The 131320-nt window shown below is 45.5% G+C and overlaps 3 protein-coding genes and 1 non-coding gene across 5 annotated transcripts; 2 read left to right on the top strand and 2 right to left on the bottom strand.

Annotated features, from left to right (window-relative positions):
* Window positions 1-31019: 31019 nt before the first annotated feature.
* Window positions 31020-31126, bottom strand: LOC135276123 (U6 spliceosomal RNA). Its single transcript, XR_010343689.1, has one exon. It is a non-coding gene; the product is annotated as a U6 spliceosomal RNA (small nuclear RNA).
* A 4297-nt stretch (window positions 31127-35423) lies between these two features.
* Window positions 35424-53211, top strand: TUBB6 (tubulin beta 6 class V). Its single transcript, XM_021667545.2, has 4 exons — window positions 35424-35543; window positions 35851-35959; window positions 38249-38359; window positions 51724-53211. Exons 1-4 carry the CDS (start codon window positions 35487-35489, stop codon window positions 52782-52784), a joined length of 1338 nt encoding a protein of 445 aa, XP_021523220.2. The 5' UTR covers window positions 35424-35486; the 3' UTR covers window positions 52785-53211.
* A 2960-nt stretch (window positions 53212-56171) lies between these two features.
* AFG3L2 (AFG3 like matrix AAA peptidase subunit 2) lies at window positions 56172-101760 on the bottom strand. Of its 2 annotated transcripts, XM_012470059.3 has the most exons (17): window positions 101504-101760; window positions 94942-95041; window positions 94199-94276; window positions 90222-90328; window positions 89930-90082; window positions 86298-86372; window positions 82356-82480; window positions 81440-81713; window positions 79409-79546; window positions 77946-78099; window positions 76306-76413; window positions 76086-76211; window positions 73037-73147; window positions 69218-69333; window positions 65618-65818; window positions 63463-63657; window positions 56172-57011 (listed from the first exon to the last, which is right to left on the bottom strand). In XM_012470059.3, exons 1-17 carry the CDS (start codon window positions 101615-101617, stop codon window positions 56793-56795), a joined length of 2394 nt encoding a protein of 797 aa, XP_012325482.2. In that variant the 5' UTR covers window positions 101618-101760; the 3' UTR covers window positions 56172-56792. The 2 variants fall into 2 exon arrangements, with proteins under 2 accessions (XP_012325482.2, XP_012325483.1); XM_012470060.3 differs by lacking the exons at window positions 79409-79546; window positions 101504-101760 and having other exon boundaries at window positions 94942-98922.
* On the top strand, window positions 90737-90989 carry LOC110567616 (protein CEBPZOS-like). The gene has a single exon (XM_064379433.1). It carries the CDS (start codon window positions 90737-90739, stop codon window positions 90974-90976), a length of 240 nt encoding a protein of 79 aa, XP_064235503.1. The 3' UTR covers window positions 90977-90989.
* Window positions 101761-131320: the final 29560 nt, after the last annotated feature.

Here is a 131320-nt window from a genome sequence, read left to right as displayed (position 1 = left end):
CTGAAGCAAGAGAATCACTTGAGCGAGACTCTGTCTCAAAAAAAAAAGAATCTGTCTCCCACTCCCTTGGATGTGCTTTCCTCCAGTGAGGTCCTCAGGCTCCGAAGCAGGATGCTCTGGGCTGCACCTTGTCCCCTCATCGGACGCCCTGGGTTACACCTCATGCTGCAGACACAGCAGCCAGGTGCCTCTGCCAGTCTGGGCCACACACCCAGTCCTGGAGCCACCCAAAAGGCAAATGGGTACTGTTCCTAGAATCAGGGGGAACAGATGCTAGAAGAAAAATCTTTCTTAATTAAGAAATGATGCCTTGGAGGCCTTTTCCTTCCCTAACCACACTCTGGACACAGAAAGACACCACAGGGTGCCCTGGAACCCTAGAGGAAGAAAACCTCTCCCAGCTGCTGCTCAGCCATTCTGGACCTGGTGGGTCTTCCCTTCACAGACAGTTTGCAGTCCCCTTTGGGATCCCCTGTGACGAGCATCTGCCTGAGTCCGGGGCTCTTGCTGTGTCTGAGCCACTTTTAGAGAAGCTGGGCCAGGCCCCACAGCAGGACAGAAAACCGGAAAGGAGTGGAGGTGGCTCTCCTAAAGCACGGGCTATTCATTCACACCGCAAAAAAACAGGCACTTCGGTATTACCTCTTCTTGTCTTCCAGAATGAGCTGCTGCTGCTGGTACAGCAAGGGTTACAAAGATTGTTCCCATAGGCTGTCTGCTGCTCGATTTCAAAACATTTCCTATATAAGGAGCTCCTGAGGGCCCTGCCCACCTCCGGCCAGCACAAGAGGAGGTAAGGAGGAGGGCTGCAGCCAGGCGTGTGGCCGGCCGGGCTGAGGGGCTCACTGCTGCCTCTAGCTGACTCTGGGCTTGCGTCACTTCCCAAGGATTCCACCAGCCTGGGCAGCGACTGTCTGGCTTCCAAAAAAGGAATTTTCACTCCGTTGCCTGATCCCGTTGACTCAGCCACTGCCCTCGCTCGCTGGGAGGCCCGAGGCCTGCATCCAGATGGTGGGGAACTGAGGGGCCCAACCTGTGTGAAGGAGGAACTGAGGAAGGGGCAGGCCTGGCCTTCTCCCCATTAGAAGGGGGAGGACATTCAGAAGGACCTCTTGGCATTTGGGAACTTCTGAATGAGCTGCGGCCCGCCTCCTCCCTGTCTCCTGTGCCACGATTCACGGGGTGGCCTGGGACAGAGCAGCCTCTTCGCAGAACCCCCAGGGAGGCTCTGGGCCACGGGGAGGAAGCAGCAAAGGCTGGTTTTATTGAGGCTTCAGGGGACCATCGGCCAGGAAACTGGCAGAATTGAACCCCACTGCCTTATGGAAAGAGTCCCAGCAGGCGTGGTTCTCTCTTGTCTCTGGTTCGGATTAGGCAGCAGGCACTCCAAACGTGACTCTCACTAAGATGAGAACAAGAAAGTGTTCTAAATCTGGATTTAGCCCGCTAGCTCAGACCAGGATGTGCCCCACGTGGGCAGGGGTGAGTGGGGGGAGCCACAGCGCTCCAGCGGGTTCTGGGGTCTGGAATCTGTGGGTCCGGACTCTGTGGGTCCTGGACACCACCACTACCTCACCCTTCAGCTGAATCCCCCGGGGTGTCATGTGTGTCCTGTTCAGGGGCTGAATGTTCATCTGTGTTCATCGCTGAAGAGCTTGAATTTGAAATTATTCACTTCGAGAATCACAATTCAGAAAAAAGGAAATGGTTCCCATGAGCCTAGGTTCCACACTCCTGCAGTCACTGCATGGACCTGGACGTCACTCTCCTATGTCCCCTTTTCCAGGCACACAAACACAGGTAGCTCTGCACCTGCCCTGAGCATCCCACACACACGTGTCCTGGCGCATCTCTGCCACATGATCCCTAGGCTAGATTCAAGGAGCACTGTCTGCCAGGAGCAGGGAACAGGGTGCAGGCCTGGGATGAACTGAGGACCTCAGACTGAAGTGCTCTAAGAGCCAGGACCTCATGACCAGAGACAGACTCTGGCTAAAATCACCCACAGTGACCAGACTTCTCAGTCCAAGCCGCTGTCCTCCCCCATAAAAATCACGGTCCAATCGACTTGGTCCAGGAACTCCATTCCCAGACAGATTTTCTTGGCCCGGATTTAAAAAATGTAAACACAGCCCCTCTTCTCCAGCCAGCACTTTCAGCACGTGCTCTTCTCCTGCACCCTGAGGGAGGTGTCACTGCCCTCCAGGCCATGGGCCCAGCTCAGTGCCATGGCGAAGGCCTCTTCAGGACCAGGATTCAAAAACTGGGTCCATTTCCCCAAAGGGAAGTTCTCCTTTCTCCTCAAGTGATGAAGTGGGGGCTGTTCATCAAGCCATAGGTGGTGGTTGACCTCCACCCAGGAAGGCACTGTCCCCAGGCAGAGTCTCCTGGCTCCCACTCCCTCCTGTGTTATAATTAAATTGTAGGGAAAGAAAACTGTGGGCAGTACCTTTCCCTACTGCCACCTCCATGGGGACAGCTGTTCCTTGCTACACTTACCTTTGTTTTTTCAAAGGTGGTTCTGCCTTTGGAACTGCTCTCAGTGAACGATTGCCCACATCTGGCAATCACTTCCCAGTGGGCTCTTACTTCTCTCATGCCCCCGAGGAGGCCCAGCCCAGGGATTCCTCTTTGCAGTCCCTCACGACCCAGCCAGGTGGACGCAGGCCCAGGCCCTCTCCAGCTGCTGTGGCCGTGGGGCTACATGCCTGCCCTCCAGCTCTGACGGCTAGCGCCCAAGACCCAGTGGGCTGGGAGGACAGCTCTTTCTTCCCCAAGATTTTATTGTATTGTGGCAAAATCAACATAACATTTTTTTAAATATAGCTTTCACCTCAGTCTCCCAAGTAATTGACACTACAGATACACACCACCACAGCCAGCTCATCTTTTTTTGTTTTTTAGATTTTTTTTTTTTGTAGGAATAGGGTCTTACTATGTTGCCCAGGCTGTTCTCCAACTCCTGGGCTCAAGTGATCCTCCCACCTCAGCCTCCCAAAGGACTGGGATTATGTGCATGAGCTATCACTTTTAAAATCTGATGGTCAGTGCAGAGCCTTTTACTCTGAGCCTCTTTGCCTGGTCCTGCCAGCCTGACTCCTTTTTCCTAATTAGGACTCTGCAGTGTTCATGGTTTTCTTTTTTGTTTTTTAGAAAAGAGCTAGAGTCTCACTCTCTCACAGAGGCTGGAGTACAGTGGTGCGGTCATAACTCACTCCAGCTTCAACCTCCTGGGCTCAAGTGATCCTCCTGCCTCAGCCTCCCAAAGTACTGGGATTACAGGTGTGAGTCACTGTGTCTTTGTACGTTTGAGGTCTAACCAGTGAAGCAGATGTTGGTGTATGGCTTGAAAGTGACCACTCCACTGAGTGGTCTCCCCAACTTCATGTTCCAGGGGCTCATGTGCCAAGGCACTGGGAGACATACTCTGACTACGGGGAGCTGTGTCCCATCTAGGCCCTCCTGAGATGCCCTCTGGCTATGACTGTTGGAGGCCAGTCTGTGAAGGTCACCACAGCGACTCCCCCAGCCCACCTGCAAGATGTCTTCAGGCCACCACTGCTGGGAGCCAGGTCCTCCTGGCCACTCCAAGGCCAGGCCAGGGCACCAGGACTTTTGTGATATTGTGATATAATAAAAATATATATATTTGGCCTCTGCCCCTGTTTCTAACATAGATCTCCTAAAATCTTTGTAATCTCCTGAGTGATAGGAATGGCTGACACACAGCTCCTAAATCTTTTGGAATTTCCTGGGTTATAGGAGCATTTTTTTTAAGACAGCATCTCGCTCTGTCACCCAGGCTGGAATGCAGTGGTGTGATTATAGCTCACACTGCAGGTTCATGGGCTCGAGTGATCCTCCCACCTCAGCCTCCTGAGTAGCTAGGACTGCAGGTGCACATCACCATGCCCAGCTAATCGTTATTATTTTTTTGTAGAGATGAGGTCTCCTTATGCTGTCCAGGCTGATCTCAAATTCCTGGGCTCAAGCGATCCTCCTGTCCTCCCAGAGAACTGGGATGACAGGCATGAGCCGCCACACCTGGCTAGGAGCATCTTTTGAGGAGACTCTTGGTGGGCTCCTGCATGGCCTCAGGATGGTTCCCCTGACAACCAGCCCTGTGATTAGAGGGTCAGGACTTTCAGCTGTGTCCTCCAACATCTGGGGAGAGGAGAGGGGCTGAAGGTTGAGTCACCGGTGGCCAGTGAGGTAATCAATTGTGCCTACGTAATGAAGCCTCAAGAAAAATCCCCAAGCTACAGGGCTCATGGAGTTTCCAGAGAGTGAACACATGGAGGCTCCGAGATCATGGTGCCCAGGGAGGCCATGGAAGCTCCACGCCCGGCCCCACATGCCTTCCCCATGAGTATCTTCATCTGTATCCATAATAAAAAGGTAAATATACATAAAGTGTTTCCCTGAGTTCTGTGAGTTACCCTAGCAAATTTGTCACACCCAAGCTGGGGGTCATGGGAACTGAGATTTGTCACAACTTAGGGCTTGCAATGGGCATGAAAAGTGAGGGCAGCCTTGAGGACTGAGCCCCTCAGCCCATGGCGTTCAATGCTATCTCCAAGTGGACAGAGTCAGAGTTGAATTGAATGAGAGGACACCCAGCTGGTGTCTGCTAGAGAACAGCTTGTCTGTGGAGAGAAATCTCCACACAGTTCGGTGACTGGAGTGAAGTATTCTGTATTGAGAGTGAGAGTAGAGAGAAAAAGCAGTGTTTTGTCCACCCCCACCCCCACCCAGCCATTGTGATGTTACTGCTCATGATGGTTAACTTTGTGTGTCCACTTGGCCAGGCCGTGGTACCCAGTTTCTGGTGAAACACTGATCCTAATATTGCTGCGAAAGGTATTTGTTAGGATGAGACTAACATTTAAATCCATGGACTTTAAGTAAAGCACACTCCCTCCAGTTTGCTCATTTGGGAGTGGCCGCATCCAGTCGATCGGAGGCCTTAAGAGAAGACTGACATCCCCCTAGAGAAATAATTCTGCCAGCACATGGCCTTGCAGGTGGCGCTGCGACATCAGCTCTTCCGGGGCTCCAGCCTGCTGGCCGCCCTGCAGATTTCAGACCTCTCAGCCCCCACAGTTGTACATCTGTAGACACAGCTCATGGGAATGAGATGTGGGAAGCCAACCAAGGCAGGATCACTTTCAAGCCACACACCAACATTTGCTTCACTGATATGTGGTTAGACCTCAAACGTACAAAGGCACAGTGACTCACACCTGTAATCCCAGTACTTTGGGAGGCTGAGGCAGGAGGATCACTTGAGCCCAGGAGGTTGAAGCTGCAGTGAGTTATGACCGCACCACTGTACTCCAGCCTGTGTGAGAGAGGGAGACTCTAGCTCTTTTTTAAAAAACAAAAAAGAAAACCATGAACACTGCAGAGTCCTAATTAGGAAAAAGGAGTCAGGCTGGCAGGACCAGGCAAAATTAAAGAGATAAAGCAGATAAGCTATGGGTCTGCTTTCCTCCATGGTCCAGGACAGATAAACAGAGAGAGGAAGCAGGCACGCTGTGGGTCTGTTCTTCAAAATGGCCCAGGACTTGTGGCCCGCCTGAACAGATAATGTACAGAACTCACAAACTTCCTGCTTATCAACAAACACCTCAATTTATCAAACACCTAGGCTGATAGGAAAATGGAAGTTAGTTATCAACCAGCCCAAGTTCCATTCTACAAACTCCCCAGCCAGCCTTGGTCTCCGGCAGGCAGCTACTCTTCTGCTGATTCTGCCCTCTGCAACCTTGCAATGCATTTTCCTACTTTCTCTAATACATCTGCCTTTCTTTACCTACAACTGTCTTGGTAAATTCTTTTACCCCCTCACTGTCAGCCCAGTGAGTCACCACTCACCCACCACACAAACAAAATAAAAACCTAAAAAGTTCAACTTACTCTTTTACTTAACAGAAGAATTAGAAATAATGCTTTCACTTATTCCTTTACATAAATCATCAAGACTTACTCCAAATGGTATTTTACTTTAGAAAAAAATAATCTCTCTCCTCAAAGGATAAAATGTGCCATGATTGGGAGCTGAGTCTCAGCTGTTATGAATGTGCATAGAAACCCTCCTCCCCAAGCCGCGCCCCCCCACCCCATGCTGTTCACTGTCCTTGGCTTGAACACTTAGACATGGAAGTCCCTGCAACAGGAGTTCATTCAACTTGTGCAGTTTTGTTTGTCTTAGGGTGTATTTTATTTTTTTAAGGGCAAAGTCTTGCTTTGTTGCCCAGGTTGGAGTGCAGTCACATGATCACAGCTCACTGCAGTCTTGACCTCTCAGGCTCAAGAGATCCTCCCACCTCAGCCTCCCAAAGAGCTGGGACTATAGGTCCACAAGGCCCAGCTAATTTGGCGGGGGAGGGAGGGGGTGTTAGCCAAATAGCTGGGTCCCTAAAACTTCTACCCATAGGTTATAGTTCTGTCTTGAATTATTTAAAAAAAAAATTCCTCGTGTCCAGCTTCCCTTCCTTTTGTGCTTGATTCAACATCTCCCTGGAAGGGCCCCACCCCATTTCCTCCACGGGTCAACAGGTAGAGGCCTCTCAAGTCCACAAACTGGGCTCTCCCATGCTCTGCCCCGAACCCACCCTAAATCTGCAGGGTATATTTCTTTCATCAGCTTCTTTTATTTCCCCACAGTCTCTGTCAGTGTGAAGCAGAAATGTTAAATAACAATACAAGCTATCGACAGGACCATGACAAAGGAAAGGAACCCCCTTCAGAGTGGCCGCTCCAGGGGGGCTCAGGGAGGCAGCCTGGGTGCAGCTGTTGAACAGGGAATGTTGGCATGGGCGCCACCTGGGGAGGCTCCCAGGGAGGCAGTGCTGCCCTTGGAGCAACCCTGATGGTCCCCTTGTGACCAGGCTTGGGATCTCTTTGAAAGCCACCTCTAAAACCCTGGGGGGCAGAGAAAAAGACAAACCCACCCAGTCATCCTCCCCCTGGGACTGGGAGAGACCATACCCCCAGGTACCTCCTCAGGCGTGCTGGGGACTTCAGCCAGGCCTCTGGAGTGCCACTATCTACTTCATCTTGTTCAATTACCAATGGAAAGCCTGAAGTCTCAGCTACTCAGGAGGCTGAGACTGGAGGATCACTTGAGGCCAGGAGTTCAAGACCAGCCTGGGCAACATAGAGACACCCTTGTCTCTAAAATAAATAAATAAAAAGTGTTGCATAATGTAACAAAATATGTAAACCTGGGATCCTGTTTAGTTCTTCGCTTCCCTGTGTTCTCTTTCTCGGAGGTCTCGGTGATTCTGCCACAGCCTCAGTTTCCATCGCTCTGTGACTTCATGGTGTTGGAAGATTCATAGACTCCAGGACATTTCTGAAGCTGAGAAATGATGAAGTCTCATCAGGCTGGAGTGCAGTGGCATGATCTCAGCTCACCGCAACCTCTGATTCCCAGGGCGTAAAAATCTCAAAAAACGAGGAAGTCAGGATTGCAGCTCCGAGAGAAGGCGCAGAGGGTGAGTGGATGCCGCATTTCCAGACGGATTTTTACTGCCCACAGACCAGGAGATTCACAGGAGGAGAAGCCCCACGGGTCGCCAGCGCCGCTGGTTTGAGCGGTGTGGCCGCTCAGCCTATGCCCTGGGGCGGGGGGCAGTGGCTTCTTATGCAAAGCGAGAGAGACAGAGTTCCCTCTGAGCCAGCAAGGGGAGCTGAAGCAGGGAGTCAAGCCAGGAGACCCCCGGGCAAGGGAGCGCCACGAATCTCAGAGCCGCTGCTTCGGCTGAAGCAGCGGCATACAGGGCAGCGGATTTTAACTGCCCACAGACCAGGAGATTCACAGGCGGAGAAGCTCCACGGGTTCCCAGCGCCGCTGGTTGGACCAGAGCAGCTGCTCGGCCCGCACTGGGGGCAGGGAGCAGTGGCTCCTTGAGCAAAGTGAACGAGACTGTGTCCCCTCTGGGCCAGCAAGGGGAGCTGAGGCAAGGAGTCAAGCCAAGAGATTCCCGGGCAAAAAGGGCACCACTGGAAACATGACTGAACTCGGGAAGGTCCAGCACTGTGGGGGAGGGGCGTCCTCCATCGGGAAACACCCTGCAGTTCCCGGGGCAATTTGCCGTAACCAAGACAACCCGCCACTACAGATACTCCGTCACTACAGGGGCGGGTCAGCATAGCAGAAGCAGTTCTAACTACACCCATATAAACAGGACTGCAGGGAAGCTCACACGGAAGCTGGGCGGAGCCCACAGCAGCTCAGCGAAGCCTCTGCAGGCTGAGTGTGACTAGACTGCCACCTTGTGGGCAGGGAAAACGGTAGCAACACAGCTGAAAAGCATAAAGCCCTAACTCCCTGGGCCAGAACACCTGGGGGGAAGAAAAGGGGGTTTATGAGTTCAGCTGCTGCAGACTTAAAATTACCAAAATCAGAAAGACAGCAACTACAAAGTCAATAGGTGGATAAATCCACAAAGATGGGAAGAAACCAGCGCAAAAAGGATGAAAACACCCAAAACCAGAACACCTCTCCTCCTACAAGGGAGCATAACTCCTCACCAGCATGGGAACAAGACTGGACAGAGAATGAGTGTGATGAAATGACAGAATCAGCTTTCAGAAAATGGATAATAAGAAACTTCCGTGAGCTAAAAGAACATGTTCTAACCCAATGCAAAGAAACTAAGAACCTTGAAAAAAGACTTGATGAAATGCTAACGAGAATGGACAACTTAGAGAGGAATATGAGTGAATTGATGGAGCTGAAAAACACAACACGAGAACTTCGCGAAGCATGCACAAGTTCCGACAGCCGAATTGACCAAGCAGAAGAAAGGATATCAGAAGTCGAAGATCAACTCAATGAAATAAAATGAGAAGGGAAGATTAGAGAAAACAAGGTAAAAAGGAATGAACAGAGTCAACAAGAAATATGGGACTACGTGAAAAGACCTAATCTACATTTGATAGGTGTACCTGAATGTGACAAAGAGAATGCATCCAAGATGGAAAATACTCTTCAGGATATTATCCAGGAAAACTTCCCCAACCTAGCAAGGCAGGCCAATATTCAAGTCCAGGAAATACAGAGAACACCACAAAGATATTCCTCTAGCCCCAAGGCACATAATCATCAGATTCAACAGGGTTGAAATGAAGGAGAAAATACTAAGGGCAGCCAGAGAGAAAGGTCGGGTTACCCACAAAGGGAAACCCATCAGACTCACAGCAGATCTCTCAGCAGAAACCCTACAGGCCAGAAGAGAGTGGGGGCCAATATTCAACATCCTTAAAGAAAAGAACTTTCAACCCAGAATTTCATATCCAGCCACACTAAGCTTCATAAGTGAAGGAAAAATAAAATCCTTTGTGAACAAGCAAGTACTCACAGATTTCATCACCACCAGACCAGCTTTACAAGAGCTCCTGAAGGACACACTATACATAGAAAAAAACAACCAGCACCAGCCACTCCAAAAATGCACGAAATGGTAAAGAGCAGCAACACAATGAAGAATCTGCATCAACCAATGGGCAAAACAGCCAGCTAGCATCAAAATGACAGGATCAAATTCACACATAACAATATTAACCCTAAATGTAAATGGACTAAATGCCCCAATCAAAAGACACAGACTGGCAAATTGGATAAAAAGCCAAAACCCATCAGTGTGCTGTATCCAGGAAACCCACCTCACATGCAAGGATACACAAAGGCTCAAAATAAAGGGATGGAGGAAGATTTATCAAGCAAATGGAGAGCAAAAAAAAGCAGGAGTTGCAATTCTCATCTCTGATAAAATAGACTTTAAAGCAAAAAAGATCAAAAGAGACAAAGAAGGACATTACATAATGGTAAAAGGATCAATGCAACAAGAAGAGCTAACGATCCTAAATATATATGCACCTAATACAGGAGCACCCAGATACATAAGGCAAGTTCTTAAAGACTTGCAAAGAGACTTAGACTTCCACACATTAATAGTGGGAGACTTCAACACACCATTGTCAATATTAGACAGATCAACGAGACAGAAAATTAACAAGGATATCCAGGACTTGAACTCGGACCTGGAACAAGCAAACCTAATAGACATTTACAGACCTCTCCAGCCCAAATCCACAGAATATACATTCTTCTCAGCACCACATCAGACCTACTCTAAAATTGACCACATAATTGGAAGTAAATCACTCCTCAGCAAATGCAAAAGAACGGAAATCATAACAAACAGTCTCTCAGACCACAGTGCAATCAAGTTAGAACTCAGAATTCAGAAGCCAACCCAGAACCGCACAGCCTCATGGAAATTGAACAACTTTCTCCTGAATGTTGACTGGATAAACACTGAAATGAAGGCAGAAATAAAGATGTTCTTCGAAACCAATGAGAACGAAGACACCACATACCAGAATCTCTGGGACACATTTAAAGCAGTCTCTAGAGAAAAATATAGAGCAATAAGTGCCCACATGAGAAGAAGGAGAGATCTAAAATTGACACCCTATCATCAAAATTGAAAGAGCTAGAGGAGCAAGATAAAAAAAACTCAAAACCTAGCAGAAAACAAGAAATAACTAAGATCAAAGCAGAATTGAAGGAGATAGAGACACGAAAAACCCTACAAAAAATCAATAAATCCAGGAGCTGGTTTTTTGAAAAGATCAACAAAATAGACAGACCACTAGCCAGACTAATAAAAAAGAAAAGAGAGAATAACCAAATAGATGCAATAAAAAATGATAAAGGGGATATCACCACAGATGCCACAGAAATTCAAACCATCATCAGAGATTATTACAAACAACTCTATGCACATAAATTAGAAAACCTGGAAGAAATGGATAAATTCCTGGAGAGTAGCCTCCTCCCATGCCTAAACCAGGAAGAAGTCGAAACCCTGAATAGACCAATAACAAGGTCTGAAGTCGAGGCAGCAATTAAGAGCCTACCACCCAAAAAAAGCCCAGGCCCAGATGGTTTCACAGCCGAATTCTACCAGACATACAAAGAGGAACTGGTACCATTCCTACTGAAACTATTCCAAATAATCCAAAAAGAGGGAATCCTTCCCAAATCATTTTATGAGACCAACATCATCCTAATACCAAAACCCGGCAGAGACTCAACAAGAAAAGAAAACTATAGGCCAATATCCATGATGAACATAGATGCAAAAATCTTCAATAAAATACTGGCAAGCCGATTACAAAAGCACATCAAAAAGCTTATCCACCATGATCAAGTAGGATTCATCCCGGGGATGCAAGGCTGGTTCAATATACGCAAGTCTATAAATGTAATTCACCACATAAACAGGACCAAAAACAAAAACCACATGATTATCTCAATTGATGCAGAGAAGGCCTTCGACAAAATTCAACAGCCCTTTATGCTAAAAACTCTCAATAAACTAGGTATCGACGGAACGTATCTCAAAATAATAAAAGCTATTTATGACAAACCCACAGCCAATATCATACTGAATGGGCAAAAACTGGAAGCATTCCCTTTGAAATCTGGCACTAGACAAGGATGCCCTCTCTGACCACTCCTATTCAATATAGTACTGGAAGTTCTAGCCAGAGCAATCAGGCAAGAAAAAGAAATAAAGGGTATTCGATTAGGAAAGGAGGAAGTCAAATTGTCTCTATTTGCAGACGACATGATTGTATATCTAGAAGACCCCATCATCTCAGCCCAAAATCTCCTTAAACTGATAAGCAACTTCAGCAAAGTCTCAGGATACAAAATCAATGTGCAAAAATCACAAGCATTCCTATACACCAATAACAGACTTAAAGAGAGCCAAATCAGGAACGAACTGCCATTCACAATTGCTACAAAGAGAATAAAATACCTAGGAATACAACTAACAAGGAATGTAAAGGACCTCTTCGAGGAGAACTACAAACCACTGCTCAACGAAATAAGAGAGGACACAAACAGATGGAGAAACATTCCATGTTCATGGTTAGAAAGAATTAATATCGTGAAAATGGCCATACTGCCCAAAGTAATTTACAGATTCAACGCTATCCCCCTCAAGCTACCAATGACCTTCCTCACAGAACTGGAAAAAACCACCTTAAACTTCATATGGAATCAAAAGAGAGCCCGCATAGCCAAGTCAATTCTAAGCAAAAAGAACAAAGCAGGAGGCATCACACTACCGGACATCAAACTCTACTACAAGGCTACAGTAATCAAAACAGCATGGTACTGGTACCAAAACAGAGATATAGACCAATGGAACAGAACAGAGGCATCGGAGGTGACACAACATATCTACAACCACCCGATCTTTGACAAACCTGAAAAAAACAAGCAATGGGGAAAGGATTCCCTGTTCAATAAGTGGTGTTGGGAAAACTGGCTAGCCATATGCAGAAAGCAGAAGCTCGACCCCTTCCTGACACCTTACACTAAAATTGACTCCAGATGGATTAAAGACTTAAACATAAGATGTAACACCATAAAAACACTAGAAGGAAACCTAGGCAAAACCATTCAGGACATAGGCGTAGGCAAGGACTTTATGACCAAAACACCAAAAGCATTGGCAACAAAAGCCAAAATAGACAAATGGGACCTAATCAAACTCCACAGCTTCTGCACGGCAAAAGAAACAGTCAATAGAGTGAATCGGCAACCAACACAATGGGAAAAAATTTTTGCAGCCTACCTGTCTGACAAAGGGCTGATATCCAGAATTTACAACGAGCTAAAAAAGATTTACAAGAAAAAAACAAACAAGCCCATTCAAAAATGGGCGAAGGATATGAACAGATACTTTACAAAAGAAGACATACATGAGGCCAACAAACATATGAAAAAATGCTCATCATCACTGGTCATTAGAGAAATGCAAATCAAAACTACATTGAGATACCATCTCACGCCAGTTAGAATGGCGATCATTAAAAAATCTGTAGAAAACAGATGCTGGAGAGGATGTGGAGAAATAGGAACACTTTTACACTGTTGGTGGGAGTGTAAATTAGTTCAACCACTGTGGAAAACAGTGTGGCGATTCCTCAAGGACCTAGAAATAGAAATTCCATTTGACCCAGCAATCCCATTACTGGGCATATATCCAAAGGATTATAAATCGTTCTACTATAAGGACACATGCACACGAATGTTCATTGCAGCACAGTTTACAATAGCAAAGACCTGGAACCAGCCCAAATGCCCATCGATGATAGACTGGACAGGAAAAATGTGGCACATATACACCATGGAATATTATGCAGCCATAAAAAACGAGGAGTTCACATACTTTGTAGGGACCTGGATGAACCTGGAAAACATCATTCTCAGCAAACTGACACAAGAACACAAAATCAAACACCACATGTTCTCACTCATAGGTGGGTGTTGAACGAGGAGAACACATGGACACAGGGAGGGGAGCACTATACACGGGGGTCTGTTAGGGGGGAGGGGGGACAGCGGGGGGATGGGGAGTTGGGGAGGGATAGCATGGGGAGAAATGCCAGATATAGGTGAAGGGGAGGGAGGCAGCAAATCATACTGCCACGTATGCACCTATGCAACAACCTTGCATATTTTTCACATGTACCCCAAAACCTAAAATGCAATAAAAGAAAAAAAAGAAAAGAAAATATCAAAAAACACTATCAGAAAAAAAAAAAAAAAAAAAATATGTAAACCTGGAATCACATTAGATTTTTTACTCTATAAACTTTTTATTTGCTCCCAGATATCTCCTAAGTGGCATGAAGAATTAACTGATGTGCTTGGCAAGCTGGGAGCTGGAGTAAGACTAGCTGGGCCTCGACGGGCAGGCTGCGGAGCCAGAGCTGAAAAGGCAAATTGGCTATTTTCTTTCTTTTCTTTTCTTTTGGAGATAGAGTCTCTGTCACCCAGGCTGGAGTGCAGTGGTGCAATCTTGACTCACTGCAACCTCCACCTCCCAGGTTCAAGTAGCTGGGACTATAGGCACGTGCCACCACACCCGATTAATTTTGTGTGTGTGTGTGTGTGTGTGTGTGTGTTTAGTAGAGACAGGGTTTCACTATGTTGGTCAGTCTGTTCTTGAACTCCTGACCTCAGGTGATCTATCCGCCTCAGCCTCCCAAAGTGCTGGGATTAAAGATGTGAGCCACCAAATTGTCTATTTTCAAGCTTTGCATATTCACTCTAATTTTTAAAAATGGACTCGGATATGGTGGCATGCACTTGTAGTCTCAGCGACTAGGGAAGCTGAAGTGGGAGGATTACTGGAGCCCAGGAGGTGGAGGCCAGCCTGGGCAACATAGCAAAAACCCCATCACTAAATAAAAATAAAAATAAAGAACTTGCAGCCTGGATGGGGCTGGGCATATATAGCAAGCAGAGATGCCTGGGAGGTATACCCTTTAATTTTTCACACTAAGGAGAAAGAAAAGGGTAAGAGTAGTTCAATATAGTATCTGCAAAAATCTGACCCATTTATTTGCACATTTCTTCCTGAAAAGGACGAATGAAAACATTTGCTATAAATCAGACACTACACACTCTTTTTTCTTTAAGAAACAGGCACAGTTATTAAGACCTGTTTCAGATGAAGTTAGGTGATGGCTACATGGGCTTTCATTATTCTAGTCTATGATTTGGGTATGTTTTTAATGTTCTGTAACGAAAAGTGTTTTTTATTTATTTATTTATTTTTGTGGCAGAGTCTCACACTATCCCCCAGGCTGGAGTGCAGTGGCATGATCTTGGCTCGCTGCAACATCCACCTCCTGGGTTCAAGCGATTCTCATTTGTCAGTTCTACCTTAGCCTTCTGAGTAGCTGGGATTACAGGTGCCTGCTTCCACACCTGGCTAATTTTTGTATTTTTAGTAGAGATGGGGTTTCACCATGATGGCAAGGCTGGTCTCAAACTTCTTATCTCAGGTGATCCGCTCACCTTGGCCTCCCAAAGTTCTGGGATTGCAGGCATTAGCCACCACACCCGGCCTATTGATTAATTTTTTAAAACGCTTCCTCCCTCCCAGGGAACTGTGAACGAAGCCCTTCTTTTTATATATATATGTATGTATTAAAAGAAGGGCTTCTAATATATATATATAATACACACACACACACACACACACACACACACACACACACATTAGGACGGGGGTCTCACTATGATGTCCAAGGCTGGTCTCAAAACTCCTGGCCTCAAACGATCCTCCTGCCTCGGCCTCCCAAAGCGCTGGATGATAGGCAAGAGCCAGGCCGAAGCCATTCCTTTAACCACAGCTCTGGAGACTGCACTGCCACTTGGGCAACCAGGGCTGCCAGGGTTTCTGGAGGGAACGGCCTTCTGACTACGCCCAGCTTCCTCAAGGTGAGCTCAAGACCCGCAGGGCTTCCCTGTTGCAAGCCATGGAGGCTCTCTTCGGATGCAGGTGGCCGCAGAGCGCTCTGGCAGAGTCGGTATTGGTAGCGAGTTGAGCTGCACCAACTCAGCCCGAAAGAGCAGCGTCGGGCCACGTACTGTGCTCCCGCCTGCCCTGCGCCCAGACCTTGGCCTGCCCTGGAGGTGGAGAGGGACGTGAGCTCCCCGCGCTGCCCCAAGCGTTGGTGCTGAGGCGTCCTCCCTCTCCGTGTCCCCACGCCGCATTCCGGCGTCCTCGGAACAGCCGGCACCGGCAGGGCGAGTGTCAGCTGTCCGGGCCGCACCCCCCGCAGGGGAATTCCTCGGCCTGCCGCTGCCTGCCAGGCTGACTCAGGCCCAGGAGCTCAGGTGAAGGCAGTGGCTAGCCAGAGTGCGCCGCCCCAGCCGCTCCTACGAGGCAGGGAGGGGGCGGAGGATGCGGGGGCGCCCGGGGAGAAATACCTCATCTGACTAGGAAAGCGTGATGACCCCCTGCCTCCCTGGGCAGAACTCGCCTCCCGGGAATGAGCATGGGACAATGTGGTTCCTCCTGTTGAATCGGGTTCTGACCGAGTCTGCTGCAGCTGCAGACCGGCGCGCCCCGCCGGGCAGATCCCCCGCGGAGCTCCGGGGCACCGTTTCTAGTGTACGCAGCTGGGGGCCAAATGTGCGGCCGGGCAGGTCTCTTGGCCTCTCCCAGACTCGGCTCCCTCATCTGTAAGAACGTAAACCATGTCCGCCCTGGACAGGACGGCGGTCGAGAGAGATGCGCGGGCCAGGCGAGGGACACAGTGCGGATCTGCTGGTTTCTCCCTTGATTCTATGCGTGGGCGTGAAGCGTATTCTTGGGAGTCAGGCACAAGTGTGACTTAGTAAGGAAGGGTGAACGCTGCTGGGATGGGTGGGGAAAAATGTTTTCTGCATCACGAGGCCAGCTGGAGCGGGAAGTGGCCGCCGTAGGATTCCTGCGCGCAGCTGAGACAGCTGGGGCGGGGCGGCTCCGCTCACACTGAGTTCAACTCTCCAAATAGCCGTCGCGCCGCTGTCCGGAACAGAGGATAAGAATTTCACGGGACTTTTGTCTGGAAGTTTGCGGTTCACAAGTCGTTTTTACCTACATGATCACAGTAGCTTTCCCAGCAAGGCTGTTAGCTAGAGAGGCTGCCCGCCCCGCCCTGGAGCCTGAGAGAGGCCAAGTTCCAAGTTTGTCCAAGGGAAAGGCCGGGCGGACCCTCCCACCCACCTCCCTGCCACCCACCACCCTTCCTTCCAAGGAGCACTTAGACCGAGCCTAGGACTTGCTACAAAGCTCAGTTCCTAACTAGACCGGCAGGGACTGACTAGGAATGGAATCCAGGCAAACACGTGGCCGATCACAATCAGGTGCCAACCATTCTGGCTCTATTTTTTAATGCAATCCTAACTTACAATATGTTAAACTCTGAGAAAGGCCTAGAGAGTGAGCCACTTTGCTAAGGTAGGCATTATTCAATTTTTCCTTATTCCTATCATATTCTGGGTCCTCCTCTCAGAAACGGGAAGTCCTGCACAGCAAGTTTCCTGCCGTCCTAGTCTCTCCATTCACAATGGTTGGCTAAGGGCATTGGCACAGGAAGTAACATGCTAAGTCTTACGCACAGCATGCAGGAAGTGTCCTCTTTAACCTTCAGGAATGTACATTCTAGTCCCAGAGGTGGGACTTTTGAATGTGGAAGTCGGGATCCTGTGCTGGGGCAGGGCTGGGTGAGTGCAGAGGCTGTGGTGGGTACAGACACGGGGAGGCCGTGGCTCAGCTCTCACAGAGCTGCGTGGTGATGTCTTACCCATTTGGAATGTGGGACCTGAAAAAGAGCACATCGACTCATCCTAGCCTGGAGGTGCCAGTGGTGCAGATTAAGTTGATTTCATCCAATCCACAGGGGTAAAAATAGGTTAAAAAAAGAATGAACATTCCATTTGTGCTTTTAACTGAGAAAGTGCAGGACATCTTTAGATATCTTTGCAGACAGCTGTTCACTATGCAACAATTCAGCTGACAGCAGGAAAGGCATGAAGAAAGATGAGCAGATCCAAAAGATCCAGAGATGGGGAAGGGGCCGGGAGGAGGGGAGGGAAGTGGGCGAGGGTCTTTTCAGAGGTGAAGGGCAGAAGTCCCAGGGGTGGATGGACACAAGAGCAGGGTCCAAGCAGAGGACAAAGGTGAAAGTCTGGGACCAAGGGTGGAGGTAGCAGCTGTGAAGAGAGCAGGAAACAAGAGGTGGGGGCTGCAGGGAGAGATTCCAGTTCCTGGGAGGGCTCGTCTTGAGAACCCAGGCAGGGTCTGAAGCCCAGGAGAACAAAGCTCTGTGACTGGAGCCAAAGGTCAAGGTTCTGGGCAGGATCCACTGCAATTATGGCTTTTCTGTGAATGCTATCACAAAGCAAAGAGGAAGATAACTAATCAACAGATGCCAAGTTCTGACTTATAAAATCTGTGTCACACAAAGTTGTATCTGGCCTTCGTGCACACATCTGCTGGACTCACAAGTATGACCCTGGAAACCACGGGCCTGCGAAGAAAGAGAAGACAGAGGTCACCAGGGTGCCCCTGGGAAATCCCGTTTTCCAGAACCTGTGCCAGTTCAGCTGTGTTGCACAAAGTCTGCCCCCTGTCCTCTGCAGGGTCGCATCAGGGCCCCTCTGCCCTGCAGACTGGAACTGTGAGGATGCCCTCACTGTTGACTGTTGAGCCTCCCAGCCTGAGGCAGAAGGCAGGCTGCCATTCCTTCTCGGGTACCTTCCGCACTCTGCCCTCTTGCACTCACCAGCCACTTCCCACGTTCATTCCCAGCACTTCCTTCCTCGATATGGACAAGAAGAAAATGTGCCAAGCCATGTAATAGTAAGAATGATGGCAGTCACTATTTGTTCCTAGAATAATTTTATAAATTATTATAATAATATTGCTGGGCACAGTGACTCCCAGCTGTAATCCCAGCAATTTGGCCAAGGTAGGAGGATCACTTGAACCCAGGAGTCTGAGACCAATCTGGGCAACAGTGAGACCCTGCCTTTTATTATATTTAAAAATCAAATACAAAAAAGAAAAACAGGCCGGGCGCTGCGCTTCACACCTGTAATCCTAGCACTTTAGGAGGCCAAGGCAGGTGGATCATCTGAAGTCAAGAATTCAAGACCAGCCTGGTCAACATGACAAAGTCTGGTCTCTACTAAAAATACAAAAATTAGCCAGGTGTGGTGCCAGTGCCTATAATCCCAGCTATTCAGGAGGCTGAGGCAACAGAATCACTTGAACCTGCGAGATGGAGGTTGCAGTGAGCCAAGATTGTGCCACTGCACTCCAGCCTGGGCAACAAAAGCGAAACTCCATCTCCAAAAAAAATTAAAATACACACATATATATTTATATTTATAAGATCACATTATAGGTTATATGTTACAATAATTATTATAATTATTTTTGTCTGTCTCAGATGTTACTAAAAATTCATAAGGACTACAATCAGCGCCTGGCACATAGCAAGTGCTCAATATTTGTGGAAGAAAAGAGTGAATAAATCAAGAAATCATTATTAAACACTTAAAATTGTGTCAAACAGAACCAAACAGTGCCATGCCCATGTGACCCTGACCCGAAGCCTCTGGCCAAGAAGGCCCTTGAACTCCCAGGCCCTCCCTGGGAGCAGGTCAGGCAGGGCAGAGGGCACAGGGTGGAGTCACAGGGAAAGATAAGCAAGGTGCTACCCACAGGAAGATGCCCACCCCATCCCCCCTTGGCTTCTGCCCCCTGTGAACACGGTGGCCTGTCTTCTCCGGGCCTCTTCCCTTTTCTCTGCCTCTGCCTTCTTTTTTCTCCTCCATAATACAGAATGGAACATTTAGTTTGTTTGTTACATAAACTTGGTAAATACTTGTTTGATTGTAAATAAACGGTGATTGAGTGTATCTTTATCACAAAAACACCCACACAAAATGACCTTCCAAATCAAATAATCACTTAGATCAATATTTTACTTAACGTGACCTTAATTTTTAATAGGCCAGTGGACAACAAAACAGTTTCAGAACTGTCCCCTACAGCTTCAGGACTATCAGTGCAGGTATGTGGTGTGCACGCTGTCAAACATGTGACATGCCTGCTGCGTGCAGGACAGCAACAGACGAGAATAACACAAAGCACGCAGCCGTCCAACAGCCCCATGCGGCTGCGGTTACATCCCCCAGGTTCCCGTGTGGCAGAGCTGAAGTTAAGCCCCAGCGCTGCAGGATGCACTCATCCAGCCACCCTCTATTAGCAGGAGTGTTCCGTGCTCTGACACCCGCAAGGGCTAGACACTACAGAGTCACAGTGAAGGGGACAGAGAACACTGCAAATGAGACTGTCAGGACAGTCCCCATAGGAAGGATGTGAGCAACACAGTCTGCAGAGCATAGAGCTGTATCTGTGTTATCTTTGGTTACTCTTCAGTGTTCTCCAATGTTTGTGAAGCTTGTCTATTACTCTCCTTCCCCCTTAAAAAAATTGTGGTTAAAAAAAAAACATAAAATTTACCATCTTAATCATTTTTACATGTACAGGTCAGTAGCATTAAGTATATTCACATTATTCACATTATTGTGCAACAGATCTCCAGAATTTTTTCATCTTACAAGACTCTATTATCATCTATTACTTTTTTTTTTTTTTTTTTTTTCTGAGATACAGTCTTGCTCTGTCGCCCAGGCTGGAGTGCAGTGGCACCATCTCGGCTCACTAAAACCTCCTCCCAGGTTCTCGTGCCTCAGCCTCCCAAGAACCTGGGATTACAGGCTCCTGCAGCCACACCTGTCTAATTTTCGTATTTTTAGAAGAGACAGGGTTTCACCATGTTGGCCAGGCTGGTCTCAAACTCCTGACCTCAAGTGATCTACCTACCTCAGCCTCCCAAAGTGCTGGGACTATAGGCATTAGCTACCTTGCCCGACTTCATCTATTACTTTATAATATAAAGGTAATAAAAGAGTATTTTCAAACATGTGAGCCCCAAAGGTAACAAAAGAGTGTTTTCAAACATGTGAGCCCAAGTAGAAGAGTTGTCCTGCTTCTGCTGCTTTCAAAATCCCAGGGTAAGAGTGCCTTTCCTTACTTCCCCTGCCCCCACTCTAAATCCCCGGTTGGGAGATTCCAGAGCTGGTTCTCACCGGGCTCCCCTTGCCCATCCTGGAGCTTCTCTCCCCTCCTCTGGCTCCTGCTTCAGCCCCCAGCCCCTGCCAGCATGTGTTCAAAGCCAGGGGCCTGTCTCGGGGAGTGGAGGTGGAAGGTCCATGAGTGTGTTGGTGTGTGTGGCAAGGGGGCTCTGGAGAAGCCCAGGGGTTTGGGCTCCTCACATGTGGTTTGATTCAACCCCCCAGTGTTGCAGAGAAAGATGATGCTCAGAGGTCACACAGTCAGTTAGGGGTTCATCAGGGACTAACCCAAGGGTTCCATCACCTCACTCAGAGCCCTTCCCACTAAAATGCACTGAAGACAGAAGGGCCACGCTCCGCAGGGAAGAGCACTCAATGACAGCTATGTGTGGGATATGCCCCCTGTATTCTGAGTTGCTGTACAACAAGACAACCATCCATCCCCGTAGCATGAGACAGCTGTCAGATCACATGTGTTACAAACTGGACTTGCTACACTCAACTCTCTATGCAAATATTTATTCTTCATCGTGTACTTCATGGATACATGCTCACTACCATCTTAGAAGAGATGAAATGGGGCTGTGAGATGTTGGTCAAAGGAGACACAATTTCAGTTATAGGAGGAACAAGGAGGAGAGACCTATTACAACATGGTGACTGTGCTTAGTAACAACGTATTGTGTTCCTGAAAACTGCTCAGAGAATAGAGTCTAAGTGTTCTCACCACAAAAAAAAAATAACTACGTGAGGTAATGCATGTGTTAACAGCTCAATGCTGCCCTTCCACAATGCATACCTCTTTCCAAACATGTACACGATAAACATACACAACTTTTGTCCATTAAAAACAAATAGGGCCGGGCGCGGTGGCTCATGCCTGTAATCCCAGCACTTTGGGAGGCCGAGACAGGTGGATCACGAGGTCAAGAGATCGAGACCATCCTGGTCAACATGGTGAAACCCCGTTTCTACTAAAAATACAAAAAATTAGCTGGGCATGGTGGCGCATGCCTGTAATCCCAGCTACTCAGGAGGCTGAGGCAGGAGAATTGCTTGAACCCAGGAGGCGGAGGTTGCAGTGAGCCGAGATCGCGCCATTGCACTCCAGCCTGGGTAACAAGAGCGAAACTCCGTCTCAAAAAAAAAAAACACAAAAGACAAATAAATGTTTTGTAAAGGAGGAAGTCAAATACATTCCTTGATATCAAGATCTTTTAAAATAGAATTAGTGAGTAAAATATAAATTAATAGAGAAGTAGATAAAACAGACAAAATGCGGCAAGCAGGCTGTAACCTTGTAGAGGGGAGTTGTATCAACTGGCTTTTTTTGTTTTTGTTTTTTTCTTTTGTTTTTTGTTTTTTTGAGACAGAGTCTAGCTCCATCACACCCAGCTAACTAGATAAATATATTTTTAGTAGAGATGAGGTTTCACCGTGTTGACCAGGCTGGTCCCAAACTCCTGCCTGGGTCTCCCTGAGTGCTGGGATTAAGGCAACTGGTTTTGTTTAAGTTAGCACGGGTATGATTAGTCACAGGATATGAGAGCTGGAGGGAATTTAAAGATCATCCGGTCTTACTCACCGGCCAGTGAGGAAACTGATTTGTCTAAACAGAGAACTTCCAGGATGCAGAGAAAGAGGCACTGTGAGCTTTACAATTCATCTTCTACGTGGAACGAAACCCTTCAAATGGGACTTCCTCTATCGCTCTAGGGATTTAGCAGTTCCATAAAAACGTACATATTTTCTAATCAGACATCCCAAACCTGTCTAGATTTGCTCTCTTGTCTAGGAAAAGTATATAAACAGGTTCTTTATCTTGTTTCCAACCCTACACAAAACCAGCCTGAGGGAGAGGTGCAGAGGAGTGCCCCATCCCCAGACCACCACTGCCATCCAAATGCACCCAAACACGGAACCCCGGGTGCATTTCAGTGCTCGTCTTCCCCAGAGACTTCCATAGACTGGTCACCCCCACAGTAGTCAGCCGTCCACTGCCTCCCTACCTAGCACAAGAGACGCTTGGTCATGCTGGTGAGGTGGAATTAGACCCGTAGGGGCTAATTGTCTGATCAGCAGACAATTATGGGGGCACCTCAGAGGCCAGAAATACAGAGATTCAGGTCTCCCCCCACTTCACATTTCGGTGGTGACAGAGCAAAGAGACTGCCGGTGATTGAAGACGCCCCACCCATGGAAGCCCTTCCCAGACACCATCCTCCCTTCCAGACACTATGTCCCTCCACTGCCTGGTACCATGTGCTTGTCTGTCCCTTCTCTGTCCACGGTGAAGGGAGAAAGCCCAGCACTGCCCTCTTGGTGGCAGCTTGTTATCTGCAGAACTTGGAGACTTGGTACCAGGATGTCTCTGTCCGCCACTGGTTGGGCTGAATCATTCACTCTTCATCCCTCTGCCTCCAATATTTTATTTTAAAAGTTCTCAAACATATAGGAAAATTGAAAAAAGAATACAATAATAAAACAAACACCTGTACCATTCTCCTGAATTCACCTATAATTAATTTTTCTCCACATGCACTTTCTCTCCGTCAGTGTGAACACATGTGCACACACACCCTGTTGTGAAGCATTTAAAAGTGAGTTGCATGATCATGGCACTTCAGTGTGGCGCTCCTACATAATCTCAATGTCATCATCACACTTAAAAAATAACAGCAAACGGCCATGCACGGTGGCTCATGCCTCTGATCCCAGCACTTTGGGAGGCCAAGGCAGGCAGAGCACCTGAGATCAGGAGTTTGAGACCAGTCTGACCAACATGGAGAAATCTCGTCTCTACTGAAAATACAAAATTAGCTGGGTGTGGTGGCACATGCCTGTGATCCCAGTTACTCAGGAGGCTGAGGCAGGAGAATTGCTTGAAACTGGGAGGCGGAGGAGGTTGCGGTGAGCCGAGATTTTGCCATTGCACTCCAGCTTGGGCAACAAGAGCGAAACTCCATCTCAAAAAAAATGTTAATAATAACATCAATTATTACTAACACAATTATTATCAATTATATTATTATGTAATTATTATATAATTATTATTACTGTTATTGCTAGTAACATCAATTATCCACAATTGTCCTCAAAATGCCTGTTTGAGATTTAGAAAAACAAAAACAACAAAAGGGATCAATCAGCATTTTCTAGCGCAAAAAGTGGCCCAGAAGCCACAATGTCCATGCTGGGGTCAGGCCGCTGACCTTGAGGGTTTGGTTGAGAGCTGCCTGTATGTGACCACTAAGGCAGGACTCATGCCCCAAACCCGTCTACAGGCCCCAACCACCTCCTACTCATCATCACAGGAAAGACGACCTTGGAGACAACTCCTCTGAAGCCATCCTGCAGTTCACCCCAGGCAGGGCCTCCCAGAGTGGCCACCTCAGGTCTTTGTGAAATTGAGCCTCCTGCTTCTTAAAGCAAAACCACAGGTGATTGCTGTCCTTTGAAATTCTGAGCCTGGAAGGACGTAACTCATTTTTAAAATAGGAATAACTGAAAATCGAATGAGCCTGCAGGCCTATAAGGACATGGTCCTGGGTGGTCCCTGCCATACGAGGCACTGTTGCCCCAGACAATACCGCAGAAGGCAGTGGCCAAGCTTCCCAGACAGATGCTTCCTGCCCTGGCTGGGAGTGCCCAGGGCAGCTGGGAGGGAGTGGTTCCTGGGGACCTGGAAGGGAGGGAAGTGACCAGGGCTAGCACAGGCGAGGCCCTCCAGCTGAAACATACCTTCCTTTCCTCTCTCTCAAAATCCACACTTATTGACCAATCACGCTTTTCTGAATTCTTCAAACTGTCGGTCACCTGTCAGTTGGTCTTAAATCAATGTAAGAGGCAAACTGTCTTCAAAAAGTTCATGGAAAATGTGTATTATGAAAAAACCATGCATGAATTTCAAAATGTTTTTGCACCAAAATAAACTCACATGAACTTGTTATAACATGTCTGAATAAGATTGAGTCTGAGGCACTAAAAAAGATAAGACATCAGTTTGACAGGCATTTCTATCAGAGCAACATGAATTTTGCTAAAATTGAAACAAGAACAAATACCAAATTTACAGCGAAGCTTGAGTGGAAGAATGGTGAAATCACTGATGCATTATGAAAAGTTTATAGGGACCGGGTGCAGTGGTTATGCCTGTAATCCCAGCACTTTGGGAGGCCGAAGTGAGCAGATCACTTGAGGCCAGGAGTTCGAGATCAGCCTGGCCAACATGGTGAAACCCCATCTCTACTAAAAATACAAAAAATAGCTGGATCTGGTGGCACAAACCTGTAATACAGCTGTAATCAAAGCTACTTGGGAGGCTGAGGCATGAGAATCACTTATTTGAATCCAGGAGGCAGAGGTTGGAGTGAGCCGAGATTGCACCATTGCACTGCAGCCTGGGTGAGAGAGCAGGTCTCTGCAAAAAAAAAAAAAAAAAAGTTATGGGGACAATGCCCCAAAGAAATCAGCAGTTTATAAATGGATAACTTAGCTGGGTGCAGTGGCTTACACCTGTAATCCCAGCATTTTGGGAGGCCAAGGTGGGAGGGTCACTTGAGGACAGGAGTTTGAGACAAGCCTGGACAACATAGTGAGATCCTATCTCTACCAAAAAATTAACAATAAAAAAATTATCCAGGCTTGGTGGTGTGCATCTATAGTCTCAGTTGCTCAGAAGATGACAGGAAAATCTCTGAGTCCAGGAGTTTGAGGTTGAAGTGAGCTGTGATCACACCACTGTATTCCAGCCTGAGTGACAGAGCAAGACCCTATCTGAAAAAAAGAACAAGAAAAAACAGAAAACCAAATAAATAATTTGTTTTAAGAATGAACAAGATGATGCTGAAAATGAAGCTTTCAGTGGCAGATCACCCACATCCTTTTTTTTTTTTTTTTTTTTGAGACAGCATCTTGCTCTATTATCCAGGCTGGAGTGGAGTGGCATGATCTCAGCTCACTGCAATCTCTGCCTCCCAGGTTCAAGCAATTCTCCTGTCTCAGCCTCCTGAGTAGCTGGGATTACATGTGCATACCACCATGCCTGGCTAATTTTTGTATTTTTAGTAGAGACGAGGTTTCACCACGTTGGCCAAGCTGGTCTCAAACTCCTGACCTCGTGATTTGCCTGCCTCAGCCTCCCAAAATGCTGGGACTACAGGCATGAGCCACTGCATCCAGCCATCCACATCCATTTTTGAGGAAAAAAATTCATCCCAGCATGTTGGGAGGCCGAAGCAGGGGATCACCTGAGGTCAGGAGCTGAGACCGGCCTGGCCAACATGGTGAAACCCCATCTCTACTAAATATAGAAAAATTAGCCAGGTGTGGTGATGCATGCCTGTAGTTCCAGCTACTTGGGAAGCTGAGGCAGAAGAACCACTTTAACCCAGGAGCTGGAGGTTGCCATGAGCCGAGATTACACCATTGTACTCCAGCCTGGGCAACAAAAGCAAAATTCCATCTCAAAAAAAAAAAAAGAAGAAAGAAAGAAAGAAAGAAAAGTTAGCCAAACTGTTAGCAGAAAAATGCCCCTGAAGCTTCACTAGAGAGTCCTGCATTACTACAATATCCCTGCTCATTCTTCTCATCAAAGAAGGGCAATTTTGTGAGGGTTTCAATGCAAAATCATGAGGCATCCACATATCAGTTCTGGTTGGGTTCCTTCTAACTCCTTTCTGTTTCCTAATCTTAGAAAAAATCTGCAAAGGGCACCCATTTTTTTTAGTTAATAATGTAAAAAATACTGCATTGGCATGGTTACATTCTCAGGATCCTGAGCGCTTTCCAGATGGACTACATGGCATATCATCACTGACAAAAATGTCTTGAACTTGATGTCATTTATATTGAGAAATAAAGCTTATATTTTCTTTTTACCTTTTAATTCCATTTTTCCATGAACTTTTAAAATACTAGAAATGGACAAGGTTTTTGGTATGTAGACGATCCTTGAGTAAAGCTGTGGGAAGTCAGTTTGGGAAATCCTAACAGCATTTAAAAACTGGAAAAGGCTAGAAAAGAAACTATCAGAGTACATAGCACATACTAACAGTAAATTTATTTTGTGAGGCTTGTATTCCAGTGTGTGTGATGTGTACATGTGTACGGAATCACAAATATATTTGAAATTACAGGTCAAGTAAAAAAAAAGTAAAAGGCACTAATTTAGGCTGGTTTTCTTAGTAGAGACTATCTTTTGCTTTAGATTCTGTTCTCCTCTTTTCCCCAAATCTTCCAAGTCCTCCCATACAGGCCAGCTTTCCTTTGAGAAAAAGGAAATCTTCCAAGTCCTCCCATACAGGCCAGCCCCATTGAGTTGGAGAAATCTTTTACCTCATTGTCAGAGCAAGCTGAGCATAAATATGTTATCAGAGAAAAGGATACCCTCCTCCAACAGTGCCCTTAGCCCAGAGAAATCTGTCAGCAATGACAGAGGTTAACATGCCATGTTTCTCAGGGACAGGAAGATCATTTAGAGCCAGGAACTCATCCAGCGGTGTCCAAGGGCTAGCAAGCATCCCTGTGCCCACAGGTGAGGCTGGCCCTGCCCAGAGCCCCATGCTCAGCCCTATGTTGGAAGGTTCTGTGTGCCTTAGGTATGTCCCATCCAGACAGACTGGAGAGATGCTAGACTGGGGGAGCTCACTGGAGGTTTTTAATAGATGTTAAAATATATTTCTGTCACTCGTGCCTCACTTCTCAACTTCTCCTCTACTAACAGTCATAATCACTATGACTGCAACTCAGAGTCGTTACCCCGACCCTCCCCAAATGAGAAAGCTCTGTCACGGCCTTTCCTGTCATTCCCCACTCTTGCAGCACAGCTGGCCCTCTGTACCTGTGGGTTCCACATCTGTGGATTCAACTGACCATGGATTAGAAATACCCAGAAAAAAAATTACATCACTACTGAACACAAATGGACTTCTTTTCTTGTCATTATTCCCTGAACAATACAGCACAACTATTTACATAGGATTTACATTGTGTTATGTATCATAAATAATCTGGAGATGATTTAATGTATACAGCAGGTTATAAGCAAATGCTAAGCTCTTTTATATAAGGGACTTGACCATTCTTGGATTTTGGCGTCCAAAGAAGATCCTGGAACCAATCCCCCAAAGATACTGAGGGCCAACTGTATTGTCCTAACACCTCTGTGTTCTCCATCTTCCACATGGTGCCATCATCCTCTTCCTAAAATCTCTTCCATGCATTTTATAGTTTCTATCTTGGCTGCAATTCCCCATCTGTTCACATATGGTGTCCATCTTTTCCAGTAGATCTCAACTTGTTTGTCATAGTTGTTTAAAGTTCTATTGGATACTTCCAACATCTGGGCCATGCCTGGGGTTGGTTCTGCTGATTGCTCTGTCTCCTAAGAATACGTTGGGTTTTCTCTCGCCTTTTCCTATAACTTTTGTAGAGAAAAACAGAAGAGATTGGGATGAATGATATTGATGCCTGGAAATGGCATGCCTCTTGTCTTGTACAGACATCACATCAGTGTGAGAGTTGGAGTTCATCTGGCTAGTGGTGAGCTGGGCTTGGGTTTTACGGTGGTGGTTGTTACCCTCAGGGACAAAAACCCCTCCAGCAGTGACCACTGTGACCCTGTGTTTTATTTATGTTGATCTGGGCAGTTGGATTGTTGCTTTTCTTTAAAAGTTTTATTGAGCTCACCTACCATACAACTGACCCATTTAAAGCAGGCAATGATTTTTTTTTTTGAGTCAGAGTCTTGTTCTGTCGCCAGCTGGAATGCAGTGGCACCATCTCAGCTCACTGCAATCTCCGCCTCCTGGGTTCAAGCGATTCCCCTGCCTCAGCCTCCCAAGTAGCTGGGACTACAGGTGCACTCCACCACGTCCAGCTAATTTTTTCTATTTTAGTAGAGACGGGTTTCACTATGTTGGCCAGGATGGTCTTGATCTCCTGACCTTGTGATCCACCTGCCTCGGCCTCCCAAAATGCTGGGATTACAGGCATGAGCCACCGCGTCCAGCTGCATTCAGTGGTTTTTAATATAGTCATAGATTTGTACATCCATCACCAAAATCAATTTTAAAATATTTTCATCACCAAGAAACCTCAGCTGTCACCTGCCACTCTCCCGACCCTACCTAGGCTCTGACAGCCCCTCCTCTACTTTCTCTTTGCTTTCTGTCCTCCTCCTTCGTAGAAATGGACTCATTCACACAGCATGCAGCCCCCTGCGCCTGGCATCCTTCACTCAGCACTCTGCTGCCCAGCCTCATCCTGTCTAGCACTTGTCAGTGCTTCGTTCCTCCTTATCGCAGCACAGCACTGGGTGTCTGTGGGGTGGGGGGTTCTCCCTGCTCCTGCTCCATCCTCAGCTCTCCTGTCCCTGCTTGGCTGGCTCCGGAGGAGGTCTCCCTCCAAACTCTGGCTTGGCATTTGGTGTTTACCTTCTGTTGGGGGTTGGGGAGATGCCAGATTCTCCTGGTCCAGTCCTGCTCCAGGCCAGGCCCGCTGAGCCTGGGCCTGAGGCTTTCTCAGTGCCCTGGGGGCCCTCTCCAGGTCATCACACCCCACCTAGCAGAGTGCTGGGGAAGGCAGCCTGTGGCTCCCAGTGGCAAGCCAGGCAAGCCAGGCGAGCAGGGGAATGGCCCAGCCCTGCACCACTGGGGAGCTCAGATGGAGGAGCACAGCGGCACCTGCACACCTGCACCAGGAGGGTGCGCTCTGGTTCTCACCCCACCCCAATTTCTCACCAAAGCCCAATGGAAGCCCCATGTTTCTGGGGCTTCCAGGCCCTCTGAACTGTGGGGAGAGCACACGGATGTTGCTCGTGGAGCCTGTTAACTTTTGGGCCACTATCCTTCCCACTTTAGGAGCCAGCTCGCCCCGCTGTGCTTTGCCAGAAGTGGAAGAGGTCGCATCTCCTCTCTCCTGGAAAGTCCCTGTCCCTCCTTGGAAGTTGGTTGGAACTCTGTACCCACCAGGTCTGTGCCCTCTGCTGTCACCCTATCTGTGGCACTCAGGGACAGCTATCTGGGGCAGGGTCTAGCTGTTTGTGTCCCTAGAGCCAAGAACAATGCATGGTATGCAGTTAACACTTAATATATGTGCACTGCATGAAAGAGAACTGATAAATTTGTGATTCTTAAACAGGGATGCATAGCAAGATTTCTGGGGAGTAAACCCCCAGCACATCATCTCCACCCCACCTCACTTGGAAGCACTGTCAGTCTTTGATTCAAGACAGGGGTCCCTGGGTCAGGCTCCCTCAGCACGTGTACCCCACAGAGTGAACCGCCTGCAAGGCCGAGTAGATTTCCCTCTGTGTTGTATGCTCCCTCTGGGCACCCACCCTCGAGCTCTCTGTGCCCTGGGCCTAGCCTGCACCCAGGGATGTGGGCCCCACTGGCCTCCCTGCAGCAGGCCTCACCCCCAGCATGCATGCCCCGGCAGCTCAGGGGGGGTAACCGCTTGGACGTATACAGCCAGGTATCCACTGTGTTCAAACAGGGCCCCGTGGTGCAAACGGGAGTTGCTAAAGATAGGAGGCTCAGGTTGAGGGCTCTCCAATGCGGTCCAAATCAGCAGAGAATTCTGAGTGACCCATCAGGAAGTTTTCAGTTCAAACCTGGCCTACTAGAGTGACATAAAAGTACATGTTCGTCAAAGCATGAAAATAAAACATATAGTAATATCGCATAACTTTAAATGCAGTCATGTGCCACATAGGCCCCCATCTGCACATTCGCCCTGGGACCTACAGATGTAGGGAGGGCCCGCGGTCCACAGCTGGCCTCCAATGAGGGCTGGCTTGCCTGATTCAGGCACCACCCTCAGCGTTGGGTGTTCTGAGATCCCGAGTTACAGATGAGGGTTTTGAGGTGCACCAAGTCAGTCATATGGACCACTGGCCCGTCAGTGAGCACGTGACTCTAGAGTGAGGCCCAGTCTGGCAGTCTGACCTGAGATCCTGAGAGGGCAACACCAGGGCACCCCAGGCTTCCCAGCCTCCCTGTGGCACCCTCCCACTTTGCAGCTTCCTAGAGCCCTTGTACGGTACTGGGTTGTCACTGTCCCAGGCACTCCCTGGAACTCTCTGGAACAGGTTCCTCTCATATCCATTTGGCCTATAAGCATGGTTCTCTGGCTGACCAGTTTTTTTAAATACTCTATGTGAAATATTATTTTTCCTTTTTTAAAAAAAAAATTTAGGCCAGGCACAGTGGCTCACGCCTGGAATCCCAGCACTTTGGGAGGCTGAGGCAGGCGGATAACCTAAGGTCAGGGGTTCAAGACCAGCCTGGCCAACATGGTGAAACTCTACCTCTACTAAAAATACAAAAATTAGCCAGGCATGGTGATGTACCCGCCTGTAATCCTAGCTATTCGGGAGGCTGAGGCAAGAGAATTGCTTGAACCCAGGAGGTGAAGGTTTCACTGAGCCAAGATTGCACCATTGCACTCCAGTCTGAGCAACAGAGTGAAAATGTGTCTCAAAAGAAAATCTTTTTATATGAAATCTTTCATGAATTTGCATGTCACTCTCCCCGCAGGGCCATGCTAATCTTCTCTGTATCATTCCAATTCTAGTATACGTGCTGCCAAAGCAAGCACGAAGTATTATTTTTCAAAAGAATTAAAACCCAAGAAAATACATTTAACCCGACTGTGCTAACACAGTCTGGTGTTTGGCAGGTCCCCAGGCCACCCTTTTTAAACGTTGACTCCCCCATTTGTAACCAAGACTGCTCAGACTACCATGGGTCAGGGAAGGTTACATTCATCCACCCATCTACACTTGCCCCAGTCCCCACTCGCCAGATCAAGAGGACTGTGGCTGCCCTTTCCAGGAGAACCTGCAGAGAGTAAATTGTGACAACACTTCACTGAAGGCACCAGATAGCAGGAGAGTTTAACCCCAGCCTAACTCAGAATTGACGCCTGCTCGCCTGGCTTGCCACTGAGACCCACAGGCTGCTCTCCCCAGCAAGGCAGTGGGGAGTAGCAAGTGTGTTCTAGTCCTTGAAGTTCACGTGGATCAATACCCAGGGCCCAGAGACAGGGCAACACCAGGGCACCCCAGCCTTCCCAGCCTCCCCGGCACCCTCCCACTCTCCACTTCCTGTCCCGGCCTCTGCCTCTCCCTGCACAGTTGGCAGGTGGAACATCCACTTCTTTCTGAAGAAACTCCATCCTCTATCCACCAAAAGGAACATCACATAAAAATATCAGGGTCTGATGTCATTCATTTTTCCAAATTTAGGGGTTTAGTTGAAAATAACACCACCCTACTTAAAGGCATCAGCCTAGTTCAAGGGCCCGATCGGCTCCCTGGGTCCCCTTCCCCAGGGACTTCTCAGCATTTGGAGAGGATGAGACCCTCCTGTCTTCTTCCTCGGTGCAGCCCAGAAAAGGGTGGGCGAAGAAGAAACACCCATCACCCATATCCCATGTTCCAAGTGTGTGTAAGCACCAGCACTCAAACCTGGGCAGTGAGCCTGGAATCTTCCTACACAAGCATGAAACAGAAGCAGGTGTTCTGAGAAGCAACACTGTGATCAAAGGCACAGACGAGACAGCAAGACAAAGAGGAAAGCGGGCAGACAGGAGTGCCTGGGTAACGAGGCTAGCTCAGAGCACCAAGGTCATGAACGCCGTCACTGCCTTCAACCCAGAGGAGGGGCCCTGTCCTTGGCCTACCCCCTGCCTACCCCCGTAGGGAGTACGGGGGCCACTGGCATGTGCCCACAGCTCCTAGATGGCACTCAGCCCTCAGACCCCGGGAATCCCTACCCAGACCTCCCCAAACCTCCTTCTAGGGCCCCTTCCTCCCACAGGATGGCCTGGGATGGTTGTGGGTGGGGAAGGACTGACGTGTCCACAGGCATGTACAGGAGACCGGTCCCTGTGTGGGACAGAATGGGAGGTGGGCCGAAAGGCAGCTGTTGAAAGTGAGGACTGCAGACTGAGACCAGCCCCCACTGCCATGCCCTGATGCCAATCAACGAGGAGTCCAAGAATTCTACCAATTTATTTTTCTTTTTTTTTTAAGACAGGGTCTCACTCTGTCATCCCAGCTGGAGTGCAGTGGCAACGATCATAACTCACTGCAACCTCCACCTCCCCGGATCAAGCAATCAATCCTCCCACCTCAGCCTCTGGAGTAGTTGGGATTACAGGCATGTACCGCCACGCCTGGCTAATTGTTTAAATTTTTGTAGAAACAGGGGCCTCATTATATTGCCCAGGCTGGTCTCCAAGTACTGGGCTCAAGCAATCCTCCATCAGCTTCTCAAAGTTTTGGGATTATAGACATGAACCACTGTGCCCAGCCTAGCCCGAGGATTCTAAACTGGAACTTGGCTTTCCAGATACCAAGGTGCATTTTTTAAGAGAATGTGTCCTCTACACCTTTTTAAAGTTTGGTTTGTGGCTTGTGTGCATTTGGACACACCACATCACAAACAGCCTCACCCAAGGGGAGTGAGGGCCATGGAACGGGAAGGGAGGAGGCCCAGAGCCAGGCCAGGCTGATAGGGTCAGGGCTTCACCTGCTGGCTCCCAGCAGGGGGTGACCACACACATCAGGGAAGTCAGGGCTGGGGTTCAAAGACAGGCCAAGGCTGCAGAGAGACTAGGAGTCATTTTGGGAAAGAAACGTGAAGTCAGGTTTTGCACAACAGAACTGTCCCCACCAGCCGGGGAGGCCTTGGTTCATTCTTCAGGGAATCTCTTGTGTCCTGCGGGGCCCGCCTCTGATGAGAAGGAAGGGAGACAAGCTTTGCAGGGGAAGGTTTCCTCCCAGTCTCCTCACTCCTCCAGCACAGCGTTTCTCCAGACAAAGTCCATTCCGCGGGCACCAATCCCCACAGACAGCACAAAGCAAGCAGGAGCCCAGAAATCAGCAGGTCGGATTCTCCCTTGTCAAATCCAAGTGACAACGGACTTCCTGAAGCCATGCTGACACCTGCTTTCTGGCTCAATCAGACCCTTGGACTTAAATTCCAGACCAAAGACTAGCACTGAAAGGGTGGCTATTTCAGCAAAGGACCAAAACTTCTAGACACTTTCTTTTAAACCACTTGATAGCTGCATTTCTCTTTTTTCTTTTTCTTCCCGCCACTGCCCCCCACCCCCACCCCCAGATGGAGTCTCAATGTATCACCCAGGCTGGAGTGCAGTGGCGCGATCTCGGCTCACTGCAACCTCCACCTCCCGGGTTCAAGCAATTCTCCTGCCTCAGCCTCCTGCGTAGCCGGGATTACAGGCACCAGCCACCACAACCAGCTAATTTGTGTATTTTTAGTAGAGACGGAGTTTCACCATGTTGGAAGGCTGGTCTCGAACTTCTAACCTCGTGATCCGCCTGCCTCGGCCTCCCAAAGTGCTGGGATTACAGGCGTGAGCCACAGTGTGCCGCAGATGGCTGATTTCTTAGAGAGACCAAAGCTGGAGGAAGGGCTCTTCCAGGGGTGCACATGCCCTCCGCTCTCGGGCTCCCCAAACTAGATGGGTTAAGCTAGCATTTGTTGGAGTCAGTAATTAAGTAATGGAGGCAAACAGCCTAAATAGGGGTGTTTGAGGACTCAGGAGAAGGTGGCTGGGTAATCTCAGGCTCAAAGTTTGAAAGGGGAGCTCAGGGGCTGGGCTGTGGCCTTCTCATCACAGCCACACGCCTGTGTAGAGTGTGGGGACCCACAAAGAGGCCGAGGAGCAGCACTGGGGTGAAGAGAGCAGTGGGAAGGCGGGGACCCAAGAGTTAAAAAAAAAAAAATCCTCCATTTGGAAACATTTGCAAAACTCCAGAAGAAAAACTTTTAAAAGTTCTCCACTTCCAAACACAAACATGCACACACACAATTAGGATTTTCCCAAAGTTTTCATCTATCTAAAAAGAAACTGCCAGTGCAAATTACAGAACATCGTCTCTTCCTCCCGTGGGGCGTTTCCACGGGCCTGGGAGTGGACCCAGAGGCTACCCCGGAGGTCCCAGCCTGAAGCGTTCACGCGAGGAAACTCCCGTAAAAGCCCTGATGCACGCACATTCTGACTGCATAGGCCAGAAAATCCCGCACTTTGGAGGCTGAAAGGCTCTCGGTGGTCCCCTAGGACAACTTCTTCCGTTAACAGAGGAGTCCGCTGAAGCGCAGAGCTAACAGAAAACAGCCAGAATTAAAATCCAAGTCACCCGGCCCGGCATCGGCGGTCATTCCCTTCCACCACACAAAACTGGCCAGGAAGAGGGACTCTTGCGCGCCCTCCCAGACCGAAAAGCATTTCTTGGCTAATGCGCGAGGGGGAGGCTGCGTAGACCCGGCGAAGGGGGTGTTCATTTTCGGATCCAGCCCTGTAGTCACTTCAGCTAAACCCCGTTTCAAAGAGGTGGGGGTAGTCAGAGCGGAAGGGCCCCTGTATCTCCGGAGACGGAAACAGCAGGACTGGGGGGCCCTAAGTTCGTGTGCCAGGGGTGCGGCTGGAGGGCAGAGGTCAGCGACCCCCGAAAAGCTTCACCGCCGCGCCCCACGGACGTCTCCCCGCTGGGCTGGAGTCAGCCCGGGCGGCTACAGGGCTCCCGGGAGCAGCGCCGCGACCCCGCCGGCCACGTCCGCTCCGCCGCCCCGACGCCCTGGCCCGCCTCGCGTCTCCCTCGGGCAGGGCACCGCGAGGGGCAGCAAAACGGTGGTGGGGGCAGGCGCCGGGGTCCTTCCCGTCTCCTCCCCGTCCGCCTGGAGCTCGTCCTTTTCCGCCCGGCTCCAGGCAAGGGTCCCCCGACTGGCGCGCCCGCGAGTCCTCCCTCGGCGGCTGCTGGCCGGGCAGCGGCGTCGAGCGGGGGCGGTGGGGCGGGGCTCGCGGCCATTGGCGGGCGGCGGGACGGGGGCGGGGGCGTGGAGGGTCGGTCCCGGGGCTCTGGGGGCCGGCCGCAGTCGCCGCCTTCATCCACAGAGCCAGTACCCAGTGCAGAGCCGCGCCCGCGATGAGGGAGATCGTGCACATCCAGGCGGGCCAGTGCGGAAACCAGATCGGCACCAAGGTGGGCCGGGCGCGGCGCCGGGTTTCCCCGCGGGTGGGCGGCTGGCAGGCCCTGGATCTCCTGGCGCGACCCCCGGCCGGGGCGCGCACTCGCTCCGCCGCGCGGGCCGCAGGGAGGGAGCGCCCAGGGCGTGGCCGGCCGGGGACCCTGTACCCCTCGCTCCCCACCCCCACCCCAGCTGGGAGCGGCCGCCAGCGGCTCAGGCGCGCCTGGAATTCGGCCGCCCGGGAGCCCGGGGTGGGCGCGGGTGGGGACACCCCGGGCTCCGGGTTCTGAGCGTCTGTTTCCCCGCCTTGCCCTGCCTAAGTTTTGGGAAGTGATCAGCGATGAGCATGGCATCGACCCGGCCGGAGGCTACGTGGGAGACTCGGCGCTGCAACTGGAGAGAATCAACGTCTACTACAATGAGTCATCGTGTGAGTAGCGCTGCCGCCGCACCCTGCCCGACCGGGATCCGCGTGGACGCTCGGGCGCCGCCTTTGCGGGCGGCGAGTTTGCTTCGGGAAAAGTTCTCCCAGGATGTAGCAGGATTCCTGGCTACTCCCTTCGCTCCTCCGGGGCGGGAAATCCGCTGTCAGTTTATTCAAACAGCTGGATTCGGCCTATCCCGAGGTCTGAGCGCTTGAAAGGGACCACCCGTTAGTGTTCTGAAATCAACGCAGCAGTTCCTGCCCAGCCTTCTCTCTCTAGCCCGGCGCGGTGGCTCAAGCTGTAATCCGAAAGCTTTGGAGGCTGGGACGGGAGGATAATTCGGGCTCAGGAGTTCCAGATCAGCCTGGGAAGCATAGGAGACCGCCCCCTGCCCTCGCCACCTCTACAACAATTTTTAAATTAGCTGGACGTGGTGGCGCGCACCTGTAGTCCCAGTTACTGAGAGCTTGAGCCCAGAAGGTTGAGGCTGCAGTGAGCTGTGATCGTGCCACTGCACTCCAGCCTGGGTGACAGAGCGAGACCCTGTTATAATAAATCAGAGCGTTTCTTGAGAAAAACAAAACTCCCCCCCGCCCCCAGTTTAAAATGTATTTCTTATTGGGGATTCTTGGCTAAAAATTTGAAAAACACTGTCTTAAGTGAGTTTTGTGGTCCCTTGCAGATCTCCCTGGAAGTTGAAACTGCAGGCAGTTCTGAGCACCTAGTGGAGTTTGGTAAAATTTCCAGGCTATGGTTTATCCAAATTTAGAAATAATATCATTCCTGTCCCGAATATCTACATATATATATTGGGACTACACTTATACATTAATTCAATAATTTTTATTATAAAAGCAGTGAATGTCCTACACAAAACAACAAAAAGACATAGAACACCCAGAAAGTGACAGGTGCCACCCTTGCACACACATGTGATATCTCCCGGGAGATATGCTTTTGGTTTATTGGAGTCTCCACTTTGGAGACACTTTCTGCTTGTCCACACAAGAGCTGGGAAGTGCAGTACGCGTGAATCACTGGGTTTTATTCATTTACGCAACAATGACAAAAGGCTGGGAACATCAAGTAATGGAAGATGAAATTTCTAGAGGACATTAAGGACAATTCCAGTATACACTGCACTTCTTGGTAACCCCTCGGCCCAGCTTGGATACATTCATTTTCTTTTTTTCTTTTCTTTTTTTTTTTTTTGTATTTTTAGTAGAGACAGGGTTTTGCTATGTTGGCCAGGCTGGTCTTGAACTCCTGGCCTCAGGTGATCCACCTGCCTCAGCCTCCCAAAGTGCTGGGATTACAGGCATGAGCCACTGCTCCCAGCCTGGTACATCCATTTTCGATCTGGGCGTGTGCACTGCAGGACAGGAGTTGACGAGTAGGTTCTATTTGGAGTCATATTAACCTTGTCCTCACTGGGAACAAATTCTAGCCCAATTGGCATGAAAATGACACACAAGAACATTCTGACTCAAAATGAGAATGACTCTGGGGAAACAGAGCCAGTGGAGTGCTCCCAGTAACAAGGTGCTCAGATTGCACATGGGCACAGGTATGTATATGCATGGGGGAGGTGTCACAAAGCAGAGAATTTCATCCAAACCTGGCAATTTGCTGTAATAAATAGTGTATTTCCATGGTGCTAAAATCATAAAACTTCCCAACAGGAAAAAGGTGTCAGGGTGAGCTGGAAAATACAGTACGCAGGAAGTTAGGGGACTTGATTTCTCATCTTGCCTCTTCCTGTAACTTCCTCTGCCAGATCATGCCTGGGCTGGTTCTTCATTCCAGTGTTAAGGTTCTGGGATTTTTTTTTTTTTAAGAGACAGGGTCTCACTCTGTAGCCCCAGGCTGGAGTGCAGTTGCACAGCCATGGCTCACTGCAGTCTTGACCTCCTGGGTTCAGGTGATCCTTCCACCTCAGCTTCCAGAGTAGCTGGGACTAGATGTGCACACCACCACACTTAGCTAATTTTTTTTTTTTTTTTTTTTTTTTTTTTTTTTTTTCAGAAATAGGGCTTTTCTCTGTTGCCCAGACTGATCTTCAACTCCTAGGCTCAAGCAATCTGCCCACCTCAGCTTCCCAAAATGCCGAGATTACAGGCTTGAGCCAGTGTGCCCAGCCAATTCTGTGATTCTAAGAAAGTTCCTGTACCCTCTCTGAAAAGACCCTGATTGATCCATCCCAAGCAGCTATAACTGGTGGAACTTGAAAGGGGAAAGTCCATTATTTTAGAAACCTGAAAGTAACTCTTGTGGGTGGCTCTTTTCTCCTCTAGCTCAGAAATATGTGCCCAGGGCCGCCCTGGTGGACTTAGAGCCAGGCACCATGGACAGCGTGCGCTCCGGGCCTTTCGGGCAGCTTTTCCGGCCTGACAACTTCATCTTTGGTACGTTCCATCTTTCTCACTTTCTTCTTTTTTTAAAAAAAAATTAGTTTATATGCCAGGTTTAAAGCATCACGTGTCATACAAAAACTGAGTGGAAATCAACAGTTCCCAACCCCACCCCTCCCACCCCCAGCTGGGTTCATCACAAGGAACAGTTTTTTTTAAATCTTGACTTTTTTGGTAGCAAGCGACCTCTGTATCTCTAAATGAAATTCTTCTACTGATAGTTCTTGATTAAAAAGCAAAAACCAAGAAACAGTTTTAGACATCAGTTTTTTTCTCCCCATCATTATAAAGTTATTTTACCTTTTGTTTTTGGTTCCTGTATTGGTTTTATCAGAATTAGGTAAATCCTTTTTTCCTCACTTCTTCCACCTAAAAAATGATGGTAAAACCTATCTTTCTGCAGACTTCTAAAGAAAATTACATAAAATTAAATGAGGTGGTACTATTAGTGTTATCAAGTAGAACCAACAAGATAGGTGGCAGATTTGGAAGTTTCCCACGTGACTGTTTTAATGCTGGAGACCACATATCTATTTACATTATTGCAAAAAAAAAAAAAAAAAGAATCCTCACCCAATCAAACGTATTTCCAATACCTGGGAAAGGCAGTGTTTTCCAAGAAAATGTCAGAATTTGAAGGCTGATTCTAGCTTAAAGGCACTACAATGTAGGAATCAAATACATCATGAAAAATCTACATTCCAACCCCTTTCTCAAAAGGCACCAACCAGGAAGAGATAGTTTAATTGAGGGTAACAGACTATCCCATTATCTAAACCATTCCAGAGAAAAAATGATGGGAAACTTCCAACATTTCCAGTGAGGCTAAGTAGCTTCTGCTAGAACATACAAGTGAAAGCTGTATATCAAACTCACTTAAAAATATAGATGCAAAAATCCAAAAAAAAATATTTAGAATATCAAATGCAGTTGTGTTTTTAAAAAATATTAATAGCACATTGTGAACAAGTAAGACTGAGAGGCAGATAGTGTAACGGTTAGGAGTCTGGCTGTGCTGCCATACTCCTTGGGTTTAAATCTTGGCCCTTCCACTTACTAGGTGGCCCTAGACTTACTTAACTTATTTGTGACTTAATTTCCTCATTGTGAGTGGGGCTGTCTACCTTAGTGAGATGTAAGGATTAAATAAATACTTAGAATGTCTAGTACAAAATAAGTGTTTGATAAATATTACCAACATCCCAGGAATGCAAGGATAGTTCAACATTAAGAAGCCTACTAATAGATTAAAGAAAACATTTTAATAGATGCCCCAAAAAGTTTTTTTTTTTTTTTTTAGACAGTCTTACTCTGTCATCTAGGCTGGAGTGCAGTGGCGCGATCTCGGCTCACTGCAACTTCTGCCTCCGGGGTTCAAGTGATTCTCCTGCCTCAGCCTCCCAAGTAGCTAGGTCTACAGGTGTGTGCCACTACACCTGGCTAATTTTTGAATTTTTAATAGAGATGGGGTTTCGCCATGTTGGCCAGGATGGTCTCAATCTCTTGACCTCATGATCCACCCTACTTGGCCTCCCAAAGTACTAGGATTACAGGCATGAGCCACTACGCCAGGCCAGGAAACAATTTTCTTTTAAAAAGATAAAGTTTTGGATGTGTTCCTGATTTGCAGAGGACAAAAAATTTCTTTGTAAGTTGGAAGTAGAAAGAAACTTCCTTTATTTACAGATTATCTACCAGAAACCCATGGCAACATTATACTGCCTGGTGAAACATTAGAAGTGTTCTCAGCAGAATTAGGTGTAAGAAACAAATGTCCATTTTCTCTATAATTATTCCATGTTCTGAAGGCTTTAGCCAGTGGACAAAAGCCAGAGAAAGAAAAGATGCAAATCATGTAAAGGAAAAGACAGAATTGTTATTTGTAGATGAAATTATTCTCTTAGAGTTTCCAGATGGGCTGTCAGCTGAAAAATGACTAGAACTTACAAGATTTCAGTAAGGCAGCCAGATACAAGATAAAAATATTCAGAAATTCATAGTTTTGCTATCAGGTGACCAATCCTTCTGATTAGCCTGGAACTGGGAGGAGGTGTTCCCCACGACACGAGACTTTGAGTGCTAAAACTATCAGGGTCCCAGGCAAACTGGAACAGAAGAATCACCTTAAAAGCAATAATCAGATATAAGATAACATTGGGGAACACATCCTATTCACAATTGTAATAAAAACTAGAAATACCTGGGGACAAAATTTCCTGGTGACTAGAGGTGAGAGGCAATTAAAACAAAATATTTTTTCTCCCACCAGATTTGCCAGTATTTTAGAAGCTGCTAAGAGCTAGTGTTGGTGAAAGTGTTTGGGAAAATAACAGCTGTTCAGAGAACTACTTTTAATAGATTGAGCAAATCAATAATTTCCATCCAAGAGTTCCAGTTCAAGGAATCTGTTCTGCAGAAATGCTCACACATAGAGGTTGCAGATTGGCCTCCAGAAGAGCTGAATCCATTTGCACGCCCACAATGGGTGTCTGAGAGCCCCTCTTGCCCTTACCACCACCACATGGTGTGTCATCCTTCAACTTGGAGGGACTGCTCTATGAGCACTGTAGTGGACCCGACTTGGATTACATTAATACTCGGTATTGTGAGGAAGGAAAAAGGACGACCCCATTTTATACCAATCAGCACTGAATAACTCACTTACTCAGTAGGTATAGACTCAGCAGTCACAGTTTCTTTCTGGACCACATTCCCAGGTCACAGAGTTAACATAGCCAGGAAGACAGAGCACCACACCGGGAGAGGGAAACTGAGCAGCTGACCCTAGCTCTGCCCGTTGGTGGCATCAGTTCCCTTCTCTGAGTGTCTTCACTTTACAGTCTGAAATGAAGGACCCCCAAGCATCTTGGTGTCATAGACCCACGTAAGAATCTGCAGGAAGAAATGGCCCTATCACCGCACCTCCTTGTAGAATTCTGCCCAGTCGTTTCCCCTTGAGGCTCAGTGGATTTTTGGTAAGAATCTGAGTGGACTGCTAAGATATCTTGAGTCAGAATTACAGTTGCCTGAGTCTGCCATAGTCTCAGCAAGCTTTACCAGACACAATTCATGTATTTCCAACCAATACACCTTTTAGAAATCACACCTCTTCTTAGATAGGCAATGTGTGCACATGGTGCGCAGCTGGAAAAGAGCCACACAGTGAAAGCCCGCCTCCCTCGCTGCCTGCCTCCACCTGCGGGAGTGCTTTCTGAGATATGGAAACATTTCAAGCACATCTGTGAATTTGATAGATAAAGAAGATCTTAAAGTTTTACTTAAGTAAAATATATACCTTCTTCAAAGAAGGATATGAAACAGCAGTAAAAGGCATAAATGTAGCAGTTTACAATGCAGAGTCAACTGTGAGCTCAGCTGTGGCTGAGAATTAATTTTAGCTCTGAGTTTCTGGCAACTAAATCCAAAAAAGGAAGCACAGCAGGTGACACAGCTGACATTGTCTCATAAAGGGGAATATATCCTTTTAACATACTAAAAGGGAGATCTCCCTGCCATCCTGAATGACTTGTATTTATTTATTTCTGATTTTTTTATTTTTTTTTTTGAGACGGAGTTTCGCTCTTGTTACCCAGGCTGGAGTGCAATGGCGTGATCTCGGCTCACCGCAACCTCCGCCTCCTGGGTTCAGGCAATTCTCCTGCCTCAGCCTCCTGAGTAGCTGGGATTACAGGCATGCGCCACCATGCCCAGCTAATTTTTTGTATTTTTAGTAGAGACGGGGTTTCACCATGTTGACCAGGATGGTCTCGATCTCTTGACCTCGTGATCCACCCGCCTCGTGCTGGGATTACAGGCGTGAGCCACCGCGCCCGGCCTCTATTTCTGATTTTTACTTTGTTTTGCTTTTATTTTTCAGCAAAAACTAATATAACCACATTCTTAAAAGGTTTAAAGCTAGAGTTAAAAAAAAATTCCATACGCTCTTCATGTTAGTATAATCATTGCTAGCACTGAGGTATTTTTTTCACCTTTGTTTCTTTCTATTTACTGACTTTCATTAGTTGTAATCACGGCATCATTTATATCTTTTTCCATTGAACATTATATTATAAACCATTTCATATTACTGTTTAGTTTCTAAAATACATAATTTTTAATAGCTCCATAATGTGCAATTAATTCTTTATGTAACTTTATAATGGCCAATAATCAGGAAGCTGTTTCTTTCCAACTTTTTGCTCTTTTTTTTTTTGAGACGGAGTTTTGCTCTGGCTGCCCAGGCTGGAGTGCAATGGTGCGATCTCGGCTCACTGCACCCTCCACCTCCTGGGTTCAGGCAATTCTCCTGCCTCAGCCTCCTGAGTAGCTGGGATTTCAGGAATGTGCCACCATGACTGGCTAATTTTGTATTTTTAGTAGAAACAGGGTTTCTCCATGTTGGTCAGGCTGGTCTCACACTCCCAACTTCAGGTGATCCGTGCGCCTTGGCCTCCCAAAGTGCTGGGATTACAGGCGTGAGCCACCACACCTGGCCAACTTTTGCTCATAAAAGGAATATTGAGGCCAGGTGCAGTGACTCCTGCCTGTAATCTCAGCACTTTGGGAGGACAAAGCGGGCAGATCATGAGGTCAAGAGATTGACACCATCCTGGCCAACATGGTGAAAACCCATCTCTACTAAAAATACAAAAATTAGCTGGGCATGGTGGCGCATGCCTGAAGTCCTAGCTACTTAGGACGCTGAGGCAGGAGAAGTGCTTGAACCCGGGAGGCAGAGGTTGCAGTGAGCCCAGATTGCGCCATTGCACTCCAGCCTGGCAATAGAGCGAGACTCTGTCTCAAAAACAAAAAAAAATAACAAATGAATATTGAACATCTTCTTAAATTTGTATGTTCCTGACTTTGATTTCAGAATAGATTCTCAAAAAGCAAAATTACTGGGTCAAAGAGCGAGGAGATGTAAGCCCTTTTTACACACTTCCAATTGGATTAATGCCACCAGCAGTGTCTGAGAGCACAGTTTTTGCTGCACTTTTGCCTGAAATTAAACTTTTCAAAGAAATGTAGCAACTGAATGCTTATTTTGTGAGAGACTCAGGGCTTTATAAAAAATGTAAGAACTGCTCTGAATTTGGCCTATTCTATGCTGACATAAATTGTCATTGTGAAAAAGAGAAACCTGCACACATATCACACCAGGACTCACACATAGAGGAGCCGGAAGACAGGACATTAAAATGCATCTCAGTGCATGCTGCACTGTTCCCAGGGGAAGGGTGGTTAGCTGAAACTCACACCACACCCATTACTGCTTTCTGAGAGAAAATAGGAAAAAAAAAGTATCCAATTCTACATGGTTTAGTATGTTCACACTCAGACTTGTTACACAGGGCTTCATGTACCAGTGGTCGGTTTTATTTCTTAAATGGGTGGTAGGTGTGTAGAGATTCATGATATTATTTTTCATATGCTTTTGCATGCCTTAACTCTGTCAAAAGAAAGATGTCAGTTGTCTAAAAGATGTGGTCACGGAAAAGGCAGCTTTCATGGAGAAGGTTTACAGCAGGTCATGGCTGTCTGGCCCACGCCCAATCTGCCCCTGAGGGAGCTACCCAGTCTGGATGGGCACCTTGAGGTGGCCTTACCCACCAGCTGTCAGCACAGTGCAGTCGGGACCTGGCCAGGTCTTAGAGAGAGTCAAAGCCATGAACTGACCTGTATGAAGTTAGTGCATCACAAACTATGAAGTGGTGAGAAGCTAGTTTCTCATAGCTGCCACTTCAGCAATTATGCAGGTTTTCTTTGGTTTATTTGAATCGAACATTTGGGAGAGTGTAAGTTCTGTCTAGCTGTTGATAAATGGGATCACAAAGATTAAAACAAATTATGACAGACCTATGGTGCTCATTTAGTTATCTAATTGTCCCTGTAAGTCTTCAAAAATGTTAGAAATGAACTTTGGTGCTTAAAAGCTTTCCCAAAATTGCTTCTTGTATCTTTGCTTCGTCTGACATGCAACCGTATTTTTGATTCAGAATGTTTTAAGTTTTCAACAGGTTACTCTAATATGATATGCCTTTAATTGGAATTTTAACAAGTTGACACTATTTTTAGTTAAGAATTGTGAGTTGTTTAAATGAATATGCTTGTTTTGTTAAGATAACATATTTGTTAGGCTGGGCACGGTGGCTTATGCCTGTAATCCCAGCACTTGGGGAGGCCAAGGCAGACGGATCACGAGGTCAGGAGTTCGAGACCAGCCTGACCAACATGGCAAAACCCTGTCCCTACTGAAAATACAAAAAGTTAGCTGGGCATGGTGGCATTCGCCTATAATCCCAGCTACTCAAGTGGCTGAGGCAGGAGAATGGCTTGAACCTGGGAGGTGGAGGTTGCAGTGAGCCGTGATAGTGCCACTACACTCAAGCCTGGGCGACAGTGAGACTCAGTCTCAAAAAATACGTATTATAATAATAATATATTTGTTATGGAGAACAGAGAAGTATCCAGAATGTATAAACATTCTATATTGTTTAGCTAAATAGTTTTTAAGTTGTTCTCCAGTAAAAGAGGCAGGATTGTCTGTGAATTGGAGATGATCCATCCTCACTGGCTTTATATAATACTGTTTCAGTTAGAGTTGGTAAATTACAATCAACCAATGTCATTCCATTTTCAAATAGAGTTTGAAATGATTTAGGAAACACAAACTTACATTAGTAGTGTATTCTTTTAAAAGTGAAAGTTACCTGTAATCCCAGCACTTTGGGATGCCCAGATGGGCAGATCACCTGAGATCAGGAGTTCAAGACCAGCCTGGCCAACATGGTGAAACCCTGTCTCTACTAAAAATACAAAACATAGCTGGGCATGATGGCAGGCACCTGTAATCCTCAACCTCTTGAGTAGCTGCGATTACAGGCGCATGCCACCATGGCCAACTAATTTTTGTATTTTTAGTAGAGACAGGGTTTCACCATGTTGGCCAGGCTGGTCTCGAACTCCTGAACCGGTGGATCCGCCTACCTTGGCCTCCCAAAGTGCTGGGATTACAGGCGTGAGTCACCATGCCCAGCCCAACAAATCTATTATTTTGATAAAAAAAGCATATTCATTTAAACAATTTCCAATTCTTAACTAAAAATAGTGTCAACTCATTAAAATTCCAATTAAATCCCAGCTCAAGAGGCTGAGGCAGGTGAATCGCTGGAACCTGAGAGGCGGAGTTGCAGTGAGCCAAGATTGAGCCACTGTACTCTAGCCTGGGTGACAGAGCAAGACCCTGTCAAAAAAAAAAAAAAAAGGAAGAAAAGAAAGCTTCCCAGTTGGGCACAGTGGCTCATGCCTATAATCCCAACACTTTGGGAGGCTGAGGCAAGTGGATCACTTGAGCCCAGGAGTTTGAGCCCAGCCTGGCAACATAGCGAGACCCCCTCTGTACAAAAAAAAAATTTTTAATTAGCTAGGCGTGGTGGTATGCACCTGGGGTCCCAGCTCTTCAGAAGGCTGAGGTGGGAGGATCGCTTGAGCTGGGAGGTTGAGGCTGCAGTGAGCCGTGTTTGCACCACTGCACTCCAGCCTGGGCGACAAGACCCTGTCTCAAAAAAAATAAAAACTTTTCCTTAATGAATTGCTGGTTGTATAGCAGGAGTGCCTATTCGATTGTTGGAAAGTTTTGTGGGAAAAGAATGAAGCACCAGAAAGTTAAACATTCTTCCAGTCTCTTTCTATGTTTCTTTCTTTCTTTTTTTTTTTTTTTGGGAGACAGAGTCTTGTTCTGTTGCCAGGCACCAGGCTGGAGTGCAGTGGCGCAATCTCGGCTCACTGCAATCTCCGTCTCCCGGGTTCAAGCAATTCTCCTGCCTCAGCCTCCCAGGTAGCTGGGACTACAGGTGTGCGCCACCACTCCCGGCTAATTTTTGTATTTTTTAGTAGAGATGGGGTTTCACCATGTTGGCCAGGATGGTCTCGATCTCTTAACCTTGTGATCCACCCACCTCGGCCTCCCGAAGTGCTGGGATTATAGGCATGAGCCACCGCGCCCGGCCTCTTTCTACATTTCTAATTTTTTCTTCCAGCTTCAGGGCTAGAAGAGGGGGCAGGGAATGCACAGACCCTTGACACTTACTCTGTCACCCAGTGTGAGCTCAAAACCAGAGGGGGATCTCTGAGAAAACCCTGGGGACCTATTGCAGCCCCACTGGCAAAGCTTAGAGTTGGCAGCCTCCTGCTAACTGTCTGGCGTTACTGACTAACATCACACCTTATCAGTACAGAAGACGTTCAGCTCATGACTCCCAAATATTTAACTGGAACATCTGTTGCTATGAGACAGTGGCAAAATATTTTTCACAATTCACCAGCTTCCTACTTTCTTCAAGAGCACAGAACACTTCATGGCTAATCATACTGTAAATACTGAGGAAGCTGGGTAAATGGTGTGAGCTGCAGAGGCAGTCAAGGTTAGCATCTCCATCTACTCACAGCTAGCTCAAGTCTGATTGATTGGGCTTCTATGTTTGCCAAAAACCACCGACTATTTTCAGTTGTTGGTTTCGGATATTTTAATGAATTAGGTCCTCAGCTATTTTGACAGTTGCCCTGGGTCTTTCCTTTGTAAAATGTGACAGTTCTAGCCCCGAGTGTGGACCAGCCCCTAGCCTCTTCCTCCCAATGCCTGCATTGTAGTCCTGCCAGGTGCTGCCTGTTGGGCTGGGTGGGGAGAAGTTGGTGGGGGCTTAGGAAGGACAGTGACCATTTTCTCGTCTGCTAAGAGAAGGCAGTCAGCTAGGTTTCACTGTGCAACACAGCTGGGCAGGAAGAAAGAATCCTTGTTCATAAGACCAGTCACATTCTAGATGCTGTCTAGGGCTGTGAACAACACGAGGAGACTGCCACCTGAGAGGGCTGAAGTGGCCGGGCCACGGATGTGCTGCCAGCACACAGTAGGCATCTGCCTAGCCGGCCCCTCTGCAGAGCCACAGGGCCTGTCGTGCCAGTGGCATTGGGCCTTGGACTGCCAAATGGGGCAAAGACAACAGAAGAGAAAGGCTGAGCTGACTTCTCAGTGGGGCTGAAACGGATATCTGGGGTGGCTGGTGCTGCAGACCAGTGCAAGGGCCCGCTGTAGTCAGTTTCAGCTGGCCAGTTCTGCTCGCTGGAAACTTCAGTATTTCATATTTAAATGTGTGGTTTTGTTTGTTTGTTTGAGATGGGGTCTCGCCCTGTCACCCAGGCTGGAGTGCAGTGGTATGATCATAGCTCACTGCAGCCTCAAGCTCCTGGGCTCAAGCAATCCTCCCACTTCACCCTCCTGTGCAAGGATTACAGGTGTCAGCTACTATAGCTGGCCTTAAAGAAAAAAAACAAAACAAACAAACAAAAAAGAGTGTTTAATGTTTTCATGTCAAAGTTAAAGCAAACTGCTTGTACACGCTTTTTTCAAACAGTACACATAGATTCTGTATACAGTGCAGAAAGGGAAAGCCCTCATCCCTTCTACTGGTGGCCCCTGAGGTTTTATTCCATAGGGAGATAACTGAGTTTGTAGACAGTTGGGCTGTGTCCTGCTGACTGTTTTTTTTTTTTTTTTTTTTTTTTTTGAGACAGAGTTTCGCTCTTGTTGCCCAGGCTGGAGTGCAATGGCATGATCTCGGCTCACTGCAACCTCTGCTTCCCAGGTCCAAGCAATTCTCCTGCCTCAGCCTCCCAAGTAGATGGGATTGCAGGCATCTGCCATCATGCCCACCTAATTTTTTGTATTTTTAGTAGAGACGGGGTTTCCTCATGTTGGCCAAGCTGGTCTTGAATTCCTGACCTCAAATGATCTATTCGCCTCAGCCTCCAAAAGTGCTGGGATTACAGGTGTGAGCCACCACGCCTGCCATACGGACTTTTTTCTGTGTCCACATGCACTTGGGTGAGCACACACACAGCTAATTTTGTTTGGGAAACATAGGATCCTGCCACACACACCATTTGCAGCCTTTTGAAAAGTTCATTAATATATCTCAGACATCCTCCATAACAATCACAGTGCCAATCATTGTATGTGCCACCATTTAGTAATTTTCCACCTATTGACGACATTTTAAAATTTGTCATTAAAGAAGAGCTGGGCTCAGGGGTTCACACCTGCAATCCCAGTACTTTGGGAGGCCAGGATGGGATGATCACTTGAGTTCAAAAGTTTAAGACAAGCACGGGCAACATAGGGACACCCTCTCTACACACAAAAAAATGTTTTTTTAATTGTCCCAGCTACTCAGAAGGCTGAGGCAGGAGGATCCCTTGAGCCCAGGAGTTGGGGGCTGCAGTAGCTATGATGGCACCACTGTACTCCAGCCTGGGTAACAGTGGAAGACCCCATCTCTAAAATAATGATAATAATAAATTCCTCTTTTACACTTTAATCTTCTCTTATCATAAAACACATGTTTTAGTTAAAATGTCATAAGCAATATATAAAGCTGGAACTGAACTCTCTTAACCCCATCCTAAAAGACAACCTGTGCTTTCTTAAATTGTAAATGTTTTAATAAAATAATGTTTTATCCATTTTGCTAGCTGGCTAGGGAAAATATTTCCATGCCACAGGACTTAAAAGGAACAAAAGGGTATACAGTGAAAAGTTGATCTTCCTACCCCAAACTAATGTTAAGATTCTTGTATGTCCTTTCAGATATGTTCAGGCAGACACATATATTCACACACACACAATGTAGCCAACTGTATCCACTGTTCAGTACCTTAAGTGTCTCTCCCTGGCTCCCCAGCAACATATTTTGAAAATCTTTACATTTCAAAACTATGGTCACTTCATTCTTGTTGATGGCTGATGGGATTTTGCCATGTTGCCTAGGCTTGAAAATACTTTTTGATAATAACTCACTATTTGATTTTTGGCATGTAATTCTGAAGATGATCAAAGAACTGAATGACGCTGTAGAACATAATTCATTCCCATTTACCTATATCTGTAGACAAGACTTCTCATCTACTTAAAAATTAAGAGGAATAGAATTGATGCCAAGCCTTGGCCCATTCTGGCAGTATTTAATATTCACCCTTGGATAAATGAACTAATAGGAAAATATATATATAGATAACATTAGTTAACACTTTGTAATCACAGAAAATTAAAAAGAATCAACTTCAACTGATTGGAATTTTTTTTTTTTTTTTTTTTTTTTTTTTTTTGAGACAGAGTTTCTCTTGTCCTCCAGGCTGGAGTGCAATGGCACGAACTCGGCTCACTGCAGACTCCACCTTCCGGTTTCAAGTGATTCTCCTGCCTCAGCCTCCCAGGTAGCTGGGATTATAGGCACCCACCACCACACCTGGCTCATTTTTATATTTTTAGCAGACACGGGATTTCACCATGTTGGCCAGGCTGGTCTCGAACTCCTGACCTTGTGATCTGCCCGCCTTGGCCTCCCAAAGTGCTGGGATTACAGGGGTGAGCCACCCAGCCTTCTGATTTTTAAATATATTCTATCAATACACTTAACAGAATGATATGAGTTCTTTAAGGTGATTATACTGTACTCAGAAATTAAAGTTATATTATTTGCAACTATTTGATTTATGAAAAAATAGATGTTAACTTTAAAATGAATGAGAAGTATCTAGCATCTAGTTTTTTCAGATGTTCATTAGCCAGGTGTAGTGGTACGTTCCTGTAGTCCCTGCTACTCAAGAGGCTGAAGTGGGAGAATCACTTAAGTCTAGGAGTTCAAGGCTGCAGTGAGCTAGGATGGTGACAGTGTATGCTAGCCTGGGTGACAGAGTGAGACCTTGTCTCTAAATATATAAATACAAATGTTCACAGCAGTGTGTGAAAGCCATTGCATTGTGTGAAACTTGCAGTGCCCAGAAAAGCCAGAAAAGCAAAAATGAAAATTATTTCCTCCCACTCCTCTTTAAGTGCATCTGTTCATAGGTACACACAGACCTGTATAATTTTGACAGCTGGGAAAAAATGCTTTTGCTAGTGAAATAGTCAATTTTAAAATGAGATAAAATGAAAAACAGGATTTTAAATTTAAGAGCCAATCTTTCAGATTCAAATTTTTTCTAGGTAAAGTAAAGTATACATAAGCCTGTCTGGCAAAAATGCATCATTATGCAGAAAACAGACTAGGTCTTCAAAAATGCACCATTATACAGAAAACAGACTAAGTCTTTTATTTTATTTTATTTTATTTTTTGAGACGGAGTCTCACTCTGTTGCCCAGGCTGGAGTGCAAATGGCATAATCTTGGCTCACTGCAACCTCTGCCTCCAGGGTTCAAGCGATTCTCCTGCCTCAGCCTCCCATGTAGCTGGGATTACAAGTGTGTGCCACCACACCCAGCTAATTTTTGTATTTCTAGTAGAGATGGGGTTTCACCATGTTGTTCAGGCTGGTCTCGAACTCCTGACCTTGTGATCTGCCTGCCTCAGCCTCCCAAAGTGCTGGGAATACAGGCGTGAGCCACCACGCCCAGCCACTAGGTCTCTTTTTAGTTACTTGAAATCTGGATAGAATACAGAAATCTTTCAGGCATATTAAGCTCCTTTTCTCAACTGCCTGGAAATAATTTGAGAGCAGGAATTAATTCCTGTGCTTACTATTCAATTATAGGTACAGAATAAATAGTTCTGCAAACATTTTGCAACAGCAGTTCTGGATGATGAATGAGGGGCTCTACTAACATGAAAAAAGTAAAGTGTCAGTTTTGCAAAGAAAATACTTATACGTAGTACAAAATTCAGAAAGCCCAAAGGAGAGCAGTTTGTTTTTGTTTTTGTTTTTTGAGATGGAGTCTCACTCTTGTTGCTCAGGCTGGGGTTCAATGGCGCAATCTTGGCTCACTGCAACCTCCGCCTCCCAGGTTCAAGCAATTCTCCTGCCTTAGTCTCCCAAGTAGCTGGGACTACAGGCACCTGCCACCACGCCCGGCTAATTTTTGTATTTTCAGTAGAGATGGGGTTTCCCCATGTTGCCCAGGCTGGTCTCTGACTCCCGACCTTAGGTGATCTACTGCCTCCGCCTTCCCAAGTGCTGTAATTACAGGCATGAGCCACCGTACCTGGCCCGTAAGTTTTTTAATGTATACCTTTTGTTCCCTTTGAATTCTACCATGTGCGAGAATTCCCTATTTAACGTGGAACAACCAGGCCAAAATGCATATACATCTTTAAATTGATTAGTAGCTACTTTGAGTTGCCTAAAAACATGCCAGTGCATGTGCTCAGCAGCGTTGGTGGGTGCCTGTTTCCCCGGCCCCTCCCTTTGGCTAACAGTACATCATGGAATCTTCAGACTCTCCTTGTCGGTGACCATTTAACAAGTATGGTGATGGCACAGCCCCTTCCTGTTTAAATGGCAGGGGACTCTCTTGATTCTGTTGCAGGCCAGACGGGTGCAGGGAACAACTGGGCGAAGGGGCACTACACGGAGGGCGCGGAGCTGGTGGACGCGGTGCTGGATGTGGTGCGGAAGGAGTGCGAGCACTGCGACTGCCTGCAGGGTTTCCAGCTCACGCACTCGCTGGGCGGCGGCACGGGCTCGGGCATGGGCACGCTGCTCATCAGCAAGATTCGCGAGGAGTTCCCGGACCGCATCATGAACACCTTCAGCGTCATGCCCTCGCCCAAGGTGTCGGACACGGTGGTGGAGCCCTACAATGCCACGCTGTCGGTGCATCAGCTGGTGGAGAATACCGATGAGACCTACTGCATCGACAACGAGGCGCTCTACGACATCTGCTTCCGTACCCTCAAGCTGACCACGCCCACCTACGGGGACCTCAACCACCTAGTGTCGGCCACCATGAGCGGGGTCACCACCTCGCTGCGCTTCCCGGGCCAGCTCAACGCCGACCTGCGCAAGCTGGCAGTGAACATGGTGCCCTTCCCACGCCTGCACTTCTTCATGCCTGGCTTCGCGCCGCTCACCAGCCGTGGCAGCCAGCAGTACCGGGCCCTGACCGTGCCCGAGCTCACCCAGCAGATGTTCGACGCCAGGAACATGATGGCCGCCTGCGACCCCCGCCATGGCCGCTACCTGACCGTGGCCACTGTGTTCCGCGGCCCCATGTCCATGAAGGAGGTGGACGAGCAGATGCTGGCCATCCAGAGTAAGAACAGCAGCTACTTCGTGGAGTGGATCCCCAACAACGTGAAGGTGGCCGTGTGCGACATCCCGCCTCGTGGCCTGAAGATGGCGTCAACGTTCATCGGCAACAGCACGGCCATCCAGGAGCTGTTCAAGCGCATCTCAGAGCAGTTCTCAGCCATGTTCCGGCGCAAGGCCTTCCTGCACTGGTTCACGGGCGAGGGCATGGACGAGATGGAGTTCACCGAGGCCGAGAGCAACATGAACGACCTGGTGTCCGAGTACCAGCAGTACCAGGATGCCACCATCAACGATGGGGAGGAAGCTTTTGAGGATGAAGAAGAGATGGATGGATAGGTGGAATAGAGGAGCCGCCCCAGCTCAGATCCTACAATAGGCAAGTTCTTTCTTGAACCCTGGTGCCTTCTACCCCATGGCCCTGAATGGTGCAGTAGCCTAGGTGTGTTGGTGTTGGTCCCTCACAAATGCAGCCAAGTCACGTAATCAGTCATCTGGAACAAAGACAATACTTTAAAACAGGTCAGAAGATAACACTATGGGGATTTTCTACTAGAGGACTTGAAAGAGAACTGAGGGGCCACAAAATAAACTTCACCTATCATTAAGTGTTCAAGCATGTCTGAGAATTAGCAGGGGAGTTAGAAACAGTCATTTTCATCCTTTGCGATGAAGCCTGAAGCTGTGCCGTGTTGCCTTATTTGAATATGCAGTATGGGACTTTGAAATAATTGATTCATAATAAAATACTAAATGTGTGTCTTCATCTCTCTAGCCATGTGCATACATAAGTTACTCTCTCTGATTACAATGGCTGCTCGGGTCACTGGCCTCCGTGGGGTGAACTCCTCCCCGCTCCAGTTTACTAAAACAACAGAGCAAAGAGATCTTCTTTAAATGGAGGCTTTAAGGGGGCAGCCAAAACTGTGCATAGCTGCAAAGCAATGCAGCACAAACGAAAGCCCCTCTTCCCATCCGCAGCCACCTTTTAGACTCCCATAGAATCTTGCATTTTCCCAAGTCAGGTCCTGGGCTAGGGTTCCCTAACCTAGCCAAAGGAGCCACAGGAAAGGCCTTTGGGCCTCCAGACAAAGCCAGGGGTGCTGGGCGGGAGCTGGGGCACCAGCAGCCAGCCCTGTGTAGAAGGGATGGACCCTTTTCTGCTGTGACCCATCACACTTGATGGCTTCTACCACTGGCCATGTCTTTGGAGTTTCCAAAGACAAACCACGGGGAACAGGCAGTAGCCTTGTTACTGCCTGGTACAGACCCCACTGTTCACAGCATTTCTGCTTTACTTCCCTCTTGAAGCTGTGAACATGGGACTTGCTCCAGCCACAAGAATGAGCATAGCGTGTCATCACCAGTTGGAAGCATCATGTGAGAGTCATGTGCCCTCCTGCTCTGCCTCCCATGTAGGCAGGCCCCCAATCCCTCCTATCCACCTATCTGGGTCCCTGGGTGACCATCCTGGGGAGAGCCCGCTGTGACCTGTGTTGGACAGGCAATGAGAGACAGACAAAGCTTTGTCATTTGAGGACACTGAGGGTCAGGGTTCCCCACAGCACAATCACAATGCCCTCAGTCTGTGATCCCAGGCCTTATGTTCATTAGCTGTATTTATTTTGTGTTAAGCCCCAGCCTTGGGCAGACGGAAAGTTCATCACTAAACACAGCAGCATGGCTTGAGGTGATCACAGATCTTTTTGCATAAATCTGAACTGAGACCACAGTAAAAATAAATCTTACCAGCTCACCACCCACATCTGTCCTAGAAACATGCTCCGTGTGACCGTGGAGAAGAAAAGATCTATGCGTGAGCAGGCCCCACATGGCGGTGGCACAGGTAGCCACTGTTCCTCCTAGCATGGAGGGCCACTTGCACAGGCTGAGCAGCAGCTCAGGCGGCCATCCAGAGCCTGGAGCTTAAGGTGGCTCACTTCACCAGAAACACAGGTGATGTAGGTACTGTCCAACTTCGTCATTTTTTTTTTTTTTGAGACGGAGTCTCACTGTCACCCAGGCTCACTGCAACCTCCACCTCCTGGGTTCAAGCGATTCTGCCTCAGCCTCCTGAGTAGCTGGAATTACAGGCACCCGCCACCATGCCTGGCTAATTTTTGTATTTTTAGTAAAGACAGGGTTTGTTTCACCATGTTGGCCAGGCTGGTCTTGAACTCCTGACCTCAGGTGATCCACCCACCTTGGCCTCCCAAAGTGCTGGGATTACAGGTGTGAGCCACTGCACCTGGCCTCTGTCTTTGTCACTCTTACTGTATCAAGCCTGACTCACAGTGGGCCACACTCTCATCCCCCAGGAGGCCTCACAGCCAAGGCCTGTGAGAGGGCAGCCCACGCTGGCTCCACACCTTGCAGTGATGGGGTAAGAGGTAGGAGCGTCTCCTAATCGTCTACTGCCTCTGTGGTAAAAAGCACACCCGACACCCTCATGACTGTGTGAGCTTCAGCCCGGAAACAATGCTTCACTCGGCACCTCTCGAAAATGCCCTATGAGGAGGGACGTGGTCAGTGTAACATGCCAGCAGGCCACCGAGACTGGCAGGTGCGGAGGTCAAGCTGGGGGTGGCCATTCTCCTGGCATGCTGAGCCTGTGGAGTCAACAACTGCTTCCATGTCCTGCCAGAGGATAGGTGGACACCTCAGGCTGCTGGGAAGTGGCCACAGATGGAGCATGTGTGGCCTGGGGCCATGGCAGGGATCCCACTAGATTGTGTTAATTCTAAAGTCACTGTTCCCACATCAACACCACACAAGGCAAGCTGGAGTAATGTTAAGAAACTACTAAAAGGGCCGGGCGCGGTGGCTCAAGCCTGTAATCCCAGCACTTTGGGAGGCCGAGGCGGGTGGATCACGAGGTCAAGAGATCGAGACCATCCCGGTCAACATGGTGAAACCCCGTCTCTACTTAAAAAACATACAAAAAATTAGCTGGGCATGGTGGCGCGTGCCTGTAATCCCAGCTACTCAGGAGGCTGAGGCAGGAGAATTGCCTGAACCCAGGAGGCGGAGGTTGCGGTGAGCCGAGATCACGCCATTGCACTCCAGCCTGGGTAACAAGAGCGAAACTCCGTCTCAAAAAAAAAAAGAAACTACTAAAAATGTAAATAGTTAAAAATGCCAGGGTATCCTCTATGTCCAAATAACATTTGATTGAAGACTTAGCAGATCTTCCTTATGCCGTCTTTTTCTAGGAATTTTGATACAGGTTTGCAACACTGCAGACTCACTTTTCTGGAAGAACATACACCAATACCTCCCTTCTAGTAGAGAATAGGAGCAGCTTACCATTCAGACCACTCTTGAGATGTCCCCAGAGATCCAGGGCCCAGGGGATTCCAGCTCAGTTCCACTGTCCCTTCTCTCAAATCCAGGTGACAGCTCAGGTCAGCCTGTCAGGCTACAGTTATATGTTAACTTCTAGACCCAGGAGGTGTGGTCAACATCTGGACATGACTGGCCTCTTGAGGACCTGCACTGGGGTGGTTATCATGGATTCAGGCTCAGGACTCATGTACTTTATATTCACAGCTCAGTGCATCTTTACAAGACATACAACTCTAGAAGGTTCCAATCTCCTGTGGGAGCTGATGAGAACCAGCAAGATTGAGATTTTGAAGGATTCCCCTCTAAAAAGCAAGAACATTTAATTTCTTGTCATTATGTTTTCTAAAAGTATCTAGAGCATAAATAGGGACCCACTGTGTGTTCAGGAAAAAAAGTACAGTTTTGATATTTTATTTTTGATGTAAAGAAGCCATATTTACATAATACATTCATATTTTCAAATATGTTACAGCTCTCTGTAGAAAACCATCCCATTAAGACAGCAACAAGTGATCTGGATTCAATCTTTAAAACAGTAAATCAAATTAAAATGTTCTTATCAGGACTCCAATTTAATTTCACAGCCCATGTGCACAGGGGAACTGAGGAGAAACAGGAATGAACAGTGGGCGACAAAGAGAAAGCATCCCTTCCCACACGCCAAGAGCCCAATGCAACGATCCCTGCCACAGGGTCAGCTGGCCCCACTTGGTGCCACAGGGTCCAGCCTGGCTGCTCTGGGCTTAATCTTTCCAGTCCATCTGGGAGCCCAACGAGGCTGTGGGACAGTATGCATCTCCCTCAAGGCCTCTGGAAAGTCACCTGCCACCCACTGTGACCTCTGAGGCTAAAAGGACTAAGGACTCCTCTCCCCATCATTTCAGCTGGGCCAGTGGCTGGCTAAAATCAGCGCAGTATTCCCATTCTTCTGAAAGCCAGAGCTGAAATAATGCATCAGCTGAAACCACAGTGGACAGACTGAGATGGCCTCCATCTGGGCATCTAGTTGGCAACTTTCTCACCCGGGGGCTCCTCTTTCTCCTTTTCCCGCTCCTTGTTCCAGTCCTTAAGGCCTTCTGGAAGCGAGGTGTCTTCATCCAAGCTGCCAGTGCCTTCCACAAATTCTTCATAGGTAGATTTTTCTGCAAATGGTCTGGGGCCCAAAAGTTCAACCATATCATTCTTATCTAATACTTCTTTTTCTAACAACAGAAGAGCAACCTGAAAAATGAACAATTTCCATTAAATACAGTTACTCAGCAAAATCTATTCAAAAATATTAATTTTTTATTTACAGGTGACCCCAATCCAAAAAAGGATTTAAGACCAATGAAAAAGACGTCTCATACATAAGGTTGCATAGTTTTCGAGTAAGATGTGCACAGTATCAAAGCAACCAATGTCCATCTGTAAAGGACACATTTCCATACATCTGCACAATGAATGTTGACTATCTATAAAAAAGGAGGAAGCTGTATGTTCTATATACATCTCAGAGATACACCACATCAATTAAAAAACAAGATGTTCAGTGTGCACAGCATCTTAGGTTTGCTATTCTGAGGTGGTAGGAATGTATTTTTTTATGTGTGTTAAAGCAGAATAGGCAAGAGCCATTAGCCTAGGGCTTTTTCTGCACCCAGAACCCATCCATACAAAAGGAAACTGGAGCTTAACCTACAGGCATTCCTTGTAATTTCAAATTAAGCTTCCACCAATCATAAACAGCCAACCAGCCAACTGGTGGCAGAACTTGGGACCATGCATTGGACCACACAAATAAGGCAAATGCCCAGCAGCAGCCAATCAAGCAGTCATGCACTGCCAACAACCTTTCAGTCAATGACCAGCCACATGTAGACAACGGTGGTCCCATAATAATGCCTTATTTTTACTGTACCTTTTCTATGTTTAGATACCACTGTGTTACAATGGCCTGAAGCATTAAGTAGAGTCACATGCAAGCAGGTTTGCAGCCTAGGAGCAATGGGCCATACCACACAGCCTAGGTGTGCGGCAGGTGTAGTGTACTCTGATGCCTGTATGATGACAAACTCAACCAACAGCCACCTCCTCAGACCGTATCCCAATCGTTAAGCAACAGGGGACTCCAGTTTCTTTACTTTGATTCTATGCTCAGCCTACGAAAGCTTGCTGCTCATGCTGTCGGAGCAGACCTCTGAACTTCTGATTCTGAGGGCTGACCAATTCCTAAACTGTTCTTTATGCAAATAAACTTATTTGTTAAATTTATTTTGTCTAAAGTTTCTTTTAAACAGTACATAAAAAATATCTGGCCAGGCATGGTGGCTCAAGCCTGTAATCCCAGCACTTTGGGGTGGCGGATCACCTGAGGCCAGAAGTTCAAGGCCAGCTTGGCCAACATGATGAAACCACGTCTCCACTAAAAATATAAAAATTAGCTGGACGTGGTGGCACTTGCCTGTAATCCCAGCTACTCGGGCAGCTGAGGCAGAACTGCTTGAACCCAAGGGGCGGAGGTTGCAGTGAGCCAAGATCGAGGCATTGCACTCCAGCCTGGGTGACAGAGGGAGACTCTGTCCCACACACACCCAAAAATTCACAAACACACACACACACACACAAGGGCAGAGATACACAATGAAGGCAGGAAGGCTAAAATAGTTTACTTTTAAGTTCTATTCATTTATTACGGCTGGACCATAAATTTGACACTACACGTTTTAACAAGCTACAGAAAAAGGGACCCCTGCCGGATTACACACATGGAGGTGTGATGGTATCATAAGAAGAGGGAACAGTGTTAATGTTAGATCATCTGCCTAATGTGAGGAAAATTAAGCAGTTTAAACTATAAGTTGAACTCATAAAATGGACTTATTTCTTTTTTTTTTTTGAGATGGAGTCTCGCTCTGTCGCCCAGGGTGGATGGAGTGCAGTGGTATGATCTTGGCTCACTGCAACCTCCACCTCTCGGGTTCAAGCAATTCTCCTGCCTCAGCCTTCCAAGTAGCTGAGATTACAGGTGTCCACCACCATATCTGTCTAATTCTTTGTATTTTTAGTAGAGATGGGGTTTTACCATGTTTGCCAGGCTGTTCTCAAACTCCTGACCTCAGATGATCCCCCTGCCTCAAGCCCACAAAGTGCTGGGATTACAGGTGTGAGACATGCACCTGGCCAGACATTTCTTGAGATTACTCCTTATTTGAAATTTAATCTATCTGCAGTTTGCAATAAATATTATGTTTTTAAAGATATAAAATTATGAAACAATTTTCTTGTCTTTTATATAAAATGCCTCAGATAGGTACAAAAGTGGAAAGAATGGATAATCTCTATGTAACCATTATCAACTATGATCAACTTAGAAACATTCTTGTTTCAACTCTCTAGATTATTTTAAAGAAAATACCAGACGTCTTATCATCTTATTCATATATATATTTTTTGTTTACATCTCTAAAAGATTAGGATTTTTAGAAAACCAGAATACTATAATGTTCTGATTTTTAAAATATATTGCCTGCATACATGTGAGGCAAAAGCAGCTTTAGGATTCCTTCTTAGACCATCTTTATTTCTCAATTTGTGCACGCCTGCACACACACCCACCCACCTCATAGTTGTGGGTGATCACTTAAATTTCAATAATCTATTTTATTTAATCCAATATATCAATAATCTATTTTATTTAATCCAATATATCAAAAGTGTGTATATATATATATATATTCCTGAAACAGGGTCTCACTCATCACCCAGGGTGGAATGCAGTGGTGTGATCACAGCTCACTGCAGCCTCAACTTCCGGGGCTCAGGTGACCCTCCCACATTAAGCCTCCAAGTAGCTGAGACTACAGATGCCACACCACCACACCTGGCCAATTTTTAGTATTTTAAGTAGAAATGGGGTTTCACCATGTTGCCCAGGCAAAGTCTCGAATTCCTGGGCTCAAGTGATCTGCCCACCTCAGCCTCCCGAAGTGCTGGGATTATAGACATGTGCCACAGGGCCTGGCCAAAATATTATAATTTCAACACGTGATGATGTGAAACATGATTGAGGTGTTTTACATTCTTTTCTTCACGCTGAATCTTCAGTAACCAGCATGCACTTGACATATAGCAGGTCTCGATTCACAGTGCCCACCAAGTGCTGAGCAGCTCTCTCTGCAGCTGCCTTGCAGGGCCACACAGGCTCAGGGAGAGAGGAACAGCCAGGGCTCTGCAGACAGGGCACCTGGGTCAGACCCTGGCTCTGCCACTTACCCAACTGTATGACCCTAAGCAAAGCTACCTGATCTCTCTCTGTAATAACTACTTCACCAGAAATTGATGTAAGAGGTCACTAAAGTCAGCCACCTCATGAGGTCACAGGGTTTTCAGAAAGGAAACCTTAGGCAGGCAGTGCCTGGTACACAGGTGTTGGGTGAATGCTAGCTGGTTACCCCTATTATCCTAGACACTGTGTCCAATCCTCGTTCCTCAGGTGCGCACTCCATGCCCTCACAGAGTCTGGAAGGCAGTGGTTTCAGGACCACGGACAGCCCCTCTCCTCTCTATAGCCTCCCTATCTTCTGGCTGGCTCTGCAGTATTCTGCACATGGCTCATTTTCTCTGATGGACCAGAAAGTACTTCAAAACTGTCTAGTGTTTCAAGAGCCTCACCGTGATAACCCAATTCTCCTTTCAATGCACATGCTTGGTTGTGCAGAGTGCAGACACTGGGACTATGGATGGGTGGGATAACTGGGAAGACACTCGCATCACTGCAGACCTCAGTGCCTCACAGAGGGCTCATCTGAACTGAGCTCTTCTGCCTTCCTGTCTTTCACAGCTCAACGCCCGGCTATCTGACAGCCCTGACCCCCATTCATACTCTGACTGCAAATGTGCCTTGTTCAAATCTTCTTGGGTGTTGAGACCAAACCCTTTATCACTCCCTTTCCTCCCTCTGCCCAGGGATGCCTTGGAGTCATTCTAGGACTTTCTTCTCTTTTGTTCTCTATGAAGTCATGGTTTTCCAGCTCTGCCTTTGCTTTTTTATTTCCATGGCTACCACTTCCTGTTCCAATCCAGCTAGCATGCTGCTACCACACTCTCCTGAAATTACCTTTTCATAATTTCTGCTCAAGATTCCTTAAGGACTCCTTTAAGAACTACTATAAAATAAGGAGGTTGGGTTAGACCATTTTTAAGATACTTCTACTTCCAAAGTCGTGTGCCTCAACTTTCTACCTAGCTCTGGAGGGCCTGGGGCTTGTGAAAGCAAAATAAAACTTGGGGATCCTAAAGTCATTATGCCAAGGGGAAAAGTTAAGCTTGGAAATTGAGTTGCACAAAACCCGCCTTCCTTTTGTTCCTAAAGAGGTGGTTGCAAAGACAGAAACCATTTAATTTCCCAGGTGGCCTCCCTCACTCATTGCTCACAAGGACATTCCTCGTGGGCCCTAAAACCTTAACCCTGAAACAGAGTTCTGCTGGATCTCACCCTGACAATGTGAACAGCTCATCTTACAGCAACAGACAAAGACAATGCCAGAAACCATCCCACCGCCGACCTGAGACAAATGCATATCTGACTTCTTCCTCCACTCTATGTTTACTTTATCACATGTAAAATGCAGACTTACTGAACAAGAGACACATGCATAACTGATGTCTCTCTACCCCTCCTTTCACATGTCACATATGGATTCAGTGAGTGAAAATCAAAGCCTCACAAGAATGTGACCACTCACCTCACCACCTATCCTCCCATTTTCCCTTCCTCCTTCCCTTCCAGCCACTCTTTTCCCTTTAAATATTCAAGCCCTTAAAGCTCTCTCTGGAAAAAGCAGAGGCCACAGATCCCACTGTAACTGGTGTTTCTTTTTCCCTGGGTACATCCTCAATCTTAACAAAACAAACCTCTAAGCTGACAGATCTGTCTATGCCACTCTTGGGTCTGCAGGATCCACCATCAGCAACCGCAGCAGGCTCAGGGGTGCCCCCGGCTCCATGCCACACACTCCTCCTTCCCCTTCCTTCTGTGACATGTTCATCTTTCTGGGTACCTCGGCCCTGTTTACTGCAAAGCCTTCCTGGACCACTCTGCCCATGCTGGCCTTTCCTCCCACAAAGCCCTGCTGCATGCTTTCCAGTGTTTTGGGGATGCTGGCTTGCACTCGTTTCACTGCACATTTTTGTGAACTGACGGTATGGATTCTTCTGAATCACCTAACATAGGGCATACTTACAGTTGGCTTCTTTGAAGACTTGCTGATTGAACAGCATAATCATAGTGAAACGGACTTTGCAAAATTATAACAGCAAGAGTAATTTCGCATGGCTGACTCCATCTTGCTTCTATCCTCACAAGCTATCCTCATTAGTTCCTGGGTGTGGGACAAGCTAACTTCGGGAAGAATTTACTTTATAGTTTAAATGATAACAGCACTTCCCCAAAACTAAATTGCCCCTGTAAAACTAATGAAAGGCTACCAAGTTAGGAGGATGAGAGAAGCCTGAATTCTACTAAGATGTAGGCATGGTTAAATAATTACCAGCCATCATTCTGGAGGTCAAATTTGCAACTTCCCCAATTGTTCATGCAGATAACATCTCTAACTATAGAACTTAGGTTTGGCATTTTGAGACAGCTTTTCAGCTTTTTGCATTTCTGACAACCAGTGGCTCCACCTGGACTCACCAATTGGTCCTGTGGCCTTACCCAGGAACTGACTCAGCACAGGAGGACAGCTTCCATGCCTTAGGATTTCACCTGCAACCCAACCAACCAGCATTCCCCATCCACCAAACTACCCTTGAAAAACCCTCCTCTCAGAGGAGACTGATTTGAGTAATAATAAAACTCCAGCCTGCCATTTAGCCAGCTCTGCGTGAATTAAGCTCTTTGTCTACTGCAATTCCTGTCTTAAGAAACTGGCTCTACCTGGGCAGCAGGCAAAATGAATCATTAGGCAGTTACATGAGAATATGCTTTTGTGTCAATCCCTTATAAAAGGCTTTTTCATTGTGTTTTTCTCATTATAGAATATTTATTCAAAGATTTTTTTGAAATTCTAATTTTATTCACATGGACTCTAGAAAATTAAGAGGTTACCAAATGCAAGAAATCCACTGAGTTCAGAAAGGGTCCCTTCCTTTTGTAGGTGCTATCAAATGAGGTACAACAATGACAAACCCAAAGTACGCTTTCTGGTGGAAGCTCATGAGCAAGCCACAGGTAACTTTCATGCATCAATTTCCTACTTATCAGTTTGGCTGCTTCTTTTACTTGCCCTTTCATCTTTCACTACCTATTTATTTCAGAGGTGAAAAACAATGGTAAATTCCAATCAGGCAATCATGCTTCTCATTAGCAGTACTGTGAACTATCTGGTGAGGAAGAGTCCTGATTTAATTCTTTATTTTGTAGTTGTTGACATACTTCATTAATCATTCAGTCATATTCCTAAGAGCCACAGGAGCCGGGACAGTGTCCACTTCTGCTCACCACCACATTGCAAGCCCCCGTGAAGACAGAGCAGACAATAAAACATCAGAATGAATGGACTCATGGGTGAGCCAGAGAGAGAGAATTCTGCACTCTACATACCAATCAAAACAGTCCATCTATCACTTCAATCTTTTTTTTTTTTTTTTTGCAAAACTGTAGAGAATTATTCCCACAACTGGCACCTACCTTCTCCACATCAGCTTTCTTTTCTGTGAGAAGAGCTACTGTTCTTTTGTAAGCATCATTAATAAGTATTCGTACTTCATCATCTATCAATCTTGCAGTGGCTTCACTGTAAGGTTTCTCCAATACCATGTCCCCCTGACGTGGGAGGTCAAAGGAGATTTGCCCAACCTTTTCACTCATGCCAAACTGAACAATCTGAAAAATATATATGATTAGTGGTGGTTACATATGATTGCTCTTTAACCAGACAAAACCTACATAGCAGCCTGGAGCCAGCTAAAGTGCAAAAGGGTGCTCTGTGTAACCAGCAGCAGCAGCAGCAGCAGCAGGAGCACCAGCAACACAGTGCTTTAAACTCTCAACTAGAAACACAGAGCCAGAAGCCCAGGCATAACACCTACGACAAAGTAAGGATGGAAATCCCAACAACTGTATGATATTACCATCTGGTTTCTTTCTTTTTTTTTTTTTTTAGACAGCCTTGCTCTGTCACCCAGGCTGCAGTGCAGTGGCATAATCTTGGCTCACTGCAACCTCCACGTCCTGGGTTCAAGCAATTCTCGTGTCTCAGCCTCCCAAGGAGCTGGGATTACAGGCACCCACCATCACACCTGGCTAATTTTTGTATTTTTAGTAGAGACAGGTTTTCATCATGTTGGCCAGGCTGGTCTTGAACTCCTGACCTCAGGTGATCTGCCCGCCTCAGATTCCCAAAGTGCTGGGATTACAGGTGTGACCCACTCCGCCTAGCTACAACCTGGTTTCTCTTTTAGTTTTGAGACAGGGTCTTGTTCTGTTGCTCAGGCTGGAGTGCAGTGTGTGACCATAGATCACGGAAGCATTGACCTCCTGGGCTCAAATTATCCTCCCACCTCAGCTTCCCAAAGTGCTGGCATTACAGGTGTGAGCCACCATGCCTGGCCTGATATTACTACCTGTACAAGGGCAAGTAGAGAAGAAGCAAGAAGCACCTGATAGACCTGAAGAAACAAGAACCCCCCAGCTGCCAATGGGTTCCTCCCAGAAAGAGTGGTGTGCCACTCACACTGAGGAACACATGAGACTGGAAGGGTACCTGCACTTCCCCGTTCACTGAGTCCATGGGACACACAGGACAGTCTGAAGAGGCTGATCCAGTCTGGATCCATTAGCCCCTAAACTAACCAGCACTACATAGGAGGAAGCTTCTGCAAGTAACCAAACTGACTGGAAAAAAAGAAAAGCCCTAGATATGGGTGGAGATCAAAACCAGCCAGGGTTGCTTAGAAGGTAGGAAACCACATTCTCACCACTTCATAAACACAGCCAGAAAAGCTCCTAGACCTCCTCCCACCTAAGAGAGCAGCAAAACAAATTTCATGTAAAAACAGGCAATAGAAAAATCCCTTAGAAAGTCATAAGAAAAAAATAAGCTAAATAGTATCTCCAGAGATAAGTGGGATAACAAGACGTGTCAATATTACAGAGGAAATCCATATCTTATTAAGTTCAAAACAGGCTAAAAGTAGATCTTTCATATCATATGATATATGACATGATATATGATATGATATGAAAGATCTACTTTAATCAGAACTAGAAAAGCTTCAATGAGGTGCTGGAAAAAAATACATATCAAACCCAACACACCCGGCCTGAAATAAACTTTAAATACTGTAATTTTACAAAGGTTTCTCGGCCCAGCGCACTGGCTCACGCCTGTAATCCCAGCACTTTGGGAGGTGGAGGTGGACAGATCACCTGAAGTCAGGAGTTTGAGACCAGCCTGGCCAACACAGAGAAACCTGTCTCTACTAAAAATAGAAAAAATAGCCAGGTGTCGGGTGTGGTGGCGTATGCCTGTAATCCCAGCTACTCGGGAGGGTGAGGCACAAGAATTGCTTGAATCCGGGAGGCGGAGGTTGCAGTAAGCCAAGATTGAACCACTGCACTCCAGATTGGGCAACAAAGGGAGACTGTCTCAAAAAAAAAAAAAAAAAGTTTCTCTTTGTAAGTTTTAATTGCTTTAAAATGGACTTCTTTTAAGAGATAAACCTTGCCTAAAAAGCCTAAAACAGTCAAGCAACAACAGTATTGTTTCAGAGCCATTCATGGAATGTCAATTTCTCATGCAAATATGAACAAATGAGGAGAAAATGCACTCTCATATACTCACTTGGGCATATGCACTCTGAGTTACTTTTTTCAAGTCATCTTGAGCACCAGTTGTAATTCTTCCAAAGAAGATTTCTTCTGAGACTCGACCACCTAAAGTCATACACATCCTATCCAAGAGCTGCTCTTTGGTATAGAGGTATTGTTCTTTTGGTAAATACTGAGCATAACCTAGTCCTTTTCCACGTGGGATGATGGATACCTGGTAGGTAAAAAACACAGTGTTGAAGATCCTACTACAGATGGAGACTTGATCAAAACATCTGTGTATAAACAGAAAAACTCATCGGCTAAAAATAAGCACAACAGCCACACAGTCCATCAGCCTTGGTGGGATGTGACTAATAGTAGTGACTGCTCAGGAGAAGTATTTTCTCTCAGGATAATTTCACCTTAGAGTTCTCTAAGGCATTTTTTTTTTTTTTTTTTTTTAATTTTTAGTAGAAACAGGGTCTCACTTTGCTGCCTGGGATGGTCTTAAACTCCTGGCTTCAAGCAATTCCCTCACCTTGGCCTCCCAAAGTGCTAGGATTATAGGCATGTGCCACCACGCACAGCCAATTTTTTGTTGTAAAACTCAATTGAAAGTATTCCATCTTGACATTCCGACAGCTCTGAGGCTATGCAGGATTCATTCAACTCTGCTGTCAGACATGGCCACACCCTCCTTCAGAGGAAGTAGGGGACAGCAGGCCAAGATGCTCAGCAGCCTTCGCTTTCCAGTCCTCTTTTGCAATTAAGTAAATTCCTTTGATTTTTAAAAAAATTCACTTTGAGAGATGACATATATGGTAAAATGCACCCATTTGAAGTGTAGAATTCAATGAGTTTTGACAAACATAACCTCAAGCCACAATGAAGATAAAGAATATTCTTTAGAATATTTTTTATATTGGTAGAGTCTTTCCCTCCACACCCAACCCCAGGCAACCACAGACATGCTTTCTGTCCCTACGGATTAATTTAGCTTCTAGAATTACATATAAGTGAAATTGTATGGCACATATTTCACTGTTTGGTCTCTTTCTCAGTTTTTGAGATCCATCGATACTGCTTTGTGTATTAATAGTCATTCATTTTTACTGCTGTGTGGCATTCCACTGCTACAAATATACCAAAAACCCATTTTATTCTTGATGGACATCAGGGTAATTTTCAGTTTATTGATATAAATAAAGTAGTAACAGTCTTTGCGTAGACATAGATTTTCGTTTCTCTTGGGGAAGTAAGAGTCGAATTGTTTGTCACATGGAAGTGTCTGTCTACGTTTTCAAGAAACTGCCAAACTGTTTTCCAAAACAATTATATCATTTTATATTCCTTTTTTTTTGGCAGAGTCTCATTCCGTCCCCCAGGCTGGAATGCAGTGACACGATCTCTGCTCACTACAGCCTCCGCCTCTTGGGTTCAAGTGATCCTCCCAGGTTCCAGCGATTCTCCTGCTAGGACTATAGGCATGTACCACTATGGCTGGCTAATTTTTGTATTTGTAGTAGAGACGGGTTTCACCATTTTGGCCAGGCTGGTCTCAAACTCCTGCTCTCAGGTGATCTGCCTGCCTTGGCCTCCCAGGCTGGGATTCCAGACGTAAGCCACCACACTGGCTCTATTTTACATTCCTATCAGCAAAGTGTGAGCATTTCAACTGCTCCATATCCTTATTAACAACGAAGACTGTCGCTTTTTCATTTTAAACATTCCAACAAGTATGTTCAGGTAGCTCATTATGGGTGAATCTGCATGTCTCTGATGACTAATGAATACCCTGTGTGTGCTTAATGCCCACTCATCTATCTTCTGTGAAATGCATGTTTAAATCTCTCACCCATTGTTTTACTAGGTTGCTTGTTTTCTTACTATTGACTTCTAAGAGTTCTTTATATGTTCTAGATACAAGTCCTTTGTCCTATATACGTACTGCAAGTATTTTCAGAGGGTGAAGCTTGCCTTTTCATTTTCTTAACTGTTTTTCATTCAAAGAGAGTCTTAAATGTTGATGAGATCCCATTTATCAACTTTTTCTTTTATGGTTCATGCTTTTTGTGTCCCAAGAAATTTTTGCAAACTCAAGGCCACAAAGATGTTTACCTGTGTTTCCACCTAGAAGTTTTATAGTTTTAGTTTTTATGATGTATTTCAAATTAATTTTTTGCATATGATACAAAGGTTAATGTTCACCTTTTTTTCCTGTGAATTCTCTGTTGCCAGAACCACCTGTAGACAAGGCAATTCCTCCCCCTTGAATTATCCTGGTACCTCTGTTGAAAATCAATTAACCAAAAGTGTGTGAGTCGCTTTCCAGGCTCCATTTCACCCCACTGGCCTGCGTGCCAGTCCTCTTACCAGCACCACACTCTCATCGCTGTAGCTGCACAGTTTTAACACTGGGTTGAGTGACTTCAACTGTTTTGGCTACTCTCACTCATCTGTATTTCCATATTGATTTTAGATTTGGCTTCTCAATTTCTACAAAAAAATTCTGCTATAATTACAAGAGATTGCTCTGAAATTATCAATTAGTTTGGGGGGAACTAACATAACACTCCATGAGCAAAGTCTACCTCTATTTTTATTTAGGTCTTGTTATTTAAATATGCATGTCCTATAAATATTTTCTTAAATTTATTCCTCCATATTTCAAGTTTTTAGATGCTACTGAAATTGCTAATGAAAATGAATTTTTAAAATTTCATTTTCCAATTGTTTATTGCTAATACACAGAAATACAATTGGTCTTTGTATACTGACCTTCAATTCTTCAACCTTGCTAACTTTACTTATCAGTTCTAGTGGCTTCTCTGTGGATTCCTTAGGATGTTTTATGAAGACACTCTAATGTTGTCTTCTCTATGAGGGATCCCCACACCCCTGGCCTGCCTCAATTCCCAGCAGCCCTGATACCCATCGCAAGGCAGGGAGGCAGCTGCTTTATATCATCTGTGCTGCAGCAGTTCGGGAAATGCCCAATTGAAAAGCAGAAAAATTTAAAAATCTCACTTGGTTCCCTGCTGTCTTTTGGGGTAGATTTCTCTTTGGTCTCTGCTTACTCTTTTGCTAGGCTCTCTGGGATCGCCACTGTGCATGTGTAGTTTAGTGGTCGACCTGGGATTTGGGCAGTTCCTACTTAGATTCGGGCCTCACTCCTTTGTAGTTTTCTTGCTTCTGGGAGTTTTTCCGTTAAATTTCCAGTATTCTTCAAGTCCCGGATTATCTCTTCTACTACCTCAGAATAATAAAGCCTATGTCTCACACCACTGTAGTGTGGAGATTACAGAAAATCCTTAGGCAAGAAAGCCACAAACTCCCAGTTCAAACCCACTGCAGCTTCTGCTTTATAGAAGCAAACTCTCCTCGAGCTCTGGCCTGCTTTTGCACACTTTGCGGTACCTTTAAATAATTTTCTGTCCAAATTTTATAATTTATCTATGGAAAAGTTTATGCAACAATTTCATTCAACCATGATTACCAGAAGTTTTAGCTAAAATCTTCTAAATATCTTATTTCCCTCTCCTTTGTGGGAGTGTAGCTTGCTTCTTGAGTGACTGCAGCAAGCAGCTGCTCACCCGTGCACTGGCTGCCTAGTGCAGCCACCCTGCTTCACCTTTAAAAGCGGGTCTGCATGCTCCAGATACCAGCCGGCAACCGCATGGCCTGCTTCATGGTATGCCACAGTCTTCTTCTCCTCGGGCTGCAGAACCTGTGTTTTCTTCTCTAAGCCTAACAAAATAACAACAAAAAATCCCAAGCCACTATTTTAGTGACACTGACATTAAAAGACAGTTATACAGCACTATATATCGCCTTACCTAAAATGGAGTTTGGAGACTGAGTTGCCTATTACAATCCAAAAATTCCCAATCAAGGCCAGGTACAGTGGCTCATGCCTGTAATCCCAGTACTTTGGGAGGCTGAGGTGGGTGAATCACTTGAGGTGAGGAGTTCGAGATCAGCCTGGCTAACATGGTGAAACCCCATCTCTACTAAAAATACAAAATTAGCTGGGCGTGGTGGTGCTCGCCTGTAATCCCAGCTATTTGGGAGGCTGAGGCAGGAGAATCACTTGAACCCACGAGGTGGAGGTTGCTGTGAGTTGAGATCACACCACTGTACTCCAGCCTGGGAGACAGAATGAGACTCCGTCTCAGAAAAAATAATAAAAATAAATTAAAAAAAAAATTTTAAGAAATAAAATTTCCAATCAAGGTCAGAATAAAAGCAAAAGATCAAGTTCAAAATACACACAACTACAGAAAAAAGGCACTCACTTCTCCCATCCCCAGGCCTGCTTTCACCCTATCTCTCTCTTTTAAGCCACATATCCGGTGTTTTAGGAAACAAACAGAAATGTAAAATAAAATTCAGCACTGAGGTCAATTTGAAACACGTAAAACTTACAGAACCCAAACTCTGGAAAGGTCCTCACTGCTCAGTCTAGGTATTCAGAACTGGACACATGAAGATCCCTGCCATAAGACACTACCTGTTGTCTGCTCTGCTGGAAGGCAGAGGAGAGTCTGGGAATGCAGGGAGCCAGTTCAAGATCTGGAGCTACCTACGTGGAGCCAGCCAGGCTGATGCTGCTGCACTCTCACCTAACCAGCTGGCCCTATGGCTCAGAGCGAGCCACAGAGGTGGCAGAGCAGATCCAGAGGGCAAACCCTGGAGACACAGGCCCACAAGACCCTTGCTGGAGCCCATGTACACCACAGCACGGACCAAACTCCAGTCTGAGCATGATTCTTCTCTGACCTGGATCAAGGCAGGCTCTGCCCCTCACTCCGTACACCTTTGTGCTGTAAAAATTGATGGCACTGTTTGTACTAAAACAAATCACCACACAGTGGCAAAAGTAGTTTTGCTGTGTTTATGGTAATTCACCTGAGAGAATTTCTCAGCTGACAGCGTATTAAGGAGACTGGAAGACAAAAACAAAAGCTGTGCTCCCAATGACACAAGCCAAGACAAGCATATGCCACAGGGCGGGAAGTTACAAAACAGGAGTTAAGTCTGTCTGCAGATGAGCACTTCTAACTTATCTTTCCCCACAGTTCGCCTCATTTTCTCAATGCCTATCTCACTACAAAACACTGCCAGTGGGGCCAGCTGCTGCCTCGGAGCAAAACCTATGGCTGGACAGCTGCCTAGTCGGCCCTGCCCTCTCTGATTACTTCTCTTTAACCTAAAAAAGGCACAAATACACAGTTTTCACCTGTCTCTACAGTTAATTATATTTTGCTTCATTCCATTCACAACTCTATCATCTGAGAATTTTTCTTTTCAATAACAAATTTATAGAATAAGAGGTCTAGTGACTCATTTATCCAACAATTCACTGTTTACTAAGTACCTAGCCCCGGCGAATCATATGGCTCTACCAGCTTCTATGTCTTCACTGGAAGCCCCACTCGTCTGGTTTTGTACCCTCTACTCAGCTGAACTGTCAAAAGTCACCATAACAGCCTCACTGCCAAATCCGAAGTTCCTCCACCTCCCCCACACCCCAGTGCAGCCTTGCCCTGCTGCCGGTGCCTCATCTCCTGTCCCCTCCAGGCTGTGGGCCCTGTTATTGGCACCTCTTCCTCCCTTGTCCGCTGATGCACCTTCAGTGCCTGTGGTGCACCATGAGTGATAGTGACCTTGCTGACTCACCTTTCTCTCCTTTTACCAAATGTGGGCAATGGGTAACATTTTCTCTGCAACTCCCTTTCTCCCAGGAAGGCGGCTCCAAGTGTCCCCACCCACCCTCAAGTGTCCCTACACCGCTCCAAGTGTCCTCACTCCACCTGGTACACCCTGGGACCACCACTGCCTCTTCCTGAGTCACACAGGCATACCCTACCCCGGCTCAAATGCAGGATAGCTCATTCTCTGCCGTGCCAGCTGCCTCTGTGAGTGCCCCATGTTCCCGCCGTCTCTTACTCTGTCCTCATTTTTTTTGCTAGCTGTCACTGCGGGCTCACAGTGCTCACAGTGATGACTACAAGGTTCTCTGCCTCCAGATGCTTCCCTCTTCTTCAAAGCCAAATTTATTCTCCTGAAATACTACTGGTCATTATGTTACTCAATGGCTTAGGAAAAAACCCACCTTAGGCAGCAAGCGGTGGCTCACACCTGTAATCCCAGCTCTTCGAGGCTGAGGCAGGCATATTATCTGAGGCTGGGAGTTCAAGGCCAGCCTGGCCAACATGATGAAACCCCATCTCTACTAAAAAAACAAAAACTAGCCGGGGGGTGGTAGTGGGCACCTGTAATCCCAGCTATTCGGGAGGCTGAGGCAGCAGAATCACTTGAACTCAGAAGGTGGAGGTTGCAGTGAGCCAAGATCAAGCCACTGCACTCCAGCTTGGGGGACAAAGGGAGTCTCCATCTCCCAAAAAAAATGGAGTTCAAGACCAGCCTGGCCAACATGGTGAAACTTATCTCTACTAAAAATACAAAAATCAGCCAGGTATGGTGGTGCACACCTGTAATCCCAGCCACTCGGAAGGCTGTTCACTTGAAGCCTGGAGGCAGAGACTGCAGTGAGCCAAGATTGCGCCACTATACCCCAGCCTAGGCAACAGAATGAGATTCTGTCTCAAAAAACAAAACAAAAAACCCCCACTTTAATTCAATACTGGCCACAGGACAAAATTTTAAAAGCTTTTGAGCTTAACATTCAAGGCTTTCCAAAATTTAGATTTAAATAACTTTTTGCAACATTACCTTACTTTCTCCCAGGACCCTGTATCTGACCAGTTTACTCTCCCTCCCTAACTAAACACAGGGAGTCACCCAACTGCCTCAAGTCCATTTTGCCAGGCCATTTCCACACCACACCCCAGTTTTCTCCTGAGCCTGGGGCACACTCCTCCTCCTCTGTGGAACTCTGCCTGGCACAGTGCTTGAATGTCCAAGTACTTGAATTGCTACTTGTCTTTGGGGATTATATCAGAAGCCCTATGGAATGCAAAGAAAATGTGCTGTGTGTGCTCCCACTGTGCTGGCTGAGGAAGCACTTCCAGCTCCACATCTGCTACAGCTATTTTACACCCATCATCTGTATCCAGCACAGAGCACCTCTAACTCATGTGATGAAACTTTTGTAAACAGAAAGGTTGTGAGCTTTTTAACAAACTTGACTGGTATAATTCATGGGTAGACACCTCGCTGCTGGCTGCCTGTACAAGCAAAGTATTCATGAGCTGCCATCTCAAACTCACCCAGCACCACTGACCTCCATGCAAAGGACAAGGGGCAGGGGATGTTGCGGGGAAGGAGGAGAAGGAGGGGAGGGGCCATGACACAAGGAGAGCACGTATGGTGAGCCCCAGGGCTGGACGGATACACTTTCTTTGTTTCTAGTTCTTGCCCAGAGAAATCCCTGGCCTCAAATTCATTTTATCAGCCGTTCTATTTGAGTTACATTCTGTTTCCTTACCACCAATCACTCGCTCAATTGCCTGTTCAAAGTGTTTCTGATTTATGGAATCTGAAAGGTGCCTCGCAGCAATCAACGCAGCTTCATTACAGACATTGGCGACATCAGCACCTACAAAATGAACACAGAACAGCTTACCCACTGAAATATGCCAAATATGGACAGCCAAATCTATAATTTTTAAATCAGCAGTACAATGAATAAAGGTTTTGTGTAAATATAATTCAGTTTGGCTCATGATAACCCTAAGCTATTCTACCATTTAATGTGACCCTGGTATAATTCTGGCCCTCTTAACTAAGATGAAAGTATTAGTAGTAAATAATTAGACAACTATTTACCTTAATAGACAATATGGCTCACATAAAAGAAAACTAAGACAGCATTTAAAAATGCTCATTTAAATAACTTAGTTCTACCACCTGTGTTAGGAAAATGGCTTGCATGGATATTAGGTGAAGTACTGATATATATGAGAAACCTAATTTTTATAATCACCTAGTACGTTCAGTGAAAAAACTAAATTTAAATATAGCTAAAACTTATCAAATGCTTTTTAGATCCATCTCTTTAAATATTCAGTTAAGTATATAGCAACACAAATAAGCTATAGCACACCATATGTGTTCAATAAATAAATATTAAAACATTATAAATTTCAGGCTGGGCATGGTGGCTCACGCCTGTAATCCCAGCACTTTAGGAGACCAAGGCAGGTGGATCAAGAGGTCAGGAGTTCAAGATCAGCCTGGCCAAGCTGGTGAAACTTCATCTCTACTAAAAATACAAAAATTAGCCAGGCACGGTGGCGGGTGCCTATAATCTCAGCTACCTAGGAGGCTGAGGCAGAGAATTGCTGAATCCGGGAGGCAGAGGTTGCAGTGAGCCGAGATCGTGCCATTGCCCTCCAGCCAGGGCGACAGAGCAAGACTCCATCTCAAAAAAAAAAAATTATAAATTTCAAAGTCCAAAGACAAGTAAAAAGTAGGACCCCTGGAACATTTAAGATGACCATCTTCTGATCACACAATTGTATACAATCTTTTCGTACTTCTCAAACTGTTCTTTATTTCATTTTGAACTTTAGATGGGGAGAAATAGTGAATGGGAAAGGATATTTTAAATTAAATTATTGGAATAAGCACATGAAAAGATGCTCAACAAACATCACTAGTCATTAGAGAAACGCAAATCAAAACAAAGTGAGATGCCAAATCACATGTGCTAGGATTAATAAAAAAGACAGTGATGAGTGCTGGCAAGAATGTGGAGAAACTGAGACACTCACATATTACTGGTGGGACCGTAAAATGGTGCAAGTAATTAAAACAGCCTGGCAGTTACTCAAAAAGTTAAACAGAGTTACCATATGACCCAGCAATTCCACTCTTAGGCATATACCAAGAGAAACACTATGACCACAAAAAATCTGAACACCAACGTCATGGCAGCATTATTAGTAATAGCCAAAAAGTGGAAACAGCACAAATGGCCATAAACTGATGGGGAGATCAACAAGATGTGGAATAGCCAAACAATGGCACATTTACTTGGGCATGAAAAGGAATGATGTTCTGATGCCTGCCACAATTTGAATCTATCCTGTTCCTTATGTTAAGTGAACATAAGCCAGGCACAAAAGACCACATTTTTTTTTCATTTTGAGACGGAGTTTTGCTCTTGTCATTCAGGATGGAGTGTAATGGCACGATCCCGGCTCACTGCAACCTCTGCCTCTCAGGTTCAAGCAATTCTCCTGCCTCAGCCTCCCCAGTAGTTAGGATTATAAGCACCCATCACCACGCCCAGCTAATTTTTGTATCTTTAGTAGAGATGGAGTTATGCCATGTTGGCCAGGCTCGTCTTGAACTCCTGACCTCAAGTGATCCACCCGCCTCAGGCTCCTAAAATGCTGGGATTACAGATGTGAGCCAACCACACCCGGCCAAAACATGTTTTTATATAAAATGTCCAGAATAAAAAAATTTAGAGAGACAGAAAGTTTGTTTTGAAACGGAGCCTCGCTCTGTCACCCAGGCTGGAGTGCAGTGGGGTGATTTCAGCTCACTGCAACCTCTGCCTCGTGCATTCAAGCGATTCTCCTGCTTCAGTCTCCTGAGTAGCTGGGATTACCGGCATGCACCACTATGCCCAGTTAATTTTTGTATTTTTAGTAGAGATAGGGTTTCACCATGTTGGCCAGACTGGTCTCCTGTCCTCAGCCTCAGGCTCAGCCTCCCAAAGTGCTGGGATTACAGGTATCAGCCACCACACCCAGTGCAAAATGTTTTAAAATTATAGTGATGGTTGTACAACTCTGTAAATATACTAGAAACCATTGAATTATACACTTTATCCAGTTGATTTTAAGTTAATTTTATTTCAATAGAGCTTTTAAAAAAATGCTTAGGAATAATTCCTACAATATTTATAGAAAAAAATATGTTGTCAGGAATTTGTCACAAAATACTCCAGAGGAAGCAGAAAGAGATGAGGGTATAGATAAAAGTAAGGTTGGATGTGAATTAGTAATTGTTCCTGAAACTAGGTGATGGGTACAGATAGGTTCATTACACCATTTCCTCAAAATCTGTGTATGTTAGAAATTTCCCATAATAACAAAGTAAAAATAGTCGGGCACAGTGGCTCATGCCTATAATCCCAACACTTTGGAAGGCTGAGGCAGGAGGATCACTTACAGCCAGGAGTTTCCGACCAGGCTGGGGAACACAATCAGACCCTGTCTCCACGAAATCAAAAACCCAGCTGGGCATGGTGGTATATGCTTGTAGTCTCAGCTATTCGGGAGCCCGAGGCAGAAGGATCACTGGAGCCCAGAAAGTCAAGGCTACAGTGAGCTATGACTGCACCACTCAGTCCAGCCTGGCAATAAAGCGAGACCCTGTCTCAAAAAAAAGGTAAAAATGAGAATATATGCTTAGGAAGCCCACAGTGAAGAAGTGAAAAAGTAACAAAGTAAACTGGTACCTGGTAACTGTTACTGATTTTTAATGTACTTCTCAAGAGGGTCCTATTATTTTCCACTCACCTGAAAACCCGGGAGTTAAAGATGCCAGTTTTCTCGCCAATTTCTCCTTCTCCAGGCTACTGTCCAGTTTTAGTGGTCGGAGGTGAACTTTGAAAATAGAAGCTCTTCCTTTTATGTCTGGTGGTCCTTTAGAAATCATTTTTAAGGAAAAGAAAATCATATTGAAACAGTCACACCTACACTCATGAGCACTGGACCTGCCCCAGTGAACATATCTCACCAATAAAGATCTGCCTGTCGAAGCGCCCCGGCCTAAGCAGCGCAGGGTCCAAGATATCTGGTCGATTGGTGCCGGCCAAAATGACGACATTTGTTGTTGTATTAAAACCTGAGAAGATAACACAAATGCAATCACTATTAAACGACAAGAGGCAGAAAGCAACAGTGCAACATCAGGAACATATAAGCATTGCAAATTCACAGCTACACTGAACACATTTTCTATTCATTATCCAGTGCTTTTTAAATTGCAAACTTTATTTTTCTTACTATTCAGCTTGTCCTTAAAGAAAATAATCACATATTAGACTTAAAGTTGTAAGAGTAAATGTCCTAAAGACAAATAACCAAATATTTAAATTTATTTAACTAGAAATTTAAAAGGTGATGCCAATTTTAAAAATGTCTTAAAAACAGATTAAATTTGCAAGGGATGTGTCTGACACCCTGGGTCATAGACAACTAACTGCCTATCTGAAGCTGGTTCACAGCTCCACACTCAAGCCGCTCAATTATCAATGTAAATCCCATGGTCCCAGACCCTTCACCCTTAGGATTCTGGCATGGCAGGAGCTCCTGGGTGAATTTCCCTCAAATGTGGTGCTTGTGAACCCAACATGGGCTGGCCATCACAGGCTGGAGGAGGATCTCTACCTTCTTATTCTGACTCTATGCCTGGCTTTGATGACTACTGACACTGTGCTTCCCCTTTCTGTACAAACAACCAAGCATCACATATCTTCCAGCAGGAAGAACACACTACATCCTGAAAACTGGCAAAGAAAAGCTGGTTAGCATGGAAAGACTGCTATTCTCTTAATAAAAAAGTATTTGAAATTTGCTAAATTCACACTTGGTTAGGCTTAGATTTTCCTTATGCTTCAGAGATGGTGATGATTTTGAAAATGAGATAGTAATTCTTTTGTGACTCATTTAACCAAGTCTTCTCTTATTCAAACACCAGACACAAACGACATCTTAACACCAACATTAAGTTATGCAGGTGGCCAGGAAATAATATTTTGCTATTATTTGTATTGGTATAAAAGAGCCTTTTATAAGAGCTGTTTGTTTTAGGGAATGCTTTTTTTGTTTGTGATACTCAATATTGGCATAAGGACTCTCATTTGGGGGAAATGAAAGGCCTAAGAAAGTGCAGCTTAAACTCAGGAGGCTGAGGCAGGAGGATGGCTTGAACCCAAGGGTCGGAGGATGCAGTAAGCTGAGAGACTGCACCACTGCATTCAGCCTGGGTGACAAAGCCAGACCCTGTCTCAAAAAAAAAAAAAAGTGCAGCTGGGCCGGGCACGGTGGCTCACGCCTGTAATCCCAGCACTTTGAGAGGCCAAGGCAGGTGGACCATGAGGTCAAGAGATCAAGACCATCCTGGCCAACATAGTGAAACCCCGTCTCTACTAAAATATAAAAAATTAGCTGAGTGTGGCGGCGCACATCTGTAATCCCAGCTACTCAGGAGGCTAAGGCAGAAGAATTGCTTGAACCCGGGAGGCGGAGGTTGCAGTGAGCCGAGATCGTGCCACTGCACTCCACCCTAGCACCTGGTGACACAGCAAGACTCTGTCTCAAAAAAAAAAAAAAAAAAAGTGCAGCTGAAGATACAATAGACTTGACCCCACTCACCGTCCATCTCCACCAGCAGCTGATTGAGTGTGTTCTCCTGCTCACTCTGCCCTCCGAAGTTGCCTCTTCCTCTCTTCCTTCCCACTGCATCGATTTCATCAATGAAGAGGATGCAAGGGGCATTCTTCCGAGCAAGGGCAAATAAGTCTCGGACCTTAGCGTAAACAGAAACAGAGAGTCACTTGACCAGAGAATATTATTTATCCTCTGAATAAGAAATGAAATAAATTGGCCAGACGTGGTGGCTCACGCCTGTAATCCCAGCACTTTGGAAGGCTGAGGCAGGCACAGATCACCTAAGGTCGGGAGTTTGAGAATAGCCTGACCAACATGGAGAAACTCTGTCTCTACTAAAAATACAAAATTAGCCAGCCATGGTGGCGCATGCCTGTAATCCCAGCTACTCGAGAGGCTGAAGCAGGAGAATCGCTTGAACCCGGAAGGCAGAGGTTGCAGTGAGCCCAGATCACGCCATTGCACTCCAGCCTGGGCAACAAGCGAAACTCTGTCTCAAAAAAAAAAAAAAAAGAAATACTGAACATCTTCTTAAATTTGTATGTCTGGGACTAGAAAACTGTTGGGTACTTTGCTCAGTACTCCCAACTTATGTAATTATTTTACTCTTTATAAGTAAAATTGGTTTTTGAGCTCAAATAATTAATAATCCCAACTACTGACTTCTACTTTCATGTATAAATTAGTATATTTTTAGCATGGTTGAATGTGGGAGCAAGAGGGATGTGACCATTAAAGAATATGGGATTTCTTCTTGATGTAATGGAAATGTTGTAAAAATGACTGTGGTGATGGTTGCACAAATCTGTGAATTATTAAAAGCTACTGAACTGTATACTTTACAGGGATTGTTTGGTATGTAGATTATATCTCAATAAATGTCACCAAAAAAAAAAAAAGTCCACAAATTAAAGCAAATTCTTTTTTTTTTTTTTTGAGATAGCATCTTACTCTGTCGCCCAAGCTGGAATGCAGTGGTGTGATCTTGGTTCACTGCAATTTCTGCTGCCCAGGTTCAGGAGATTTTCCTGCCTCAGTCTCCGAAATTATAGGCATGAGACCACGCCTGGCTAATTTTTGTACTTTTAATAGAGACGGGGTTTTACCAAGTTGGCCAGGCTGATCTTAAACTCCTGACTTCAAGCGTTCCACCCACCTCAGCCTCCCAAAGTGCTAGGATTACAGGCATGAGCCTAGGCACCTGGCCGTCAATTCCTGAAACTGGCCTAATATAGGTAGCAGACTGCAGTCCTAGCTGGTGCGAAGGAAGGTGGAGTGGAAGTCACAGGCTTTGCTGGAGGATTAGACCAGAGAGGAGCTCAGGCCAGAGACTGTTGAGAGGTCACTCTAGCACTCCAGGGGGCAGTGCCATCTCCAGCAAGTCCTCCCATCTGTGGGGAACTGGTGGGTGTAAGGAAGCTGTACCATCAGAACAGAATGAGACTCACTCTAGCTGGGCCCACACCAACAAACATCTCCAAAAACTCAGATCCACTAACGGTGATGAAGGGGACATTGGCTTCTCCAGCTGTTGCCTTAGCTAGCAGTGTCTTCCCAGTGCCTGGAGGACCAGTGAGAATGGCACCCTTCAGATACAAAAAAAGAAATTACATTTAATGAGAATTTCAGAAAAGCAAATTGTGTATCCACAAATAATTCCAAGGTATAACTCTGTCTCTAAATCTTACTGATATATATTAAATATTACTCAAACATATGAGCTATGGTAGAACATTTTTATATCAGTAAGAATAAAAAAAGATTATAAAAATAATTGTTTCAAAAAATTTGGTAAGAATGTGAAATTTAAAATATTTCCTTTTTTTCCTAGTGCTGTTTTTCAGACCTTTAGTCTAACAGTATGTAAAGGGTAACTCAGTCTAGGAATGTACTAATAAATCCACTAAGGTTTACTTAAAGAATTTAAGAAGACATAAACACCACACTCCTGTTTTATATAATTCTTTTACTCTTTACAAGTAAAATTGGTTTTTGAGCTCAAATAATTAATAAACCCAATTATTGACTTCTACTTTCATGTACAAATCAATACATTTTTAGCACAGTGGAACATGCAATTAAAACCTAACTGTGAATTTGTTTTTATTTCTACTAACCACCCACAAACAGTATCCTCTCTTATTTATAAATTGACATACTACCATGCTATCATATCCAAATACTGTGTGTGAAGAGGTGGATAATATGGTCAAATGATATTTTTTCTAGGCTTTGTAATAAAACATTAAGATACTTTAAAAATTTTCTTATTTTCTTCTTTAAAAGTTTCACAAATGAAGCAGAAATCTAATGACCAATGATGCACTTAACTACAAAGACAGAACGTGTTTGCTCCAACAACATACAACTTTTTTTTTTTTTTTTTAAGACTGAGTTTTGGTCTTGTTGACCAGGATGGAGTGCAATGGTGTGATCTCAGCTCACTGCAACCTCCACCTCCCAGGTTCAAGAGATTCTCCTGCCTCCGCCTCCTGAGTACCTGGGATTACAGGTGCGTACCACCATGCCTGGCTAATTTTTTAGTATTTTTAGTAGAGATGGGATTTCACCATGTTGGCCACTATCATCTCGAACTCCTGACCTCAGATGATCCACCCACCTTAGCCTCCCAAAGTGCTGGGATTACAGGCATGAGCCACCACACCCAGCCCTGCACAACTGTTATATTACATTGTAGAGACACCTAAGTGTGATGCAAATAGGTACTAAGTAACAGTAAGTTATAAATTCATAAAATATGACTTTTTATCCATAGAAGCGGGACATAAAAATCAAGGAAATAATGATTCTCTTTCCAAAGGAATCCTTTAAAGTAAACTTTATTAATGGACCAAAGAACTCCTTTACAGTAAACTTTATTAATGGACTTTAAAAAGAATTATATCTTTTTATTCATTTACTTAATAGCTGATCCATTTAAAAAATATGAAGTTACTGTCCTATTGAAGCCCTGTAGGGCACAGCCCATCACTAGCACAGTGGGCACAAGTTTATTTGCTAGAAAGGGGAAGGTGACAGTGAGTGCTGTCTCCTCTCGGCTGGATCCTGTGCTGTGAACTTCAGTGCTAGCACATGTGTCCTGTCCACACACATCCCTTGAAGGGACACTGGGTGACAGCAGAGTGTGACATGCTCAGAGAGCTACAGCAGGCCTACGGTTGCTGAGAGATGGGGCATCTAAATCAGACTGGAGGGAGAGGGAAGGCAAATCAAGGAAGTCTTCAAGAGGAGGTAACGCAGATATTTTCAGGAATACACACACTATATACAAGAAAACACATTCACATAAAACAACTGACCCAAAACAAATCAAGTTGGGCAGAGGCTAGCCTAGTAAGCTGAGAAAGAGAAAAGACAGAAAAACAGCTATCTATCATAAGTAATCAAACTTCATAAAATTATAACTTCGGAGATCAAGAAACACTTCAAAAAGTTAATCTTATAAAAGCTCATTTTACCTTTGGGATTTTTGCTCCTAGGTCTTGATACTGCTTTGGGTTTTTCAAGAAATTCACAAATTCCATAATCTCTAGCTTGGCCTCCTCACAGCCAGCCACATCTTTGAACTTCACATCAATCTCATCCTTTAAGACCTTGGCAGTGGTTTCTCCGACACTGAAGAGTCCACCCATCCCTCGGCCTGTCCGGCCAATGCCAGCAGGCCCTCTTCTGATGGTGTAGAGCAAGAAGGCAATGATGAGCACCGTGGGCAGCATGCTCAGCAGAAAAGAGCTGGGGACACAGGCGTAACACAGGTTAGGACTGGCTGCTCACATCCAGGTTTCGCATGTGGTGTAAGGTATCAATATAAATATATATATAGCTACATCAAGGTACACCTTCTGCACTTAATGCAAATAAGGGTAACTGGCAAGTGTCCTTCAAAGGCAACAGAATTCCCAATGAGCTCCATGGCAACCAACTCTTACAATAAATGGAGCATCTGCCCAGAATTAAGTGGGGTTACTAACATGGCCTTATTAAAGACAACCCTCAAAGAAGTTCTGACAAGAGAAAATTACCTAAAAATCCTGGAAAACTCTGTGACATGTAAACATACATGACAGTTCAAAGATGGGAATGCCAGTCTTTGATACAAAGGGGTTCTTTATGCTAAAATCCTACCGGAGGTCAATGCATTGAATGTTAATACCCCAAACCACTGCTTAATCAAGATAAATATAAATGTGTAGAAAATGAAGTCATGTGCGAAACTGGTGAGTTATTAATAGTTTTTTAAAAAATCTAGCCAAACTGAGAAAGGCCTGTGTGAGAATATAATGTGTAGCCCTGAACCCAGGGACAGAATACAGTGAACCACGGGCAGCACAGTAAGCAGTCTCCAAAATGCTATCTTTTAAGACTACCCCTTACCCATCACTTTCAGCAATGTAGACAACAGGCACCCGATTTTCTCCTTCTATGCCCAATTCCTGCTGTAAAGTTTCCAGATTCCGTTCAAAGGTGTCCACACTGCCAATATTAAACCAAATGTATTGCTATAAAAACAAAAAAGCAAATATCCTAAGAATGAAGTGAAACCAAAAGGTTCAATTCACTAAAGGGTTCAACTTTTTAAGAATTTTTCAGAAATACTGAAATGTGTAAATTAATGAAAAACAATAATAAAAGACTGGCTTAATAATGTGGTGATTAAATGTTACTCATTGAGAACACTTGGCAATTCTTGGCAAATAAGCATTTCTTTAGCAGCAATATCTCAGTGGTTCTAAAACTTTAAACTGAAAAAATATAATGAAAAATCTATTCGAAAATATAATCCTTTTTAAAATAAATATGCATTCTTGGCCAGGTGCAGTGGCTCACACCTGTAATCCCAGCACTTTGGGAGGCCGAGGTAGGCGGCTCACCTGAGGTCGGGAGTTCGAGAGAAGCTGACCAACATGAAGAAACCCTGTCTCTACTAAAAATACAAAATTAGCCAGGCTTGGTGGCACATGCCTGTAATCCCAGCTACTCAGGAGGCTGAGGCAGGAGAATCGCTTGAACCCAGGAGGCGGAGGTTGCAGTGAGCTGAAGTTGCACAATGGCACTCCAGCCTGGGCAACAAGAGCAAAACTCCTTCAATCAATTAATTAATCAATCAATCAATCAATCAACCAACCAACCAGCCAATAAATAAGCATTCTTTTCCTCTTCTTCCATTTCCTAGGTATTTTAGCTCCCTATTCTCAAATTGAAAACTACTGTGATACAGCGATAAGAGCTAACGTTTACTGGGTGTGTACTAAGTGCCAGGCATTGTTCTGAGCCCTTTAGCTGCATGAGTTCATTCAATCCTGAGGCCCATCCTAAGAAGCAGGTGCCATTACTGGGGGTGATGTTCATCTGAATACCACACCACCACTGTACAACTGGTACAGATATGCCTTGCTATCTATGCCAGGCACTCCCTCTTTATTCCCTAGAGCTGTGGAGCTTCAGAGAGCCCAGCAGAGGGGGCCAGGTCAAGGCTACTCTACCAACCAGCACATAATTACTTCTTATTGTACTTGTGTCCACTGACTATGAGCCCTGACTCTTCCTGTTTCCATTCTACAGATGAGAAAACTTGCTCATGGTCACACATGAAATAAGAGGCTAGGATCTGAACCCAGAGAGTCTGGCTCCTGAACCACTGTCTTAACCACAATGCCACATTGCCTTTGCACAACCATGAGGACACTGACAATAATAGCTCATATGTATGGAGTTTACTAGCTATAAGACTCCATTTCAAACACTGTGCATGTATTAGCTCCATTTTATCGCACAAAAAAACTTTGTTTCTCCTTTAACTTGCAATAATTTTTTTTTTTAGTATTTTTAAAATCAAAACAGTAAGTCTATAATATAAAACTCACTAGAGAGGCTGGGCACAGTGGCCGGTAATCCCAGCACTTTGGGAGGCCCAAGCAGCAGATCACCTGAGGTCAGGAGTCCGAGACCAGCCTGCCAACATGGTCTCAAACTGTCTCTACTAAAAATAGAAAAAATTAGCTAGGCATGGTGGCACATGCCTATAGGCCCAGCTACTTGAGAGGCTTGAACCTAAGGAGGCAGAGGTTGCAGTGAGCCAAGATTGTGCCACTGCACTCCAGCCTGAGTGACAGTGCGAGACTCCATTTCCAAACAAAAAACAAAAAAATAAAACCCTCATAACAGAGCAACATGTCATCCTATATTCTTCCCACCAGTGTTACTGAGTGAGGAACATTACTTTGGTATTTCTCTCCACCTATCTAAAAATAAAAGATGAAGAGTAAGTTTTATATAACAACATAATAGTATTTGGTAAATTGTTCACTGACAAAGATATAAAATTCACGTAGTTACAAAGGCCCAAAACCTGATTAACCACACAGGATGGAACATTCCCTAACTCAGCCCCTGCTATTACCTAGGCAATAGGCCAAATGCCTAGCTCCCACCACAGCAGTGTGAACCCAGGACCAGCAGCATGGTCCCACTTAGGAGCATGTTAGAAATGCAGATGCAGATTCTCAGAACACAATTTAGATAAGAACCTTTGTGGAGGTGGGGTCCCAGGACTCAAGTTTTAATAACTTTCCAGATAATTCTTACGTACACTAAAATTTGAAAACCACCGACTGACCCTATCTGATTTAAGCATTAAGCCCTTCTTTACTGTCATAAAGAAGGTAAGCCATCTACAAGTCAAGAGTAGAACTGACGTGAGGCTAAAGACTGTGTGTGTGGAGCACTGCACATGATTAATACTGCTGCTCCATTCGCAGCAAGACACTGAAAATCTTCTCTGCTCCTGAAAGTTCAAAACAAGAAGTCTCTAGTAAGCAGGTAATATACATTCTTTATAAAAATTCAGGATATGCACATATGGAAAGCAAAGGCATCCATAACCCCAACACTCAGACACAAACAACATCAGCATTTCAGGCCTATCCCTCAAGACTGTACAATGTCATTTTTACAATCTTGAAATACAGTTTTGAAAAGAAGTCAATATAAACCTTAACTGTAACATAAAAGAGAAATACAAAGAAAGCACTTTATATACAATGGAATAAATTTCAACACATAAATGCTTGTGCATGTCAACACTAGAAAACAAGTTCCTGGCAATGTCAAAATCGCCCCTAGGGACAGCACTGCCCCCAGGGACAACTGCTCAGCACAGAAACAGACAAGGAATGAGGATTCTGTGTTAATCCAGTGCCTGGCATGGGCCGCTGGGTTCGTTCTCATTTTTTGCTATGTATAGACAATGTGTGAGAGGACATCGTTAGAGAGACATCTCACACACATCCCTACTCTCTCCCTAGGATTCCCTCCTAGAAGCAGAGGGATGGGTGTGTGCGTGTTTCCCAACTCTACTCTCTCCCTAGGATTCCCTCCTAGAAGCAGAGGGATGGGTGTGTGCATGCTTCCCACACTGCTGAATACGCATTGCCTACTGGCTTCATGAGGGAGTGCCAACTTAATTCCCAGCACTAAAGTCTGAGAGTAAAGGCATGGTTATTAATAGGCATTGCATCATTAGGTAAACAGAATGGGGGGAAATCAAGACAATTAAAATACCTTTCCTAAACATGACTGCAACACCAGAGCCCTGTGACTTTACAGATACTCTGATATTTGCTGACATGCTATTAGACAGATATGGTCACTATCACTTCTAGTTGTCCTTAAATGTTGCCCTGTCGAGCCGGGATGGCTAGAAAATGGTTAAACACAATTATCCTCGGGGAGCCTCGAAGGTTCTGGGAGCCTCAGCTTCATCTCTCCCCCTCCCCTCCAGAATTCCCTCAATGCATTCAGCTCACACTGGGGTCTCTGGAAGTACAGTCCAGACTGGTCAGAGAGGAAATACAAATTATTTTTAAAATAGAAAATCAAATGGAGATTAAAATAATACAGTATCACAAAAGGGTTGGGAGATGGTGGAAATGTTTTTAAACTAATTTGACAAAGCCTGTCTCAAAACATAGGCAACTGAGATTTTAATTTCTCTTCCTAATCAAATACCTGCTTCTCAGTCTTGAAAAGTCATAGACTATTCTGGAATACTGAAAACTGGGATTTCACTGTCTCCTAAAAGTAGTCAAAATAATTATCAGAAACAAAACAAAACACTGACCCAATCCCTCTGTCACTAATCCATAAACAACATGCCTGTTCCCACTGATGTTAGTGAAATCACCCCTGCTACACTGCCCAGTTCTGATATATCTGGTGCATATAACTACTACAGTGTGAGGCAGGTTTTTTCCTTTCAGCTTTAAATCTGAAAAGTTAATTTACAACCAATTGATATCAATTAATAAAATGATTTACCCCATCAACAGGAGTTTTTCCTGGTATAAAGTTCACTCGAACAAAACGCTTGTTGACAACTTCCAGTCTGTCTACCTAGAATTTTAAAAACAAATTCAAACATAAATTCAGAGAAAATACTTGAGATACTCTTTTAAGCTCATTTAAAATACATATGATGTTTCAGCCATACAAGGAAAGAATAAAGAATCAGATAAGGATGCCCCCACATTTCCACCTCTAACTCTGTGGACGCTCCCAGACATGGCCCCTCCCAAAGGGGGCCATGCTCTCACTTAGGGGCTGTGCTGCCCAAACCACATCCTTACACATGTAGGTAACCCTACATGATATGCAAATTCCCTTCTGCCTGTTTTTAAACTTTAAAAATGGTCTTGTTGGTGGGCGTGGTGGCTCACACCTGTAATCCCAGCCCTTGGGAGGCCCAGGCAGGCAGATCACAAGATCAAGAGATAGAGACCATCCTGGCCAACATGGTAAGACCCCGACTCTACTAAAAATATAAAAATTAGCTGGGTGTGGTGGTGTGCACCTGTAATCTCAGCTACTCAGGAGGTTGAGGCAGGAGAATGACTTGAACCTGGGAGTCGGAGGTTGCAGTAAGCCAAGATTACGCCACTGCACTCCAGCCTGGTGACAGAGCAAGACTTCGTCTCAAAAAAGTCTTGTTTTATATATAAGTATCCTTCTACAACTTTCTTTTTCCCTCCAACACTGCATATGTGAAGTTTACACAAGCTGACACTTCCATCCTGCAGGGTATGCCATGCTATGAGGACACCCAAGTTACTGATCCATTCTTCTATTAATAGACAGCTAGGCTGTTACATATTTCTCACAAACAATGCTGTTATGAACATTCCCATATCTACCTTCATGGGTACATCTTAAAACAATTTCTCCAGGAAACATACCTGTAGACACACTAAGGCTGGGTTGCAGGGTATATAGATCTTTAGCTTTACTAGATATTGCCAAACTGCTCTCCAAAATGGCTCCCAAATTAACACTGTCATGAGCAAAATATTACTATTGCTCTATAGGACATACCAACAATAGGTAGTATAAGACTTTTTAATTTTTGTCACTCTATAAATGTAGAATAGTTTAAGCTTGTTTAATTGAATCTCTTAATTATATAGGATTCTTTTTTTATTTTTATTTTTTAAGACAGGATACCACTGTTACCCAGGCTGGAGCGCAGTGGTCTAATCATCGCTCACTGCAGCCTCAACCTCTCTGGGCCTAAGAGATCCTCCTACCTCTGCCTCCTTGAGACTACAGGTACAAGCTACCACAAGTGGCCAATTTTTTTGTATTTCTTTGTAGAGATGAAGTCTCCCTGTGTTGCCCAGGCTGGTCTTGAACTCCTACATTCAAGTGATCCTCCCACCTCAGCCTCCCAAAGTGCAGGAATTACAGGCATGAGCCACCATGGCTGGTCTATATAGGATTCTTAATAACACTGTTAAAACACCACATCTCAAGGACTGTAACTGATTTAGGAGCACAGGCCCTCTGGGATGTGCTTATTTCCCGCTGCTTGCTTCATCAGCAAGTCTTGGAGGCAAGAATGACAAACAGAAAGCAAGGGGGCCCCAGAGCAATCCCAGAGGGGCTGGAATCAGGGAGCAACTGTTCTTAAAGGCAGTCTCCGTCAGAGAGGAATGACTGGCAGTGCTCCGCCCCACAGACACCTGCTGGGGAGACAGCAGACTGATGCCAAAGAGCCAAAGGGTCAGGAGGAGCTAGAGCTATGGAGAAGCCGCCTCGAGGACCTGCCATCCCATTCAGAAGGACAACTGCAGCCCAGTCCACACACAATAACCACTGCTTCTGAGCAGCTTCTGAGTGAGGAGTCCCTACTACATCTGAGAGTTACACATATAAGATCCTCACTTTCAGCTGGGCGCCGTGGCTCACGCCTGTAATCTCAACACTTTGGGAGGCCAAGACGGGAGGATCACAAGGTCAGGAGTATGAGACCAGCCTGATCAATGTGGTGAAACCCTGTCTCTACAAAAAATACAAAAATTAGCCAGGGGTGGTGGTGCACACCTGTAATCCTGGCTACTCAGGAGGCTGAGACAGGAGAATTGCTTTAACCCTGGAGGCAGAGGTTGCAGTGAGCGGAGATCGTGTCATTGCATTCCAGCCTGGGCAACAGAGAGACTCCGTCTCAAAAAAAAAAAAAAAAAAAAGCCAGGCACGGTGGCTCACGTCTGCAATCCCAATACTTTGGGAGGCCAAGGCAGGCGGATCACAAGGTCAGGAGATCGAGTCCAACCTGGCTAACACGGTGAAACCCTGTCTCTACTAAAAATACAAAAAACTAGCCAGGTGTGGTGGCATGCGCTTATAGTCCCAGCTACTCAGGAAGCTGAGAAAGGAGAATCACTTGAACCCAGGAGGCAGAGGCTGAAGTGAGCCGAGATCGCACCACTGCACTCTAGCCTGGCAACAGAGTGAGACTTCGTCTCAAAAAAAAAAAAAAAAACACCTCACTTTCATGAGATAAACACGTTTCAAAAATGTGACTAGATAAGAAGACTCTGGGAAGATAATGGCATAAGGAAGCACCAGGAACCCATCTCCCTACCCACAGGACAAAGGTACAGGCAGGATCTGTCTGATGTAAATATTTTTGGAACTCGAGTCCACTGAAGGTTTGCAACTCCCAAGGGAAACATAAACTGAAGTTAATCTGTCAACTTCAGCTCTTAGCACAGTAGCAGCTGCCCATCTGAGTAGATAACCATTTCTTACTCCTTACCTTTCTGTAAACCTTTAGAACTCAATTTTAATTCTTTACACTACCTCAGTATTAATACTGCCTTGCTTTATCCATTTCATGGATGAAAACCCAAGTATTAAGAAGTTAAGGAGTTTCCCCAAGGCTACACAGCAGGCCTAATCCTTGTACTGCATCAATTCTAAGACACACATTTTTCATATTTTAACATCAGAAATGGAGATCCATTTTACAACTCGATGGGACGTCATAATTTCATCAGCATCTTATTAGATTTGTCTTAGTAACCATATGTCTTACAATCAATAGCATCTTAAAGATGTTGAAACATGGCCTTACTTATTTCCCACTGGTTGTGGCGAATACAGTTCCACATGGGCAAGCCCAGCAGGCAGTAACAAAGGCTGCTCCACAGACGGAGCAACAGCAGGGACCATGTGCCCACCTGGCCCTCCCTTAGAGCCCCATCTGCTCTAACTTGACACTCTCTCATTAGCTACCAAACCCACTGGTGACTAAACACAGTAAAGACCCACAAAGAGTCCAGAGAGGCTGGCACAGACAGCACAGAGAAGAGGCAGCTGAGGGCACGTGAGAAAAGGGCACAAGCAGAGGACTGCCAGGACCACGGTCAGAAGCAGTGGTTCCAAAACCTGGTTCTAGGAAGTAGTGAAATAAAAGGATTTAGGGGCAAATGTGGGGATGCCAGGTAGAAACATGAGTTCCCTGGTTGCGGTAGTTCTCAGCATTAGAAAAATCTGAGTGAAAGTAACAACTTTACAATGGACAAGCCAGGTTAATCTGCTGTCACTTCTTTGGTCTAAATCTGCTGGATTTCACATTTGAACCACAACAGCCATCAATCCCATCAAATACTTACTACTCCTTTTGAAAGATAGTTATTGACAAAGTCCTTCCAAGTGATTTCTCTCCCTGATCTCTTGAACAGGAAGTAAAACACGACTCCACCCCAGAAAACAGCAGTCCAGAGGAAGTACATCCTGAAATCCTTGTCATCCCACGGAAAGTCACCCTGGGCAGAGAGGGAGACAGCTTCTGTGAAGAATGAAAATTCCACAATACGATCTATCCCTCCAACACTAATAATGCCTCCCAACCTTCTCTGGACCACCATCGTAACCTCAAAATTCACACATTGTATAGGCTCAAACCTTCTGGAACCTGGACCACCAGTGAGAATCATCTTTCTTGCCACTTCGTTTTCCACCACCACCACCTCCTCCTCCAGAAGAGCGTGCGGTAGCAGCTGGCTTTGATTCTGTTCATAAACAAAGAGCACACACTGAAGCACGGCAAGGTTTTAGCTCTCTCAGCAATGTCTTCATCTATACCGTTTAATCAAAACTCTTATTGCAGAATACACTGTGTCAGCTGATCAGTTACTAAGTGAAGCACTATGAGGAGGAATACAAATACAAAGCTTACCAATCAGGGAGGCTCCCAAGGGCTACACTTGTATCATCTCATGAAATATGCACAATAACCCAAGAAATTATAGGACTGTTATACCCATCCACAGAGGGAGAAAGTATAGCTTAAGTAACTTGTTGGATAACGTGTGGCAGTGTTAGGGGACAGTGAATAAGTGACAGAGTTGGGATGCAAATTCCTCAGTCCCCACTCAAAGTTTAAAAGTATGTGCTAGCTCCCCTGCAGGCACCTGAGGATGGCCCGTACTATGGAACCACTAGCAAAGATTTTTGAAGGAGTTTTGGTAGCCAAACTTTTAGGCATTTTTGGAGTATATTTTCTGTTTAACAAGATGCACAGAAGCCAAGATTTTAGGCAAACGATGAGCAAGAAATTTCCCTTCATCTTGAAAGTTTATTACAAATCCACTGAGATGTCTGGAATGTATGGAATCAGAGAGCTAGATGAAAAAAAATGGTGGAAGAGCAAAAATTAGATCCAGTCATCATGTTCAGCCTCCCATCTAAGCTGTTTGAGACCTTTGGGAGAAGAAAAGATGAGTGTACTATCCCACTGTAGACTGTTGGCGGTCCCACAGAACATGCTGCTGAGTCACAGGAACTTCTAGCCTGCCTTGGCCTGCAGTTTCCCACCCACTATACAAATTCACTGCTTCTTGTTTGTCGCTTTTCTTCTTATATTTATCGTCAAAGATTAATGTTTCATAAAGAAATGACTAAGGAATGAAAAGAAAAAAAAAAAAAGGTATGTGCTAGCCAGGCACGGTGGCACATGCCTGTAATACCAGAATTTTGCAGGGGCCAAAACAGGAGAATCCCTTGAGCCCAGGAGTTCAAGACCAGACTGGACAACAAAGCAAAACCCTGCCTCTACAAAAAAAAAAAGAAAAAAAAAAAAAATTCAAAATTAGCCAGGCACAATACGATCTATGCTCTGTGAGACAGAAATCCCACAGCATGCACCTGTGGACCCAGCCACATAGGAGGCTGAGGAAGGAGGATCACTTGAGCCCTAGAGTTCGAGCCTACAGTGAGCTGTGATTGTACCACTGCACTTCAGCCTGGGCAACAGGAAGACCCTATTTCAAAAACAACAGCAACAGCAAAACAAAACAAAAGTAAGTACTCCCTTTCCTACTTCCCCCAAAGTATACATTGTTCAGTTTCTTCTGCAGGAAAGCCCATGGTTTTGACAAAAGGCTAAAAAAACACACCCACATAAACCTAGTTACAGGAATCTGAAATGAGTCAGATGATGAACTGTGTCCCCCAAAATCCTTATGGGAAAGTCCTAGTCCTTGGAATCTCAGGACAAGGACTTATCTGGAAAAAGGTTTTTCAGAGAGATAATCACATTGAGACAAGGTCATCAGTGAGCCCCAATCCAATATAACTACTGGTCGTATAGAAAGAGAAACTTGGACACAAGACAGGCACAGAGGGAAGATGATATGAAGACACAGGACAGACAAACAGACCTTTCCCTCCCAGCCCTCAGAAGGAACAAAATCTGATGACATCCTGAGCTTGGATTTCTAGCCTCCAGAACCACAACATTAAATATTTCTGTTGATTAAGCCACCCAGTGTGTGATACTTTGTGACAGCAGCCCTAGCAAACTGATGTAGTCAATGATGCCAACATCTTCTTTTCTTTTGCCACTTCTCCATCTCTAAAAGACCAACAAATACATTTTTTTTTTTGAGACAGAGTCTCACTCTGTCACCAGGCTGGAGTGCAATGGCACAATCTCAGCTGACTGCAGCCTGTGCCTCCTGGGTTCAAGTGGTTCTTATGCCTTAGCCTCCCGAGTAGCTGGGATTACAGGCACGTGACACCACGCCTGGCTAATTTTTGTATTTTCAGTAGAGATGGGGTTTCACCATGTTGCTCAAGCTGGTCTTAGACTCCTGACCTCAGGTGATGCAGCCACTTCAGCCTCCCAAAGTGCTGGGATTACAGGCCTGAGCCACTGTACCTGGCCCAAATACACTTCTAATGTCTTCAGTGACCATGAAGCAACCCCTCTAGTGTAAGAGCCTCCTGCTCATCCTCAGTGGCTATGTGACACGTGGCTTCATGACACATTCACTCCTCTGAGCTGTACATGAGGAGCTTCTGCACCTCTGTCTTAAGTAGAGTCTGAGACAGGCATGATGTGCACAAGCCTCAGCACCCGCAATGAGGCCCAGGACTGGGAAACAGGCAGTAAGCACAGCACTAAAGCTATGCAACATTCCACACCACTCAGGGAGAAAGGAATGTCCACACAAAAGGCATCCAACAGTTCCTATGGGTTATCATTACTTGGCCCCCACACCAAGACTCAAAGACTTCCTAGCAGGCACTGGGAGAACTGTAGGCACTGCTCCAATCTAGAACCCCGGGGTTATCACCAGCCCACACCAGTGCTTCTCCTATCCTGTGTCCCCTGGCTCTCACTCCTTTGCATTCTTTGGGCATGTATTTGTCTCTCCAACTAGATGACAAGCACATTTAAAAACAAGGACTGAGGACAGGTGCAGTTGTCATGCCTGTAATCCCAGCACTTTGAGGTGAGTGGATCACATGAGATCAGGAGTTCAAGACCAGCCTGGCCAACATATTGAAACTCCATCTCTACTAAAATTATAAAAGTTAGCTAGGTGTGGTAGCACATGCCTGTAATCCTAGCTACTCGGGAGGCTGAGGCAGGAAAATCACTTGAACCCAGGAGGCAGAGGTTGCAGTAAGCCAGGCAGAGGTTGCAGTAAGCCAAGATTGCACCACTGCACTCCAGCCTGTGCGACAGAGAGAGACTCCTTCTCAAAAAAAAACAAAAACAAAAACAAAACACCAAGAACTGAATTATAGTTTTCCTTACATTTTCCTAAAAAGCAAGGGTGCCAGTTGAATACCAACATGTGCAACACATGGTGCTAAATGCTAACACCCTCATGAAACGGGAACAGGAGGCTTGGAGCTCACTTGGTCCCCCAGCCACCCAGCTCTAAGAAAGTCTCTCTGAATCCCTAAGGTGAGGTAATGCTCTGAAGAGCAATTTTTAAAACACTGCCCTAAACACAATATGTATCAAACAAATTGCATGTATTAGATTTCTAAGACTTTTCTCACTGCTTTAAATTATGCACCAGAATATACCAAATATGCTTAGTTTGACTAGTCAATACCTCTAAGGTGGCCTTAAATTACCTCAGTTTACAAAATGACAAGAAAATATCAACAGAAAATTAAGATGAAATGAAATATAAGGTCTGTAGAATTTTATATGTACTTGCAACCTACAGCTTCACAACTGACTTACTATAACTTTCTTTCTTTTCTTTTTTTCTTTTTTGAGACAGGGTCTCTCTGCTGCTCAGGCTGCAGTGCAGGGGTGCTATCACAGCTCACTGTCAGGCTCAGGTGATTCTCTCCCATCTCAGCCTCCCAAGTAGCTGGGACTACAGGTATATACCACCACGCCTAACTAATTTTTTTGTATTTTTAGTAGGGATGGGGTTTCACCACATTGCCCAGGCTGGTCTTGACCTCCTGGACTCAAGCAATCCACCTGCCTTGGCCTCCCAAGGTGCTGGGATTACAGGAGTGAGACACCATTCCCAGCCTGATAACGCTTTTTTTTGTTCAGAGGAAACTATCACCATCATATATGAGAGGAAAACACAAAATTCAAATATAATCTTGTCAAAAGGTACCTTTTTTTTCTCCCATAACTTCTTTAGGTTCACTAGCTTTTTTTCCATTTTTTCCATTAGGAAAGTATTTTTCAAATCCTGTTAGAAAAGGAAAAAAAAAATGTATCTTCAACCTCAAATTCATCAGGTTTTGGGTTCATTTTGTTTTCAAAGCAGCTGATGCATCATTAAAAAGCACAGTTTGGCCAGGCATGGTGGCTCATGCCTGTAATCCCAGCACTTTGGGAGGCCAAGAGGGGCGGACCACCTGAGGTCAGGAGTTCAAGACCAGCCTGCCCAACATGGTGAAACCCTGTCTCTACTAAAAATACAAAAAATTAGCCAGGCATAGTGGCAGGCACCTGTAATCCCAGCTACTTGGGAGGCTGAGGCAGGAGAATTGCTTGAACCCAGGAGGCAGAGGTTGCAGTGAGCTGAGATCACGCTACTGCACTCCAGCCTGGGCAACAAGAGCAAAACTCCATCTCTCTAAAAAAAAAAAAAAGCACAAGCTAAAAGCAGAACATTTCTTGTGTACAAGCACATCAAAGTCTAAATAAGAGTTCACAACCCAAAGCGTTAAAGGAAAAAGTCTCCTTTTCGTATACCAATTTCATTATCTACAAATGTGTTACATTTGAAGATGACATTATCTTCAACGCTGTAATCAGAGAGAAGGTAGGAGGCAGAGGAATTGGTTACAGAAGGAGAGAGAAGACCCAACCTAAGAATGTAGAACACTACGGCCACACCTAAGCATTTACCTTTTGGCGGTCGAGAACAGAATCTTTGATAAGCAGCAATTACATCTGTCAAAAGAGAATTTCTGCTGTCCCTTGCTTGAGTTGTAACATATCGATAAAGCTGCAACATCACATAAAAATAAAAGCATGGTTATATCAAGATAAAAAATTTAAAAGAGCTTCATTTCCTGGTCATAAAGTAGGTAAAAGGTCTCTCTCTTCCACAGGTGACTACAAAGTAACACAGAATGACTCTCTTATTGGGGACTAAGGTTACCTAACACCAGGCCACTATTTCAGCAAAAGAACCAGGGGATATATATTATTGTCCAGAAAACAAGAATATTTCAAAATCAGACATAATGTAGAATTGCAGTCCAGTTTAATTATGTGACAATACATTCACTTTGATGATGTTTGTTTAATTTGTAGCACTCAAAAGAGAAATCCTGGCCAGGCGCAGTGCCTCTCGCCTGTAATCCCAGCACTTTGGGAGGCTTAGGAAGGTGGTTCACAAGGTCAGGAGATCAAGACCATCCTGGCCAACATACTGAAACCCGGCCTCTACTAAAAACACAAAAATTAGCTGGGTATGGTGTTGCATACCTGTAGTCCCAGCTACTTGAGAGGCTGAGGCAGGAGAATCAATTGAACCAGAGAGTCGGAGGTTGCAGGGAGCTGAGATCACACCACTGCACTCCAGCCTGGCAACAGAGCAAGACTCCAACTCAAAAAAAAAAAAAAGGAATAAAGGACAAACCCTGACATGGTAAATGTGTACTTTATGCTGACTCATTCATTTGCAGGATCCATTATAGTACAAAGTATTTGTCTGAAGTTACAGACCAGTGCTGCCTTTAAACATAACACTAAGTGTATCTTAGTTCAATGATATAAGTCAGGGCCCATCATCACCGATAATCGTTATACCAGCAACATTTTCTAAAGATATCTGATATATTGTCATACTGGTGAAAATCATATTAATAAAAAGTCCCACTACAGATACATTTCTGCTTTATATAACATATGTTGCTAAAAAGTTATTTGTAAATACAGTCTAGGTAAATCAAAGCATAAAGTAAACAAACTGAAGAGGCTCTCTATTAAACTTAGTTGCACAATTAAAAGCAGTCAATGTCAAGAGGGTTTGAGGAGATATATTCCTATCAGGAGGTGAAAAGTTCAAGTAATCGTACCCTTTTGCAAAGTGAAAATTTTCACCACAAGGGGAGAGGAAGGTAAGTGGCTTTTAAATAGAGATGAGAATGTGTTTTGTTTGTTTGTCTGTTTTTGAGACAGGGTCTCACTCTGTCACCCAGGTTGGAGTGCAGAGGCACAATCTCAGCTTACTGCAACCTCCACTCCCGGAGCCCAAGTGACTCCCCGACCCCAGTCTCCAGAGGAGCTGGGACTACAGGCATACACCACCATGCCTGGCTAATTTGTGTATTCAGATGGGAATGTTCAAAGTGAAGTGTATACAGATTGACATCCATCATCATTTGCCTCCTTTATGGTTAAAACATCACAAAATTGGCCAGGTGAGGTGGCTCACACTTGTCATCCCAGCACTTTGGGAGGCTGAGGCAGGAGGATCACCTGAGGTCGGGAGTTTGAGACTAGCCTGGGCAACACAGTCAGACCAGTTTCTACTTAAAAAAAAAAAACTATAATTATAAAAATTACAAAACCAAATAAAACCACCTCACACCCACTATAATCAAAAAGACAGACAAGTGTGGGTGAGGATGTGGAGAAATTGGAGCCTTGTACACTGTGCTGGTGTGAATGTAAAATGGTGTAGGCACGTTGGAAAACAGTTTGACAGATCCTCAAAATGGTCAACGTAGAGTTACCATATGACCCAGCAATGCCACCCCAACCAAGGAAGCCGAAAACACATATCCACACAAAAATATGCACAGAAATGTTCACCACCTGATGAACAGATAAAATGTAGTATACCCATACAAGAGAATATCAGTCACCCAAACAAAGGAAGGAAGTACTGACACATGGATGAACCATGAAAACACTGTATTAATTGAAAGAAGCCAGACACAAAAGGTCACATATTATGATTCCATTTATATGAAATATCTAGAATAGGCAAATCCATAGAGAGATACAATAGTGGTTGCCTAAGGCAGGGGGAATGGTTATAGAGAAATGGGGAGTGATTGCTCATGGTCACAGGGCTTCTTTTTGGAGTGCTGAAAATGTTCTGGAATTAGGGACAGTGATGATGGCTGCACAACCTCGTGAACATGTTAAAAACCAATGAACTGCACACTTAAGATGAATAATGGTTTGTGAATAAAAATGTTAATAAAAAAAAAAGAATGAGATGATTTAACTTCAAATAAATACACAATTCTACACAGCGAAACAGGACAGGAACACCAAACTGTTTTTGTCTCAGTGCAATACCGGCCTGGGAGACTTTGGAGCTTATGGTGTGTTATACCCTCCCCAACCACCAGAACACTAGGCCTATGAAATAACCACTGGTAACAGGTAAGAAGGCAACATAAAAGAGTTTTTTCCAATGCCAAATCCATTAAGGGTGTAGATTAAAATGAAATGTCATTCAAGTTAGACAAGTCAACAAATCCAGGCCAGGTGCTGTCAAGCACTGGGGTGTCCAAAGGGGACTCAGAACCAGTTCCAACCCCTAAGAAGCACAGAAACAAAGCGGAGAAAGTCATAGGACAAATCAGTTACACTATGGCATAACAATGTCACAAAACAAAAGCTCTAAATACAGGGAACAGGAGTGGCGCAGAGGTAATATGAAGGGATCTTCCTATCACCACATCTTAGTCCTTTCTGTTCTACTAGAACAGAGTACCTGAAGCTGGGTAATTTACAAAGGTGTATGTAGCTCACAGTTCTGCAAGCAGGGAAGTAGGAGAAACAGGGTGCTGGAGAAAGAAGGGTGCTGGGCTTACAGTGAGGGTCACATGCTAGGTCAAAACATGCCAGGAGAAGGTGCTACATCAGAACATGGTGAGAGAAGGTCAATGGCAAAGCGGTCACATGACATGAGGAAGTTCTACTTTATAACCACCTCCCGTTCCTGACACTAAGCCAGTCTCCCCACAGCTCACAGAACTCACGTACTACCTTTAGAATAGCACCAAGACACTCAGGAGGGCTCCACCCCAATGGCCCAAACACCTCCCACTGGGCCCCACCTCTCAACGCCCCCACCGCAGGATCGGGAACAAATTTCAACGTGAGTTTTGGTGAGGCCAAACTCAAACCATATTCAAACCATACTACCATATAAAGCAAGTCTTTATATCACCATAAAGTTTGGTATAGAACTGGGCACTGTATGCACTCCATAAATATTGACTGAGAAGCCCTTTTCAGGCTCTATTTACAAACTATGTTGACGTGGAATATCCCTAGCAATAACTGTGACTGAATTTAACACTGGGGTTATATTCTATAAAGAAATCATCAATGGAACTTTTTCTCCTCTACATATCTAATCCAAGCTCTGCGTGTCTATCACTCAAGGAGTAATGTAAGATCTATCACTCAAGGACTAATGTGAGATACTAATTCACAAAATTTAAGATGAGAGCGCCTCATTTTGGAGCATTAGCCTTTATGTCTGACAACAAGAGCACTTTTCAGTTGCTTTATCATCAGTCTTATTCCTCTGGGCACACCTGAGAACTGATGTCTCAATACATCAGAATCTCTTCCCCAGAAACCTCACCATGAATGCTGTACTTCTGTCTCTGTTAACGGTAACAAGAACATAAAGGAAAACCTGTCCTATCAGACTTGCTCACAGACAGCACAGTAATGCCCAGGTGTCACCAGGCAGATCTTCAGAGAGTACCAGAAAGTATATATCAGACCCCCCCCATCAATCAGCTACAGCTGTGAGCACAGAGGACTTTCTTATATATCTGAGTGAGATTCACAGGGATAATTGTGTCACTCAAAAGGAAGACCTTTGGGTAACACTTCTGACATAAAACTGCAACCTCACAATGCAGATCCCTACCTGGAACTGCATGTCTGAGTCCAATATTCACTAGTGGGAAAAGAAAAGGGGTCGGGCTGGGTGGGATGACTCACGCCGGTAATCGGAGCACTATGGGAGGATGAGGTGGGTGGAAAACTTGAGGCCAGGAGTTCGAGACCAGCCTGGCCAACATGGTGAAACCCTGTCTCTACTAAAAATACAAAATTTAGCCAGGCATAGTGGCGGGTGCCTATAATCCAAGTGACTCGGGAGGCTGAGGCAGGAGAATCGTTTGAACCCACGAGGCGGAGGTTGCAGGAGCAGAGATCGCACCACTGCACTCCAGCCTGGGCGACAGAGCAAGACACTGTCTCAAAAAAAAAAAGAAAAAGAAAAGGGATCAAAGCTTGGCAAAACAGGGAAATGGATACAATGCAGGAAAATGAAAAAGGATGGGCAGCGTGGCATGATCACAGCGAAGAAACTGATCTAAGACTGACAAAAGAGCCTCGAAGAGTAAAAGTCATACATGCAGGCATTATTATTCTCCCTCCCTCACCCTTTTTTTTAAGAGACAGGGTCTGACTGCCACCTACGCTGGAGTGCAACAGTGAAATCACAGCTCACTGGAGTGTCAACGTTCCACGCCAACCAACCTGCCTTGGCCTCTCAAGTTGCTGGGACTACAGGTGTGAGCCACCGAGCCAAGATAATTTAAGAAAAAAAAAATAACGATAGAGGCCAGGAGCTGTGCCTCAGGCCTGTAATCCCAACACTTTGAGAGGAGGAAATGGGAGGATCACCCGGGTCCGGAAGTTCGAGACCAGCCTGGTCAAGATGGTGAACCCCATCTCTCCAGAAATTTTTCTTTTTTTTTTTTTTGAGACACAGTGTAGCACTTGTTGCCCAGCTGGAGTACAATGGCGCGATCTCAGCTCACCACAACCTCCACCTCCCAGGTTCAAGCGGTTCTCCTGCCTCAGCCTCCCGAGTAGCTGGGATACAGGCATACACCACCACGGGCTAATTTTGTATTTTTAGTAGAGACGAGGTTTCTCCATGTTGGTCAGGCTGGTCTCTCTCCTGACCTCAGGTGATCCGCCCACCTCAGCCTCCCAAAGTGCTGGGACTACAGGCTTAAGACACCGCGCCCCGCCCAGAAATTGTTGAAAATTCAACCACAGTGGCTGGGAGCGGTGGCTCACACCTGTGGTCCCAGCACTTTGGGAAAACAAGGCAGGCAGATCACCTGAGCTCGGGAGTTCATGACCAACATGGAGAAACCCCGTCTCTATTAAAGATACAAAAAATTCGCCGGGCGTGGTGTTGCAGGTCTGTAATCCCAGCTACTCGGGAGGCTGAGGCAGGAGAATCGCTTGAACCCGGGAGGCGGAAGTTGCAGTGAGCCGAGGCTGTAGCATTGCACTCCAGCCTGGGCAACAAAAGCAAAACTCAGTCTCAAAAAAAAAATCAACCTCGGTGCTGTAGTCCCAGATAAGCAGGAGGCTGAGGCAGGAGGATTGCCTGAGTTTGAGGCTGCGGTAAGCCATGTTTGAACCATTGCACTCCAGCCTGGGCGACGAAGCAAAACCCCATCGCTAAAAAAAAATACAAATTAAAAAAAAAAAAAAAACTGTAGAGAAGAGGGCCTGCTATGTTGCCCAGGCTGGTTTCCAACTCCTGGGCTCAAGTGATTCTCCCGCCTCTGCCTCTCTAAGTGCTGTGATCACAGGCTTGAGCCCCCGCCCGGCCTATTACCCCTAACAGTGAAGACGCTTACCTGACTTTCTCAGGGACGCTAGGCTAGCAGGAGGCCAAGTCAGGTTCCCGTGGCCGACCCGGGGACCTCAACCACCACCCGTAAACCAGTGCAAGGCTGAGGAACCGTGTCACCAAAACAGTGAGCGACTAATCGACAGATGAACCTTTCCTTGAGACAGATCAAGGCCACGGTTCTGTCAACACACTATTATGTCAAAAACACACATTAGGTCCCGTGTGTCTCTAGAGGGATGGCTACCAACAAAGAGCCTCCTGCTGAGAGCAGGCCCTGATATGCAACGAACACAGAATCCCTGCTCTGAAAAGATGACATTCTTAATAATAATAGCTAATACTGCCAGTCCTGGAATGCCAGCAGTGGCCCCATTCAACAGATGGAAAGGAAAAAATGGAGGCTCGGAGGGGTTAGGCAGGCCGACTCCAAAACCTTTCCTTTAGACAACATCGTCCTCGTGCTGCTGACTCAAAATCGCAGACGCCTTCGTTTCGTGCTCCCGGGCCACGAAAGCAGGGACAAGGACGGCCACCAAGCCGACATGACCTTCGAAGCTTCTGCCGCCCGGGGGAAGCTCGAAGGCCCAGCTCCACCGGAGCAGCGCGTTTTCAACACTCGAATCCCACAGGCAGGGCAGGGCGCGAACCGGCGCTCCTGGGGCCTGTGGAGAGACAGCGCGGGGCGCCGGGGCCCTCGACAAGGACGGCCCGCGTGCAGCGGGAGGGCGGGGGCCGGTGACCTTGACGCCCTCTCTCCCGGGCCGGAAGCGGGCCTGAGGCCGGGTGGAGGGCGCCGGGCGCCCAGGCAGGACTCACCGTCCGGAGGCAGGGCCGCTCGCCCGGGCCCACGCGGCCAGGCACGAGGAGCAGCGGAAGGCCGCGGGGCCAGCAGCTGCCCCGGCCCCACAGCCGCAAGCAGCGGTGCGCCATGGCCGCTGGCGTGGCCTGCTTGGCCCCGGGCGCTGCGCAGGCGCGGGCGTGCGGCGACTGGTGGCCTCGGGAATGGGGTTTGGCTCGAGGAAAGGCCACCAGGCAGCGCCGCGGACCCGCGGCTCACGGCGGAGCCCACGCTCCCGACGCGGCGTCCCTTCCGCCAGCCCAGTGCCTGCGCGCTGACGTCGGCGTCTCCTCTCTCAAGCCGGCCTCAACCTCCGCCAGGGCTGGAGGCGGGGCCGAACGGGAGGAGCGTGGGGGGCGTGACTGGAGGCGGGGCCGACGGAGCAGCGTGGAGGGCGTGACTGGAGGCGGGGCCGAGGGGACAGTGCCGGGCAAGCGGGAGCTGGAGGAGGGGCCGAGGGAGAAGCGGGAGCGGGGCCGAGGAAGGACCTGGAGGGCGAGCAGGAACTGGAGGCGGGGCCTATGGCGCAGCGTGGGGGGCGCGGCTGGAGGCGAGACCGAGGAAGGACTTGGAGCGTAAGCGGGAGCTGGAGGCGGGGCCGATGGAGGAGTTTCGTCGGGGTGGCTGGAGGCCGGGACGAAGGGGAGACGCTTGAGTGTGAACCTGGGCTGCAGGGCCTTGGCAGCCGGGTGGGTCAGCCGGGAGGAGCGAGGGGGAAGTAGCGGAGACCTCAGTGGCAGCAGACGGAAAGACCCTCTAAGCGCTAGCTCTATCATCGGCGTGGTGCTAGGCTCTGGAGACACCAAAGCACACATAACTGACCGCTGGGAGGGCGGTGCGAAGACTCATAAGCAGCAAGGAATGTTGGGGGTGTACCTGTTCGCTCTAGGAACCCTGTCTGGGAACTGGTTCTCGCAGGGCAAGTCGAGTCTTCCAAGTAGTGGAAACTGCACATTGTTTCCTGTACCGTGTCAGCGGAGTAGAAAAGGAGAGGACTTTGAACCGAGGTGGGGGATTTGGGTTTTTTTCTGAGACGGGCTGTCACTCTGTCGCCCACGCTGGCGACACTGGACCTCAGGCAAAGTACAGTAATCCTTGAGAGACAGGAGACAAACCAGGTGAGTCCTATGATTACCCCAATAAAACAATAAGAAAAAGAAAACCAGATACACCATCATACCATGCTCACACAAAAGAAAACTGAGTAGACAAATAAATTTTAGGGCAAGGATATTCCAACAAAATTAATTTCAGGGAAAACACTATCACTAAGGATGAAGAGGATCAGGTTTCTTTTCTAGAGACAGCGTCTCACTCAGTCACTTAAATTGGAATGCCAAGTTGCAACCATAGCTCACTGCAGCCTCCAACTCCTGGGCTCAAGGGATCCTCCTGCCTCAGTCTCCCAAGTACCTTGGACAACAGGCACTTGCCACCACCCTCGACTTTTTTTTGTCTTTTTGTAGAGGTGGAATCTCACTTTGTTGCCCAGGCTAGTCTCAAACTCCTGGCTTTAGCGATCCTTCTGACTCAGCCTCCCAAAGTGGTGGGAGTACAGATGTGAGCCACCCACACCTGGCTGAGAAGGATTTTTAAAATTATTATAAAAGGGTCAGTTCATCAACAGGACATAACAACCCTAAACATATTTGTTCCCATTAACAGAAGCTTAAAATACATGGAGCAAAGACTGGCAGAACCACAACTTCCAATTATATTTGGAGATTTCAAATCCTTTTTTTGATAATTGACAGAACAGTTAGGAAAATAGTATATAGAAGACTTAAATACAATCAACCAACTAAATCGAATAGACATTTACAGAAAACATAACAACAAGAATACACGTTTTCAAGTTTTCATGAAGCATTTATCAAAATAAACCATATTGTAGGCCATAAAAATATTGAGGAATCAAGTCATATAAAACATATTTTCTAACCACAATGAAATTAAATTAGAAATCAGTATCAGAAATAGGCCGAGGTGAGAGGATCACTTGAGCCCAAGAGTTCCAGACAAGCCTGGGCAACATAGAAAGACCTCATCTCCAAAAGAGAAAAAAGAAAAAAAACTAGGCAAAGAAAATGAAGAAAAACCAAAGAAGAGAAAGTAGATAGAGCAAAAATCAATAAAATCAAAAAGTAAAAGAGGGAGAGAGAAATAAATGAAATCAAAGGGTGTTTCTTTGGGAAGATCAATACTCAGACCAATCAGGAAAAAAGAAAATGACACAAATTGGCCCGGTGCAGTGGCTCATGCCTGGAATCCTAGCACTTTGAGAGGCCAAGACAGGCACATCACCTGAAGTCAGGAGTTCCAGCCTGGCCAAAATGGTGAAACCCATCCCCACTAAAAATACAAAATTAGCCATGCGTGGTGGTGCATATCTGTAATTCCAGCTACTCTGGAGGCTGAGGCAGGAGAATCACTTGAACCCGGGAGGTACAATTGCAGTGAGTCAAGATTGTGCCACTGCACTCCAGCCTGGGCAAAAAGAGTGAAACTCCACTCAAAATAAAAAAATGAACCCCCATCTCTACTAAAAGATACAAAAAAAGATACAAAAATTAGCTTGGGAGGGTGGCAAGCACCTGTAGTCCCAGCTACTTGGGAGGCTTGAGGCAGGAGAATAATTTGAACCCAGGAGTCAGAGGTTGCAGTGAGCCAAGATCATGCCACTGCACTCCCACCTGGAGTGTGAAATTCCTACTCAAAAAATAATAATAAATAAAGACACAAATTACCAATACCAAGAATGAGAAAGTTGACATGACTTCAGATTCTACATGTATTAAAATAAAAATAGAATATGATATGCCAATGAATTTGACCAATGAACTTCACAAATTCCTTGTGAAATGCAATTTATCAAAGCTCACTTTTAAGATAACCCAAAACGTCCTACTTCTATTAAAGAAATTGAATTCGTAGTTAAAAACCTTTCCATGAAGGAGACTCCAGGCCTGGATGGCTTAACTAAGTAATTCTACCAAGCATTTAAGGAAGAAATAATACCAGTTCTAAAGAAATTCTTCCAGAAAATTAATGTGGGGAAATACTTCTTAATTCTTTCTATGAGACCATTACCCTGATATTAAAACCAGACAAAGACATTACCGAAAAAAAAAAAAAAACTATAAAACGCAACACTATATAGGCCTATATCTCCCATGAGTATAGTTGCAAAAATTCTCAACAAAATATTGGCAAATCAAACAATGTATTAAAGAGCTCTACACCACAACCAGTGGGATTTATCCCAGATATGAAAGTCTTGTTCAACATCAGAAAATCAATGAATGTAATCCATCACATCAATAGACTAAAGAAGAAAAATCACATGATCATATCAATAGATGCAACAAAAAAAAAAAGCATTTGACAAAATCCAACACCCGTGCATGATTAAAATTCTCAGTAAACTAAGGAATAGAGGAGAACTTACTCAACTGGATAAAGAATTTTTACCCCAGCACTTTGGGAGGCCTAAGCGAATGAATCACTTGAGGTCAAAAATTTAATACCTGCCTGGCTAACATGGCGAAACCTCATCTCTACTAAAAATACAAAAAAAAAAAAAAAAAAAATTAGCTGGGTGTGGTGGCACGTGCCTGTAGTCCTAGCTACTCAGGGAGGAGGCTGAGGTAGGAGAATCTCTTGAACACAGGAGGCAGAGGTTGCAATGAGCCTAGATCGCGACACTGCACTTCAGCCTGGGTGACAGAGCAAGTCTCTGTCTCAAAAAAAATAATGATAATAATAATTTTTACCAAAAAAACCCACAGATAAGATCATACTTAATGATAAGAAAGTAGAAGCTGGCCAGGCACAATGGCTCATGCCTGTAATCCCAGCACTTTGGGAGGCTTAGGTGGGCAGATCATCTGAGGTCGGGAGTTCGAGACCAGCCTGACCAACATGGAGAAACCCCGTCTCTACCAAAAATACAAAATTATCCAGGTGTGGTGGCACATGCCTGTAATCTCAGCTATTCAAGAGGCTGAGGCAGGACAATCACTTGAAACCGGGAGGTGGAGGTTGCGGTGAGCCAAGATCACACCATTGCACTCCAGCATGGGAAACAAGCGAAATTCCATCTCAAAAAAAAAAAAAAGTCCAGGTGCAGTGTCTCATGCCTGTATGTAGGGCTGAGGGCCCCACAGGGTCGTGGGGTGAGGCTTATGCTGTGCTGAGGCACAGGATCCGAGAAATAAAGAGACAGGACACAGAAGTACAAGGAAAATGCAGCTGGCCTCGGGGGGCCATGCCACCTATAAGCGGAGTCAGGCAAGGCCGCGAATGTCCAGAAGCGTGAGTATTTATTGTGTATAGGTTAGGGGGCAGGGCAGTGAGTGAAATCATCTTTAAGGATAGTGATAGGGTCATAAGCAATAAAACAAGGAGTCCACCCCCATTAGGTCACCTAGGCCAGGAGGTGGGCCGTGCACAGTGAAGAGGGTGCAGTATGCAATACTTCTATCTATGGGCAAACTACTTCTAAGAAGATTTATAGGAGGATGCTTTAAGTCACATAGCAGTGACAGAGCTATCAAGGTTACCGCCACCTTCTAGCAGCTTCCAATGGGTTCTATGGGAAGATGCTTTTCAAGCAGCACAGTAGCAAGAGCTGATAAAGTTCACAGTCACCAAGGTGGATTGCTGGTCTAAGGGCAGCCTTCCATAAGAACTGGAGCAAGGTCCTACAACTCCTTTATCAGGAGGAGTGGCTCTCGCCCCAAGCCTTCCATACAGCAGGTATCTTTACGATACTGAACGTTGCCGCCTGGGCCATGGATTCTTGTCCTGGTATAACTGTTTTTCCCTTAAATCATGCTCTGCACTGTGTCTGCTCTAGGCATTCCTCCGATTATAAGCTGCTTATTCCTTAATTCATGCTCTGTACTGTGTCCAGTCTAGGCATTCCTCCAATTGTGAACTAAGATATAATTATAGGTATATGTGTAGGGAAATATTCTTTAGGCACTCATACTATCAACTATTATATGATTATATATCAAGCCCTATTTCTATAAACTAATATATGATTATGTAAAGGATTATATAAAAGGAAATAGCTGAGTAGTAACACTATAAATTGAGATATTCCTCAGGCCCTAACTGTGCCAGGGTTCTGCTTAGCTCTCATTCCTTGGTGCCTATATGGGGGGTTACCCACACCTGTAATCTCAGCACTTTGGGAAGCCGGCGCAGGCAGATCATGATGTCAGGAGTTCAAGACCACCTGACCAACATGGTGAAACCTCATCTCTACTGAAAATACAAAAATTAGCTGGGCGTGGTGGCACATGCCTGTAATCCCAGCTACTCGGGAAGCTGAGGCAGAATTGCTTGAACCTGGGAAGCAGATGTTGCAGTGAGACAAGATCACGCCACTGCACTCCTGGTGACAGAGCGAGACTCCGTCTCAAAAAAAAAGGGAAGTAGAAGCATCACCACTAACAATTCTACAGTTTTACCAAAAACAAGGCAAGAATTATTTCCCTTTCACCATGCTTTGTTCACATTGTACTGGATGTCCTAATAAATACAATAAGTCAAGAATATAAAAGGTATACAAATTGGGAAGAAATAAAACTGTCTTTGTTTGCAGATAACATAATTATCTATGTGGAAAGTGCAAAGAATCAGACCAGGCACAGTGGCTCCTGCCTGTAATCCCAGCACTTTGGAGGCCAAGGCAGGTGGATCACCTGAGGTCGGGAGATTGAGACCAGCCTGGCCAACATGGTGAACCCTCACCTCTACTAAAAATACAGAAATTAGCCAGGCATGGTAGTGTGCAAGGCTGTAATCCCAGCTACTGGGGAGGCTGAGTCAGGAGAATAGCTTGAACCCGTAAAGGTCGAGGTTGCAGTGAGCCGAGATCACACCACTACACTCCAGCCTAGGAGACAGAGAAAGACTCCATCTCAAAAATAAATAAATAAATAAATAAAAACAAATGCCAAAGAATCAATTAAAAAAATCTCCTGTAACTAATAAGTGATTATAGCAGGGTTGCAGGATACAAGATTAATTTACAAAAGCCAGTTGCTTTCTTATATACCAGCAATGAACAAGCAGAATTTTTAAATGCAGGACCATTTGAATTAGCACCGCCAAAAAATGAAAATTCTGAAGTTTACATAAAGAAGCAAAAGACCCAGAATGGCCAAAATAATATTGAAGGAGAATAACAAAGATGGAGCACTGACACCAAGACTTACTATAAAGCAACAGTAATCAAGATGGGGTAGTACTGGCAAAAGAATAGACACATAGATCAATGGAACAGAATAGAGAGCCCAGAAATACATTCACATAAATATAATCTATTGATCTTTTACAGAGGAGAAAATGCAATACAATTGAGAAAAGATAGTCTTTTCAACAAATGGTGCTAGAACAACTGAACATCCACATGTAAAAATAATAATAAATTTAGACACAGGCCTTACATTTTTCACAAAAATTCACTCAAAATGGATCACAAACTTAAATGTAAAGCTAAACTCCTAGAAGATAACACAGGAGAAAACCTAGAAGACTTTCAGTTTGTGATAGCTTTTTAAATACAACAGTAGGCTGGGCACAGTGGCTTACGCCTGTAATCCCAGCACTTTGAGAGGCTGAGGCAGGCTGAACATGAGGTCAGGAGTTCGAGACCAGCCTGTCCAACATGGTGAAACCCCGTGTCTACTAAAAATACAAAAAATTATCTGGGTGTGGTGGCAGGCGCCTGTAATCCTAGCTACTCAGGAGGCTGAGGCAGGAGAGTCACCTGAACCTGGGAGGTGGAGGTTGCAGTGAGCTGAGATCACACCACTGCACTCCAGCCTGGGCAACAGAGCAAAACTTCATCTAAAAATAAAAATAAATAAATAAATACAACAGCAAAGGCACAATCCATAAAAGGAAGAACTGATAAGCTGGATTGCATCAAAATTTTAAAATTCTGGGCTTTTAAAATACAACGGCAAAGGCACAATCCATAAAAGGAAGAATTAATAAGCTGGATTCCATTAAAATTAAAAATTTCTGTTCAGCCTGGGCAACATGGTGAAGCCGTATTTCTGTGAAAAGTACCCAAAAATATTGGCCAGGTGTGATGGCGTGTGCCTGTCGTCCCAGCTGCTCAGGGGGCTAAGGGAGGAGAATCGCTTAATCCTAGGAGCTGGAGGCTGCAGTGAGCCAAGATCATGTCATTGCACTCCAGCCTGGGTGACAGAGTGAGACTCTGCCTAAAATATATATATAAAATAAACATTTCTTCTCTGCAAAAGACATTATCAAGAGAATGAAAATAAAAGGCACAAACTGGGAAAAATATATGCAAAAATCTCTTCTCTAATAAAACTATTATGTAAAATATACAAAGAACTTTTAAAATTCCACAATAAGAAAACAAACAACTCAAAAAATGGACCAAAGACCTTAACACCTCACCAAAGAAGATATACAGATGGTAAATAAGCATACAAAAGTCAGGGAAATGCAAATTAGAAAATTAGAAAAAAAACTCTTCCCTAGAAAAAAAAAAAGTGCAGCTTGCTGCCAGAGCTCATTTCATTTTACATAAACACACTCTTTGAGGCTGAAGCAAATCTGACTGATTTTCAATGTGAAAATAAAATACAAAAGTGTACTGGAATTATTTCTAAACAGAATTAACATCAGAATTGTCTGTTTTGAAAAATAAATTCATCAAATGAATCTTCAGCCAACAACCGTTCAAGGACAATGTTAGCATCACACATGGGCATGGGAATGCTACGTTTGCTTTTTTCTCAGCTCACTGCAACCTCCTCTCCCAGGTTCAAGCAATTCTCCTGCCTCATGTTTTACCATGTTGGCCCGACTGAAGAATGCTATGTTTTCTAGAATTTGACACTTTCAACAATTGAGAATTACCATATTTTGTAAATGGAAATAGCACTACCAAAAACAGAATGCTATAAATAGAATGGTGTCTTTTGTTTCTAAAGTCTATGTACTAGAGTGATGCAAAAATAATAACAAAAGCAAGATATTTCATGACAAAGTTATCTTAGGGTAAATGATGCAGCCACCGGTGCCACTGGTGAGTATTCTCAGGGCAAATGGGAAAGAGGTTAAAACAACAGCAAGATACCACTATACCCCTGTTAGAACAGCCAAAATCCAGAACACTGACAACACCAAATGCTGGCAAGGATGTGAAGCGATAGGAACTTGTATTGATTGCAGGTGGGAATGCAACCTGGTACAGCTACTTTGGAAGACAGTTTGACAGTTTCTTACAAAACTAAACATATTTTTGACAGACAATCCAGTATTCACACACATTGGTATTTACCCAAAGAAGTTGAAAACATATGTCCACACGAAAACTGCACATGGATCTAAAGAGCAACTTCATTTGTAATTGTCAAAACTTGAAAGCAATCAAAATGTCCTTCAGTAGGTGAATGAATGAACTGTGATACATTCAGACAATTAATGCTAAAAAGAGATATATTTAATATATATATTCCATTTTTACATATTCCCATAGTTATTTATCTATAATATATATTTTATCCCTTCTAGGCCTTTTGGCTAAGATTAAATGTATATATAATATATATTTTATATGTAAATAAATATATATGTATGTGTAGCTATATATACTTTTTTTGAGAGACACGTTCTCCTTCTGTTACTCAGGCTGGAGTGCAGTGGCACAATCATAGTTGACTGCAGCCTTAAGCTCCTGGGTTCAAGCAATCCTCCTTGCTTAGCCTCCCAGGTAGCTAAAACTATAGATCCATGATGCCACACCCAGCTAATTTTTAAATTTTTTGTAGAGTCAGAGTCTTGCTATGTTACCCAGGCTGGTCTCAAACTCCTGGCCTCAAGCAAGTCTACTGCTTCAGCCTCCTAAAGCACTGGAATTACAGGTGTGAGCCACAGCACCCAGCCTATATATAAAGACATATTGTACACAATATATAGATAGGTATATATATTTATATATTTATTGAAAATATATGTTTGTATATAATTTTATATGTAAAAAATGTTTTACATATGTTTATATAGCTATATAAAATAATTTTATATAAGCATATACATTTGTATATATTTTACATATATAATGTTTACAAATATAAACATAAATTGTACAAATATGTTTGTAAGTATAAACATATATTTTTGTACATATTAATTCTACATAATATATTTTAATGTTTAATAAATATATTAAATATATATTCATGTTTATAAATACGTATAATATGTATGCATCATATTACTTCTGTTCCCCAGAAAACCAAAACTAATGCAAAGTAATACAAAAAACAAGTAGCAAATGTTAGAAGTAAGTCCTTCCTTCTTATCAGTAATTACGTTAGGGCTGGTCCGGTTGGCTCACCTATAATCCCAGCACTTTGGGAAGCCAAGGCAGGTGGATCACTTGGGTCCAGGAATTAAAGACCAGGCTGGGCAATGTGGCAAAACCCTCTCTCTACAAAAAATACAAAAATAAGGCAGGCATGGTGGCACATGCCTGTAGTCCCAGCTACTTGGGAGACTAAGACAGAAGGATCATTTGAGCCCAGGATGAGGAGGTTGCAGTGAGCTGAGATCATGCCATTGCACTCCAGCCTGGGCAGCACAGTGAAACCCTGTCTCAAATAAAATAAAATAAAATAAAATAAATAATTACTTTAAGTGTAAGTGGATTAAACTCTCCAATCAAAAGGTAGAAACTGGCATAATGGTTTAAAAAAAGAAAACCATGGTTCAGCTATATGCTGTCTATGAGAGACTTGGTTTTTATTAAAAGACATAAATAGGTTAAAATAAAGGATGGAAAAAGATATTCTATGCAAATAGTAATTAAAAGAGAGATAAGATGGCTATATCAATATCAAACAAAAACATTAAGATAAAACTCTTGGCTGAGTTTAGTTGCTCACACCTGTAATCCCAGCACTTTGGGAGGCCAAGGCAGGCAGATCACCTGAGGTCAGGAGTTCGGGACCAACCTGACCAACATGGTGAAACCCCATCTGCACTAAAAATACAAGATTAGTAGGGCATAATTGTGCACACCTCTAATCCCAGCTACTCAGGAGGCTGAGGCAGGAGAATCACTTGAACCTAGGAAGCAGAGGTTGCAGTGAACCCAGATTGCGCTACTGCACTCCAGCCTGGGTAACAGAGAGAGAAACTCTGTCTCAAAAATAATAATAATAATAAGATAAAAACTCTTATAAGAGACAAGGAAGGACATAATATACTGACAAAAGGATCAATTCATCAAGAAGATATAACAATTGTAAACATATGCACACCATTCAACAGAGCCCCCAAAATATATGTAGCAAATATTGACAGAATTGAAGGTAGGAATAGATGGTTCTACAATAATAGTTGGAAACTGCAATACACTCCTTTTAATAATGGATATAACATTTACACAGCAAATCAATAGGGAAATAAAGGACTTGAACAAGTGTGTGTGTGTGTGTGTGTGTGATGTTTTTAAGACAGGATCTTGCTCTGTCACCCAGATTGGAATGCAGTGGCACAATCAAAGCTCACTGCAACCTTGACCTCCTGGCTGAAGCAGTCCTCCTGCCTCAGCCTCCCAAAGTGCTGAGATTACAGATGTGAGCCACCACACCCAGCTAAACAATACTATACTCATGCCTATAATCCCAGCATTTTGGGAGGCTGAGGCAGGTGGATCGCTTGAGGTCAGGAATTTGAAACCAGGTTGACCAACATGGTGAAACCCCATCTCTACTAAAAATGCAAACATTAGCCAGGCATGATGGCACATGCCTGTACTCCTAGTTACTTGGGAGGCTGAGGCACAAAGATCACATAAGCCCAGGAGGCAGAGGCTGTAGTGAGCAGAGAGTGTGCAACTGCACTCCAGAATGGGCAATGGGAGTGAAACTATGTCTCAAAAAACAAACAAACAAAAAACAAACTATAAACCATAAACCATAAACCAAGTAGACTTATAAGACATAGATGCAGAGCTCCTCCCAACAACAGAACACACGTTCTCCTCAGGTGCATAGGAAACATACTCTAGGATAGACCATATGTAGGCCACAAAACAAGTCTCAACAGATTTAAAAAGACTGAAATCATGCAAACTATCTTCTCTGACCACATTGGAATGAAGTTAAAAATCAATAACAAGAGGGCTGGGCATGGTGGCTCATGCCTGTAATTCCAGCCCTTTGGGAGGCTGAAGCAGGCTGAACATGAGGTTAGGAGTTTGAGATCAGCCTGTCCAACATGGTGAAACCCCGTCTCTACTAAAAATACAAAGAATTAGCCAGGCATGGTGGCAGGCGCCTGTAATCCCAGCTGCTCAGGAGGCTAAAGCAGGAGAATCATTTGAACATAGGAGATGGAGGTTGCAGTGAGCTGAGATCACACCACTGCACTCCAGCCTGGGCAACAAGAGCAAGACTCTGTCAAAAAAAAAAAAAAAAGATAAATAGAATTAACAAACCTTTAACTAGACTGACAAAGAAAACAAGGAGAAGTTGCAAATATCTAAAATCAGAAATAAAAGTGGAGTAATTACTATTGACCTTTTAGAGAAAAAGGATTAGAGCTGGGCATGGTGGCAATGTCTGTAGCCCCAGCTACTTGCCTCCCTGGTACAAGCAATTCTCCTGCCTCAGACTCCCTAGTAGCTGGGACTACAAGGCAAGCACCATCAAACCCAGCTAATTTTTGTATTTTAGTAGAGATGGGGTTTCACCATGTTGGCCAAGCTTGTCTCAAACTCCTGACGTCAGGTGATCCACCTGCCTTGGCCTCCCAAAGTGCTGGGATTACAGGCGTGAGCCACTGTATCTGGCCTGTAATGTTACATATTTAAAAGATTGTAACATCATGACCAAGGGGGATTTATCTCAGGAATGTAAGGTTAGTTAAATGCCAGAAAATTAATCAGCATAATACATTATGTTAATAGATAATGAACAAAATCGTATGAACATCTCAATTGATACAGAAAAAGCATTTGATAAAATATAACAGCATTTCATGATAAAAACATTTGGAAAACTAGGACTAAAAGAGAAGTTCCTCAGCATGATAAGGAACACTTGTGAAGTTTCTATAGCTAACATCATGCTCAATAGTGAAAGACTGAAATATTTTCTTTAAAATCAAGACAAGGATGTCTGCTTTCAGTATTGCTATTCAACATTGTACTAGAAGATCTAGCCAGATCAATTAGACAAGAAAAAGAGATATTTAACATCCAAATTGGAAACAATGAAGTAAAATTATTTATATTCACAGATTGACATGATCCTATCTAGAGGAAGTTCCAAAGAATCCACAAAAAGCTGCTAGGATGAATAAACCAACTCAGAAAAGTTGCAGGATACAAGATCAAACACAAAAATCAGTGTGTTTCTATATATCTGCAAAGAATAATTCAATAAGGAAATTGAGAAAGCAATTCAATTTATAATATCACCCCCCCAACACAAAATATCTAGGAAGAAATTTAACCAAGGAGGTGAAAGACTTGAACATTGTGAACTACAAAACATTACTAAAAGAAATTTAAGAAGACTTAAATAAATGAAAGGATATCCCATGTTAGTGGATTGGAAGACAATATTGTTAAGATAGCAACACTGCCCAAAGCCGTCGACAGACTCAATGTAGTCACAACTCTAAGTGTCTGCCTGCCTGCCTTCCTTCCTTCCTTCCTTCCTTCCTTCTTCTTTCTTTCTCTTTTTTTTTTTTTTTTTTTTTTGAGATGGAGTTTTGCTCTTGTTGCCCAGGCTACAGTGCAGTGGCAGCATCTTGGCTCACCGCAACCTTTGCCTCCCAAGTTCAAGTGATTCTACTACCTCAGCCTGTGGAGTAGCTGGCATTACAGGCATGTGCCACCACGCCTGGCTAATTTTGTAATTTTAGTAGAGACAGGGGTCTCCATTTGGTCAGGCTGGTCTCAAACTCCCAACCTCAGGCAATTCACCCGCCTTGGCCTCCCAAAGTCTGTCTGTCTGTCTGTCTGTCTGTCTTTCTTTCTTTCTTTCTCTTTCTTTTTCTTTCTTTCTTTCCTTCCTTCCTTCTTTCTTTCTTTCTCGCTTTTTCTCTTTCTCTTTCTTTCTCTCTCTCTTTCTCTCTCCCTCCCTCTTTCCTTCCTTCTTTATCTTTTTGTAGAGATGAAAAAGCCAATCTTCAAATTCATATGGAATTTCAAAGGGCCCCAAATACAACCTTGAAAAAGAATACAGTTGTAGGATTTGTACTTCTCAATTACAAAACTTCATATGATCAAAACTATATGGTATTGGCATAAGGACAGACACACAGAATATAATTGAGAATCCAGAAGTAAACTCATACATGTCAACTGACTTTTGACAAGGATGCAAAGTTCATCCAATAGAGAAAGAATAATCTTTTCAACAAATGGTTCTGGGAGAACTGGATGCAAAAGAATGAGTTGGAGCCCTGCCTCACACCATATACAAAATTGTATTGATTGATTGATTGATTTAGAAACAAGATCTTATTCTGTCACCCAGACTAGAATGTAGTAGTATGAGCATAGCTCACTGCAGCCTCAGCCTTTGGGCTGGAGCAATCCTCCCACCTCAGCCTCCAAAGTAGCTGAGACTACAGGTGCACACCACTATATCTGGCTAGATTTTTAGCATTTTTGCAGAAATAAGGTGTCACTATGTTTCTCACAGTGGTCTCAAACTCCTGGCCTCAAGCAATCCACCATCCTTGGTCTCCTAAAATGCTGAAACTACAGGCATGAGCCACAGCAGCTAATCTCTTTTCTTTCTTTTTTCTTTTTAATTGAAGCTTCTTTTTTCTTTTTTATTGTGCCAAAAATTTAGAATATAAATTTGTCATTTACGGTGCAGTGGCTCATGCCTGTAGTTTCAGCATTTTAGGAGACCAAGGATGGTGGATTGCTTGAGGCCAGGAGTTTGAGACCAGCCTGGTCAATATGGCAATACTCCATCTCTACTAAAAATACAAAAATTAGCTGGGCATGATGGCACACATCTGTAGTCCCAGCTACTTGGGAGACTGAGGCACAAGAATCATTTGAACATGAGAGATAGAGGTTGAAGTGAGCCAAGATCACACTACTGCACTCCAGCCTCAGTCACAAAGTGAGACTCTGTCTCAAAAAAATAAAAAAGAAAGAAAGAAAAAGAAAACATGAATGAACCTTGAAAACAGTATGCTACACACAAAAGGCCACATAGTATATGAATCTATTTACATAAAATGTCCAAATAGGCAAATCTATAAGAGACAGGAGCAGATAGTTGTCAGGAGGTTGGCAATGTCAATTACCCTCTAGTGGTGTTTACTCAAGACCTTTGTCATTTAATTTGTACTAAATAAATGCGAACTTCGCTGGCTGGTCAGGGCTGCAGGTGCTAACTTTTTACTGGACCCTTCTTGGTATAGGTGAGTGGCCTGGACCTGTGACCTCATTCTTTCACTGGATATCTGTGTCTGAGTGCATTTATTCATCCGTCGCTGGGTCAGGGTCTGTGGGTTGGACCCCGGCAGACAGTGGCTATATAGGGCTGGTGGAAGGAGGGGAGAGATTGGGAAGGGTGCTAGCTAAGAGTTTCAGGTTTCTTTCTGAGGTGATCGAAATGTCCTAAAATTAATTGTGGTGATGGTTGCACAACTCTTTGAATGACCTAAAACCATTAATTTCAACATTTTAAATAGATGAACTGTATGGTATATAAATGATATCTCACTGAAGCTATTTTTTTAATGGGCAAAGGAATTGAATAGACATGTCCTCAGAGAAGATATACAAATGGCCAACAAGCACATAGAGAGAGGTTCAACATCATTAGCTGTCAGTGAAAGGCAAATTAAAACCACAATGAGATTCCACTTCACATTTTAGGAGGGCTGTAATCAAAAATAATATATATAGTAAAAAATAATATAGATGGGCCGGGCGCGGTGGCTCACGCCTGTAATCCCAGCACTTAGGGAGGCCGAGGCGGGTGGATCACGAGGTCAAGAGATCGAGACCATCCTGGTCAACATGGTGAAACCCCGTCTCTACTAAAAATACAAAAAATTAGCTGGGCATGGTGGCGCGTGCCTGTAATCCCAGCTACTCAGGAGGCTGAGGCAGGAGAACTGCCTGAACCCAGGAGGCGGAGGTTGCGATGAGCCGAGATCGCGCCATTGCACTCCAGCCTGGGCAACAAGAGCGAAACTCCGTCTCAAAAAAAAAAAAAAATAATAATAATAATAATAATAATATAGATGTATATATAACAAAGTTAATAAGTATTGTCAATGGTGTGGAGAAATTGGAACCTTCATGCTAGTAGGACTATAAAATGCTTTGGAAAACTGTCTGGCAATTTTCATATGTTAAACATAGTCATGTGACTCAGCATGTCCACTCCTGGGCATCTTCCCAAGGTAACTGAAAGGATATATCCTCACAGAAACCTGTACATGTGTTCATAACATATGTACATATGCTATGTTCATAGCATTATTCATGATGGCCAAAAACCAGAAAGAACCTAAATGCTTATCAACTGAATGGAATAATGAAATGATGTGGTGGATTATTACAATGGATTATTATTCAGCCATAAAAAGAATGAAGAACTGATACCTGCTATAGCATGGATAAACCTTGGAAACAAAGAAGTCAGACAGGAAAGGCTACATATTATAAAATTGAATTTCTACATATAAAATATCCAGAATAGGCAAATCCATGGAGACAGAAGACGGTGATTAGGGATTGCCAGGACTAGGGGGATGGTTGATAGAATGTGTAAGACTAATAAAGGTGACTGCCTACAGCAGGCAGGATGATGTGACAGCAGATGTCTAAGCTTCCCAGAGTGTGCTTTTCAGTGTTTACCTTTTTCAAACCATGTGAAAATACTACCTATTCAAATAAAATATAATACAGTCTAAGACTATTAAAGGATGTTATTTTTTATTGCTGAGATTATAAGTAATTTTGAAAAAATAATTTTATGACTATGTATATTTTCCAAATATCCTATAATAAATATATAATAGTTTTATGAGCAAGAAAAAGTAAAATTTTAAAATATAAAATGTTCAGGATAAGAATGGGGCTAGGTGCAGTGGATTATGTCTAAAATCCCAGCACTTTGAGAAGCCAAGTGGGGAGGATGGCCTGAGGCCAGGAGTTTGAGACCAGCCTGGGCAATGGCTCACGCCTGTAATCCCAGCACTTTGGGAAGCTGAGGTAGGCAGATCACTTGAGGTCAGGAGTTTAAGACCAGCCTGGCCAACATGGGAAAACCCCGTCTCTACTAAAAATACAAAAGTTAGCCAGGCATGGTGGTGCACACCTGTGATCCCAGCTACTCCAGAGGCTGAGGCAGGAGAATCACCTGAACCTGGGAGGTGGAGGTTGCAGTGAGCTGAGATCACACCACTGCACTCCAGTCTGGGGGACAGAGTGAGACTCTGTCTAAAAAACATTAAACATTAAAAATTAGCTCAGTGTGCTGGTACATGCCTGTAGTTCAAGCTACTCAGGAGGTTAAGGTAGGAGGATTGCCTGAGCCAGAATTCAAGGCTCCAGTGAGCTATGATCACACGACTGCAATCCAGCCTGGGTGACAGAGCAACACCCTGTCTTAAAAAAAAAATACAAGTATTAGCTGGATGTGGTGGCACATGCCTGTAGTCCCAGCTACTTGGGAGGCTGAGGCTGGAGAATCGCTTGAACCCAGGAGGCGGAGGTTGTAGTGAGCCAAGATCACGCCACTGCACTCCAGCAAGACTCTGTCTCAAAAAAAAATTCAGGATAAATTTTTTTTCATCAATATGGAAAAAAATAAAGATATAAAATGGAAAGTAAAAGCCTCTTCATTCTCATGTTCACATCTTAAAGGTAACTTTCTTTTTTTTTTTTTTTTTGAGACAGAGTCTTGCTCCGTTGCCCAGGCTGTAGTACAGTGGCACGATCTCAACTCACTGCAGCCTCTGCCTCCCAGATTCAAGTGATTCTCCTGCCTCAGCCTCCTGAGTAGCTGGAATTACAGGCACCCACCACCACGCCCAGCTAATTTTTGTATTTTTGGTAGAGACAGAGTTTCACCATGTTGGCCAGGTCAGGAGTTCGAAACCAGCCTGGCCAACATGGTGAAATTCCATCTCTACTAAAAATACAAAAAATTATCCGGGCGTGGTAGCATGAGACTGTAGTCCCAGCTACCACAGGGAGGCTGAGGCATGAAAATCGCTTGAACGCGGGAGGCAGAGCTTACAGTGAGCCGACAAGGTGCCACTGCACTCCAGCTTGGTAGACAGAGCGAGACTCTGTCTCAGGAAAAACAAACAAACTTATTTTTACATGAATGAACAAGTACTTTATGCACCTTGATTTTTTCTTTTGCTTAACATATATTTTTGTATGTTAATGATATATAGTTCCCCCCAGGTCATTAATCAGCTCTATTGTATTCTCTTGTAAAGCTTTAACAGTTTTCTCACCAAGGGTCATTTAGACTACTTCTCATTTCTTTTTATTTCAGATGACACCTTGAGCTTTTTTCTTTCTTTCTTTTTTGACAGGGTCTTGCTCTGTCACCAGACTGGAGTGCAGTGGCACAATCATAACTTACCACAGCCTTGAACTCCCAGGCTTATGCCTCAACTTCCCAAATAACTTGGATTACAGGCCTGTACCACCTCAGCTGGCTAATCTTTAAATTTTTTGTATCGTCAGTCTACTATACTGCCAAGGCTGGGACTATAGGTGTGTGCCACCACGCCTGGCTAATTTTTGTATTTTTAGTACGGATGAGGTTTCACCAAGTTGGTCAGGATGGTCTCGATCTCCGGACCTTGTGATCTGCCCGCCTTGGCCTCCCAAAGTGCTGGGATTACAGGTGTGAGCCACTGCGCCTGGTCAGTAAACATTATTATTTAGAAAATAATTTACTTGAGTTTTGTGGCTGGGGCTTAACGACACTCAGGCAGAGTTGTAAGTGATACAGTTACCCACTAGGGGTCAGGAGAGACCTATAAATCTCTAGACAACACCCTGCATTTCCAAAAAAAAAAAATCCTTCAAATGCGTTCACAAGGCTGGTCTGGACTTTAAAAAAAATAATTTTTCTGTCGTTCGTAGTTCATCTCCGTGAACAACCTAATGCTGTGTTTTCTACAAAGTAAAGCTGACATGATCTTTTCCAGTGGTGGTCTTGGTTTGTGCTTTTGTTCCTGGCAATGGCCTCAGGTAAATGAATAGGAAAGACACATTGTCCAGTTGTTATCTTCCAGATGATCATGAATATAACCAGGAATGGTGTCACTGACGCCAGGGTGCTAGCAATGCACATTGCATGAATGACAATTGCTGAGCATTTGGAAGATTCTTTATCACCCTTTTACTTGGTAGTGATCAAATGTTTTTCTAAAAGTTTTGGCCACAATAGTATACTTAAATCATAAAGTTTCTAGATTTTCCCCAACTGTATCTTCTTGCAAAAAAAAAAAAAAGTGATGATTGCTTTGGTACACCAGACTCCTTAGTCATCAGCCATCTTTTGGGTATAGTACCACAATCCCCAAAGGCATTATGGGAGAGGGCATTTGAAAGCTGAGAAGGAAATGCCTTGTTAGGAACCTAGTGAGAAGCTCTATAAACTAGATTGGATAGATAGAACTAAAGTGCCCAGGAATAGAAGGAGAAGAATGTCAGATGTGTTTTGAAAAGACTAACTTTAGCCATTCTTCTTTTTTTTTTTTTTTTGAGATGGAGTTTCGCTCCTGTAGGTGTTGAAAAGAGGAAACACACTGCAGAAAGTAAAGCGATGTGCTCTGTTTTTTTAGAGACAGGGTCTCACTTGTTGCCCAGGCTGCAGTGTAGTGGTGTGATCATAGCTCACCATGACCTTTAACTTCTGAGTTCAAGCGATCCTCCCACCTCAGCCTCCTGAGTATCTGGGACACCATGCTCATGCCACCATGCCCAGCTAATTGTTCTATTAAATATATTTTTTTCTTAGTAGAGATGAGGTCTGGCTATGTTCCCAAGCTGGTCTCAAACTCCTGGCCTCAAGCGATTCTCCTTCCTCAACCTCCCAAATCACTGAGATTACAGGCATGAGCTACAGTGACTGGCCTGCTCTGCTTTAATAATATGCCTGTACACCTTGCCCATTTGAGTCTCCAGGTGGTTGTGAATTCAGTAAGAGAACATGTCCTTAGATTTGGGTAATATTCTATAAGTTCTTAGAATAGCTAGGTGCTGGCAAGTAGCTAGGTACTAGTAGCTAGCTACTTCTGCACCTTGCTCTGACAATGTGGCAGGTTGAAGTCGCTGTAAATAAGTTCTTTACTATCACTGTATTTGAGGATCAGCGAAACATTGGAGCCTGAGTTTTGTTATAGTCCTGGGGTGATGGATGAGGCAAATATTCATGACAAATGGGAAAGAAACATCCCTCAGAATCTTCTTACCTACTGGGAGATGGGTTTTCTCTTTAAGTTAAAACCAACTTTCTGATACAGCAGTTTTCAAACTCATCTGGGGCAGCAGTCTTTTGTAAAAACGAAAATTTGACATGGAATTTCAATGTACAGAATCTGAATACATACAAACAAAAAGTAGGATCACTGCTTGAAAAACCCCTCGGTTTACCCCCGAGCTGGTCATAACGTCCTACTGCTTCCCGGACACGGCATGAATCACACTAGACTAGATGCTCTGTCAGTAATTACACTAGCCAGAGCCCCCGCCGCCCATGGCCAAGCCACTCCCAGTTCACAACTCCCTTAGGAGTCACCCTTGACTCACTGAACAAGCAATGTTCAAGTGATTACTGTTTGCCGCAGCCTGGGTTAGACCTTGGGTACACAAAGATGAAGGAGGCTCAGGTCTCATCCTTGAGGAGCTCAGAGTCCATGCAGAACTACTTTCTAAACTTTAGGGAGCATTGTAATTGCCTGGGCTGCTCATCACTATGTATTATTTCTGGATTTCACCCCAGAAATGCCCACTCAAAAGGTAAGAGGTGGAGCCTAGAAAGCTTCATCTTTAATAAGCATTAATCTAGTGGGAGAACATAAACAGATGCAGTGATGAGGAAACAATGTGCTGGGCGCGGGGAGGCAGCGGGAGGATTGCAGGACGAGGGAGGGCGTGAGAAGCACCCAGGCAGGCACGATGACACCTGGACATGCCAGCAGAGGGAGCCCCAAGGGGCAAGTCACAACTGCCTGGCCGTTAAAGTCTTCCAGAGGAGTGACCCAGAGCCAGGGCTGAAGGGGCTGCACAGGAGGGCCAGTCATACAACAGCGACCCAAGAGGAGCCCACACATATCGTGTGCTGCCTCGCATCACTGTGCCGAGAACTTCACACATGCTCTCATTTCATTCTCACAAGTTCCACCAGGTAGTACTACTAGTACTCCCACTTCGCGAATGATGTTGACGTTTAGTAAGATTAAGTGACCTGCAGAAGGGGAAGTAGGACTAGAACCCAGGTTTGTTCCTTTCCAAACCCATGTCTTCAACTATTAAATCCTATTACTTTTTTTTTTCTTTTTTTTTTTGAGACAGAGTCTCACTTTGTCACCTAGCCTGGAGTGCAATGGCACGATCTTAGATCACTGCAATCTCAGCCTCCCAGATTCAAGCGATTCTCCTGCATCTGCCTCCTTACTAGCCAGGACTACAGGCATGCACCACCATGCCCAGCTAATTTTTGTATTTTTAGTAGAGACAGGGTTTCGCCACGTTGGCCTGGCTGGTCTCGAACTCCTGACCTTAGGCAATCCACCCTCCATGGCCTCCCATAGTGCTGGAATTACAGCCATGAGCCACCACCCCCGGCCCCTATTGCCTCTTAAAGGATGTAGTCAAGGGAATGGACCAAAACAATCTGTAAGAGGTAAATTCCAGAGGGCTTGATGATTGCTTGGCTGTAGGGAGTGAGCAGTCACTCCCTATTCTCCAGCCTGGGGTGCCTGAGTGAAGCCGCTGACTGAACAGTGCCTCCTGGAAGAGAAGTGTGCTGAGGAAGGCAGGCTGGGTAGCTGCCTAGGGAATGGCCTGCAGGTAGCTGGATGCATGGGTCTGAAGCTTGGGTGGAAATCTGAGATAGAGATGTTGGTTTAGGAATCAGTGGAAACTGTGAAACTCAATGAGTTCACTCAGAGAGAGAGGTGTGAGTGAGAATAACCGAAGAACGGAGGAGAAGTGGAGTTTGCAAAGGAGGGAGCGAAAGGGAGTGTCATGGAAGCCAAGGGAGCGGAGTTTCGGGAAGAGTCACCTGACTTCAAGTGCCATCGGGGTTCCAGAAAGATGAGGACTCAACAGTACCCACTGGATTGGCAAGTTTGATGGTTATTGATGACCTTAAGGAGACAAGCGGCAGGAGCCCATTACAGCGCGTCACAGAGCTAAGCAGGAACAACAGCAAGCTGGAGAGAGCAAGCGTGGACCATTCTTTTGAAAGGGTTGAACGAGATGTGAGGGGAACAACTGCAGGGCATGACGGGGTGGAGCAGCCTGGAAGGCAGACTTCCAGTGCTCCTCTGCACGGGTTCGCATTTACCGCCATAAACTTCTAGGATGGCAAGTGTAATCCATCGTTTGCCTTGTGAAAATAGGCTTTTGCAACCAGGCAGATGACTGTGGTTCTCAAGCCAAAGAAATGGAGAAGAGGCATCGCAGCAAGAGATAAAGGTTAGGGATGAATCTTTCTCCAAAATTCTCCATTTCCTGAAAGTTTCACTCCTAGTTCCCACACCTGCTGGTGACAAGACCCAGTCCTGATTTCCGTGCCCAAAAGGCTCAGCCAGGGGCCCGAGGAACAGCTGCATCCTGGTGTGATTCCGCCAGCCAACAGGTGGCCCTCTGCCCTTCTGGGTGGCATCTTTCCAGTTCTACAGAAACTATAAAACTGAAACAACTAAGGGACTGCTGGGCGCCGCTGAGTCAGACCCATGTGTCACCTGGGCGCCTGCACACCCTATGCCTGCCTGCAAGGGCCTTTCTGGGCTGCTGTCCAGAGCGCATGCGCTATGCTGCAGCTAACTCTCCGCAAGGGCCACGGGGTGGGCCAGGTCCATCTCTGCTGGAATGCTTCTCTAAAAAAGGGTATGGCTCCACTTACTATTTACTTAAAAACAATACATCTTTTTCAGCTGGAGTGGTGGGCGATTGGGGATTGCTCCCTTGTTTCCCACAAAGCCCAGGCAATCCCCTCCGGGTTTGTTTGGGGTGGGCAGGGTCCAGGTGGGTGAAACAACAGAAATGCTGAGACTCCTTTGGGGAGCCACAGACAGGTGCGGGGCCGAGAGGGAGAGTTGTTGTTGTTTCTTTTTCAAAGTCAAAAAACTTGGCCATATTTACAATCAAGGGTGGGATGCAGGGTGGAAGAAACCAAAATTTGAGTAGAGAAGACTAGCAGGGCAGGTCCTCTAGGGACAGTTGGGGAGGGGGGCGTTATCTGAGAACAGAGGGCAGTGGGGAGCTTGGCCTGGGTCCAGATCGTGACAGCATCTCCTGCAGAGGGGACATCTGCCCTCTGTCTGACACTGCACCAGTACTCACCACCACTCGTGGGCCATCCCAGACCATGAATGAGTGGTGACCCAGTGTGGGCCCCGGGCAGCCCCACTCCAGAGTGTGTGCCCTTAACCAGCACAAACCAACATACAGCTTCACAGTATCTAACCAAGGGCCCAAAGGCAATAGAGGTCACACTTCTGGGTTTAATTCTCTCTGCGTGGCAAGAAGCAAAGTCATCATCCCAGAGAGAGAGGGACCAGGAACTGACAAGGAGGTGTGGGGAGCATGGTCCAGGCTGGGGGAGGGTAGTGACTGAGGATGAATGTATTAACCGTATGGGACTTGGATAAAACAAGATACCTGGAATGTCTTCTTTGACAATCTGTAAGATCATGCCTTTTCTCCAGTAGCACAGACTCATTAGACTCCTACCAGAGAGGGCCGACTGCAGCATGGAGGGAGAGTATGGAGGGACCGGAGGCAGGAGCAGCTCAGATCAGCCCTGATGAGGTGCAGGACAGACGAGACAGGCAGGACAGGAGGGCCGGGAATAGGAGCGAATGGAGTGTTTGGGGGCTGGGGTAGCTATGAGGTTGAAGAGCAGGTGCCACTTGAGGGAGGTGGCAATGAGGGAAGGACTGGAGGCTGTGCTCAGAGGGTGGGGGACCAGTGAGAGGGTTAAAGATACATGTACATTCAGATGGGATTCAAGAATACAGATATTTATAATGAAGAAACTCAACCAAGGCAAAGGAGGGTCCCTGGTGGGCTGAGTTGCTCTAGACAGAATGTTTGTGTTCCCCAAATTCATATGTTGAAGCCTAATTCCCAGTGTGGTGGTATTCAGAGGTGGGACCTTTGGGAGGTGATCAGTTCATAAGGGTGGAGCCTCATGAACAGGATTACTGCCCTCATAAAAGCGACCCCAGAGAGCTCCCTCACCCCTTCTGCCATGTGAGAATGCAGCAAAAAACCACCGTCTAAGAACCAGGAAGCCAGCCCCCACCGAACACCAAATCCGCCAGGGCCTTGATCTCCCCCGCCTCCAGCACGCTGAGAAATGATTGATGTTTAAACGCATTTGTATCTGAAGTTGCAATTTTTGGAATTTTTGCAATCAGACCTTGGCAATGACCTTGAGCAGCAGGATATAAATAACTCCCACATGCTTAGCATTCTGATACTGGAGCGGTAGGCATAAATGGGTTTCAGCTACCCAGCCTGCGGGGTTTTGTTGTGGCAGCCAGGCAGGCTACGAGCGAGTGGCTGGCTATTCCCTTGAGAACTGTTTCTTTACGCTTTCTTTCTTTCTTTCTTTCCTTTTTTTTTGAGATGGAATCGCGTTACTCGTCATCCAGGCTGGAGTGCAATAGTATGATCTCGGCTCACTGCAACCCCTGCCTCTCGGGTTCAAGTGATTCTCCTGCCTCCGAGTGGCTAGGATTACAGTCATCTGCCACCATCCCTGGCTAATTTTTTGTATTTTTAGTAGAGATGGGTTTTCACCATGTTGCCCAGGATGGTCTCGAACTCCCGGCCCCAGGTAATAAGCCCACCTCAGCCTCCCAAAGTGCTGGGATTACAGGTGTGAGCCACCATGCCTGGCTTTACATTTTCTTTCTTGCTGTTGATTTTTGCCCTCCTGCTGGCATTGAGATGGCCAGACCAGTTCCAGAAGCTAAACAATGGAGAAGACCTGCTCTTTAGAGCAAGGGCCTTTGTCCTGGCAGCCTCTCAGCAGACATCCTCGTGTCTCCTGGGCCTGCGCTGGGTGCTAATTGAACCAGTCTCCCAAGTGAACCTCAGACCTTCAGACTGCAAGGCAGTCCTGCAGCAAGACTTCCCTGAAGCACTGAGTATGATGTGGCTACCACCATGAAGTCAAGGTTCTGCTAGGGAGAAAGAAGGTCCTCATAGCAGGATACTGGAGTTTGAGATTTTTGAGGTGAATGAGTTCAAAATGTAAGCAAGAGGCTGGGCGCAGTAGCTCACATCTGAAATCCTAGCACTTTGAGAGGCTGAGGCAGGCGGATCACCTGAGGTCAGGACCAGCCTGACCACCATGGTGAAATCCCATCTCTACTAAAAGTACAAAAAGTAAGCCAAGTGTGGTGGCTCACACCTGTAATCCCAGCTCTTTGGGAGGCTGAGGTAGGAGAATCGCTTGAACCTGGGAGGTGGAGGTTGCAGTGAACAAAGATCGAGCCATTGCACTCCAATCTGAGCGACAGAGCAAGACTCCATCTCAAAAAAAACAAAACAAAACAATGAATAAAATCCAGGAAGCCCACTTGGCTAGAGGTGACTGAGTGTTAAGAAGAGGAGGAACTAAAGTCAGGGCCGGGCATGGTGGCTCACTCCTGTAATCCCAGCACTTTGGGAGGCTGAGGTGAGTGGATCACCTAAGGTCAGGAGCTCGAGACCATCTCTACTAAAAATACTAAAATTAGCTCTGTGTGGTAGTGGGCACCTGTAATCCAGTTACTCAGGAGGCTGGGCAGAGAATAACTTGAACTTGGGAAGTGGAGGTTGCAGTGAGCTGAGATTGTGCCCCCGCGCTGCAGTCATATTGTAAGAGCTCTGGTCTTCCTGTCAGATTGCCTTGTTTCTAATTGTAGCTGTTACTTCCCAGCTGTGTGTTCTTGGACAAGTTGCTTGACCGTCTTGTGCCTCAGTCCCCTGGAGAGTAAAATGAAGATGATCATAGTAGTATCTGTCCATGGGATTGTATGACTACTAAATGACTCACTCCACAGCAGAACAGTGCCTGACCCAAGGCAAATTCTCCATCAGTGCTCGGTATTATAATTATGATCATGCTGGTGTTAAGCATCCAGGTTTAGGATCAGGATGTATCTAGGCGGTAATTCCCAACAAGGTTTTCAGAGATCCTGGAATCCATCGATGAGGGTGGTTGCAGTGTCTCTTCTCCAGAATATTTTAGAAAAGAGAAGTCTAAGAAGACAGATGTGTGGCTCATGCCTGCAATCCCGGCACTTTGCAAGGCTGAGGCATGTGGATCACTAGCCCAGGAGTTTGAGACCAGCCTGGCCAACATGGTGAAACCCTGTCTCTACTAAAAGTACAAAAATTAGCCCAGGATGGTGATGCATGACTGTAGTTCCAGCTACTCAGGAGACTGATGTGGGAGGATTGCTTGAGCCTGAAAGGCAGAGGTTGTAGTGAGCACTCCAGCTTGGGTGACAGAGCACGATCAAGAAACAGAAAGGAAACAAAAATGGAAAGGAAAAGGGAAAGGGGAAAGGAAGAAAGAAGAAAAGAAAGGATGAAAGAAAGAAGGAAGGAAGGAAGGAGGGAAGGAAGGAGGGAAGAAGGGAAGGAAGGAGGGAGGGAGGGAGGGAAGGAAGAAAAAGAAAAAAAAGGCTAAGGGATAGTTTTCTGGCTAGTCTTAGCTACTGATAGGAGGAATGGATATTCTAATAATAGAGTAAACCGTGATGTCCACACGTGGATGCATCGAATTCTCACCACACAGCAGTGGGGTAGGCAGTATGATCCTCATTTGACAAGTAAGGAAACTGATTGGATGAATGACTGCTCCACAGCTAAATCTGTTCCTACTCCTAGGGGATAATAAATGGCAAGACTGAGCTTTGGAATCAGACAGATGTGGCTTTGAATTCTGGGTGGGCTAACTCCTAGATGTGTGACCTGGAACAAGCACCTTGGCTCATGTCTTTTCAATAAATACGGTCCCTAGCCCAGTACTTGGCATACAAGAAGTGTTCAACTGCTGGCCCAGTGATAATCTTGACTCACTGCAGCATAGTGGGGAGGGGCAATCTTGTAACCTGGGTTCTCACCTCGGCATGTGATCATGGGGTAAAGAGCTTCGAAACCTGCTTGAACTTCAGTTTACCCATTTGTGAAACAGGGAGAACAGCACCAACTTTGGAAGTGTTCTGAGTTGAATGCCTTAGGAGGTAGAGGTCAACGTGAGTGGGCCCAGGTCTTTCAGGTCATGCTGTGTGCTCTTCCACTTCCCTGCCTCACTGCACAAATCCGCTCCCCATGCCCCCAGAACTCAGACAAGGAATCTGCCCTCTCGTCCTATCTCATCCTGGAGAGGAGCACCCTCTTCTCAGAACAAGCATCTTACTTTGCACTTGAACTTTGTTTATGGCAGTGCAGGGTAATTTATGAAGCTAAAAAGTAGTCTATCAGGAGGGCCCGGTGGCTCATGTCTGTAATCCCAGCACTTTGGGAGGCCAAAGCGGGCGGATGACGAGGTCAGGAGATCAAGACCATCAGGGCTAACACGGTGAAACCCTATCTCTACTAAAAATACAAAAAATTAGTCGCGCGCGCCTGTAGTCCCAGCTACTCAGGAGGATGAGGCAGGGGAATCTCTTGAACCCGGGAGGCGGAAGTTGCAGTTAGCCGAGATCGCGCCATTGTACTCCAGCCTGGGCAACAGACCAAAACTCCCATCTCAAAAAAAAAAAAAAAAAGTTTATCCTGGTGCAAAAGGGAGACTCTTTTTCCTTAGCGGATATGCTTTAGAAAACTTGTAATCACAAATTCTTGTTCTTTTTGAGATACACGTAAATGTGTTTTAAAGCTAAGAAGATTTCCCCCCAGTTTTACAACTCAGGAATGTATTTTCTCAAGGACTTGGGAGTCATCTCTTTGAAATGTTATCCCTGTCGCCCACTTTCGCGGGACGGTAGGAGCCCAGCTTCCAGAGAGCACCTGACTTCAAACTGTAAACTTACTTCCTGTCATAAAGATACGAAAAATTCATTTTTCCTTTGGATAAACGCAATTAGCAAACGCAAACGGCCACCGCATTAACCAATGGCCAGTCCCTCAGAATTTGGGATGATCTCTGAGACAAATGGTGCAGTGGAGTCCCCTCCCCGGAGGGCTGTCTTGTTTACCTCGGGAGCATGCGTGGGGCAGGTTGCATCTTCTCGGCTGTTAGATACAGGCTTAGATTTCTGTCTTTGCAGCCTATTTGGCGGATTGGTTGCGATGAGCATCACATGCTGGTTTAATGCTTATTCAAGACTCAAACTGCAGTGGGGTTTTGAGGGTTGGCAGGTTTGTTTTTCATCACAGGTCCTCGACAGTAGAAACTGGAGTGGCTGGACAGGGCCTTGGGAGAATTTGGACAGCGGGAGTAAGGACGAGGCCAACCCCCAACGCCTGCAGCATCTGCTGCGAGCGCGTACTGCACACCCCGGAGTAACAGCGCAGGTCCACGGCTGCGTCACAGCAGCGCCCGCAGCGCTATTTTTAGCCGTAGCAGCCAGCCCGGCCACGTGACGGAGTGGGCGGCACCCAAGAGCGCTCCGCCCACCGAGGCCCCACCCACGCCGCGCCGGGAGCCGCCAGGCCGGGAGCACCCGCCACTGGTCCCAGAGTCCGCGCCCGGGGCCTGCGGCAATGAAGATCTGGAGCTCGGAGCACGTGTTCGGGTGAAGCCGGGCTGCGGGCCGCGGTGGGGCCGCCCGGACGCCGGCTCCTTCTCCGGAGCCCGGCTGGGGCGGCCCGGGAAAGGCCGGACCTTAGAGCGGGCCTCGCGGAGCCCCAAACCCGCGCCCGCCGTTCCCAGACCGCGGCCTCGGCGTCCGGGAGAGAGGCTCGCCCCAGCACCCCGCCACCCCCCACCGCAGGTCGGAGGTCGGGGCGAGGCGCTCGGGCGGGCGCGGGGACCTGGCAGCCGGCACTGAGGCCCTGCTGGTGGTCGGGGGCCGGGGCGGCCAGAGCCGGGGGCGGGGGCTTGGGTCTCACTGCTCTCCAGGGCGCCGGGGGTCGGGGGCCGGGCAGGGGAGAGACCTGCAAGCTAGAGCCTTTGCTGAGGTTGTCATAAACGTTCAGCGCGTTTCACAGAGGGCCCGCGGCGGCGGCCTGTGAGCTCCGGAGGAAGCTAAGGGGAAGAAGGCATTTGAGGGGCCCTGGTCCCTCTCAATAGGCACGGAAGGCCTCCAAGCCAGCGTGGGAAACCGCGGAACTGTTTAAAAATGTCCCCCAGGTACACGGATGGAAGTAGAGGTCATTATTTTAAGTGAAGCCAGGCCCAGAAAGACAAGTATTGCATGTTCTGACTCCCAAGTGGGTGCTAAAAAAATGTATTCACATGGATGGAGAGAGTGGAACGTCAGACGAGGGAGAATCTAAAGGGTGAGGGGGTGGGAGCAGGGAGGATGATGAGAAATTGGTTAATGGGTGCAAGGCACCTTCCTGGGTAGTGCATACCCTAGAAGCCCTGATTTGATCACTACGCAATCTATGCATGTAACGAAACTGCAGATGTACACCATAAAGTTGTGCAAATAAAAAGAAAAAAGTGTCCTCCTGAGCTAAGTGGTATCTTCTCCTTAAGTCACTGGTCTATGACACATTGAAATTATTCTTTAATGTTTATTTACAGGAACAAAGATTTGTAAATTGATCCCACTTAAGCATTTTATTTTGGGGGGAAAAATGTACTGCATGGAAGGAAATTGTCATCCTTTGACTTTTTTTTTTTTTTTTTTGAAAGGGAGTCTCTCTCTGTCACCAAGGCTGGAATGCAGTGGCAGGATCTCGGCTCACTGTAACCTCCCCCTCCTGGGTTCAAGCAATTCTCATGCCTCCGCCTCCCAAGTAGCTGGGACTACAGGCACAGGCCATCATGCCCGCCTAATTTTTGTATTTTTAGTAGAGACGAGGTTTTGCCATGTTGGCCTGGCTGGTCTTGAACTCCTGACCTCAGGTGATCCACCCACCTCGGCCTCCCAAAGTTCTGGGATCATAGGCATGAGCCATGAATGCCTGGCCTGACTTTAAAAATGTAAAATTATAGTAAAAATATACCAAGTGGGTTCAAAACCTGTGAAATTATCTTTCGTGAAATGTTTAGACTTGATGGAGTCTAATTTTTTGTATGACCTGTGGTGTTTCTCAAGTGGGGTTCCTTCAGCAACAAGGATGGGGCATCACTGAGCCATCTGGATGCCTTGGATAGTTAAGTCATTGCATACCACGGGTGCTCAGGCAATTGGGGCTCTGTTTTCTCATGGAATGGCCAAGGTCTGCCCTAGAGGTTTGTGAAATGTCCGTGGACAAGCACAAGTGAATAGCCAGTTGTGAAAACTCACAGTTGATGCTTTTGAAAATTGTTGCAGCTGGTAACTCCCATTTATTTTAATTTAATTTATGTTTTTGAGATGGAGTCTTGCTCTGTCGCCCAGGCTGGAGTGCAGTGGTGCAATCTGTGCTCACTGCAACCTCT

Source organism: Aotus nancymaae, unplaced genomic scaffold (genome assembly GCF_030222135.1).
Source record: "Aotus nancymaae isolate 86718 unplaced genomic scaffold, 86718_ANA_hifiasm-v0.15.2.pri h1tg000020l, whole genome shotgun sequence".
Lineage (NCBI taxonomy): Eukaryota > Metazoa > Chordata > Mammalia > Primates > Aotidae > Aotus > Aotus nancymaae.
The sequence above is the reverse complement of the archived record's forward strand: the minus strand, read 5'-3'. Positions and strand labels throughout refer to the sequence as shown.

Excerpts from the sequence above, each read along its gene's own strand:
- TUBB6 (XM_021667545.2), top strand. The coding sequence starts at position 35,487 with ATGAGGGAGATCGTGCACATCCAGGCGGGCCAGTGCGGAAACCAGATC. Across the intron at positions 35,544-35,850 it reads GAAACCAGATCGGCACCAAG|TTTTGGGAAGTGATCAGCGA; the intron begins GTGGGCCGGGCG and ends GCCCTGCCTAAG. Across the intron at positions 35,960-38,248 it reads CTACTACAATGAGTCATCGT|CTCAGAAATATGTGCCCAGG; the intron begins GTGAGTAGCGCT and ends TTTCTCCTCTAG.
- LOC110567616 (XM_064379433.1), top strand. The coding sequence starts at position 90,737 with ATGGCCCGTACTATGGAACCACTAGCAAAGATTTTTGAAGGAGTTTTG.
- AFG3L2 (XM_012470059.3), bottom strand. The coding sequence starts at position 101,617 with ATGGCGCACCGCTGCTTGCGGCTGTGGGGCCGGGGCAGCTGCTGGCCC. Across the intron at positions 90,083-90,221 it reads GGTGGTCCAGGTTCCAGAAG|GGTGACTTTCCGTGGGATGA; the intron begins GTTTGAGCCTAT and ends CTCTCTGCCCAG. Across the intron at positions 79,547-81,439 it reads TAGGAGCAAAAATCCCAAAG|GGTGCCATTCTCACTGGTCC; the intron begins GTAAAATGAGCT and ends TTGTATCTGAAG.